The following is a 105,717-nucleotide window of genomic DNA, read 5'->3' on the forward strand; positions in this document are numbered from 1 at the left end:
GGATTTTGCGGTCCTGAAGGAGGGTGCTAGCCTCCTGGCCGGGGCCCTGCCCGCCTGCCCCCGATGTGCACTGACCTCTCTGGCCCTCCGTGTCCCCCCAGGTGCAAGTGCAACCTGCACGCCAGCCTGTGCTCCGTGCGCGAGGGCAGCCTGCAGTGTGAGTGTGAACACAACACCACGGGCCCCGACTGCGGCAAGTGCAAGAGGAACTTCCGCACGCGGTCCTGGCGCGCCGGCTCCTACCTGCCGCTGCCCCACGGCTCTCCCAACGCGTGTACGTAAGGACCGAGCGGCCACAGCCCCCCCCCCCCCCCCCCCCGCCGGCCAGAGGGAAACCCCAGCTGAGCGGCTCGTTCTTCCCCTTCTGGGCCCTGCGGGCTGGGGAGAAGGCACCACAGGGTGTCAGGAGGAGGGTGGTGGAGGCCCCTCCCTCCCTCCTGGCCGTGATTTTCAGCACCGCCCCTCATACCGGGCGTCCGTGGAGCATGTACAACCGGCCACACGGGCACCACACGCTGCGTGGTCACCACGACCCTCAGATTCGCTCCTGGAAGCGGGTCTCCTATTAACCCATTCTCCAGGGCGGTCCTTTGAGGCCCTGGCCTGAGATCCCCGCAGCCTTCCCCGCCTTCGCTCTCTGCACAGTCCTCTCCTCCGGGCTCAGCCTCCCGGGCCGGGAACGTGTTCCTTGGGGCGTGCCCATCCGTGCCTACATCGTGAGCACGGTCGGGGCACCCCACTCACCAGGGACCCCCAGCATAGTCCATGGCTGCTTCCATGACATGACGAATCCCAGGGAGCCCCCGAGCTGCGGTAGAGACGCTGCACCAGGCACAAACGCACAGCTTCTCGCTCAGCTCTCACAGCTGCCCCGAGGGTGGGATTATTATTACCCCCGTTCTCTAGATGAGCAGACTTGAGGCCCAGCAGCCTTAGTCCAGCAGCAAGCTATGTGCCAGCCACTGGGCGTCCTGCCCCGGGGCCACCCGCCCACCTGCCTGCCCGGGCGCGCCCGCAGGAGCCCCTCCATTGGTGCCCTCCCTCCGCCAACGTGAAAGATTTATGTGACTTTAGGCTGATCAAAGCTGGAGGCCTCACAGCGAGGCCATGACAGGCATGTCGTGCCTGTGCTGGGCGACAGGCCTTTGAAGGTCTGACTTGCCAGGCACTCACAGCACTCTGGGCCTTCAAAGGCGCCCAGAGCTCTGGGCGCTGACAGCCACCCCGCCCGGCTCCCTCCCCACCAGGTGCCCGACCCGTCTCTTTGTTGGAACCTGTTCTTGAGGCCTTTCTTTAGTGGCTGTCACCTCCCTCTCTGACTGGCAGTCTGCCTCCCTATATCTGTCCTGCTGGCCTCCCCATCCCTGCTCTCTGCCCCACCTCCTCTCCATCCTCCACCTGGAAGGATCTGCCGGAGTCTCCTGACGAGGCACTGACAGTCTCACAGACCTGCTCAGACCTGCAGGCCACCTGCTCTGTCCAGCCAGCAACGGGCACGCGCGCGCACACACACACACACACACACACACACACACACACACACTCCAGGCTTTGCCTCTGGACCCTCTCCCCTCCATCCTGCAGGGGCAGGTGAAGCCCCTTGATTTTGGGGAGCTCCTGGAGCTGGTCCCCGCTTCCCCAGAGTCCCACCCCGCCCCCGGGGAAGGAGGGGTTTCTTCTGGAATACCCGGGAGCAGAGATGAGGCTGGAGATTCTAGTGTCCTCAGCCTAACGCTGTCCCCGCCCCTGGGACCCCCACCTTCTCTAGGACAAAGAGAAGAAAACAGCCCCCAAGACACAGACAGAAACAAGTCACTCCCAGGCTAATTTTGCCCTCACCACCCCCCCCCCCCAACGTCTGCATCTCAGTAAATGGCACCAGCACCTAGGGAGCCAAGCTGAAAGTCTGGGGGGGTCACCCCTGACTCTGGACCTTCCCCTCCACCACCACCAGCTCTGGCTCCCCATCTCCTCCCTTGCTGCTGCAATAGTGGCCCCTCCCCTCAGGGCCCCTCCAGTCCCCTCCCCTCTGCAAGCAAAGGGCGCTCCTCACCAGGGTGCCCCCTCCCCTCATCACACCTCACCCCCAGGCCCTCAGAATAGAATCCTAGCCCAGCCCCCATGTCCCCCTACAAGGCCCTCTGAGATCAGGGGTCCCCTGATCTGTCCCTGGCTGTCCTGCAGGGCTCACTGAGGGCGGGGGGGGGGGGGTCATACCCCACTCTCCACACCACAGCCTCCCCCGTGGAGGGCCTCCCAGGGTTCCCAGGGGCATCCTTGCCCCTGTTCTTTTTTCCGGAACACCTGGTCGGGGGTGGGCGGGGGGGAAGCCTAACATCAGCTCCTTCCCTCCGGTGCTGATGATTCTTACCATGGTGTCTCCAGACTCCCCGGTCAGACCATGGCCTACACCTCCATCACCCCCCCGGGACGCGGACACGCATGGACAGAAGGGCCTCTGCCCCTCACGGCCCTGTGGCCTCGGACAGGCTGTTTCACCCGGAGCCCCGTTTCCTGATCCGTGGAATCGGGCCCATCCCAAAGCCCTGTGGGGTTGTGTGGGGACTGAAAGGCCCCCATGGGGGCCGTGCTGGGCACGTGCCTGGCACATAGCAAGCATTCAGCACATAGCAGCTGCTACGATTATTTTTCAATGAGTCATTCGGCCACGTCCACATGTCCCCAGACGGGAACCCATGCGGTGCTTTCTCCCTGGTGGCCTGTGCCTGGTGGCACCCCCGAAGAAAGGCCCCCACCTGCACGGCAGGACCTGAGAGTCCAAAATCAAAGAAGAGGGTGCGGGTGAAGCCCCCAGTGGAGCGTTTGACACTTACCAGCAGGCGCCCCGGGGTTAAGTCACGGCTCTGAGACTTCATTTCTGCATCTGCAAAATGGGCTAAGGCGGCCCCTCCCTCTCAGGGCTCAGGATGAAGTGGGATCATCGCCTCCAGGTTTCCTTCCCCCAGCCCCGCCATCCCCTCCTGTGCAGGGAGGAGGTGGCCAGAGGCCCGGTGACCCTCCTTCTCCCCCCGCAGGTGCCGCCGCAGGCTCTGCTGTTGGCAGTAAGTACGCTCCGAGCCCGCTGCCCTGGGGAAGGCCCCTGGGGCCCGAGCCTCTTTGCGACTCCTGGCAAGAACGGGAGAGAAAAGAAGGGGCTTCCCCGGCCCGTGGCCGCCGGCCTCTCCCCACTTCTAACTGCCCCCCCCCCACCCGTTCACTTCTCACCTCCGCCTGCTCTCTCCCGTCCCCTGTGCTGTGGCCTGCAGCCAGCGCATCTCCCATTTCTTCCCTCGAGCTTCCTGGTTAGTGCTGCTTTGGAAAGGTCCCCGCAGCCCCTGGGCGAACCACCCCGTCCCATGTCTTCCTCCCCTGCCGGGCAAGAGTCAGGGTGGGGGCGGGGGTCCCTTGTTCTTGGCCAGCGGCAGAAGTCCCCCGAGTCCCGTGAGGCTGGGACAGGTAAGCTGGGATCCAGCTCGGGCCCGAGGGGGAGGGGGGGGGAAGGGAGGGGTGGGCGTGAGTGTCGTCCTCACGTCCATCATCAGGCCACCAGCTCTCAAGCCCTCACAGCACCAGGCACCAGCTACGCAGGGTCCTTCCAGGACCTCATTGAATCCTGGCACCCTCCCCCCAGGTGGGTAGTGCCATCTGCTTTTAGAGTTAGCAGGAGAGGACTGGCCGGTGTCGAGTCAGCCACTGGCACACGTCCCGTTTCAGACATGCTTGAGCGGGGCCACAGCCCACCCTGGGCCGTTCCCTGCCGCAGAGAGGGTGCTGGAGGAAGCTGGATTCTGGAGGGGATGCTGGCGGCTCAGTGAGGCCGGAAGTTGCTGCGTTGCCCCCGCGCCCGCCAACCCCCCGCGCCCGCCAACCCCCCATCCCCAAAGCCCCTGTGGCCACCGTGGCCATGAGAGGGGCCCCCAGCACTCTTGCCCTCTCCACATCCGCCGCGCGGGGCCCCCGGGGCCCCCAGCACCCCACAGCCCACAGGTGGGTGCCCAGCTACGGCCCCGCCGTCCCGGCCTTTCCCCCACCTCTGTGATGTGCACCTGCTGTAGGGGCTTGGCTCTTAGACTAGAGAACACTAGACCCTAGAGCCACGAGAGTGTGGGGCTGAGGGGCCTCCAGGCCGTCCGGGCCCATCTGTTACTGGGCCCCAGCCAGGGGATCTGGGGCTCACTTTAGCCTGGACCCTTCTACCTCCTGCCCCCCAAAGCACAGCTCAGGAGGATCCCCGAGACCAGCATGGCCGAGAGAACGGGGTGACCGAGGAACCGGGGGAGGGGCCTAGTGACATCCAGGCCACACGAAGTGCTCCCAAAGCCTGTCTCCCAGGGGGGCTCCTGCCTCAGTGCTCTGCCCCAGGCGCCGCCGCCCCACACCCCGTTGTGCCCCCCGGCGCCTCGGCAGCCGACCCCTGGGAGTGCACAGCACAGACTGAGCCAAGAGGACGAGCTTCTCTGATCAGCGAGGCAGGAGGGCACCTCTGGGCCCGGGTTTTTAGAGTGGGGACTGCTGGGCTTTTCTGGGCGGCGTGGGGAGGGGCGAGGGGGGGCAGGGCTAGGCCAGGGCGAGCATCCCACACCGCGTCGACCGGAGCAGCCACTCTTAGGGGTCCGCAGCGACGGACAGGCTCGGAGACACCCGCTCTCTGGTTCGAATTCCCCTCCGAAGTTGGGATTGGTGTGTATTCGAGGCTTGGGGTGCTGGAAATGTCCTGTCCCCGCCCACTGCAAATGCCAGGAGTCCGAAACGATCCATCCTTCCCGGAGGGTGCCAGGAGGACGTGGCCGAGGGAATTCTCCCTGGTCCCATCTGGGAAGGGGAGCTCGGCAATGAGCCGCAGCAGAGAGGAGACGGCAGGGGCGCCTCGTTCCTTAGACGGTGCCGTGACCCTTCCTTCCTCTGCGCACAGACCTGCGGAGGAAAAGTCCCCCTTGTTCTTGGGCCATCTGGCGTAGCTCCTCCATGGGACCCAGAGGGTGACACCCCCCCCCCACTCTTGATTTCTGCCCTTCTCCACAGGGAGGGCGGTATTTGCAGGAAGCAGGGGCTGATCAGGAGATTCAGGAGTTACAGGGGAGCCTCCTGGCCCAGGGGTCCTCTTTGGGGTGAAGGCCGGGTCCATGCTGGGAATGCCAGGACATAAGCTGGCCGCCTGAGGCTTGTGCTTGATTTTGCAACATCTGTGATGGGGATACGGGAGCAAAATTCACTATAGCGGGTGCTGTGTCTGCCTGCACACAGTGGTCTGTCTGGGTGGGGACCGGACACACACACACATGGAGTAACCTTGAACCCATTTTCTGAGCTGCTTCGGATTTGGTGCACGCGGTTCAGGGCAAGCTGCACGGCTCGGAGGTAAAGAGAGGCTCAGATCAGGGCGGCGAGCCAGGTGAGGTGGGTGCGAATCACGAGGGTCCCCGGGACCCAGGTGGTGAGAAGGCGCACTCCTCATTCAGTGGGTCGTGGTCAGCTTGCGTGGTGACCCCAGTGAGGGCGGCAGGGCGCTTTGGGGCAGGAGGTGGCTCCAGAGTGACAGTGACCCCAGCAGCCCGTGTCTCGGAGGTCATTGCTCCTCCCAGCAGCTGAAGCCTGTGCCCTCCCTGGGCCCCATGTACGTGGATCCCCCACTAATAATGACGGTCCCTCCAGTTGGCGGAGTGTGGACTTCTGGGCCCACAGTTCGGAGGGGATAGGACCGTTAGTTCCTGGTCCCACAGGTGAGGATGTTAAGGCTTGGGAAGAAGCAGGTGGAGTTCATGGCACGTAAACTATACTTCAATAAAGCTGTTTGAGAAGAAAGAAAGAGGCAGCTGCTCAAGGTAATAAATAGGATTACAGAGACGCGCAGGGAGGATTCGAACTCGGGGCTCACCGACTCCAGAGGAGAGATAGCTGCCTCCACGGCCACCCAGCACCACCCCAACCCACCCCCCAGCTGGAGCCATTCCCTGATTCCCAAGGAACAGAAGGGACCTCCATCTGGCCTTGGCACACGAGACAGGCCGCGGTGAGACTGTTCTTCCCGCGCACCGGAGCGTGTCCCAGAGAGCCCAGCCAGGGGTCTTTCTTGCCCCCGGCTCCCAGCCCCCAGAAAGGTCCTGAGTCCCCCCACGTGCCTCCCGACAGGTGCTTCAGACTCTTTGACCGGAGTCCAGCTGGGCCTGTGACCCTCTGGACCAGATGTTTCTCCGTCTTGCCGATGTCTAGCTGTCTGGAGGGCAGAGGCTGTGGGGCAGGAAGAGCTGCTCAGGACCACTAATCCTTGCCCGCAGAGAGTGGTGGGAGAAAGGCTCTAAAGCAAAAAGGCTCCGGGGCTGCTTTTGTTTCGGCTCTAATTAAGCCCTTGCCAATTTGGGTCCTGCAGCCTTTTCTCCTCACTGAGCCCCGTTATTAATGTCAATTCGATGCCCAAAGGCTCCCAGCGCCCAGCTGGAAAGTCTCCTGCACTTTTTAGCTGGTAGATTTTCTGTCTCTCCCCACCAGCCGGCATCGTGCATAATCCCTTTAAGAAGTGGAAAGAATCCGATTTCTCCCCTGTCCCTCTGGGTTTGTCTTTTGAAATTCAGTGCAGAGCCATGCCTTGCCTTCGCCAGCCCTGCCCGCTTCCCCCGCTTTGTGGCCGCTTAGTCTTGGGGACAGGCACGGCGACCCTGGGGGTTGACTCGCATCGCGGTCCCTGGCGAAAATGGGCCCACGCTGTGGGCTGGGGAGGGCGGGTCAGATGGTGGAGGGGCTCCGGTCCCCGCGTTGGTGTTGGACAGGCAGCCTTCAAAGACCGTTCTGGACACGTTTGATGACCCCTGCTCCCCTTTACGGCCATCAGCCAGGGACTTTGGCACAGAAAGGTCTGCGCCCAAATACGGGACTGGATCCCTCTCTACCCTCAGTAGGTTCGGGGACAACACAGGGAGGGCAGAAGGGTCGTATCATCAGGTGTCCCGTGGAAGAAAGGACGGCCCAAAGTGTGCAGGTTCTTGGGCTCAGCCCCGCCCCCCTCTTCTCTGGCTTCAGGTCACAGGCTGTAGTAGGTGTAGACGCTGCCTCTCCCCTAGACCTGGACCCAGTTCCACTTGGCCAGTGTAGACCGTGCTGCTTCTGCTAAGGGTCCTATGGGTGTGTGATGACTCCGGGTGCCCCCCAGATCCCCCAGCCCCACCCTGTCGCATAACTGGGCTTCTCCTTTTCTTCCCCCCAAGAGTGGATCAGGCCATCTACAGCTGCCCCCCTCGGGGAGAGCTCCCCCGGGCCCCAGATGCCCTCCAGTGCAGAAGGTATGGGGGTGGGAAAGTTCCTTAGACCGCAGGCCCCTCCCTATGTAGCAGAGTTAGCAGGTGTAGGTGCCGGGAGGCGGGGGAGGGGGGGGTGGGGGGGGTGGGGGTGGTGGTGGCTCGGGAGCTGAGGGGAGGGGCCTCGGAGAGCCATCTGCTCACACCCCAGCGCTCACCTTCTTAGAGGGATCCAGTGTGACGACACCAGACGCAACCCATGTTAATCCTACACTCCCCCCCATGGGCTTCGGAGCTAAGTGGGGACTCTGCCCTGACCACGGGAATCCTGCCCTGCCACTGTCAGCTACAGGACCCCCCAGGGCAGAGAGGGGAGTTCGGAGAGGGTCAGGCCCTCCTGCAGGAATGGGGTGGCGGCCTCAGACCCAGGGGCCGACTACCGGTGGATGAAGGAAGAGAGCGCATCCCAGGTGGCGGCGGGACCAGCCGGGGCAAAGGCTTGGCGGTGGGATCCCACCAACGGGGCAGGGGGCGCCGTCGATGGTGTCGATACCAAGCCCAGAGCCTCAGTGTCCCACAGCAGGGGGAGGAGACGCGCACAGGCTCGTTTGTAGCCTCGATGGACGTTCACTTGAAGCACACGGGGGCCCTGCCCGACCCTCCAAGTCGGGAGGCCGTTCCCAGCCCAGCTCACCTGCTCCCTGGACGTTAGGTCCGAAAGCCTGTCTGGACAGCAACCCGGGCCCCTCCAGGAGCCGTGAGCGGGGCTCTGAGCGCCCTCTGCTGGCAGGCAGTTCTGGAGCCAGAGCCGCAACCAGTGAGGGTCTGCGGTTCCCAGCAGCTGGAGGCCCCTGACTGCCTCCCTGGTGATGGGGCCTCTGGAGCCCTCGCTACCCTGCCCCGGACGGGACCGACAAGGGCACCGCAGACTCCCAGAGGGAAGCGGAGCCGACTTTGCTGCCGGGATAGTGTCGTGCTCACTCACAAAGATGGGGCCGGGCCCCAGGGAGTTGCGATGCGGAAGGCAGGTGCTGTCTGGGTTCATGGCTTGATACACCTGCAGGCAGGGGGGGTCCGTGGATAGGAAAGGACTCGCTGTGGCTGGAGCAGGGGGTGGGGATTGCTTCAGAAAGGGAGATGCCAGAGCCTCGTATGCCAGATGCACACTCTGGGTTTGATGCCCACGGGAGTTTGGAGAGGAGAGGAGAGAGCTAAGCGATATTCGCAATCAGTCAGAAAATCATTCAGCGTCAGCAAAGCACTTAGCATGCTGTCGGGGGATGCTGGGGCTAGAGAAGTAATTTGGGAGAATTAATCCAGCCGAGTGTGTAAGTGGTCTCCGAAGGGGCACCGGAGGCAGAGGGCTGCTTCTGCGTGGCTCCCGGATGTGCTGTGCCCCCTCAGATCTGAGCAGGTGAACGTGCCCAGGGCCCCGTGGGACCCTCCGCTGCGCTTTCCCTGGGCTCGGACAGCCTGCCCTCGGCAGCTGGACCGTGGCGACGAAAGAGCGTATTTCTCGTCTCTCCAAGTTGTGGGCACCTTTGCTGCTGCCCCCGCCCCTGCCCCGGCCTCCAGACCTTTCCAGCTCAAGCCCAAATCTGCTGAAGTGGTGCCCATTGAAGAATTCCAAGGTAAGAGGATGGCCCCGGGCTGGATTCAGCCACCTCTCCCCCCACCTGCACTGGAAAACGGTGATACAAGACGGAGGACCCATGCCTGGCTCCGAAACCCCTCCCAGAGTAGCTGGGTCAAGGTGAAACCAAGCCTCTCTTCCCTCAGTCCTCCCTCCCCAAGGGAGCTGGGAGCAGGTATGAGTCAGAAGCACAGTGGGCAGGCACAGGGCAGGCACCGGAGCTTCCAGAAATAGCCTGTCCTAGCTCCCCTGGGAGGTGTAGCCCAGGGGCCCGTCTTGGTCGAAGCAAGAGCTGGAACACAGGGGTCACCGGTGCCACTCCTTGAGACACTTGGGAGATGGCTCACCTTCTCATTGCTCCCGGGGGGACAGGCGGAGGGGGCAGGTCCAGGAGGCCAAAGGTGTGGCAGGCCCACTGCCTCCTCCTGGGCACAGCTCCGAGGCTCACTTCTCCAAGGTCTCCCATGCCCTTGACCACCAAGACCTCGTCAGTTCCTTCCTCTCCCATCACGAAAGGGAGGTTCGGTCCTCCAGAGATGCACAGATGGTGTTTCAGGAGGGCGGCCAGCGTCTTGCCTGTTCAAGGGCAGTCACACTGGCTTTCCTGTTCGAGGGGGTGCTGAGCCCCTTGGGAGGGACACCGAGGGATAGCTGCCTTCTTGGGACGGGGAGCCAATTCGGGATGCCTTGCCCGGCAGTCTTGGGACTGCGAGTCTTGGGACTCGCCCAGTCCCTGGAGCAAGGGGAGGGCTGGGAGAAACGGCAGGATGGCGCAGAGGTGGCTGTCCTCGGCGTGGGTGGGACCGTGTACCTGCAGTAAGAGTCCAAAGCCAGGCCAAGACTATCAGGGGGGCGGAAAGAGACGCCCGGGGCACAAACCCTAAGACAGTACCCATCCTCAGGGGGCTGTGCGAGAGGAGGCCCTCTGGTGCCAGTCACGTTTGCAGAACAGCTCAGGCTAATAATAAAAGGTCCGGCAGGTGGGCGTTTTCCGTCCAGTGATCTTCCAAAGCAGCATGTGGAGGAAGCTCCTGGCCCATTCCATCTCGCCCCGGAACCCATGCACGCATCTTCCCTTTGCCGAGCGCCCCGGGGGGGGGGGGGGGCCCGCGCTGAGCGCCGCGCCCCCAGGCACTGTCCTTCCTGCGCGCTCACGCTGGCTGCGCGACCCACCCTCCCTGCATGAATCATTCCCAGTCGCCCCGGCATCACACGGGCATCCTTCCGAGCCGCTGGCCCTCCCTGAATCCCTGCCCCCCGGGGCCAGGTGGGAACCCGTGGGCTGGGCGAACACACCTCCTGTCTCCTCCCGCGTTGGGACAGGGAAGCGTTGGCGGCCCGCGGCACCTTCCTGCTCCCTGCATGCCCCGGGCTGGTCTGTCCTCGCCCCGTGCCTCAGTTTCCCCCAATACACGGTGCAGGGGGTGGCAGGAAGGCCCGGTCTCCCTTGGCCCACTGACCCGTGGTGTTTCTCACGCTCGGCCGGCCCAGACTGTGAGTGTTACGGCCACTCCAACCGCTGCAGCTACATCGACTTCCTGAACGTGGTGACGTGTGTCAGCTGCAAACACAACACGCGAGGCCAGCACTGCCAGCACTGCCGTCTGGGCTACTATCGCAACGGCTCCGCCGAGCTGGACGACGAGAACGTGTGCATCGGTGAGCCGCTCGGGCCGGGCCGCGGGGCGCGGCGTGGGCGCTGCTGGTGGGGCGGGCGGGCAGGGTCCCGAGACCCCTGTGTCCGAATCCCCCGGGAAGCCGGGGGGGGGGGGGGGTCCCAAGCAGGCTCTGCACCGTCAGGGCAGAGCCCGACGCAGGGCTCGAACTCACAAACCTGTGAGATCATGACCTGAGCCCGACGTCAAGAGTCAGACGCTTAACCCACTGAGCCACCCAGGAGCCTCCAGATCAAAGGTTTTCAACCCATTTTTCATGGCTGAAGCTTTTCTTCCAACAAAGTCCTTCTGGTGCTTTTTTTTTTTTTTTTTTTGTAATTTTTTTAATGTTTTCATTTATTTTTGAGACAGAGCATGAGCAGGAGAGGGAGAGACACAGAATCTGTGTCTCCAGGCTCTGAGGCTGTCAGCACAGAGTCTGACGCGGGGCTCGGACTCACAGGCCGTGAGATCATGACCTGAGCTGAAGTCGGACGCTTAACCGACTGAGCCACCCAGGCGCCCCCCAGTGCTTCATAAGCAGAGGCCCAGCTTATAAGACCCAGGGGGCACTCCATCTGCTCTCTTCACACTCTGCTCCAGGACTGGTTTGGGGGTAGAGAAGCAATCTGTGGGGGCCCTGGGCCCGGGCACAGGCAGGCCATCCCAAAAGGCCAGACCCAAGGCCCCAGCCAGCGCCCAGCAGCCTGGAAGGGCTGCCCACCACCCCTGCCTCTGTCTCCACTGGAGGCCGGTGCTCGGTCCTCGGGTGCCCAGCCCCCTTGGCATCCCGCTGCCCATCCTCCGCCCACCAGGTCAGTTCTGGCTTCACAGAGGAGGGGCTGCCCACAGGGCTGGAGCGGTCAGTCTGAATTACGGCATTGGCCTTCAGATAATTCCATCGACTCTAAAGTGACCCAAATGGAATCGTGCTGCCGATGGCACACTGGCCAGCTGTAGGGACAGGGTGGGGCTTCCCGATCCTAGTCGAGGCATTCCCTGCCTCCCGGATACATTCCTCTCTCTGTTGCCTCTCTCTGCCTCCTCTGCTTCAAGGATTCCCAGAGTGGGGACCTTTGCCCCCTCCCACAGGGCAGAGGCCCGCCAAGAAACCAACAGGGAAGGGGCTGAGGGAGGCTGGAGGCCTCCTCCCACCCTGTGTGCTCCCTGCTCCCCCAGTAGCCCCTCGACCCGGACGCCCTGCCCCGATGAGGCTCCTCCCACCTGTCATGGATCTTAAAGCCCTTTGGATCTGGGAAGGTTCAGCGCTCCCTCCGGTTACACAGACTGTGGCTGAGGCCCAGAGAGGGGTTGGGGCTGCCCCCGGGGCCAGGGGGAGGGAGTGGCTAAGGGATGCTACCGCCTTCCCTCGAGATCTGGCCCGTCGGGCAGCCGTGGGCGCACGTGGACACGGTGTGGGGTGCATCACCGGGGAAGGGCGGGGGGGGGGGGGGCGGGGGGGGGGGATGCGGGGCCGGGGCGGGGCGGGGGTCGGTGCGGAGGACGCCCACAGCTCGCCCTGACCGCACGCCGTGCCCGTGCCCGTCCAGAGTGTAACTGCAACCAGATCGGCTCCGTGCACGACCGGTGCAACGAGACCGGCTTCTGCGAGTGCCGCGAGGGCGCAGCGGGACCCAAGTGCGACGACTGCCTCCCGACGCACTATTGGCGCCAGGGCTGCTACCGTGAGTGCGCGCCCGGCGGGCGGGGCTCGCGGCCGGGGGCGGGGCCACGGGCGTCGGGGCGGGGCTTGCGGCCGAGGGGCGTGTCGGGGCGGAGGGCGAGGCCTGAGGCGACCGGGGAATGGCGCGGGTGCCAGGTGGGAACCGGGAGGCGGCGGATCTGGGGGCCGCTCGAGCGGGGAGTCGGAGGCAGAGGCGGAGTTGGCGGTTGGTGGGACTTGGCTGACGAGGACGGGTTTGCGGAGCGGGAGGGCGGGAAGCTGTCCGAGCAAGCGGTGGCCTGGCGAGACCGAAAGGACAGTGGGCGCTAGCCTGGGAAGGACGCTGGCCCAGGGAAAGGCAGGTGCCAAGCTCTGGAGGAGAGAGAGCGGGTGCGTCGCAAGGCCAGTAGGCGGGGAGAGCCGAGGGCAGTGGCGGGAAGGAGACGGGGGCCAGCTCTCGCCTGGCCACCGTCGCCATCCACGCTGGGGCGTTCCTCACCAAGGGCGCCCTGGGCCTCCACCCCCACCACCCCCACCCCCCCCGCCCCCCGCACCCCCGGCCCGTCCCAGTCGCGGAAGCTCCACCGAGGGGGGCGGGGGTGGACCGGGCCACCGCCCGCGTTAACCGCCCGTCCGCCCTGCAGCCAACGTGTGTGACGACGACCAGCTGCTCTGCCAGCACGGCGGCACCTGCCTGCGGAACCAGCGCTGCGCCTGCCCGCGCGGCTACACCGGCGTGCGCTGCGAGCAGCCCCGCTGCGACCCCGCCGCGGAGGACGGCGGCCTGGACTGCGACCGCGCTCCCGGGGCCGCCCCGCGCCCCGCCACCCTGCTCGGCTGCCTGCTGCTGCTGGGGCTGGCCGCCCGCCTGGGCTGCTGAGCCCGGCCCGGAGGGGACCCTGCGCCCGGGGGGGGGGGGGGGCCCGGGGGGCCCGGGGGCCCGGGGGGGGGGGGCGGCGCCCGAGGCCGGGCGGCGAGAAGGGTGCGGCCCGAGCTGCTCCCAGGTGCTACACAGCAGAGCCCTCCCGCCTCCTCCCGCCGCGGGTCAGTGGCACCTGCCCCCGCCCCGGCACTGCCCTCCGCCGCCGCAGGGGGCGCCGTGGGGGGCTCTGGCCCCAGCCGCCTGCGATTTGGGTCTTAGGTTTTCTTTTGTATCACCCGCCGCCCCCCACCCTTTTCTTTGTCTTTTTTTTTCTGTCTTGCCGGTGGTGAGACAGCGGGTGGGGAGAAATTCTCACCTCAACACCTCCAGGTCTGCCTCCCAACATGCACACACACACACACACACACACATATGCGACTGTTGCAGACACCCCCTGCGCCTGTCCCTGGCTTACCGTAGGCCAGCGGACCCCGAACTCCTGTTGCCTACAACTCTTCTTTCTTTGTTTTCCTTTGCAACCCACCAGACTCCGTGAGGCCTGGTGACCAAGGAACTCACCGTCTGGGGGAGGGAGTTAGGAAGGAGGGTTGGGAAGGCTGGAAACTTGGTTTTGTAGAGAACTATTTTTGTTTGTATTCACCGGCCCCTCTAAGGGAGACACGAGCCGGAACAGGTGGTTGATGGTGTATAATCCGCCAGAGTAAAGAGTCTGCTCACTGCTGCCTCCGGGAGCTGTCTTCTTTCTGTGTTCGTGTCCGCTCAGCAGGGTTCCGAGTTTAAAGAGGAGCCCAAAATAGCCGTGGAGAAACTCTTCCCCCCGCTTCCGGGCCCTTCCGTGAATGACAGCGGTCAGCCCTGCTTCCTGCCGGTGTGGATAGCGGAGCCCTCTCACCCGTTGGCCAGGAGTGACCCACCTGTTAGGGCCTCCCCCAGATCGTTGTCTTCCTCCTTCCCCTTAAAAAAAAGAAAAAGTCCAAAGTTTATTGGCACTTTTCCCCAGCTGTCCTTGAATTCAAAAGCACGTGGTGGACACTGATGTCCTGAGGAGTCAAAGTGAAGTGACGTGGTACATCCTACGAGCTTGACTCCCATGCTCCGATGTATGTATCCGGACGGGTCTGTCTCTCAGACCCGTGTCTCAGGCCCAGTGTCAGCCTCCTCCCAGTGCCCCGAGCTGGAATCCGTAGACGAAATCCACAGCGGACCCCCCTCTGCTTCCCCTTTCCCTCCCAAGGATCACACATGGGGTGGCCAAGGGGACCCAGCGGCAGCCTGGGAGTTGTGACAGGACACTCTGAAGAATGGGACCCATCAACTGAGGCCCTTTGCCATGGGGGGGTCCCCTGGGTCTGTCCTGCCCTTGGGTGGTTGTACTTCCCACTGCTTGCTCTCAAGAAGGTCCGGCTCCCTTCCAGAAGATTCCCAACCTCACGGATCGGTTCTGGTTCCCAGTTGCTTCTACGGCCTGCACCTGCAGCCACTCTTTTCCAGGCTGGGAAGTTTAGACCTGCCTCCCCCGCTCTCGCCCCCAAAGCAAGGCTAAAACCCAGTTCAAGAAAACTTGGCCTCAAGGGCAACCAGACTGTAATGCAGCACAGGAAGGGGGAGATACAACTGGTTATGAAATAGGATTCAAGGCCAAAGGCCTACTCTGCTGGCGTCTCTCAGCTCCCATCCCCAACACCAGGTGGCAGGGGCAGCTCCCAAAGGAAGTGCCTTCTGTAGGCCCCCCGTGGTTTCACCTTCTTCCTTACTGACAGAACTTCTCCCAGTGAAAATAAGACCTCTCTGGGGCTCCGTGTGTGTATAGGAATGGGCACGTGGCACAGTTCTGGCCAATGAAATGGAAGCAGGAGCAATGGGTGGGGCTTCTAGAAAGTTCCTTAAAGGCCCCTCCCCTTCCCCCCCACCCCCCCCACTCCCCACCCAGCTTTAGTTGGCCCAGTTACCCCTCCCCCTGGTGCTCAGTCAGCAGAAGTGAGGGAGGGGCCATCTGGCCCCACACACACTCTCCATTGTGTTGCCCTGGGTGTGTCCCTGGAAAGCTCCTGAGTGAGGGGTCCAGAAGGAAAGGGGCCTCTGTGGGTGGGCAGCTCTCTGTCCTCTCCGACCTCTCTCAGCTGGACCAGCGCTGTGTCAGCTTCCCTGGGACTGGTCTGAGCGAGGGCCGGAAGGTGCAGCTCATCGTAAATCAGAGCGGCAGCCCGGGTCCCTGCGGAGGCCACTCGGGCCCCGACCTCAGCAGGAGGGTGCAGGGAAAGTTGCCAGCGGCCATTTGGAAAACTCTGACATTTTCCAGGCAGCTGGGAGGAAGGAGGAAACAAGGTCAGCGGGGCCCAGAGTCGTAGCCCAGCCTCTCTGAAACAGTGCGCCCCGTCCACCAGCTCAGGTTCGACACCTGCTTCTGAGAGGTCAAGAGGCCAAGGTCCCCGTGCCCCGGCTTGGATGTGAGCCGCCATCTGCGGGCGCCGTGCACGCTTTGTGGCACTAAATGCTCATCTTCACCCAGGACAGGCTTCTCCACCTCAGTGCCTTTGACCTCAGGGCTGGATGCTTCTGGGAGGAGGGTGGCGGGAGGTGGTCCTCTGCACCCTATGATGTCTAGCGGCATCCTAGCACCCCCTTCTCTGGTGTGATAACCCACGGTGGATGTAGGCATTGCAGATCGGGGGCAAAATTGCCCCAGGGTGAGGGGACCACTGTCCTCTGCAGAAGGGACTGTCATACCCATATCTGGGAAGGGGAAGTGGAGGTCCACCAAGGGAGGCTAGGAGAGAAGTAACTGTCCTGAAAGCACACTAGCTAAGCCCCGGGGCAGGAGTTGAGCCCAGTCAGCCTGACTTCAGAGCCCAGTGTCTAACCCAGGGCCACGGCAGCCTTGGAAACCCCAGGCAGGGGGCATCCGCCCGGGGGGGGCCCAGGGTGGGGCCTGCAGTCACTCCTGTTCCTGCCTGCCTCTCCCTCCTCCCTGCGCCCCTGCAGTGAGCTCTAAGGCGGGCAGAGCAAGGAGCCCTGGGGAGCCTGGCTTCATCCGAATAGCTCTGCTGTCTGCGAAATGCCTCCCACCCGCCCCTCGCCCCCTGCCCCCACCTGCCCCCTCTAAATAAACAGGACTGCCGTGTTAGCGGTTTCTGCCTCCCCTGCCATGCGTCACAGTTATGAGACATTTATGGGCGCCTCGGGATCAGCCCTCAGCATCTCCCGGCAGACCGGGGTGGGCAGGGCTCGGAGGGGGCTCGCCCCCTGCCTGCACCCCTGGCCTGGGCCCTGCACTCCTGGCTAGGCCAGCCTCCCCCAGTCCCAGAAGGACCCCGGCACATCTCAGGCTAGAAGAGTTAAGGGCAAAGGCCCAGGGAGGGGAAGGTTGTTTATTTTTCCTTTTTAGAACACAAATCAGACTGCAGGCAAGTTAGAAAATACAGAAGAGCGAAATAATAATAATTTTAAAATTAAAACCACCCACAATCCTCCATTCGGAGCTAATAACAGTTAATCTTTTCTGATACACATTTCTAGGACTTTTCCATAAAGCAAACCCACGCAGTTTTTGCCAGCATTCGTTAAACCCAGTCATAAGCACCGTGGCCAGGCTTGACCATCATTTCAAGGATCCTGGCAATGCAGCCGAGAAGTGGGCCTTATTAACAAAGCCATTTTACAGCCGAGAACACTGAGGCTCCAAAGGTGTCCTGGTCAGAGAGCTTAGGCACAGCACAAAACCCAACTCCGGGTGACCTGAGCAGAAAAGATTATTCGAAGGCACGTGTCAGGGGAGCGAGATGTACGAAGGCAAGGCAGTATCCCGCCCTCGGCCAGAGGCCCTCGCTGCTGTCCCCGAGGGCCCAGATGCTGCCAGGGGCACTGCCCTTGTCCCAGGCCTGCCTCCTGCTGGGTCCTCACCAGGCGGGCCCTGCCTTGTGTCCAGCATTTCCCCCCCTACCAAGGGAGATGGTCTCTCTTCCCCAGCCAGAGGAAAGGCACAAAGAAACAATGGCTATCCAGCACAGAGAGGGTGGGCGAGCTGCCCAGAGTCACACAGCCAGGAAGAGGCAGAGTCCAGGGTGCAAATCCAGCCTCTCCAGTGCAGAACCAAGCTTCCACCACTGAGCTGCTTGCTGCTGCCTTTTCCCTCTGTTTTATTTCTTAAAATAATAAAGGCCTCATCTTGTATACACCCTCCTTTACAACCTGCTTTATGAAAATTGAGCGATGTGTCCTGAATACCGAAGGGGGGTCTTTTGCAGTTGAAGAAGAAACGCAAAACCCCGTTCTTTCATTCTTGCTTCCTCCTGTAGCCCTCTTCCCGGGGCGCGGAACCAGGGCTCCAGGGCAACGAGACCCCAGCTCCTCGCAGGGAGTCCCCACTGCCTGGCCCAAGTGCTCCTCGTACACGACGGGCCGACCAGGCCCCCAGAGTCCCTGTGACTGTGTTGCTGGTGGAAGTCAGCTCTCCCCCCACCCTCAGCGTGTACTTGAGTCCCCTAAATTACGGGCTAACGACAACGAAGGCAGCTGGCCAGCACCACCTTAACCAAGTGACGAAACTCAGCGTCACCAACAACGAGGCGAATGAATACTTCCTGCTTCCTGATCCCGCGCTGCGGGAGGGATACGCCAAGGCCTACCCTACGCCAAGCCTGGGTGGCTCAGTCGGGGAAGTGTCCGGCTCTCGATTTGGCTCAGGTCATGATCTCACTGTTCCTGAGATCGAGCCCCCGCGTCAGGCTCTGCGCTATGGCTCAGAGCCTGCTTAGGATTCTCTCTCTCCCTCTCTACCCTTTCCCTGCTCTCTCTCTCTCTCTCTCTCTCTCTCAAATAAATAGTGTAATATTTTACATACAGGAAGCTGAAGAGACAGGACAACCAAATGTAAGGTGTGATCCTAGATTGGTCCCAGAGTTAAAATCTGTTTAAAAACGACAGGAATTTGGGGATGATTGCAGAAATTTGACCACACATTAGATAATCATAGCAAATGTAGAGGACAGGATTGTTGTTCTGTTTTGAAAAGTCCTTATTCCTTGGAAATAAGTACTCCAGTATTTAGGAGTGGGGTATCATAGTATTGAAATTGTTCAGTGAAAACCAAAAGCTTAGACAGATAGACGCATAGAAAATGTATAACATGGTAAGATGCTGAGAACTGGTGAATCCAGGCAGAAGGCATTGAGGTATTCATCGCCCTATTTTAACGTTTCTTTACATTTAAAATTTTCAAAACAAAATGCTGGACAAAAATAAAAATTTGAAAATATTAATAGCGCTAACATAATGTGGTTGTATTTATGAGAAGTGGATAATACAATTATATCCCTTCCTCATGCCGTGCATAAAAATAAATTCAAGAGTGGGGCACCTGGGTGGCTTGGTTGGTTGAGCGTCCAACTTCGGCTCGGGTCATGATCTCACGATCACGGGGTTCAAGCCCCGCTCCGTGCTGACAGCTCGGAGCCTGGAGCCTGCTTCGGATTCTGTGTCTCCCTCTCTCTCTGCTCCTCCCCTGCTCATGCTCTGTCTCACTCTCTCAAAAATAAACATTAAAACATTTAAAAAAATTCAGGAGGTTAAAAAGGCAAAAGGAATGCGTTGAAACCTTTGGGAGACTGATACATTGAACTACATTAAACTAAAAATCTTGCATACCACCAAAGACACCAGGGAAACAGCACAAGCCATGACTGAGACAGGATACGGGAAATGCATGTAACAGATAAAAAAATAACATGGACAATATATTAAGAATTTCTTAAAGAAAAAAATTTTTTAATGTGTATTTATTTTTGAGAGAGAGAGAAAGACCATGAGCAGGGGAAGGGGCAGAGCGGGAGACACAGAATCTGAAGCAGGCTCCAGGCCGTGAGCCCCATGCGGGGTTCAAACCCACCAGCCATGAGATCATGACCTGAGCCGACTTCAGACGCGGAACCGACTGAGCCACCCAGGCGCCCGGTAAGAATTTCTTTACAAAAGAAAAACCTGCGGATATAAATCAGTATATGATTTCGTATAATGTGCTTTTCACCCCCGAGTCCTGGCAGTTCCACTCCTAGGTAAGCCTCCTGGAGAAAATCCAGCATGAGGAGCGGGAACATGTATACAAGAGTGATCGGGGAAGTATTGAATGGGGAGTGATGAAAATAAACCAAACCCCTCAAGGAGAGGCCGGATGGGGGAACTGCCGTGTGGCCCAGAGCAGTTACAACGGGTGAACTGGAGAGCGTCTCTCAGCTTCGGCGCTACTGACGTTTCGGGGGGGGGGGCCCATCGTTCCTGCGGGGGAGACTGCCCTCGGACACTGGAACGTTACGCAGCACCCTTGGCTTGTGATAGACACCCCAGTTGTAACGACGGTACCCCCTCCACCTGAGAACCACTAAATTAGAGCTATGTGCATCACCGTGGATAAATCTTAAAACATAGAGTGGCAAATTCAAATCACAGAAGGAGAGGTGCAGAAAGCATGCTATCCTTCATAAAAAGGCTAAAGCTTTCAAAATAAATGCGTCTCCGTTTTCCAGAGGAGGCTCAGAGAGGTGGGGCGACTTGCTAGGGTCAGAATGGGGCCGGAAGTGCTCTTCCTGGAACGTTTGGGCCATTCAAATAAGTTAGTCCTTAAGTTTATATATATATATTTTTTTCTTCCGCGCACGCTGGCGCATCTTCTCTGATTCGATGCATCCACTGGCGCTGGACGCCTTTTAATTTTGTCTCCCCCTCGGCCCCTCCCCGGGGACTTGTGGGGACTCGGCCCCAGGTCAAACCAGCTTTGAGAGTAACCGATGTAGACGGGCGGGCGGCTTTCCGCCCTTCCCCCCGGAGCCCGAGGTACAAATCCAGGTGCCATTGCGCCCCGTTGCGCAGGGCCTGTACCCGAAAGGAACCCTGCCCCGTGTCTGCGAGCCCCTGTCGGCTGGCTCTGCCCTGCTCTGCTCTTTGAGCGCCGTCCCCGCCGCCCACCCGGAGCCGGAGCTGGAGCCGAGCAGGGGCGCAGGTCCGGGCAGGCCCCCTCCGCGGGCTGGGGGAGCAGGGAGCGGCCCGAGAGCGCCGCCCTGCCGGTGGCGACTTGCAGCGCACCTGGGCGGCTGGCGGGCACCCGCACAGGGCGGCCCCAGCCTCAGAGCACCCCCCCCCCCCCCCCCGCCATGTGGGAGGAATTGCTAACACAGCATTTCCCCGCAGGCTCCAGGGCAGCGCCGTTTTTAAGAGAGAATGACCAGAAGAACTGGGGTTTCCTTTAAAATAACATTATTTGGGGGACGTCCGGGGGAGAGGGAGGGGGGCTCGGTTAAGCGTTGCACTTCGGCTCAGGTCATGACCTCACAGCGCGTGAGTTCGAGCCCCACGTCGGGCTCTGTCTGTGCTGACAGCTCGGAGCCTGGAGCCCGCTTCGGATTCTGGGTCTCCTCCTCTCTCTGCCCCTCCCCCCCCCACTCTCTTTCAAAAACTAAACACTCAAAATTTTTTAATAAAAAGAAAATTTTTATTACAAAAATAATTCACACTCACTATACAACCAATGGAAAAATGAAAAACAAATACAGAATAAACTTCCAAATACTCCCTAGAATAGGCAGGGCACAGAGGATTTTTAGGGTGGTGAAACCGTCCTGTACGTCCATGTCCCAGAGTGGCCTATGTGTGTTATCGCACGTCCCCCCCGAACCCATGGAATGTAGGCGAGCGAACCCCAATGTAAACCCTGGACTTCGGGTGATAATGACTTGGTGTGGATTCAGTGGCTGAGACCCACGAGCATTCTGGAGAGGAGGGCTGCTGTCGGGTTGGCTGTGGATGTGTGTGGGGAGGGGCCTCTCTGGAGAATTCTCTGCACCTTCCTCTCCTCTTGATGTGAACCTAAAAGTGCTCTCAGAAATAAAACCTTTTTTTTTCCTTAAAAAAAAATTTTTTTAATGTTTATTCACTTTTGAGAAGCGGGGAGAGGGGCAGAGAGAGAAGGGAACAGAGGATCCGAAGCAGGCTCTGCACGGACAGCGCGATGCGGGGCTCAAACTCACGAACGGTGAGATCGTGACCTGAGCCGAAGTCGGATACTCAACGACTGAGCCCCCCGGGCGCCCCAGAAATAAAATCCATTAAAAAGGAACCAACAACTGGGGCGCCCGGGGGGGGGGGGGGGGCTCAGTGGGTTGAGCACCCGACTCTTGCTTTCGGCTCAGGTCGTGATCTCACCGTTCATGAGACGGAGACCCCGGTCGGGCTCTGCGCTGACAACGTGGAGTCTGCTTGGGATTCTCTCTCTCCGCTCTCTGCGCCCCCTCTCTGCTCGCGCGCTCTCTCTCTCAAAATAAACTCTGGGAAAAAAACAACCTACCTACCTAACCCTTGTTAAACATGTTGGTCCTTTTAGGTATTTTTTTTTTCCTATTAAAAAATCAATCTACTGTGTATACGCACATAGAGAACAAAAATAGAACCACCCCTTACCGCCATATTGTGAACCTTTTCTGTGTTGTTAAAAACAATGGAAAACCATACTGGGGGGGGGTGTCTGTCATTGCCCTAGAGGGGTGCCAGCGTTCGCCACTCCCCTGCTGTTGGTTGCAACGCCATGTTGGGGACTTAGAACATATGTGCACCGGGCATCCTCTTTCTATCTCATTCTTCCTGGCAGGAAAGCACTGACTTGGGGGGACTTGGGCCACATTCAGCTCACACAGCTTTCATGCCTCACGCGGGAGCTGGAAGTCTACGGGCGGGCGGTCGGGAAAGAGGGTGGACGTGAAGTGGGGGGCCGAGGGCAGGCTGGAATCCGCAAGGTGGACGGGAGCCCGTGTCGGTCGGCCCGCGGTTCCGGAGATGGAGGCGTCCCTCAGGAGAAGCTGGGGCTCTCGGTCACGGAGCCAACAGCCAACCTGGCCCAGGCACTGGAGAAGCGCCACGAGGACCCGGGAAGGAGGACCCAGCAGGTGCAGGCTCCACGCCAGCCAGCCAGCGGTGACAAGAGGCGTGGGTTACGACAGCGCCCGAAGCTTCTACCCCGACCTTCAGAGCCCGTGTATCTTTTCTGGCCTCAAGTCACACGCAGTGTCTCGTGGCCCATCCTAAAGAGAACGTCCAGGGAGCTCTGCCTACCCAAGGTGACAACTGATAAACTACAACTGCCTGGATGCTCGTGTCCCCCTCCCCTCCCTTCGTATGTTGACATCCTCCCCCCCAACAAGGTGATGGTATGAGGAGGTGGGGCCTTTGGCAGGCGACTAGGTCATGACGATGGAAGCTCAAGAGTGGCCTTAGTGCCCTTATAAAAGAGTCCCCAGAGGGGGCACCTGGCTGGCTCAGTCTCCCTCTCTCTGCCCCTCCCCCATGTGCGAGCGCTCTCAAACAATAAACATTAAAAAAATAAAAAAATAATAATAATAAAAAAAGGAGCGCCTGGGTGGCTCCGTCGGTTGAGCGTCCTCCTTCGGCTCAGGTCACGATCTCATGGCTCGTGGGTTCGAGCCCCGCGTGGGGCTCTGTGCCGACGGCTCGGAGCCTGGAGCCCGCTTCGGATCCTGTGTCGCCCTCTCTCTCTGCTCCTCCCCCGCTCCTGCTCGCTTCCTCCCTCTCGCTCTCAAAAATAAACATCACAAAAAATAAATTTTTTTTAATTAAAAGAAAATTCTAGGGTGGAGCCCGGGAGTGGCATTTTCAAGAGCTCCCCAGGTGACTCCAAGGCGCGGGCCCCAGGTTGAAATCCACACGTTAAGGATCCTGTGTGCAGCGGGGTTGCTGAGAAACAAAGGCAAGTGCGTCGGCCAGGACGGCCGGGCTTGCGCCGCGGGGCACAGGGCACACCGGACAGCCCCCCGGGGCTCCGAACACCCCATCCGTCTACGGACGCCCGTTTATGCCATTTGATGTGGCGCACGCCTCTGTCCAGGACAGGGGGACAGCAACTCAGGTCCTTTAAAGGTTACGGAGCGATCCCTGGTGAACAGAAACTGCTGCTGTGGTCCTGCACGACACATAAATTCCACAGGAGCTGAGGCTACATTTTAGGTTCCTCCCTGAATTATTTATTCCTCGAAGAATGAATGGGGACACCCAGGGGGTGGCGGGGACTGCGTGGGTGACTCGGTCAGAAGTGACTTTAAAAACGACCGCTACAGATGTTGCAGTAATGAGCCCCACAAGCCAAAGGGCCGTCAGAGCACTCACCAGGTCACCCGGCGGATTTAGGATGCCCCCTAAGTCCCCATTCATCATTTCACCCTCTCCGGGTGCGCGCATCCGGAATGAGCGCGTGCCCCCGAACAGGCGGTGTGGCCAAGCCTGATGACACTCCCCGAAGCTACTGCTTTTATGAAGGCGCCCCACGGCTGCTGCCATCGGCAGTCAGCCCGCCTCGGACGTCTGCACCCTGTCCCCCATCGTGACTCTGGGAGCTCCGCTCACGCCTGCCCAGCCTCTCACGCTCTCCCCGGTCTCAGCCTAAAGGTGAATGTGCTTTTTGTCGAACCAAGCCTCAAAATAGGACCGGCCACCATGGATGGCCATGAACACTTTGTGCCCTCACGGCTGGGATTTCACAGAGAGCCGGGGTGGGGGTGGGGGAAGGGGGCTGGAGAACAGGCCTGCGTAAAGCAAATCCCCCCCCACCCCACCCCCCCACCCCCCGGCAGTAATTTCCACCTAAGACAAATCCAGTGACCCAAAGCACGCTGGTTAGGACACTGCACCTGACCCCGTCATATGTAGCTCCTAACTCAGGCCAGTTTTCTTATTTCCACGTTTAATTTCACCCTTTTCTCTTCAAAGGTGTGTTTTCACAAAGACCAGAGGGTTACTGTTCACCGAGTCCCAGCTATGAATTCAGAGCATTAGAAAGAATTATCAAAGCTGCAGCCAAAAATTATCGTCTACACGGCTAATTTTAGAAAATAGTTTAGTGCATTTTTGTTACAAAATTCATTTACAGGAGGTTATTCACATGTACTTATCAAATCTGCTCCTGGTAATACATGAAAATATATTCACCAAATAAACCATGCACAGTAAAGCCAAGGAAGACTGTATACAAAGAGGCAAAACAAGCGTTTGAGTAGGATATATTCGTGGTGAGAGAATGAACACGGAAAGAAAACGGGGCACTTCCTTCCAACGCCACGGCAAGGACAAAGAAAACAGCCGTATTTTTCACTCTGCGAGAACGACACCGTTCTGACCGCCACCACCAGAGAGGCGCCCGTATGAAATGATTTATGCCGACATTTTTACCAACCAGAACAACAAACAGTTTCAAATGCGGGATCAGGCGGGGCTGTGTTCCCAGGGAGGGGCTGTCAGGACACAGGCTGGGTGGGTGGCGAACCAGCAGAAGAGCACAGCGCCAGGACGGGTGTTAACGCTGGGCCCCAGGAGAGAGCACCGCCCGGGTTTGGCCTGGGAGCACTGCTCTCTTCATTTCTGTGCTGCACCAGCAGAGGGAGAAGTTCCTGGCCCCAGCTCTGCCTGTCACTGTCACGCCTTTTAGGAGCCGACGGAGTGCTTCGACCCTTTAAATCGTCACCACCAAGTATCCGCTCAACGAGGCATCTTACAAGATAGCAGCAAAGTGAACTCAAACTAACAATGAGGTTTCGTGCCAAAGGCACATGCGGGAAGCCTACAGAGCCCCTGACTCAGACGGGGTGGGGCTCGCCCTGCACCCCACACCCTGCGCTTTCCGACACCGCGTGGCCAAGGACAAGTGTCTCGCCCACCAACGGGGGACGGAGCACATGCCCAGGGCCAGGAGTGTTGGCCCAACACCAGCAGCCGTCTGGACCCCGCTGGGCGGGACGTGGGTCACAGAAGGCAGGTTTAAAACTTCTGGCAGATGTTTTAAAGCTCTTAAACAACCAGTTTCAGTAGAAGTTCTGACACAAAGCCCCCTTGGCTTAAAAAGCAGAGGACAGCATTTTAAATGGTGCATGTGGATCTCCAGGGGTCTGGTCTCCTCCCCAAAGTAGCTAACGGGCTGCTAGGCGAGTGTCACTCGCTACCGTGCACCCTCACGTCTGACCCTGCGGTCAGACAGGCCTCCCTTGTCCAGACAAACGTCCGCTCGCCACGGCACCCCCCTCCACAACAGCACCATCCCCTCCGATCAGATGATCCTGCCGCACTGATGTACTGGCAGCAGGTCACGCGGGCCCCAGAGCTCACAGGAAACCTGTCCGCTCTCTTCCTGGGTCTCAACCTCACACGTCTGCACTCTTCTCCTTCTCTTTTCAAAGAGAGGGATTTCCTGCCCACAATATTCTATCTGGCCTGCCCTCTCGGGTCCCAGGCTGCCCGGTTAGTGACCAGAATCCCCGGGGGGGGGGGGGGGGGGGAGTAACAGGCAGTAACAGGCAGTTCCTCACGCTCCCCCCAAAACAAACTGGTCGGGTTCTCCCGGCAACCGGCAAGCTTTCACACCCGAGCCTCGGTGGCTCTTCCAGGGTCCTCCCGTGCACTGATCCGGCACCTGACGACCACTGGACTTGTAACCCACCGGTTCCGGGATGCTCACAATACGCTGGGGGGCATCTGAATGGTATCTCAAGAATGATTCTTTCATTTCGTATTCTTCTATCTCAAGGGGAACTCAGAATTTTAGCTCGAAACCCATGTGCTCCCTGAAATAGGTAGACGAACTCATCAGAGAAACGTAATATTCTGTGCCAAGGAGCCTCATCTAAAAACACCCAACATCAGCAGAACTTCACCTAACGTAGCTCTGCTTCCTGAAGGTTCCCCCAGGAGACTCCACTTGTTTTTTTTAAAATAGAACTAGAGACATCTGACCCACCAGCATTAACTGAGCTTACTGCAGACTCCCCGGGCCGAAGAGGTCTGTCTTGCCATAACGATGTTTGAAAGGGCCTGTCCTCCTCCTCCTCCTCCTGCCCCTTTTGATTTTTTTTAGATATAAAGTTTGTTCTGTTGGAAATGAGCAACATTTTAAGCAGGGAAAAGAAAAACGGTCTACTAGATTACATTGTAAAAGGATTTTGTTATTTGCTATACAAATGTACACTTCAACTTTTACACCATCCACTCCAGTCTCCCTCACTATACAACAACAAGAGATCAACGTTTTAAGTCTTCAAGGACAATACAACGGACACACAAACGCCCTCGACAGCTTTTGCGGCTGACAAAAGATATCAAAGACACCGAGAGGTTCAGGTGTTAGGATACGTTTTCCGTGTTTTCCAACAGCACACAAACTCCTTTAAGGACAAAAATAATCGGATCTGGACAGTCCCATTAGTGGTCATCTTAAGTCTGCGATGATGCTGGGGCTGACCATCTCTGTCACTTGGCTTTACTATAAAAACTTTCTTCTCTTGGAACCACTGTCTTCCTCCTCCAGTCTCCTGTTGTCCCAGCCGGAGCGCCTCTTCGGGTGACGGCTCTCAGGGCTCTGCGTCTCCCGGTCCCCTTCGCTGAAAGCCCTGGTCTCTCTCCTGCGGCTGAGCCCTCCTTCCCAGTCACATGCTCTTTTACTCGCGGAGACATCCGTACCGGCAGCTGGAGGCTCCCACTGCACGGGAGGGTTCTGGTTGCTCAGCGTGGTCCCTCTGGCGGTGGACAGCTGGGCACCACCCGGGTCCTGGTGACTCAGAGGGAAGCCTGGCTCCCCCGAGGGAGGCGTGGCCCCAGGATGCTGGGGGCTCAGGGGCTGCGGATCCCTCGGGCACGTCCCTTTGGCTTCGGGGTCTATGCCCAGCCTCCTAAGCAGTCGTGGGTCCCGAAGCCGGTCCTGAATAGGAGGTCTTTCAGGGTCCTTGGTGGTAACAGCACCAGTGGATTCCTTACAGCTAGAAGGCACGTGATACAGGGAGGAAGGGAAAGACGTCTTGGCACATTCACCGTCTGGCTTGCTGCTGGGCAAGCCACCCTGGGGTCTGGCCACCTCCGGGGCCACGGTGGGCGGGTGAGTCAGACTTCTCTGCAGGACGGGCTTGAGTTTCAGAATCTTGGCTGCGTCGTGCCTGTAGTTTTTGTCGCACGTCTTGACAATGGCACCCCGCTTCTGTGCATCCTGAATCAGGTGATTCCAGTGCTGATTGTCCTAGAAACAGACAAGGGAGAGACAATTACACGCCCCCCCCAAAACTCTCATATGCTTGGGAAGCATGAGATTTCTTTCATTTCTGAACAACAATAAATTCACTTCATGACTAGGCTCTCAAGAATCCACTAAAGGAAAGAGAAGTCCAGACACAGAAAGAAGCCATGTTATCAGAAAAGAGCCCTGGTCACCGCCTATAAGAAAGAACTTCCCCCATTTTACCACGTTACTGGTGCCGTGTGGTCACTGGCTGTTACACAGACCGTACCAGTTGCCAGCAGCCACAAGGAGCTATTTAAATTTCAATTAATTACATTAAATTAAATAAGAAATGCACTTCCTCAGTTGCAGCAGCCACATTTCAAGTGCTCAGTGGCTACATGTGCCTCGTGGTTAGTGACTGGATGGTGCGGGCACCGAACAGCTCTGTCATCCCGGAAAGTTCCTCGGACACTGTTGATCTAGAGTCTTGCCTGCTTCTCGAAAGGCTCATATGCTGGAGCAGGAAAGCTTGGTGCCAGAAAGCCCTAACTTTGGGGTGCATGTGACTATTCTAGAAAGAGGCCCATAGCTGCCACTGAATTCTCAAAGGCCTCCTGGACTCCAAAGGGGCTAAACCATCTTCATCCACTGAGACAACTATTCCACAGATTTTTCCCACCTTCCTGGAGGAGCTCAAGTTATGAGACGCACACCTAAGGAGAAGAAAACCCACCAGCATGCATCCTCCTCACTTCCTGTTAGACCTGGCTTGGCAATCAATTGCTGCTTTACAGTTATTAGAATGTGGGCATCCTTAGAAAGAGGAGCGTGCATGAGAGGAAAAAACACAAAGCCTGGAGGGAAGAGGAGGGGGAGGGGCAAGAGGATGGGGAGGGGGAGGGGGAGGAATAGAAGGAAGAGGAGGAAAGAGGGGAAGGGGGAGGACAGGGAGGAGGAAGGGGGAGGGGGGGAGAGGAGGGGAAGGAGAAGCGGAGGAGGAAGAGGAGGGCGATGAGGAAGGAGGGAGAAGAGAAGGAGCGAGAGGAGGAGGGCAAAGAGCACAGCTGTCCACTGTCCACTGTCCTCGCGGGGGCTCCCATCCTATTCATAAAGGTGGGGGAGGGCAGCAATTTTAACTGGCTGCATGACCTGGGTCAAGCGGGCCTCTCTGGGCCTGTTTCCTCATCTGTAAAATAGGAACGTTGTTTTATTTCACTTGAAACGCACACCGTGTTCACATTTTACCATTCGTGAGTCGGGGGTGCCTACCAGCCAGGGCGCAGTCTCCGAGTAACTAATCCTAGAGGAATTCCTGGCTAGGCAACCACGACCCCTCGACTTTCAGTCAATAAACCACCTGAAGGAAGAAGGACTCCCAGCTCTTGCCTGAAAACCTAGCCACAGAAATGTTCTGATGAGACAAAAAAGAACCAGCATCAACTCCTGGAGAACGGAGACCAGGGGCTGGTGGAGAACCCCGGAGACCGTGGGGGGTACCCTTAGGGAACGCCTTCCGATGGCACAGGGCACAGGGGCACGGCCTGTGCGTCAGCGAGGCCACGTGACTGTGACCCGGGAAATGGTTACGTAGCGCCAGACTCGGAAGGTGAAATACTTTTAGGGATCTCTCAACCTGTTCATCTTGTCTGTATTTTTTCTCTTTTGTGCAAACAAGAGTGACCTACGTCTGTCTAAACAAGACTAGAAGGGTTCGTTTAATAAATATAAAAGTTCTAAGTGGAAATAAAGCGTCACAGCCTAACAGTAGCACATAAACTAGCGACTTATGTCATAATGGCTTCTTGGATTTGACGAACCGCAGTATCCATGCTGACCTCACAGCATCTCGTTACCCTCGAAGGGCCGCGTCAGGAACACGCAAGGCCGGGGCCGGCGCACACCACGCAGGCCCGCGAGCCAGGCTCCGCCGCTCGGATCTCTTTCTCGCTCCGGAGAGCTCCAGAGATGCTCACCCTGTGGCCGAAACACAGGTGTGACACGAAGCAGATGGTCTTGCTGTCTCTGCCACGTCTACGGAACCTAAAGGTGGTGTTTAATCGGATTCTGAGAGCACAAAAACGGTTCTGAGTAAGGGCTATCACTCTTGGTTTCTCAGAGAAAACCAAGTGCCTTCGTCATTGGTTCTGTTTCCAGAAGGAAAACTGGGGTAAGCATAAAAAACAAAAACAGAAACAAAAACATAGGAAAAAGGCTCCAAGGACTGCGGAAGTTAAGTTGGAAAAACCCAAGTGACAAACTGGGACTTTTTTTACTGTATTCTTTCTCCATCTTTTTACGGCGCTGGCTTCCCAGAGTGAAGACCTCCCCCACGCGCTCTCGGGGCCCTCCTGCCCGGACTCTGTCCTGCCCGGTCATCCGACCGCAGGCCGCACTGCCAGGGCACAAACTCCTGGGTGCCAAACAGAAGGGGGCGGTGGGAATGGGGGAGCCCACAGAGGCTCCTTTAATCAGGGCATACACAACACAAGTGCCATGCTGCCTTCCAGGTTTAAACACCGCCGAGATTCAAAAAATTTATTACTAAAAATAGTAATAGGTCAACCAACTGATAAGAAATCCCGTTTTCACACTTAGATCCTTACGGTCCCAGGAAAAATAATTCTACAAAAAACCTTTTATTTTGAGGTGACTGTAGATTCACAGGAAGTTGCGAACAAAGTACAGAGAAGTTCACGCTTCACACAGTCTCCTGAGTTATGAAAATGTTTTTCAAACTTCCAGCTTACGTATAAATGTTCGTGGCAGAGAGATATAATAGTGAGACAATTACAAAAATATATGCCCCACTGAATCTTATCCTAAACAAGTACAAGTGGAAATTCAATTTCAAAAGCAAAGAGAGTCCTACGGCTATCTGTCCTGCAGGACGCTTTTAAGAGCAACGTAAAGATTTATTTTTAATAGTTATTTCACCATGTCGGGATTTAGAACATGCTAGAAACAAAATCTTTAGTTAAACTTCTAACAAGTTTCTCATAGCGACTTAAAAACAGGTGGTACCGGCAGCTTTCAAAAATTCTTTCAACGGGGCACCCAAACAAGAAAACCTGAAAAGCACAGACGCAGGGAAGAAGTACACGGGCAAGACAGCGTCGGAATGCCCTCTGGTGGCACTAAGCCGGAAAGTAGGGGGAAAACCGGGGAAAAAAAAAAAAACCGAATGAGTTGGCTCCACTCCTACGATAACCAACGACCGTGTTAGACACTGAAATTGGACAAGTCCGAAGCTATTACCCCTAAGGAGACAGGCAGCAAGCATCTGCTTTCCTGGGCCGTGACATCACCGAATGAGGCCGCGCTCACCGTCCACCACGGACGGACGCAGACCTGCCGCCTCTCCTAGAGGGGCTCCGCCACGGCCCCCGCCCGGGGGACACGGAGCGCGCGGCACACAGGAGGGAGGACCCGCGCGCGCTCGCCAGTTCCCTCCCGCTGGCCTTAAGCTGGGCCAGTAACAACCAGGTGAGCTGAGTGTCTGCTAAGTGCCCACAGCTGTCCAAGCACTTCACGTATGGATTTACTATCTCAACAGTCCCCGGATGGGAGACTTCTTTCTTCTTTTTGAAAAAGGTCATCTTGAGAACAGACCACGGGTACCTGGGCCTTGGACCGGGGCAGGGTGAGCAGTCAGCACCCAGGCAGAAGCTGCTGGAGCGCAGAACCACCAGGGGGAAGAGGCTCATTATTCCGTAACCCTGCGATCACTTGCATTTTGATGGAAAATAAAAACGAAACCTCGAGCCAGCCTCAGTTAACCATGGGCAGGCTCTGGAGTCCTCTGGTCCCAGGAATGCACCTACCATCAAGGTCCTTAAATGTCCAAGGATGAAGAGGCTGTACTTGGCTCGTGTAATGGTGACATTCAATCTTTGCAAACTTGCCAGAAATCTAAGTGGTAAAAAAAAAAAAAAAAAAAAATTAATTTTTTTTGCAGAAAGACTTAGCATGTGAGTGCAGGTGAGTCACAGACACACACATCAGACAGCTTTTCTCGGGCTCCTTCTCCTCCTTTAACGTGATGTGGTTTTCTCCTTTTTCCCAACATAGGGTCCCCGGCAAATAAGAAACTTCCATCAAAAACAATAAACAAAATATCCGGAGCTTTCCCTCCCAAGTGGTGCATCGGTCAATCTCCTAGTCTCACTTGGAGGAGATACTGGCAGTTTTAACAGTGTCATTCTTAAGCCTTAGAAACACCCTAAAAATACAATACTAGATCAGTTATTATTTTTAAAAATTAAAAAAAAAAAAACACATTTTTTAGTAGGCTTCGTGCCCAGTGCGGAGCCCAACACGGGGCTTGAACTCATGACCCCGAGATCAAGATGTGAGCTGAGCTGAAGAGTCGGACGCTTAACAGACAGCCACCCGGGCGCTCCTTTACCAGTGACTCTTCATTTAAATGTATCTGAAATCACTCAAATGTCGTGGAGCCAGTACACAAACACACAAGTCTCAGACAAACGTACCAACAGATCTAGGGGAGCTCAGAAGGAACAGAACTGCCATGCGAACAAGGTGAACTTTCCAGTGAGCCGGGAGAGAGCGGACCGCTAACAGGATGGTCCAGAGACACCAGGCCCCCGTGTGTGCGTGCAGACTCTCTCCAAACGGGGCAGGGAGAGCGTACGTCACCGTTACTTACGTTACTGTTTTCTTTCAGACCAAGTCAACATATCTGTACAATCTGGAACTTTCACCTCCTCAAAAGAAGGAAAAAAGTAACTACACAGGAGTCTCAGGGCTCCAAGACTCGGGGGAGTTTTCTCTCAACCGTCACAGTGTCCTGGGCCTCTTTAGTGAGTAAACCCACAGGAGTTAAGGCTGACAAACTTGGCCAAAGCACGAAAACACAGCGAAGACGGAAAACCACTCCATGACCCATCCTGGAGAGGAGCAAGCCCCCTGCAAACTGCCCCCGGTCCAAGATCGAGGGCACTCTTCGGAGGGAAAGGACAGACTGCCACCGGGACACAGGTTAACACACGAGGTACGAAGAGCAGCACACCAGACAGCGGATCGACTTCACGCAACCGAAGGAGGGAAACCTTCACGACGTTACGCACGGCTTTATAAAGGCCGAGGGAGCAAACGACGGTATTCCCCGACGGTGGTCGGAAACAGATCTGGCTCGAGACTACAGACCAGTGACAAGGCAGTGACGAGAGTTACTCACCCAATGGAGCCTTGCATGGCATTTGCTCTGACACACGTGACGATAACACAATCTTTCTGGCGGCCCTGGAACGCGTCCACGGTATCTACTTCTGCCGGCCTATTTGCAAAAGAGAAACAGGCTCGTTGGAAAAAGGAAGCTCATCACGAAACGCACACGTTTACACGGCAGTGTTCTGCAAAAGCTTTTTTTCACGGTTCTCTTTTTTTTACCGAAACCGGATTCACGGAGCGTAAAATTCCCCGTTCTAAAGTACAGCACTCCGTGGTGCTCAGTACCCGCTATGTTGTACAACCACCACCTCCGTCTGCCTCCGCCACGACACTTCCACCCCTCGTGCCCGTTGGCAGTCAGTCCCTCGCGATTTCTCCCGCTCTCCAGGCCTGGCAACCACCAACCTACTTTCTGTCTGGTAATTTCACACAAACGGAATCATAAAATGCGTGGCCCTTCCCGCTTGGCTTCTTTCACCGCCATCGATCCATTTACAACTGAGGGACGTTTGGCTTGTTTGCTCTTTTTGACCGTTACGAGTAACGTTGCTGTGAACATTCACGTACCAGCTTTCGTGCTAACATCTTCTCCGTTCTTTTGGGCACATACCTAGCAGGGGAGCTGCTCGGTCGCTTGGTAATTCTATGCTTAACTTTTTGAGGACTCGCCAAACTGTTTTTCCACAGTGATCTACCATTTTACACTCTTCCCAGCAAAGCATAAGGGCTCCAATTTCTCAACGTCCTTGTTCAAACTCTGTTATTATCTATTATTATCATCATCGTCATCATTTAGGTGGGTGAAAGGGTATCTCACTGTGGTTTCGATGTGCATTTCCCTTAGTGACAAACGAGGTGCAACATCTTTCCCGTGCTGGTTGACCATTCGGTCACAATCTTCTTCTGAGAAACGCTATTCAAAGCCTTCGCTCGTTAAAAAAAAAAAAAAATCCGATGACTCAACCGTTTGTTACCGAGTTGTGGGAGTTCTTTCTATACTCCGGATAGGAGACCCATCGGATACAGGATGTGCAAGTAGACTTTCCTTGACTTAGGATGGGGTCACATCCCAATACACCCATCAGAAGTTAAAAATACCTTAGGTTGAGAATGCATTTGTTACACCTAACCTACTGAACACCGGAACTTAGCCTGGACAGCCTCAAACAGGCTCAGGACACTCACGTTTGCCTACAGTTGGGCAAAGCCCACTTCCTGATAAAGTGCTAGGTTATCTTACGTAATTTACTGACCACTGCACTGTGATAGGTACAGAACGGTTGTGTCACGGTTCACCCCCGGGACCGTGGGGCTGAGCGGGCGCTGCGGCTCGCCGCTCCCCAGCATCACGAGGCAGGATCGTACCGCACACCGGTCCCCGGGGGAGAAAAAACCAAATTCAAAACCTGAAGTACAGCTTCTACTGAATGTGTGCTGCTATCACACCATCAGAAAGCTGAAAAATTCTAAGTCAAACCATGGTAAGTCAGGAACCATCCGTATCTTCTCCCACTCTGTGGGCTGTCTTTTCCCTTTTTTGGTAGTGTACTTTGACACAGAAGTTTCTAATTTTTATCAAGTCTAATTTATCTATTCTTTCTTTGGTGACTTGTGCTTGGGTATCATACCAGAAAATTGTCTAATCTGAGGTCATACAGACTTATACCTTTGTTCCAAGTTTTATAATTTCATCTCTTAGATTTCCTGCTCTACTCCACTTTGAGTTCATTATGGAGCGGGAGACGAGGTTCGAAACTCATTCTCTTGCAGGTGGAGGTCCAGTTGGTCCGGCACCATTTTGTTTCCCCGAGGAATGGCCTGGGCCCCCTTGTTGAAAACCCACTGGCCGTAAATGCGCGGGTTTATTTCTGAACTCCCAATTCTAGTCTACCGGTTTACAGGTCTACCCTTAGGACCGCACCAGTTCTGATAACTGACTCTGTAGTAAGTCTTGAAATAGGAAGCATGAGCCCCAACAGTATTCTTGTTCAATATAATCGCGGTGTCTGGCATCTCCACGGGAATTTTAGGTTCAGCTTGGCCATTTTCACACAATAGGCAGCTGCAATTCTGGCAGAGACGGCAGAATTGAGGGGGAGTCTGTAGATCACTCTGGGGGGCGCCGTCCCCTTCACAACACGAAGTCTTCTGATCCACAGACACAGAATGCCTCTCCACTTACCTAGGTGTTAACTGCTTTCACCACTCTGTGCTTTTCGATTCCTAAATATTTTATCCTTTTTGACTCCACTATAAACAGAATTGTTTTTTAGATTTCCTTTTCAGATGGCTAGCCGCTACTGCGCACACACGCAACGGATTTTTGTATGCTGATCCTGCATCTACGACTTGGCTGAACTCACCTGTTAGAATGGAGAGCTTATGTAGATTTTTAGGGTTTTCTACATAGTAGGTCCGGCCAACTATGAAAAGGGATAGTTTTAGCTCTCGTATAATACAAATTAATTAATTAATTTCTTTTTCTTGCTCAATTATCCTGCTTAGGACCTCTAAAACCATGCTGCACAAACGTAGCAAGAGCAGGCACCCTTCCTGATCCTAGCGGCACAGCACTCAGTCTGACCATCAAGCATGTCATAGACACCTTCTATTAGGTCGAGGAAGTTCCTTTCTAGTCCTAGTTTGTTGAGTGCTTTTATCACGAAAGTCTGATGCTCCTTCTACATCTATTCTGACGATCGTGTAGGTTTTCTCCCTTTATTCTGTTAGTATGGTAGATCACACAGATTGACTTTTGTATGCTGAACCAACCTTGCATTCCTGAGATAATCCCACTATGGTCTTGGTGTATACTCCTTTTAATATGAGATAATCCCACTATGGTCTTGGTGTATACTCCTTTTAATATGCGGCTGGGGGCGCCTGGGTGGCGCAGTCGGTTAAGCATCCGACTTCAGCCAGGTCACGATCTCGCGGTCCGTGAGTTCGAGCCCCGCGTCGGGCTCTGGGCTGATGGCTCAGAGCCTGGAGCCTGTTTCTGATTCTGTGTCTCCCTCTCTCTCTGCCCCTCCCCCGTTCATGCTCTGTCTCTCTCTGTCCCAAAAATAAATAAACGTTGAAAAAAAAAAAAATTAAAAAAAAAAAAAAATATGCGGCTGAATTCAGTTCCCATTATTTTGTTGAGGATTTTTACATCCATATTCATAAGGGATACTGGCCTGTAGTTTCTCTCTTCTTGTGATGTTTTCCGTGGCTCTGGTATTATGGTAATATTGGCCTCATAAAATGAGTTAGAAAGTCTTCCCTCCTCTTCTATTTTTTGGAAGAGTCTGAGAAGGATTGGTGTTAATTCTTATCTTAATGTCTGGCAGAATTCACCAGTGAAGCCTGGTCCTGGGTTTTTCTTTGCTGGAAAGAGCCTGACCACTAATTCCATCTCTTTTTACAGGTCTGTTCAAATTTTCTATTTTTTCTAGAGCCAATTTTGGTAAGCTTGTGTGTTTCTAGATTAAGAAATGTTTGAGTTAATGGATTTCCAATGAGACAAAAACACGATCTTCACCCTGTACATAAAGGCATGTAAAGGGTTAAATACTTTATCCCAAGTGCAAGTGTTACTTCATGAATCCTACTAGAATTACAATTCAGGTCAACAAGTCCCGGGAACTAAAGGAAAAGGCCTGGAGGGTTTCTCAGTCGGTTCCACTGCCAGTTGTGGTGGGGAGGACATTGCCAGCAGCAGGAGGTACTGACTGGTCTGCGGGGCTGGGAGGGTGAGCGTTCCCTACCCAGCGTGACCCAAGCCAGCCCGTGAGTCTCCTCCTGCTATCCTACCACAGCCTGAGACCATTCCCTAGAGTTAGGTTTCCTTTTATCCCCTCTTTCTTCTTTCTAATTCAACCGAAAACCTGGAAATATCTGTAAAAATATAGATGCCTCACCCTTTTCTATCAAACTCTTTGTCCAAATCCTTCTGAATCATCGTCTTCTGAGCCTTGTAATGGGTTATTATGCCAATGTTCCGGAAAGTAACATCCCTTCTTTTGTCTTTAATAAGTTTAATTATTTCCATTACCAGTTTTATTTCTTGAACATTTATATATGAGCTAAATAAGATGAAAAACAAAACAAAACAAAACAAAACACATCAAAACTAATAGCAGTCCAACTGCTAGCTTCAGTCCCACTTTGTTTTCTGCTAGAGTGAAGGGCAGGAAGGTAGCTTTGACCTTTGCTCAGTCATCAGTGGCTCAAAGAGGCTGTTACAATGACCATCAATATGGTACCCTTGAAGATATACAACCACCCAGTGAAACAGGAAGTTATGAGGACGAAGAGTGTGATGTCACCTGAAGCTTACTCACCGATCTCTTCATCTGTCAAAACAGGGACAGCAACAGTAAGAAGTATTGACAGTAACCAAGACAGGAACAGTAAAGAGCTAGCACTAAGCATCTACTGTCTGGGGGCGCCTGGGTCGCTAGGTCGGTTGGGCATCTGACTCTTGGTTTTGGCTCCGGTCATGATCCCAGGGTCGTGGGTTCTGTCCCGAGCTGAGCTCCGCCCTGACAGCACGGAGCCTGCTTGCGATTCTCCCCCGCTCTCTGCCCCGCGCCCCCCCCCTCCCTCAAGATAAATAAACTTAAAAGAAAGAAAAAAAAAGAATTTGCACACACTGAGACCAGCGCTCTAGACGGGATCGTCTTCCTTCACTCCCCAGCACTGGCTGTGCGGAGCTCGCACCCACGGCCAGGGGCCGCCGTCCACGCGGACTGAACAGGACGCAGCCCGGGGGTGCGTCCGCAGTGGCCTCCCCCTGCACTCCCAGCTCACTTCCCAAACGACATGCACCCCTTCACTCCCATTCCAGAACAACTGCACTGCACCTGAAGCTGCCTGAAGGTCTCAGTTTAAGGGCCTTTAATCCTCATGTTCTTAACTTCTAGGCTCACTTGACCGAAAACCCAGTCAGCCAGCCTTCTCTTCCATCTCTGAAGTCCTTATTTTCGTCATTCACCTCTCAGGCCAACGTTCCTCTATGACCTTCACCTCCACGTTACTTGTGGCCAACTGCTTCTCTGTCTCTCTTAACTTCTTCGCTGAATGTCCCCTCCCCCCTCCTCGGTGGCTTACTGCCTCGTTCTTACTGAGGATGTCACCTTCTCTACGGCGCTCTCGGTGACACAGAGGTGGCATTTCTATTTCTCCTTACTTCTAGATAGGCCCTGTGCTGACAAACGCAGCCTTTAGACTATTACTCTCTTATTTCCTCGTAAGCCCTGACTCCTTTGAAGTTTTTACTGCTTACCAGCCACCAATCCTTTCTGTCACTCACAGACTGCCTGGAACGTGCTCCCTTACTGACAATCCCACACGTGAGGGGTCGTTCACCCTCTGTCTCCCACCTTCATCCAAGGGATCTATACTGCCTCTTGTCTTCGATCACAACAGCCATCCATGCACTGGGGCCATGTCTGTCCTACTCACAGCTGTGACCTTAGCATGTATTTGCTCAAGAGCTTATCACGGTAGGGATTACGATCCCCATTACAGACTTAAGAAGAACTACAAGGCCGAAACGTATAGACAGAGATATTAATAATCTATGATAAAAAGGAGAAGCTAGTAGCCTAGCTCCCTAAGAATGACTGTGCCCTGATCCTAGGCAGAGAGAGGCACAGAAAATGTTTTCAATATAAATATGAACAAAAATAATAGAACAACTCTGGGACCATCACTGGGGATTCAAGGGAGGAAAACATACTCATTATCCCGTCTTTCTGAACCGTCTCCGACATCAAACACGAGGTAAGGTTGAAATGGCCAGTCTGATGAACACCGATTGGTTTCAGTCAGTCTACAAAAAAGCAGCCACCATTCAGAATACAAGCTATAAGAAAAAAATTCTCATTATAATTAGTATTTTTTTGTCAGGGAGGAAGCTGGGGATAAGATATCTTCTCAGAATGTGTTTTAGCAAAAGGTAAAACACAGATTTTATTTCTGTTCTCGGCGAGGGCGCGTGGTCTATGCACTTACAGATAACCACGACTAAACAGCACTCATGAGGCAACGAGCGAAAACAGTAAGCCGCAGAACACAGACGGTCTCCGACTTACGATGGTCCCACTTACAATTTTTCGACTTTGCGGTGGTGCAAAAGCAATACGTTTCAGTGGAAATCGCACTGGGAATTGTAAATTGGAATCCTGTCCCGGGCTAGCCACGTGCTGTATGCTCCTCTCACGAGAGCAGCGAGCCGCAGCTCCCAGGCAGCTCCGCGATCACGAGGGTGACCTCCCCTACACTGACAACTACTCCAGTTGTCACTTTCGGTACCGTATTCAGTGCATCACACGGGACATCCAGCACTTTATCACAGAACAGGCTTCGCGTTAAACGACTTTGCCCAGCTGTAGACTAACGTAGGGGTTCTGAGCACATGTCAGCAGGCTGGGCTAAGCTAGGATGCTTGGGAGGGTAGGTTAGGTATATTACATGCCTTTTTGACTTATGTGTATAGGAACATACCTCCGTCATAAGTCAAGGAAAATCTGTACTATGTACAGTATGGTATGATTTTTTCCCCCCCAAGATTAAAAAAGGCGGCGGTGGGGGGGGGGGGGGCCTGGGTGGCTCAATCGGTTAAGCGTCCAACTCCTGATTTCAGCTCAGGTCATGGTCTCAGTTTACGAGATCAAGCCCACGTGGGGCTCTGTGCTGAACATGGAGCCTGCTTGGGATGCTCTCTCTCCCTCTGCCCCTGCCCGCCGATGCTCTCGTGAAATAAACTTAAAAAAAAAAAAAAAAAAGTTTTTAAAAAAGAATTTAAAAAGTCGGGTGCCCGGGTGGCTCTGTCAGTTGCACGTCTGGCTCTTGATTTTGTCTCAGTCGTGATCTCACGGTTCGTGGGATTGAGCCCCACGCTGCGCTCGATGCTCACGGCGCTGAGCCTGCTTGGGATTCCCTCTCTCCCTCTCTCTGTGCCCCTCACCTGCGCTCGCTCTCAAAATAAATACTATAAAATAATTTTAAAGTGAAAAAGTTTTTTAAAAAGATGGGCATAATACAAAGATTGGAAATAGATACAGCAAGATGCTGTGAGTGATTATTTCTGGGTAGCCTAAATAAGGGCAATCTTTCCCCCCTTCTTTTTTGTTTACATACATTTGCTAAAATCAACATGGCTCTTGTAATTAGAAAAAAATTACTAAACCTTTGTTTTACACTTTTTATGACAGGACTGAAGAACATACCAAAATACCTATTCTTCTTAAGCAGCTAACCCTACAGATAAAATAAGCCAATAAGGAATAAACGGAGGGCACCTGGGTGGCTCAGTCAGTTAAGTGTCTGACTCTTGATGTCAGCTCAAGTCATGATCTCACGGTTTGTGAGTTCAAGCCCCCTGTAGGGCTCTGTGCTGAGTGTGGAGCCTGATGTGGATATTCTCTCTCTCTCTCTCTTTCTCTCTCTCTCTCCCTCCCTCCCTTCCTCCCCCCCTCTCTCCTCCCCCCCCCCCCCCCCCAATAAACTTAAAAAAAAAAAAAAAAAGGAATGAACTCACCTATTTGTTTTCAAGCTTCTGTTATAAACGTAATTAGAGGGGAAGAGGCATATGTCTGGGTGCATCCTGTACTGAACAGTAAGCTGTAAAACAGGCAGCCTGCCGATCACATTGTGCTCTACGCTGTCTTCCAGCAGCTTGCAGAAGCGAGCCATCATTGACTGGTCATAGCCATACTCCTGTGCTTTCTGAAAGGGAGGAACCAATTTCCAAGAATTCATTTATACTTTTCCCACTATCATCAACACACTGAGTGGTAATATGGAAATGGCAAGGTTTAGGTGGCGTTGAGATGACCAACAAGCAAAAAATTCAGAGGAAGAGGTTTCTGACTCCGGCCCTTGAAAAGCCATGTAGCTTGACTATAAAAAAGTTCATTTAGAAAATCTACATACGGCTTATGAAAAAGATGTGGTCTTGTAAGTGGCCACAAACTGAAACTATTTTGATGTAAACAGAGGTCGCCGGAAAGAATCAGTAAGAAAAGAAACAAAGAACTGTAACACAGATTTTAACAATAATTTCTAGGGGACTCTCCCACAAATGGAAACATTGACTGTCATCGTACAAGCCTTTTAAAGACCAATTTCTCCATCCATCTGTCCGTCCGTCCATCCAACATACATGGAGCCACTATAGTTTGGGGTGCTGAGACTGCTAAGGTGACTTAGCTCAAGCATCACAGAACAGATGTTCCCATGGAGAAGACCGACAACTGACAGTAATTACTAAGATGATTTCATAAACCCGTTAGTGGGTTACAACCTGGAAAATCAGTGGGATTTTTCAACGGGATCCAGTGGGATCCACTTTTTAATGTCAACATCACACAGATAAGTACCGTGTCTTAAGCAACCTAGATGCAAATGTACTCTGCGGGATGCACGAGGACAACGGAGATGGGAGCTTCACACGCGATGCCTAAGACACGGCACTGAAGACGTGCATGCAAAGTTCACGAATCAAGAGAGTGGTGGAAAAAAGGCGTTACTTCCTAAATCATAGGTTACTTCTGTATGTGATTTTAAAGAGGTTAATGTAACTTAGTATTAGTAGACATTCAACAATTTTATCCACATCCCCAGAAGTTTCTCTCTTCACAAGCTGGCCAAAACCTCATTTTGAATCTTCTTTCTGGGGAAAAAGAAAAAGGTACCACTTCCATACCTGCGAAAAAAACCCCAGTCTATCCTACAGAATGACGTGGATTTCTACGCTCTGACGTGGAAGGATAATCCTGATCTCTTTTTGGACTGGAAAAAAGACAATCTGGCACAGAATGCTTCTGGCCCTTTAAAGCAAACCCTACATATATACAACCACACACAAACCATCTTTTAGGGACTTAGTTACTGACCCCCCCAGATGCCAGCTCCATAATGCAAGCAGGGATTTCTGTCTCTTTTCTTCACTGTCTTAACGCCAGCACCTAGAACAGTGCCCGAATCAGGCTGGCACTCAGTAAACACTGATGGAAAGACACGAATGAGAATAGGCCACAAAATCTGTCAAAGCACTCACAACGATTCTCCTTAAATATAGGTGGACAGAAAGGCAAGTTGAGAAAGTTAACTTTGTAATTATTTTCTAAATCGTTCTCAAGAAGCTGCATTGTTTCGGCAACAATAACAAAAAGGCCGGATTTTTCTCATTTCTGTCGCTTTTATCAATCACCAAAGGAGGTAATAAAGTTGGGGCCCATCAAGAATTTAATCAGTAACTTTGTGAAATAACGTGTTATTCAAAACAAATGCAGTACAACCGGGGCACCTGGGTGGCTCACCCGGAACCGACTCTTGATTTCAGCTCAGGTCACGATCTCACAGTTCTTGAGTTGGAGCTGCGCATCGGGCTCTGTGCTGACGGTGCAGAGCCTGCTTGGGATTCTCCCACTCTCTCCCTCTTCCCCTCCCCGTCCCGTGCTCTCTCGCGCTTTCAACATAAATAAACTTTAAATGAAAAGAAACACGGTACAGAGTTGGCTCTTCCTTACTCCCCCTGAACAAGATCACCAGCAGCTTTTCCCTATGGACACAGGTCTTCACTCAGAGCAGGTGTGATCGCGCAGTGTGCTCAGGTGTGAAACAGCCGCACTATCGTTCTGAATGATTCCAAAGTCAAAACACCATGAGGACAACAAAAACCACACGCTTTCATTCCACGAGTGCACACACACGCTTGGGAAGGATCTGTTCCCTGGGGTTGTTTATGCAGCCAGTACTCTAGATTTGTACAAATCAGCTACGTATTAGTGAAATACACAAACATTATTAAATTCAACGCCATGGTCTACACCTATTCAGATTACCCAAAGCATTTATTAAATCCCAACTCTGGTGGGCATTTATTTCTAGGAGCCCTCTCTGGTGAGGGAACAGGAGAGACAGGCCACTGCCAAGGTGCTGGTCCTTCCCGCAGGCGGGGTTCAGAGCCCCCTTCCTCTCTTCCTGACGCTGCACTTTCAGAGGACGTGAGAAGCACATTTTTTATCCCCCCGACAGGACACAGAATTCTAAAACTGGAAGTGTACTCTAAAAGTACATTTAAAGTGCTCTGTGTAATGTTTTCCTCAAATCTGCATACATTTAAATATAAATCAGGAGGTTGGGAAACTTCTCCTTTTAAAATTTTCCTTGTATTATAGTTTTGGTGTTTATGTACTAAAATGGATCAGATACAGCCCTTAAGATAGCTGCGCGCTGTTTCCCAAAGAAAAAGCCCAATGCACACGGAACACGGGTCTTTCTCGTCTTCTGGTCTTTGACGCTCCCACTGCATGGGTCACGTATGTACATAAGCACAATTAGGAACAGAGGGACATTTTCACAGACTTTTACCTATTAAAATCCAAACGGTGCTTCTCTCTTCTTAGCCATTCCCTACTTTTCCCTCCAAACAGGAGATGATGATCCAAGAAAGCCCCCCCTCCCCCCCCTTTTACAGTATTACGAACGTGAAACAAACGCACCATGGAAATGACCGTGGGAGGGAGCTGTTTTGGGTCTCCGACGAGGATCAGCTTGTTACAACGATGGATGAGCGGGGTAAGAGTCTCCACTTCACAAGACTGCCCAGCCTGGGTAAGAAAGTACAGAATGAAAAGGTATTCTTCATCATCTCTGCTGTTTCTTTATCCCCGTGCGGTTTCTCAAATTCACAAAAGTTCTAACATTCAGAAAAGTATCACACTTTCTCCTTCTGCACTGAATACCAGCCAGGATTTTTGAGTGGACGCTTGTGATGAGTACCGACTTTTTTTTTTTTTTTTTATTAAAATAAAAGAATACTATAAACGGAGAAAAACAGAGAAGGATTTTTCTATGGTTACAAAGGATTTTTCTATGGTTACAACGGACACAAACGCTCTAAACCAGCGAGTGAAAGAACCGCCGCACACGCGTCGTGAGGTCGGCACGGCTCAGGTGCCACGACCACCGGGGAGCCAGCGCGAGCCAGAGCCGTGGGACACCCCAGTTCTGCGCTCTTTGTTCTCGCCGGGCACGTGCCTGAGGGAAGTGCGTGGCGGTGCGTCCCCCTCTCCCTGCCACCCCCCTTCTCCCTTGCTCCTAGCTGGCCTTGTCATCTGCAAGACTCAAGCTTCTCTTCGAGGACACCTTCTTCAAGCGTGTCATCACTTCCCCCGTTTCCATCCTCTCATTTTGGTGAAGCCGGATCTTGGACCAACCCTCCTGCAGCTCGTTTTCCACGTCTTCGGTCTTCTGGCTCTACATTCTGGCAAACGGTAGGTGCCCAACAAATGTCTGCTCCGTGAATGAACTACAAGTCACAGGTGTGAGCTGAAAACACTGTGGCTCAGAGCTGTCCAAAGTTACGTGCGAACTGCCTCGAAAGGGAGCCAGAGCTATTCCGAGCAGAGAGGAGACACTCCTCGGGCAGGGACCAGTCAGGCACCCTTAAGACTATCATCCTAATTCCGGAAAAGCCAGTTAGGCTGTGGGGGGCCGTCAGCAGCACATTTCAACCCAAGAGACCGCGCACACACGCGACGGCAGGTAAACACCAGACGCTCCGAGACCGTTTCCTCCGGGTCCTCGAAGCAGCGCGGCTCCCCGCCCGCCCCGGCTCGGCCCGCACAGCGCCAGCATAAGCCATACGGCCGTTCGGCCGACTGCCCACTGACCTCATCGACGATGACACAACTGAAGGGGACACCCCCTTGCCCACGAAAAGCAGACTCGAGCAGTAAACCGCCACTCGTGCTCAGTGTGCAGCAGATGACGTGGGACTCTAAGATGATGATGCTCTGTGTTTTTTGTGGGCGTCCTTGAACCTAAGACAACAGACACAGGTGAATCAGTATTCAGCCGTCTATAAACCCTTGATGACAGTAGGCCTACTTTTACTGTAAAACAGCCACCATTTATCACGTGACAACAACATTCAGCGAGTCCTGAGGGGGAACCACAGATCTAGAAAACAGCAAGAACGTTCCAGATCATTGGAAACCACCAGAGAGAGAACGCTGTGCTGTGCAGTGAATCTAAGCTCAGAACATGATATAAGCACATTAGGAAAAATTTATTCAGGCTTGATTTGGTCAAAGCAAACTACAATTCTTACAGCAGATGTATGTGGGCAGGTATCAGAATGCGCAGAGATAGTTGTGAAGCAATTATCTGAGTTAAACTGGGGTCACAACTCAGCTAGAAGATACATTTTTCCGTTAGTCGTTAAGCACGTATAGTGTCGTTCTGCCTTTCACAAAGGCTTGTACCCACAGTGACGCCCATGAAAATGAGGAGCACTCTGCTTCCACGGTCGCACAGAGACCGGGGCGGAGCCGGACTGTGAATGACACCTCACACGTACCATTTAGCGTTCAAGCTAATAAGCCAGGGTTCTTATCATTGATTCGCTGAGCCTGGTGCTGCTCCTATAAAGTGGCTCATCCCTGGACACGTGACTTGCTCAGCCACGGACTTGGACTCCCAAGGCGTGTGTGTGTGTGTGTGTGTGTGTGTGTGTGTGTGTGTGTGTGTGTGAGCTTCAGAGGGTGGCAGCTGTGGCCCTCGGGGCACATGTGAAGGCACTGTCACCTTCACACACCTCTCCTCTCGGCCTCCCACGGAGGAACACAGCCAAGTGAAATTAATTCCATGGCCCACAGAACCAAGTGGGGAGCAGCAAACCCCACAATACGTGCAAATACAGACTTCATCCGTAGATTCGGGAGGACTAACTTGGGGCTCGGTTTACAATTTTAATAAAAAGCTTTCCACGGCATTTTGTGCCGAAGTGAACAAACAGCTAATGGAAATATGCACTAAGTGCAACTGTATTTGTTTAGCAATGGAGGGAAGGCTAACAATACATTCAAGGGGAAAATCTCGGCTTAAAAACATGAGTAACGTTACCAGTTGCCGTGACGTGCTCTCCCCGACCCCCACCGGTTTATTAGGGCTGAAATCTGAGGACGAGGATACAGATCTGGCTCATCCCTTGCTCTGAGAAATCTAAATGTTGTTGATTTTAAAAAGATTTTATTTTTAAGTCATCTCCACACCCAGCGTGGGGCTCAAACTCATGACCTCGAGATCAAGAGTCACACGCTCCACTGGCGGAGACAGCCAGGCACCCCCCGATATCTTTATATCCAAAAGAATACTGGGGAAAAAGTTACACGCTACAGAGGATTCTTATGATCAAAAACAAATATGGCGAGTGTAGCTTTCGGCCAAGAACTGCCAAACACGTGCGTGTACTTTCTTAGCTAAACCCCCAGCCGCCATCACTCTACTTGAAGCCGGACAGAAGATGTCTCTTCCTCTTCTTTGTTTAGCATCCCTGGGTGGGCACAAATTTTCTTTAGCAAGGAAAACACCTTCGCGTCTACTTTGACTATTCATCTGATGATTATTATCATAACCGACTTTGCAGTGGGGGGAAGGAGAAGAGCACCTAATGAGTTTTTTTTAATACCTACCCAGACCTAGAAAAGGAGAAGACAATTTATCATCACCTTTCTTAGATCTCAGGTGACAATAAGAAATTCAGGCAAAAAAAAAAAAAAAAAAAAAAGCCAAAGTACGTAATTGCACCATTTTCTCTACTCTCATATTCAAAAAAAGTTTTCATAATAAGCAAAGTTTTAAATGTAACTGAGAGAAGTCCATCGGTTGTGTGAAATAATTCATCATAAAAACAGAGGAAGAAAGAAGGAAAAACCTGGAAAATCCTATAGGTGAACCACTTACCTCTTTAATTTTAGAAGCTAGTTCCTGCCTCTCTTTTGAAACTTTTGCAATTTTTTCATCTAATTCTTGCCTCTGGAAAAAATGACAACGCAATCTTTAAGATTAACCTGAGCACTTTAAAATACTTTCCGGCTGGCTGCCTTACCTTGCAGACGACACTGCCCACTCACCCCACCTGCTCTCCCTTTACCAGCAGAGTCCTGACCCCCGTGCTGCGCTGAGCCGGCCCTCGGGACCGGGGCCTCACGGCCGCTCCGTCCCACCCAACGGCCCGCAGAGACCTTCCCCTGATACGAGTCCTCACACGCAGGCCCCGGGGAGGAGAGGAGCAGCCAGGGCGACGGCAGGCGGCGGCTCTGACAGGACGTCCGGCCGCCCTCGTGACCAGCGCCCGCGCGGCTTCTCCCCGCTCTTCTGGTCTGAGCGGAACGATCCGGCCCTAGCCCAGGACCCCCGAAGCACCCCACCCACGGACCCTAACAGAGGCAGGTGCCCAGGTCCTGCCTGTCTGCACTCCGCCTTGACCTCTTGTGTGGCCCCTCAAGGCCACGACGCGTACTTCCTCCGGGACCTGTGCGTAGTCAATGTGTCTGCTTCGATTTCTCTGTGGTATGGCCCCCGGAGCTCCACGCAGTGTTAATCTGACAAATGCTTAACGATGCACAAGATTGTTCTGTCTGGTGTGTCCCCTGTGTGCTGTCTCTGTCTGCTGGGCAGTGCAACTCCTGGGGCCCTTTCCTCCCCTCATCTCTGGGTGGTTCGCATCCCAGTGATCCCTCTGGCTACAGTGATGGGCACAGAACACAGGCCTGGTGAACCACGGCCCCCATTCCCTTGAAAACAGGGAGGAGATCTGCTTGCACATCCAGGGACCAACCGGACGCCTTCCGTGGCACTGATGCATGGATAGCGGGAGAACGGCCCCCTCTCTTCCTATGGGTTTTCTAAGCCGGGGCGGTGGTGCCCAGAGATGCTGGCATTTACCTTCCCAAGAGAAGAAAGGTCTGACACACAGAAAACCAAATCAAGGGGAAGGTGGAGAAATGCCATCACCTGAGCCCCTGGACCCAGCCTCGCTGAACTGACTCCCAGAGTTCCTAGGCGTGTTGAGTCAGTGAAGTCCCCTTTTTGTCTAATTTGGATTTCTTTAACTTGGGGCGCCTGGGTGGCGCAGTCGGTTAAGCGTCCGACTTCAACCAGGTCACGATCTCACGGTCCGTGAGTTCGAGCCCCGCGTCGGGCTCTGGGCTGATGGCTCAGAGCCTGGAGCCTGTTTCCGATTCTGTGTCTCCCTCTCTCTCTGCCCCTCGCCCGTTCATGCTCTGTCTCTCTCTGTCCCAAAAATAAATAAACGTTGAAAAAAAAAAAAATTTGGATTTCTTTAACTTGCAACTGAAAGATACCTAATCCATTCACTACAGCTTTAATATACGGCAGGCGACGGCAAACTACAGCCTGTGGGCCAAATTCAACTCACCATCTGTTTTTGTAAATAAAGTTTTATTGGAATATAGTCACATCCATTTGTTTGTGAATTCTCTATCACTGCTTTTGGGCTACAACAGCAGAGTTGAGTAGCTGACACAGAGACCATATGGCCTGCAAAGTCTAAATTATGTACGACCTTTACTTTCCAGATGAAGGTCATTAATCCCTGATATAAGGCATACCGCCTTTGTATACATCTTCATACACAGATTCAGCTATCCCGCGATAAACAAATGATATCACATACTCCATGCTAACTTACGTACCTATCAGCTATTAGAAAACATCAATCAAGAAATGTTGAGATACCTGTGTTTCCTTTCCACCTCGGCATAAAGCACGCTGGCGGGAAAGTTCATCTAGCTGATGATCCAGAAATTCCTTTCTTCTATGCATCTCCTGAACATGAGAAGGTAAGTCTTTTTCTAAAAAAAAAAAAAAAAAAAAAAAAAAGAAAAGAATAAGCTAATTCTGACAACTATATACACATATGCATACACAATGAGGAAAAAAACTAGTTCTCGAAGCTACTCTATTTCAAATGTCTCCAAATTACCTTTAATGCCCAAGATATTACCTATCATATAAAAGGAAATAGAAGTAACATTAGTACGTGCCTCAATTAGTACTTACTCATTCTGTGGTTAACTTGGCTGTCCAAACTAAATCTTAGGACCTCATTATTAATAGACTTTTCTGGACCCAGACGTACTAAATTTATATCTCCACAGTTTCCTGTTGATAAAAAAATCGTACTTAGAGAATAATAACAACACTGCCAGTCTCTGTTCATCCTATCTCATAATATCTATTTCTAAGCAAGCATACTAACAATCAGAGAAGGGAGCTAAGATTAATCATCAATCAACTAGACGCCTGAAAGTACACTACAGGATTCATACACATTAGATACGCTTCACAACCACTCTCAAAGCGAGTACTTACCATTTCTACATTTCTACCCAACAAAAGCTTCGGAGGCTGCATACGCAGTACGTTACAAACTTGAGATTCAATTATACCAGCATTTCTCAACCTGTGTTCCGTCCATTCCACAGTAAAATACATTTGGGGAAAGGGGAGTTAAAATAAGATTTCTTAACCTCAGGATGTTTCAGATGGACAAAGACTTTCAGATGTTAACACATATTTGAACTTCCAAGGCAGAATCATATTTTACTATCAGATCCTCCTCGGTCGGCAGAATACTCAGAACGATGTTTCTGAAACTCTCCTCCACATCACAACATCACACTGCTAACTCCAGAATCTAAGGGATACAAAGATGCTGGAAATTCTGTGGAGTAGGTAATTCCAAGAGCTGTAAGCATCACTTAAACAGCTTGTTATTAACCACACTTTCATTTTAGGTTACCGCGGTTTATATATTATTTCATCTAAACATCACCCGCTCCATCATCGGGCTAAATTACAGTGATCACGCGGAGTTTATTAGCACTTATCTGAATGTGACACATCACGTACTTATTTGTTTATTGTTAATCTCCTGCCTGGGAACAAGGTTTTGTTTTGGTCACTGGCTCCAACAGTGGCCAGCAGGTTAAGTACAGGAAGTATAGGTTGAATGAATGAAGGACTTATGAAACAGTTATCTACGACATATTTTTGTTCCCAGTTCAGCTCATTCTTCTAAACGTGAAGCCCTCTTCTCTGGCTAACATTTGCTTGAAGGTTTCAAAACTGCCAATTTTCCTGTTTCCATGAGAAAGGTGGATGGAATTACCTGGAAACTCACCCATGATAAACATCTAGAAATGCTCCACAAACTAAAACTATAACAGACGTCCTTTCAACTGCAGGGTGAGCTCATAGAGATGGGAGACAAATTCCCAGAGGCCAGAAACAAAGAGAAAGCTCAAAACCAGAGCTACAAGACCCCAGGCTGCTGTGGCTTCCCTGAGGGACAGGATACGTTGGGGCTGGCACCGTCTGGGTGCTCAGAATTTTTTACTTTACGTTCAATAAAATACAGAGATGTATGGGGCGCCTGGGTGGCTCAGTCAGTTTAGGCATCCAACTTCAGCTCAGGTCATTGTCTCACAGTCCGTGGGTTCAAGCCCCACGTTGGGCTCTGTGCTGACGGCTCAGAGCCTGAAGCCTGCTTCGGATTTAGTGTCTTCCCCTCCCTGCCCCTCCCTCCCTTCCCTGCCCCTCCCCCGCTCATGCTCTGTCTCTCTGTCTCAAAAATAAGCATTAAAAAAAAATAGAGATTTCAAAATCTTTAAATTTAAAAAAAAAATTTTTTTTTTTAATTTATTTTTGAGACAGAGAGAGAGCATGAGCAGAGGAGGGGCAGAGAAGAGAGGGAGACACAGAATCTGAAGCGGGCTCCAGGCTCTGGGCTGTCAGCACAGAGTCCGACGTGGGGCTCGAACTCACGGACCGTGAGATCATGACCTGAGCTGAAGTCGGACGCCCAACCACCAACTGAGCCACCCAGGCGCCCCTAAAAATCTTTAGTTCTACTGAGAGTTTGCCAAATGTCTACGTTGGCAAAACTACCATTCCAGTGAAGGTACAGAAATTTTATCACGGAGGCTTGAATTTTAAAGCCTGCTAGAAAGGAAAAGGGCCTGGAAGAGATGGGAAGAAGAAGTGAATGGACTTAGCTGGGAAAAACTAAATTCTTTCCCAGGACTTTCCAACCATAGGCCCGCCCATGTCACGTGTGGACTCAGAGACTACATACATAAAACAGGGAATGACAAAGGTGACCCAATCAAAATACAGTGGCGATTTTTTAAATTTGACTACAATGAGCAACTTTTTGCCAGTATATTTTAAAACACCTAAGAGGAAGTGTAAATTTTTCATGGATATTAGCCACTTTCTGAGGAAGTGGCTAACATGAATTAGCCAAATTCAGTAAAATTACAGAAACCCTGGGGTGCCTGGGTGGCTCAGTCGGTTAAGCGTCCGACTTTGGCTCAGGTCATGCATAATCTCAGGGATCGTGAGTTCCAGCCCCACATCGGGCTCCGCGCTGACAGCTCAGAGCCTGGAGCCTGCTTTGGATTCTGTGTCTCCCTCTCTCTCTGCCCCTCCTCGCTCACACTCTGGTTTCTCTCTCAAAAATAAACAAACATTAAAAATATACATATAGGGGCGGCTGGGTGGCGCAGTCGGTTAAGCGTCCGACTTCAGCCAGGTCACGATCTCGCGGTCCGTGAGTTCGAGCCCCGCGTCGGGCTCTGGGCTGATGGCTCAGAGCCTGGAGCCTGTTTCCGATTCTGTGTCTCCCTCTCTCTCTGCCCCTCCCCCGTTCATGCTCTGTCTCTCTCTGTCCCAAAAATAAATAAAAAACGTTGAAAAAAAAATTAAAAAAAATAAATAAATAAAATAAAATAAAAATATACATATATATATAGAAACCCTAAATAGACATGTAACAGTTAAGGACGTTTAGACACCATATTGAAACTTACCCTTCTGTCAAAAAAAAAAAAAAAAAAAGACAATAAACAAACACTATAAACAAATCAATCTTCAAGGAATAATCTCTTTCGTATATAAAACATTCCAAAGAATAAACACAAAAATTCTCCCCAATTCCATTTTTAAGGTCAGTGTAACTAAAACCAAAGATATGACAAAGAAAAATCGCAGGCCGGCCTCATTTAGGAGTACTAATTTTAAAATCCTAAATAAAACACCAGCAATCTAGCAACATGTTAAAAAATCATAATACGTGACCAAGCTGGCCTTACTCTAGGAACCCAAGACATTTTAACGTTAGATAAACACTGCAATCTGCCACAACAACAGACTAAAGAAAAGTTTCATTATCATTTTCAACAGATGCAACTAGAAAAATGCATGCAATGAACCCCAAAAGCCCTTCACAAGAAAAAGGAACGAAAAAGGAAACTGCTTTAACCCGATAAAGGGTGAAGACTAAAACCCAGAAACCGACACCATACTGAACGGCAAAGGTGTCCCAGGCCTTTCTTTAAGGAGGCTCGGGGCGGCTGGAAGGAGTAACAGGAGCGGAACATGAAGGCAATGGGAAAGAACACGGTTCTCTCCTGTGGCCACAAGACGTTTTCTAAGAAAGCTCAAACTGCACCCTGGCTGCTGGCTGGCCTCGCCTGGCCCCGGCCCTGCTGCCCTGTCCACACAGGCCCGAGTGCCGCCCTCACGTGGCTGGTCAGGGAAGGGACAGGCGTGTTAAAACCACACCACTGCATGTGCGTGGGAGCTGCTCCTGGGCGTGTCAACTGCTACAACCACTTTTGGGAAGAATCTGGTACTATCTACAAAACTGAAGATGCACAAGTCCTTCAACCCAACATATTCACTGCACGGTGTTCCTTCGCTTAGAGCAGCGCTTTTATAAACCCTTGACCTTGACCGATCCTATGAAGTATGCTTGATCTCGAGACCCAGTACAACCGACGCACCTGCCCGACGAAACAGGTTTCACGAACCAGTACTTCCCCTCGCTGCTAGATCACACTGGAAATAGGACAGTAAACAAATCCCCAAACCGCACCTTGGCGGAGCTAACTTCGGTCTAGCTCTACTGCATGGCAATGTTCTCTCGCCTCTGGTCATTTTTATGGAGAGTAACTTCAGGAGCTCCCCACAGGCCCCCAACCCTTTCCCACGGCTAACTCCTGATTGCTCTGCAGGTTTCATCTCAGACGGCACGTCCCCCAGAAGTCTTCCCTAACCGCCCCCCCCCGCCCCGAGACTAAACCAAGGGCCGCTCTAAGATGTTTGCCAAGTATCCACATTTTACCGCTTACAGAACATACGGCTTTGTTTCTAACTGTCCACTGATCCACTTCCTCGTTACTGTCTCTTGGAAGGCCTCCCTGTTGAAACCTCAGCACTGAGCACAGTGCCTTGCAACAGAGTAAGTAAGTGCTCAACAAAATGTGCTCAATGAATCAATGAGCACGTATGGGCCACAGCCCCAAGCAGAAGTTATTACCAGAAGTGGCTCGCATTCAAAACGGCCCACACTAGGGGCGCCTGGGTGGCGCAGTCGGTTAAGCGTCCGACTTCAGCCAGGTCACGATCTCGCGGTCCGTGAGTTCGAGCCCCGCGTCAGGCTCTGGGCTGATGGCTCAGAGCCTGGAGCCTGTTTCCGATTCTGTGTCTCCCTCTCTCTCTGCCCTTCCCCCGTTCATGCTCTGTCTCTCTCTGTCCCAAAAATAAATAAACGTTGAAAAAAAAATTAAAAAAAAAAAAAAAACAAAAACAAAACGGCCCACACTAAACAATGAAAACAAAACCAAAAACAAATGAAACGCCCATAGAAGGATCATACCCAAAGGATTCTTCTTGTCTTTACACTTCTCTTTAAATTCGAGGATGATTTTTTTCATAAGTTCATCAACAGCCGCGTTGGAAGGCGCACACACAAGAACACGGTTTTGTTTGATTTTGGCATTGGAGTTTTCATCCGAACGCCCCTTCCTCTGGTTCTACAATTGGACACACACACGCCGAAAAGACAGACAACAAGAAATACTAATGAGCTTGGGCACAGAATTTTCCAGTTTTTCTCTACTTCCACACATATCCCAAAGTTCTCTTCGTAAACAGTTAAAAATACAAAACAGCACCTACATCTTACACGGACGTTTAGATTGCCTCTAAACGTAACATTTTATCATAGCTTCTCTGAGCCTCTCCTCACTCTCCGCTTATGTTACTGTGTATTCAATCCAACCCAAGTGTAGCCCAGGAATGCATTCCACACAGTTTCTCTGCATTAGACGTGACCCACAATAAAGCCAGGAGGCCACCATCCCAGCCCTTCAGATTAGTGTCACACAGGACAGGTCGCTGAAAAGATCCACAAAAGTGCAGGGAAAAGACCCCTGGCAGTTATTTGCACGTGTCAGTTAATTCAAGGGCAATGACGCGCTCGGCTAACAGCACTGGCGGCCCTCACACACTCTACCTCTGTCAGCAGGCGGTACAGGAGGCCAACGATAGTTTTTGATTTTCCTGTTCCAGGTGGTCCATGAATCAAACAGATCTTGGCAACTGATGGGGAGTGTTTGACCATGGCGTATGCAGTTTCTATCGCTTTCTTTTGGTCTTCGTTGAAATCTTTCAAGTAGGCGATCTATGCAAAAGACAGGAGTGGGAATGAGTTGCTCTTCCTGGAGTGGCATGGGAGAGGAAGACAAACCTCCACTGCAATGTCTTCCAACCTTTACCAGACAGAAGCTTCGGTTATGATCGACCAAGACCCCAAAGTCACCTTTAATCTAAAGAACCACTATCGCTACCATAAAGGAAGTTACTCAGCAGTGTCTACAGGCTTCAGCCCATCTACAAATACTGCAACAGTATTTTTATTCGTGATTCTTACAGAGATGATCGCAATAAACTGTTCTACAGTTTCCTTCTATTTATTCTTTGGTCCTTCCCATTTTAGTTCATTCTTTCCTTAGTAAAAAAAACATTCCCAGACTTTCCTAACCCAAGCGGTACAGTGAAAGAACATGGATTTGGGGTCAGATCTAAGTCTCAAAGCCAGTTTCGCTCACAGGTGAGGTCTCCAAAGCTCTAAGCTCCCTGAGCCTCCACCTGGGCCATCCGTGACATCCGGGGTCCCCTGGAGGGCGATCAGGGAATGCACACTGCACAGGAAGGCCCCAGCACACAGCAGCGGCCCTAACACCGCCACCTTTCCCTGGCCTTTGTCCGCGTTGATTTCCTGGAACCAACATACAGCTCTCACGGGGAGAAAATCCGCGTTGATGCCAAGTGGCAACTCCATCTGTGTACCTGCAACAACACCCGCCAACGCTCCATCATTCACGTGCCAAATCAGCTCTATTAATCTGCTCCTACTTCTCAACTGCAATCAGCTGACGAGCATTTAAATAGGATGCTCATGTAACGATTGAATGCTGGTCTTTGGGCACAACTTCGATTCTTTATTGTACTACGCATTTTTTCCTCGAGGTGAGCTGAGTAACAACACAGCACATACTGTGCCGTATTAAAGACAATTAAGCACGAAACAATGTCACTGTGCATGCACAGCGGGACGTCTTTGTCACAACAACAGGAATATACAGCAGATAAAAACGCGAAGCTCTGACACTGACATGCAATTCTCTGACTTTCTGTTCTTATTAAACCATCACTCACGATTCTCTCAGACGTCGTAGTCAGTAAATCTTTCGTACAGAAGTCCATGGGGTTTGGGTTCAGAACAGCTCTGGCTAGTTGGTTCCGTCCACTCAACAAAGACATGGCTTTCAACTTCCTTTGTGTGGTTACCAGAGAACTGATTACAGTGCATTTCACGAGTTCATTTAAACTGAGTGGCAAATTATCTTGAGTCTGGATGGAAAGGGAACACTCAGATTTCCCATTACGCACTATTATCAAGAAGGAGAAAAAGCAGTTTCAGTTGTCAGTGAATAATGCCGGGCAGCTACAAAGAATGGTGTATTCAGAATGATGTATTTTATAACCTATGTTTTTTGTACGATAGAGCATTCAAGTTATTCACTCACAAGTTTACCGACAGCCTCCTGAGACTCAGGCAGTGTTCCTGTCCTCAAGAGGCTTATTTTCTAGAAGAGGGACACAGATAACCAAACAAACATGTCAGGCAGTGACAAGCACTACGAAGGAAGCAGAGAAAGGGGATGAACAAGTGACTGACGGGGGATGTCAGGGAGGGGACACTGTAGACAGGAGAGTCGGGAGGGTCTTCCTGATAAGACGGTATCTGAGCAGCAACTTGAAAGAAAGGAGCACGCCGTGCAGCTGGGCGCACTCAGACGGTTCCGCCAGTTGCCCCTGTCTGGGGAGAGGGAGCCAGTGGCAGAGAATCAGCAGCTGTGAGGCCCAAGAAGCAGAGCTACGCCTGGAGTATCTCAGGCACGGGAAGAAGCCTCGCGCCGCTGGAAGGAGAAGCAGGGAGACGCGTGCCGCCAGAGTCACAGAGTGAAACGGGGCTCCGTTTTACACGGCTCCGCACGTCACAACACTGGCTCTGAACCCCGTTCCGAGTCAGGCACAAAGCCACAGGGCGGTTCTGTGCCGGCAAGCGAGGTGCTCAGACTTGCACCTTAGAAGCATCGCTCTTACTGCAGGATGACGAATACAGTGCCACGGGAAAAGCACAGAAGCAAAAAGGCCGCTCCGGTGGCCGCTGCGGTCATCTAGGTTAAAGCTAGCGGTCGTGTGGACCGGGATGCAGCAGCAGAGGTGGGGCGTGGATTTTAAATACTCGCAAAGGGAGAGTCAGCAGGATTTGCTGACGGAGTGTGCATGGAGGGTGTGAGAGGAAGAAGGGATCCAGGATGACTGAGGTTTCGGGCCTGAGCAACTAAAAAACAAAAGGCATCCCACTTACTGAGATGGAAAAACAGAGGAGTAGAGGTCAGGCAGAAAATGGAGTGTTTCTTTGGATCTTTTTGTCTAACAGCTCTGCACACAGAGAGGTCACATAGTTGGGACGCTCGAGGAGTCTGGAGGGAGACGATCTTAGAAATCTAAATTTGGCTAATGTCACTACTTGTGAGAGTCAAAAGCACAGATCAAGCCACGTCCCCCTGCCGCCGCTCCCCTAAATGCATCTACAGGGAGGACTGAGCCGGACCACAGTGAGGACATAAATGCGGCATGCCCAGCACAGGTGCAGCAGGACGCTGAACTCTGAGGAGTTTTTAAGATTTGATGGAAGAAGGTGAATGAAGGAATAATGAAATCGTGTTCTCTTCACATAATTGAGACTAACAAAGCGGCAATGTTAAAAAGGCCGCTTGCCAGGCGATCTAGAACGTGGACGACCCTGCAGTCAAACAAACGCAGGTTTCTGTTCTGGGCCTACCATTTAATACTGAGAATGACCTTCGAGAAGTTACATGACATCCCTGAGCCCTGATGTCCTGACAGGTGGGAAGACAGAGTTCTGCTCTGCAAGGCCTTGGGGAAGATGCTGAACGTGTGCAGGAAGGACAAGGCACGGGGTCCAGCACGCAGCAGGTCCTTGCTAGATCAACCTGACATTCCTCCTGTTCTGCTCCTCCCACGAGAGAAGTCCCTATGACACAAGGGATGCGAGCAACGGAAACAGCAAACTCTTCAAGTCGCCTTGCAACGACTTACATGTTTGGTCTTCTCATTGACAATGAGCCACAAAACCAAGGCTGGAACGTGATTTAAGATATAGAAGACAGAGGGTCTGCACATTGTTTCATAATAATCACAATGACAGATGAAGGAATGTACCAGAAAGAGAGGACGTTACAAAAGAAAGCTTTTAAATCATAAGTCTAGAGCAGTTAGGTGCTGGGCCTTTCCCAGATGAATCTAGAAAAACTAAAAAAAAAAAAAAAACTCCGAATGACAAATAATCAAGCTAGCAAATGCATGTCTGGTACACGCGTAACAAACGTGGCCAGTAGAGTACGTCTCAGAGGGAAATTAAAACATGAAGTTCTGACAGATTTCTCCTTACTGTCTCATTATTTACTTACTGACTGAAGTGCGGCGAAATTTATGAACATAACCGCAGTGATATTCGTGGAGATCCGGCATGCGATTTCTCTCTGTGTTCTTCTTCTCTCCATTTTGTTTTTCAAGAACCAAAAACACCAAATCATTTTCCTTTGGATGCAGCTGTTTAGTTAGTTCACATTCCTCAAGATGAACTATCAAAGAAGAAGAAGTCGGCATTTACTCTAACAGAATTATTTTACGTAAGATTAACTTAAAGGGTGTTAAACCCTTGTACTAAGTTCTAGCAAGTTACAGCACCCAGTAAACTGTAACGTACTTTAAAATAATAGGTCTAAGCCAGTCAACATGTTCAAATAGTGATCATACAGGGTTATGTTTCTTAACAATGGCTAAAAAGCCAAAATAAATAACACTGTAATATTCCAAAGCAGTTAATAGCTTTCCTTTCCTTGTAGTTTTCGTTTTTAACCAAGAAATTTTCTCTTTTGTTCCTCGTTTTCAAAATCCTAGGAGAAACTCTAAAAAACGGATCCAAGGATATGTAAGAGTTTTGAGCCTACTGCTGGCATTTCAGGGGGGAAGGGGGAAAGGACAGTTGTAAACTATCTGGGGCTGGGAAAACAGAGCAAGCACTAGAACAAAGAAGTTCAGTGCCAACCGCCAGACCCAGCAATAATACACTGAACTGAAATACAAGGCACTGGGATCCGGTAGGCTGAACCACTGAAGCAAAACAAGATTTTAATATGTGTGAGATAAGAAACACCTGTTTGAAGGCATCAGAGACCAAATACGACAGTGAAGAGTTACTGTGCGGAGAGATCCAGAAGAATCTGGAAACCCACTGGAGTCAGCCCTGTACTTCCCCTAGAAACATTTGAACTATTCTTGGAGTGGCAGCCAACGGGCCAGGCTGTACCTGGGACGGCCTTGGTGGACTAAAAAGACAAGAACTGGCGTCCAGGGCCTGCACAGAATAGGGACCCTGAGAGACTAAGGACCACACCCAAGGATGAAGCAGAACCAAACCCGTCTTGACCTGGGCTGCGCGGCCCGGCTTCCAAACACCTGGATGCTTCAAAAGCACAATCCCTTAAAACTGGATTAAGATGATCCCGTAACGTAGGTGCCCCCAGAAGCCTGGTAGAGGCAAAAGGAAATCCTCTCTGGAAGAAGGCAGTATCATCCCAGGCCTCCAATTATTTTTATAAATAACTTTCCCGAGATAATGACACACACCAGCGATAAGCAAAGCCCAAGGAAAGAAGAAATATACAAACTGGTAGAATCAATAAGCAAAAAAGGACTGTCCTGGGGGCTACAGATTAAATTTCACGCAGTTTAGAACACAAGCAAGGGGTGCCTGGGTGTCGCAGTTGGTTAAGCATCCACTCTAGATTTCGGCTCAGGTCATGCTCTCACGGTCCCTTGAGTCTGAGCACCGCACAGGGCTCTGTGCTGACGGCACAGAGCCTGCTTGGGTTTGTCTCCCTCTCTCTCTGCACCTTCCCCGCCTGCACTCTCTCTCAAAGTAAATAAATAAAGTTAAAAAAAACACAATTAAAAATACATGACAACAAGAGCATACAAAGTGGCATGGGGATGGATACATTAGAGTCTTGTAAAGGTTTTGCCTTATCAATGGAGACACTTAAAATATCTATTAAAACTGTAGACTCTGATAAATCAAAGGTACATGTTGTAAGTTTCACCTAACTATTCTAAAACAGCAAAAGAAGTATAAATTGAGGTATACTTTCCAAAGTAACAGGAAGAAAAAATGAAAAGAAATGTTAAAATGGGAAAAAAGTAAAAGTATTTAACCAAAACAAAAGGTAATAAACTTAATATATAATTAAGTCCATTTACTTCTATTTCATTTCATGGTGTGTGTTTTTTAATTCACCTCTGATTTAATGGTTCAAAGTCTCCAATGTGTGTCAAAAGTATAATCTCCTTCTATCAGTTTTTTCTTTAAATATATTTTCAGAGGGGCGCCTGGGTGGCGCAGTCGGTTAAGCGTCCGACTTCAGCCAGGTCACGATCTCGCGGTCTGTGAGTTCGAGCCCCGCATCGGGCTCTGGGCTGATGGCTCAGAGCCTGGAGCCTGTTTCCGATTCTGTGTCTCCCTCTCTCTCTGCCCCTCCCCCGTTCATGCTCTGTCTCTCGCTGTCCCAAAAATAAATAAACGTTGAAAAAAATAAATAAATAAATAAATATATTTTCAGATATATATGTGTTATGAACTGTCGTATCTTCGGTTGAACAAAACTCATCATGAAAGATTCCCTTTTCGTATAATGCTTTTTTGTCTTACAGTCTATTTAGTCTGATATTAACAGAGCTAAACAAGTCTTCTTTTAGTTGAATTTGCATGAGTATCCTTCTCCAATCTTTTTGTCAACCTTTTCTTCTGTTTACCTGTGTTACTTGTTCACACATACAGTGCGTTATCATGTCGTATTATATTATTCTTTTCTCTGAGAGAGAGAGCACGTGTGTGCGCACACACCAGCAGGGGAGGAGCAGAGGGAGAGGGAGCGAGGGAATCTTCAGCAGGCTCTCCACACCCAGCGCAGAGCCCGATGATGCGGAGCTCGATCTCAACGACCATGGGATCATGACCTGAGCTGAAATCAAGAGTCAGACAGACGCTCAACCGACTGAGCCAGCCAAATGCTCCTCATGTTATATTAGCGCCGAAATACCATTTTCTTCTACAGGATGCTAAGGCTAACTTAGGCAACTGCAAGTTCAGAGACGGGATAAAAGAACAGAGAGGATACTGGTCCTATCAGATAGCAGGCCAACTCTCAAAGACTTGCAGAGTCCTATCTAAAGGGCTTGAATTACAATGGTTAGAAACACAAGTATACTTAAATTCATGTATTTATGAAATTTTTTTAAAAAGCACAATGGTCAACACCAGTGCTTGTAGTGAATTAACTCATTATTTTGAAAAGTGATCAAGAGTCAAGAACTTTTCTACCTTTCTTTATGAAGTATACCACAGAGTAACCGAATAATAGAGAGAAATTTGTCTTTACATAACTATTCCGGGGGAGCCTGGGTGGCTCAGCTGTGCTGACGGCTCGGAGCCCGGAGCCTGCTTCGGATTCTGTGTCTCCCTCTCTCTCTGCCCCTCTCCTGCTTGCGCTCTGTCTCTCTCCTTCTCTCAAAAAATAAACATTTAAAAAAAAAATTTTTTTTTAAAAGAACTATTCCAGCTAATAAATGAAGAAATGATCAAATAAAAACATCAGCATTCTGTACCTTTAATAAATTCACCTAGGCAGTAAGCATCAACAGCTGTAAATATTACGGAAAGAAATCAGAGATTCATGCACCTCCTGGAAAAGGAACATGCCACCACCTATGAAACAGTTTTGCCAAAAACAGTAAATCAAACTCGAATCTGATTGTGCCTGCAGATACAACTATTGACTTACAGGAAACACAAATGGCAAACATGCTTAACCAACACCAGGGAGACATAATCAACAAGACAGTAACAGTAATTCTAAAGGATCAACAACTCAACTTCTTCAACAAATAAATTACAAAGTGGAAAAAAAAAACGAGAAAATTATAGTTAATACATTTCAACTGGTGTCAAAGTATGGCCCCAGTTTGGATCTTATTTCAAGCTGGCTGAAAAAAACTGTTATGTGAGGAAACTGGAAATTTGAACACTGACTAGCTACCCGATATTAAAGAATGACTGTTACTATTTTAAGCAATAAAATGTTACTTTCTTATAAATTTTTAGGTCTGTATCTTTTAGAGGTATTCCCTGAATTTAATTACAAATGACCCCTCCCTGCAAAAAAATCAAAGCAAAGACAAATCTACAAAATCTCTCCATAAACTATAAAAACATTACTGCAAATAAGCCAAATGATTTATACGGGAACACAAAAGGACAAGAACAGCTAGAGCACTCCTAAGGCAAAACAAGGTAGAAGGACCTGTTCACCGGGTATTATAGGATCATTATAGGGGCACCTGGGGGGCTCAGTCAGTTAAGCCTCTGACTCTTGATTTCCGCTCAGGTCATGATTTCACAGTTCCCCGATATCGAGCCCCGTGTCACGCTCTGCGCTCACAGCACAGAGCCTGCCTGGGATCTCTGTCTCCCCATCTCTCTGCCCCTCCCCTGCTTGCACAGGTTCTCTCAAAATAAATAAAGTTAAAAAAAAATTTATTATAAAGCTGGACTGAGTAATCAGACAACGTGATATGGGCAACAGGGTAGGAAGATGATCCGACGAAGAAGATATGAATCCAGAAAAAAACCCATGAGTTAAACGGACACTAGATTTATGGCTAATACGGCGCTGCAGGGCATGAAGAGGGTGGTCCTTTCAAATAAGGAACACTGGGATAACCACATCTCCATTCGGAAAAACAAACAAACAATATATGGCCCTTATGTTCTCATTCATGCATGAAAATAAATTCCAGGTTGATAAAACAATGAGCCATCTAGAAAAGGGGTTGCAAACTTTTTCTTTCCAAGCCACACCTAAGTGTCTGTTGCATATTCACCATCTTCGATTCAAAGACTTTTAAAATGCAAAAGTTACTCCAGAGCAGTACAAAAACAGGATATGGGGTAGATCTGCAAGCTGCAATTTGGTGACACCTGTTCTAGATGTTAAGATAACATGTTTATGCCCTATAGCAGGGAAAGGTTTCTTAAATGAGGCACAGAACACGAACTTAAAAAAAAAAAAAAAAAGATGCATTTACTACGTTAAAAATAAATTCTAGGGGCGCCTGGGTGGCTTGTTTAGAAGAGCATGTGGCTCTTGATCTTGGAGTCGTGAGTTCAAGCCCCACGGTGGGTGTAAAGATTAATTACATACATCCAGATGTACATAAAAGAAACTCTCGAGAAGAATAAACTACGACTTTCAAAGACATCTGTGGAGTCAAAACACAAGCCAAATTGAGAGAATGGCATGGATCCAAATTACATAATGAACTCCTACAAATCAAGAAGAAAAAGGTAACAGAAAATTAACAGGAAACTTGAATAGGCACTTCCCAAAACAGATGATTGAAGCAGCTGCTAAATATATAAAAAGGTGCTCAACCTCTCACTGGTAACAAGGAGAGAGCAAAATAAAACCACACAAGGCTGTCAATCGAAACACGGCACGATGGCTAAAAGTAAACGACAATCAGTACAAACGTACTGGCAAAGACCTACTCTCCCACACTCTTGGGGGGGAGGCGGGGCCCAGTGCCGTACAACAGGCTGGGTACTACCTAGGCAACCTGAACACACACATACCGAGACGCCGCAACCCACTTCTGGATATGGGACTCCACAAAAATGCCCTCACAGAAACACAGAGGAAACATCAGAGTGACACAGCTCATAAGATGCGGTCTAAGAGTTAACGTGGCATGCCCGAGGCTGCTATCCTTAGGTCTGCTTACCAGGGTGGCCCTTGGCACCTGTGACCCCAGGTTCTGGGACTGTCATTTGCTGACGAAAGGTCAGCCTAAACTGTCAGCCTAAACTGCACCTAAACTGTTTGCAAAAAGAATACGGTTTATGCCAAACACCTGCTTTCCTTCTGGAAGTCACGAATTTAGGCTAGGCAGAGGGTGTTTGGGGTGCTGAGTCTCTAACAAGCTTCCCTAGTAGGGGGGGCGCCTGGGTGGCTCAGTCGGTTCAGCGACTAACTTTGGCTCGGGTCACGATCTCACGGTTTAAGAGTTTGAGGGGTGCCTGGGTGGCTTCGTCCGTTAAGTGCCTGACTTTGGCTCAGGTCATGATCTCGCGGTCGGTGAGTTCAAGCCCCGCGTCAGGCTCTGTGCCGGCAGTTCAGAGCCCGGAGCCTGCTTCAGATTCTGTGTCTCCCTCTCTCTGTGCCCCTCCCCCACTGTGCACTCTCCCTCTCCCTCAAAAATAAACATTAAAAATTTCTTTTCCCTAAAAACCAAAACAAAACAGCTTCCCTAGTAGGTAACATTTCACATGCCACGTGTTGTTACGATTCATTGCTGGGAGAGTTAAATTTTTTTTTTTTTTCCCCAACGTTTTTTTATTTATTTTTGGGACAGAGAGAGACAGAGCATGAACGGGGGAGGGGCAGAGAGAGAGGGAGACACAGAATCGGAAACAGGCTCCAGGCTCTGAGCCATCAGCCCAGAGCCCGACGCGGGGCTCGAACTCACGGACCGCGAGATCGTGACCTGGCTGAAGTCGGACGCTCAACCGACTGCGCCACCCAGGCGCCCCGAGAGTTAAATAGACCCTGTGTGACTCTACCGGGAGAGGACTCTCAGAGGCTTGATCCTGGCGTCGTCCACACTTCACCCCACGTGCTCCCCTTTGCTGAGCCTGCTCTGTACGCTCTCACCATCAGAGTCACAGCCACGAACGTGGGTGTATGTTAATTCCTGTGGGTCATGCTAGCGAAACACTGAGCCTGGGGACGGTCTTGGGGACCCGACACACAGGCTAAAACTACTGAAAAAAATGTCTAACAGTAAAATCATAATTAAAAAAAAAGCAAAAAACCCAAACACCCCAAACTTATAAGAAGAAAACAACATCCCTAACAGACAGAAGGACAAGGGGCATGAAAAGACACTTATCCCCACACCCCCTTGAAGAATACAAATGATCAGAAAGATTTGGGACGAACCCTATAAACTCAAATGAGATACGTTTTTCATACATAAAACTGGGGAAAAGAAGTTTAAACTCGCAACATGAGGGAGATGTCTATCTTTACACTTCATGGCAGGAGTCAAAATGATGCTCCTTTCACTAGGCAAAGGCAAATACGGACCAAAAGTCTTAACACGTGCGACTGTTTTGACTGGCATAGAGACGTGCTCTGAGTGCCTGTAATGCTGAGCAACTATAAACAATACACCTGTTGTTTACAACACCCCCCCCCCCACCTCCCCGCCCCAACGCTGTCAAGCCCCCTTCACTCACCCTCTCTTCCATGTCCGGCTTCCACCTTGGCCTGTGCTTAGTTACAGTATGGTTAAAACCGCGAACTTTATATTCATAACTGTCCCAGTAACTAACCTCGTTAACGAAGCCTTTAAACATGCTTGGAAGAAGTTACGAATTCAGCTTAGGAAACCTAGGTCTCAAATTTTTCAAACGACAATGAGGTTTCCCCAAATAGAAAGCTCCAATTATTATATATTCCAAGTTACAGAAGAAAGAACTTACCCACAAACTCCCAGTACTTTTTATAATCAGCAGGAAATTTCCGTACATGCAACTGATAGAACTTCTCTTTGTTTGGAGAGCTGATCCACTCCTGTGCCACCTATACACAACAAAAAAGCGCATGAAGAAAGCAAAAACATTCCGGAAAGCCAATGCTAAACAGCAAAATCTCCCCCAAACCAGCAACAGTGAAATGTGGAACCTAAAATCCCGAGCGACAGAAACATGAAAAATCAACGTGTGGCTTCCGGTTTCCAGTTCAGCATGCGAGGAACTCGGAAGTCACCACTTCATCCTATCAACAAAAAGCAAGCTGAGAAATCGACAACCCTTCACATCATCACAAATGACGGGAGCACAAACCTTAACGCCAGGGGAGGAAACCCTGAACTGGAACCGACAAGCCGCTCAGGGGCTCAGCGTGGACAACTCAGTGACGAGGACTCTAGGGGCACCCGGCCATAAGGGGCACCCCGCGCTTCGCGGAGTTTTACCTCTAGGAGGCCTTCCGGGCCCTCGCAGTGAGCACTGGAGAACATCCCTCATGCTCCCAGCATAGGGAGGAAGAAAGACACCACTTTGAAATATACTAGAACGTTCTGATCTTGCAAAGGCTCGATCTTGCAGAAACTCTTTTATTACCAGAGCTGAACGACTGAAGGGAAGAGAAATAACCAACTGCAGCCCCTTCTGGCCCTCCTGTCCCACCTGAGGACGTGCAGGGAACGGAGAAGCATGCGTGCGCTTCACGGTCCACAGGCGGAAGCAGGCTTACGGGACGATCCCCCCTCCTCAACTTACCGCCACATTACTCAAGGGCCCACTTACTGCTGGCTGTTCCCTTCACCTAGCACATCATGTCCACCCTACAACAAGAATTATAAGGTATACTCACAGGCCACAGTCTGAAGAGACTGAATAAGCACCAGAACCAGAGGCAGATGTGGCCGGGAAGCGGGAATGACCAGACAAGGAATTAAAACAAAACCAAACCAAACGAAAACCCCATAATTAGTACGCTAAGAGTTTAATGCGGAAAGCAGAGCATGCAAATTCCAAGAATCAAAAAGAAATGCCGGAGATCAGAAACACCGTCGGGATGAAGGATGCCTCCGGTGGGCTCAGTGGTAGACTGGACACGGCTGGAGAAAGAATCGCTGAGTTTCAGGATCTGGTGCTAGAACCTGCCAAAGCTGAAGGGCGGATTCTCTAACGGGAATCTTGTATTTTGTCGGGCGATCCCGGTCAGGGGGGAGCAAGGAAGGCAGGAGAACCCGAATGGGCTGCGTTGAGGGAGGTAAGGGAGGCAGCTAAAGGGACAGAGCGACTGCCAGGACGAGCGAGAAACCGGAAGACAGACACACAAAGACAAAAACAGAATTTACTGCTTCGTGCTGCTCAATGTAATGTACCCTGTGCCGACTCCAGAAAACTTCATTAATGGTCTATGTTAATTTAAAAACAAACGCAGAAGGGAGACTATCTCCTCTGAGAAGGATTCCCTTATCTCTGTTATCAAAAAACACTTACTCCTGTGCTACCTCTGGAGTTGGTTCATTAGCACTCCGAAGGGTGTCTGTAAGCTCCAGAAGGGCAGTGATTAAGAAAGTGCTTCCTCTGTCTCATCAGCATCTAGAACAGCGTCCGGCACAAACAGCCGTTCAACATTACAATCTAAGAGCTACATCTAAATCAAAACGAGATCAGTTATTTTAACTGTACTCTAATTACTACCGACATTAAAAAAAAAAAAAAAAGCGGCAACTTCAAAGTCTGGGCAGGTATACAATTAAAACATACTTACCGTTTCAAAAGTATTCAGTATCGTCAAAGGGAAAAAAACATTGAAATAATCTCCACAATCTTGAAATCTGACAGGCACCGGTCTTGAGATGGACTGACAAAGGCTGGTGGGGGGCCCACACTGATCAAAGTTCACAAACATTTCGTACTTCCACTTTAAGACCTCTTTAACAAAGGTGTCTGAGATAGACTGTGAGGACAAGAGAACGTTTACCGCAGAGGAAGCTGAAAAAGATCTGCTTTCGCCAAAGGTAAGCTTGTAACCTTGCCTGTTGGAATTATTCAGAGTCCGAGGACGGAGAACATCAGAAAAACTCTTCACCTCACCCACTGGCTTTGGAGACAACACAGAGGCTGGCTGTGGGACTTTCAAAACAGATGGTACCCCGTTTGACTTCTGTTTGAGAGCCGGTGGCGGTGCGGAGGTACTTTCCAAAGACTTCGAAAGATTAGCAATTCGTGAAGTACTACTTGAGCTAAAGACCTTGGCAGTGGAGGGTCTCTTGGACGCAGAGCGGGGCAAGCCCGGTTTACGAAACACATCTTCATCCACTGCTTTAGCTTCGCAGTGTTTGGAGCAGTATTCACCCTGGTTTTGCGCGGCTTCGACACAATCCTTGTACTTACATTTTGTGCTGCTCCAAGATTCTTCCTCCATCGGAGCTGTATCTTTTCCATGAACTATTTCAATGAGTTTCTCGTTACCATTTTCCATCTGTGAACATAAATCCATATCTGCGGGATCGTGCTGGGTTAGAAATATATTCTCATCTTCCGAGTCACTGTTGGATCTGGGCTCTCCCTCTTTCAGAGCGGTCAACTCTAAACGATGTTCTGTTAGGTCGCCTCCACCTAAAGGGTCAGCTGACGTAGAGACAATGGCTTCATGTGTTGCTTTTCTTCCATTTAACACAACAGAAGCGCACTGGTTCGAAAGGCAAGGATCATCAGCCACCTGAGAAACACGTTTCGTTTTCACGGGTTCTGGTTCAGAAGACGCGCATTTTATTGATGGCTTCCCAGTATTGTTAGCACCCACCTCGACGCCTCCTTTAGCACGACAATCTGAGTTATCGGATTCTGGGGCGAGAGTGTCAGGATTCTGTGCTGAACGCAGCCCTGCTCTTGTAGGAGCTCTGCTTTCAGAACCCAGAGAGCCTTGCCTCTTCTGCTTTGATTTGTGTTTCGCCTGCCTTCGCGACTGAAGATCTTGACTTGTCAACAGTTTCTTATTATTTCTGACAGAGAGAGTCTGAGGAGAAATTAATTTAGTCTTTTTTCTGGTATCAACCACTCCCACGGTTTTGCCATGGTCCCGTAACTGAACTAAATACCCTAGAGATCTCTGAGATAAATCGAATGCCCTACGAGGAGCCTTTTTCAGACCAAGTTTTTCAACAGTTGAAGTTGGTTCAGGGCACTGGCGAAGTATCTTTGGTGGGACTATAGCAGGAGTCGTCCTACAACTTATGTAATTCGAACTTTTATTCTGCCCTTTTTTGGTATCTGAATGTGTTTTCTTAGTTTTAGAATGCGGGACTCTCCTAACGGGTTTGGAGTAAGTACGAAGCTTTGGAGAAGACTTCTTTAGTGAATCTGTAGTGCCTCTTTGAAGATTCGACCTGGAACTTGACCTCAGCTCTATACTTTTAAGATCATTTTCAGTCAGACCTCTCTCATTATCAGACTGGTCCTCATTTCTCTCAGAAGGTGAAGGCCTCAGAGGATCTTCAGCTACAGGTTTTTCATGTCGTTTTCTCTTACGTCTTTTCACTTCAGTTTCACAAAATTCCCCGACAGAACTACCACTCTGTGGTTCTGTGTGTTTTTCAATGCCCTCTGCTACTTTCTTAATAACCTCTTCAGATACATAATCTGTATCGTAACCCCAATCGTTCGTGACATCGTTTATGTGAGTCAGACGTGAATTGTTTTCATCCTCTTGAACTGAATTCTTGTTGTCTGGTTCCTGATCTTGCCAAACTGAAAACACCTCATGTGGACTTTCAAACTCAAAAAACTGAGAATCCGATTCCTCAAACTCCAATAGGGACTTTGCCTCTTCTTCCTTTATTAGCTTCTGTTCCACATTTGTACTAGCTACTGAAGTATGCTCCTCTGGATATTCTTTCTTGATGCCTATTTTATCTCGTTTAATGTGTTTCTCAAAACCCAGAATCCCTTCATCACCATCATCATCATCAGAATCTGAAATAATAATCACCTGGCCCCGGCACGCTTCTCCAGCATTATTCGGGTTAGCTGTGAAACATCTTTTATCTTTTACTTTTCTTTGTAGCTGGGATGAGCTTTTTTGAGTTGACTCTGATGGAAACTTAATAACACTGGCTTGGGCTATCAAAGATAAGTTGTGGAGGTCTCGGTCTATCTGGGAATCTGTCAAGGTGCTGGACTGTGGACTGAGGCTAGGAAACTGTTCCCTCAAGTGAGAAGACACCTGACTGGTGGTACTCTTGCCAACTTCCTTATCTCTCGATTCAAGAAGAGTCACGGGGTCTTTGAAGGGAGACGCTTTCTTCACACAAGTATCGGTCATTTCCATAAACGAGACCAAATCTTTACCATCTGCTTGACATTCCTGTATTTGACAGCTATTTTCATGGGAAGAGAAAATATCTAACTCTTTGCTCTTGAATTGTTTCTTCTTCAGCAATAAACTGTTTGGAGATTTTCGCTCCCCGTTTTTATCATCGGGAACGTCATCAGGGTCTAAAGAGAGATGGTTTATGAAGCCATCCCCTTTCTGACCTCCTGAATCTTTCCTTGAAAAGAAACTGTCAATGGTAGACACAGTCAGTTTTTCCTCTAAACTGCCGTCATCGATCAAAGTACTTTTCCTGTGTTGCTTCTTTATTACATGTGATAACTTAGCACAGATTTCAGCTTTCTGTCCCTTAGTTCTTCCTTTTGAGGTTTTGCCAAGAACATCATCCTTGAAAGAGAAATCCTCAGTTGATGTGGACGCCTTCTCCAGAGAGTCGGTGCCAGAATCAGTCAACGAACGTGCGGCTATTATCACCCCTCTGTCACATCCCCTTTCCGGACCATTTCTGGAATCCGTAGGATTCTCCTTCACAGACTTCTGCTTCCCTTTACTTGTTTTGACTGCATCTTGAGCTCTTTCCGGGACAAGCCTGTTGCTACCCTGCTTTATGCATGACTCCGCTGAGAGACGGCCTTCTAGTTTCAAATCTTTTATGTAATTGTGCTCACTATCCTCTTCGCTAGCGTTACTTGCTTTGACCAATCTATTCTCTGGCATCAGAAATGCCTCAGCTTTCATTGGTCCTTTAGAAAATGTTGGGCTGGAGTTTTCCAGACAGTGCAGGCCTTTTTTAGATTTCTTCCCTGTCTGTTCACTTTCTTCTTTATTGTAAGACGCAGGAGGGGTTTTACATACGGGAGTCAGATCCACAAAAGTGCTACACCGAGGTACTTTGAATTTTATGTTTCTAATAATTTGCTTTAAACAAGTTTGTAACTCATGGGTTTCCTGAGTAGTCAACTGCCAACCTAGAGATAAATTCCCACGCAGAAATAAGTTGAGCTTGTCCCAGAATCGCTTGCACAGAGTCTGCTGCCCAAGCTGATACCCTTCTTTAAGGAGACTTCTGATCAGCTGCACACAAGCCAGCTGGACAGAATTAGATGGCATCGAATGCAGTGACAGAGACGATATCACTGCTGCTCCTTTGGAGCAATTTCCAGATGACTTCTCAGAACTCCGTGCAAACGCGGTGGTGGGAAGCTTGGCGCATTTTACAACAGCCTCCACCCACTGCTGGGAACTAACCCACAGCAAGTGCAAACATTTTTTATTTCTGTGCAGTTCAATCACGGACACCAAAATCAGAAGGAAAAACTCAGTAACTTTGTCACACACAGCATCTGTTTGGTTGAGGACATCTTTGACTTCAGAGTGCAGATGGTGAATCACCTCTACTATGTAAGCCACACCCAAATCCTTAAGATCCATGAGGGACTGAACAAAGGGGATGAACCACAGAAACGTGCTATTGTGAACACGCATGTCTTGACCAATATCTGACTGAAGCACACTGGCTAACGTTTCCATCTCTTCGTACATGTTAGGACAGTAATCTGGGCAAATGGCTGATCTCCACCCGGAATCCTAAAATGGAAGAAATACAGACATTTGGGTAAGCAAGCACCATTCGTGGGTGGCGGGCTTAACATACAGTTTTAAACAAGAAAATACGCTGCTTGGTTTTCCTACTTTGGTTCCCATGTATCTGCACATACCCCAAAGAGATGGAAAACAGTTCAACGTCAACATCAGGGGTTCGTGAGGACAGGACACCTGCACGTGCTGTGTTCTTCTTTCCGTCACTCATCCCCCCCACCCCCCACCGCCCATCCCACAACCTTTCCAATCTTCCCAGCTGCCCTTAATCTTCCAAAGGGTGCACCCTGTAGTAAGAGTCCAGTTTCACAGGGCATGATACATCCATTCAACCAGAAACCCCTTATGCAGCAGCTGGTTTGGAGCAACTGTGTATAATAAAATCAGCAAGTCAACCAATTAGGTGCAATGTTGTCTCTACAAAGGCAGGGCAAGTACCATCTGAATTCTCGAAACGCCTCATACCTTTTTGGTCTTTTCAGAGTTGTAATTGTACACGATCTGGCTACAAGTCACCATATCATCCAAATACGACTCCGGTTCCGACTTGGTCCTAAAGTAGTAAGAATAAATAGAAACCACTGAAATGAAGAAAATTAAAAAAAAAAAAAAAAAAAAAAAAAAAGCAAAAAGGAGAAAACCCTGTTGCTTAGTCAGTTACAATAGACTTCCTCACAGAGCCTATGTGAAAATCCTGACACAACCAGACGCCTGGGTGGCTCAGTCGGTTGAGCGTCCGACTTCGGCTCAGGTCATGATCTCATGGTTTGCGAGTTCAAGCCCCACATCGGGCTCTGTGCTGACAGCTCAGAGCCTGGAGCCTGCTTCGGATTCTGTGTCTCCCTCTCTCTCTGCCCCTCCCCCACTCACAGTCTCTCTCTCTCTCTCTCTCTCTCTCTCTCTCAAAAATAAACAAACATTAAAATCCTGACACGTTAACCCAACTAACCTTACAGAGCTGTTCCGTATATTTTGGATCTCTCTATTGTAGCTCATGTTATTGATAATGGTCTGAAACGCCTCAATAGGATCGATGCGTTGACCCCAGACCTTTGATCCGAGGCGATCCAGAATCACCATGAAACAGTGTAATGCTGGCCAGAAAGGATCCACACTATCATCTGAAATACAACGAAGTAACTGCTGAATCACGCAACGATTAGACAAAGACATGAAAGCAGGCTGAGGGTTAGGCTTGCTTTATCTGGGGAGCCACAAAACTGAAAGCAAAGCACCAAGTCATGTAACGCAAAGTGGCGCCAACCACACCGGCTTTAAAAACCTGGTAAATTTTAAAGTTCCTTCTGCATTTTTTCCCAAGCAATGCTATATGCCTCCAAGAAATTTTTAACGGGGAACAAACTGAGAGAGTCTAGGCAAACTCACCTTTCTCACCCTGTCTGCCACACCTGAAACATCCTTCCTACTGAACAAAGCCCGTGATACGGGAAATTCTGGGTTAGCTCGAACTGCATTTTGTATGCCATTTGGCTGCGATAAAGGACCGAATCCCTTAGCTAATGGCTAAGCGGATACACACCCTTCATCCAACCATATCTCAACGTGGCTTTGTTCTCTACTTTTCATCCAATTGGCAGGAATTCCCATCACTCAGAAGCTCTCACCTCCAGTTCTTTCCCTCCTATCAGACGTGCAGTGGCACAATACTGCCTACTCAAAGGCCTTCGACTGCTCCTTAATGTCTCCCAAGGAGATTCAAAGTCCTCAGTCATGCACTTGGAAGATCCTACTCTACTGTCTCTTTCCAGCTTTATTTTTCACGCCCCCATACTCATACCCCATCTACAGCACAGACGGACAGCTGGCTTCTCCCCAAGTAAGACCCGGAATGCCCTCACTATTGGCACCCCCTAGCAAAATCCTATCCGTCCTTCCAGCCCAGCTCAAACGTGCCCTCTCCATCAAACGTTCCCTGGTCATTTGATCTACCGCCCTGTTCTGACACAGTGCTCACTCAGTTACTGATGATGTTATCTGGTCACTCTAGAACTTTCTGCTTTATTTTCCTCAAGGCTCTTAAGCTCTACTTTTTTTTTTTTTTTTTTTATCATAGGCATTTGTGTAGACCTTCTCATACACTTTTTCATCCCTTCCTGCAGCTGACACAGTGTCTTATGCCCAGTAAGCTCTCAAGTAAGGAACAAAGTTATCAATTAGGTGAAGACCATTATGAAAGGTTTCTTAGAGAGGTCACATGACTCACATTTTGAAAGTCAGGGGAACTGGATTAACAGAGAAGACAGAATTGTATGGGCAAGGCACAAAGAAATGACCTATTAATATAGTAAGTGCTGGAAAACAAGTTAGTAATAACTCTGAGAATAACCCAGCAAGAGAAGCTATGCGAACAAAAAAAGAATAACATTTATATAGTTCTTCTGCAATCTTGCACAACTGAGTTTATATCCACATTGGAGTTGCCTAAAGAGAAGTGAATGTGGGAGAAAAATTATCATTATGTTTTTGTAATATCTGGCATGCTGGATCTCTATTCATGCCTTCATCAAGATTAGAAACATTCATTACAGATCCTCCCTGATCAGCCTGACACAACCACAAGCAAAAGAAAGTTAGGGTCTAATAATAAACATTACTACGAGTTTTACACCCTAGCTTGTAAACTATCTGAACAGCACTGTCCCAAGAATACTTTCTGTGATGAGGGAAATGATCTTTATCCACACTGTTCAGTATCAACCACCAGGTACATGTGGTTACTGAGCACTCAAAGTACAGCTCGTGGGACTGGAAGACCGCATTCTTCGGTTAATTTTAATTAATTTAAACGTACATAGCCACATTTGGCTAGCAGTCACCATGTTGGACAGTGGAACCCTAGAGAACAGAGGTGAAATGAAGAAGAACCAGGAAAAAGGAAGACAGAGGGACAGGAGAGGCTTTCCCCACAATTTTAACTACCACGTCGTTGGAAAGGTATTTGCTAGTCTTGATTCTACCACTAACTGGGCATTTCAACGTGAAGAAGTAAGTTAACTTCCCTGGCCTTCAGTCTCATCTTTTATGAAGGTAAAGTGTTGAAATTGAACTCTCAAGGTCATTTCCAGTTTAAAACCGTGAATCTGTGACTGAACCATAAACACGTCCATTCCTTTTTCCATGCCACACACCCAAATTCTTGCAATGACACTAATGTTTTAAAAGGGCCCATCGCAGCATCCCAAAGCATTTACCAAATAAAGATTATTACCATCTGCTTGCCTCTCCATGGTGTGAAGTATTGATTGCATGAAATCATTCTGTTTGTCTGAGCCCAGCAACAGGGAGTCCATAGCCTGCTCCTCAAGAATGGTCAGCAACATGCAAATACCTGTAAGATCATTTACAGTTTTCCTGACTTGAGTAAATGACACCGTTCGGAGGCTTTCTCCGGCTTAGTTGGCAAAAGAGTAACAAGGCAGTAAAATGAAGCAAACCAGTACCCGCTTCCTCCAACACTCAGGTCTGAGACACTCAGACACCACCGCTCCCAGTAACAGGACTTTAGACCGACTTGGACAGAGAAAGGGAAATGGTACAAACTTGGTTAGAAATCAGTTTCAAAGAGGATTACCACACAATTCGTTTCTCCTCAACTCTAAGATGCCTCCAATTTTAAGATCACCGTTATTCTGAGAACTCATCACTGCCAAACAGGACACGTGGCTGTAGGACTCAGAATCAGTGAAGCAGGGGAGACCTACTTTGAGTCAGTGTAGAAGTTGCTGAAAACCAAAGCGAGTATCTCTTTCACCAAGAAATATTTTACAGATGGGGAAATCTCTTACATCAAACCCTACTAAAGTCCATCGCTACGCCAAGGTTTTGTTATATCGAGTACTGCTTTAAATACAAGATTTGCCACCCTCGAACACGCACCTCTTACAAAGATGGTTTCTAGAATAAAGTCTCAAAACAAGAGATGTAATGGCTAAGTCAATTTAATGACAGCACGAGAATTGGGAACCATGAGATCCTTCATTTGATCACCAAGAAACCACTTCCTTTGCAAGATACTCACTGAAAATGATAGAAAACTACTAGTCATACTCGTGTAGGAACGACACTCACCTAGCCAATAGTTCTTGAAGTTGGTGGTATCGTACATGTGCGAAGGCAGAAGAATCAGTTTACCCTTCTCGAGGACAGAAGAAGTGTAGATGTCTGGATCTTCCAGAAGCCCCAACTCAATGACTTTAAAAAGACAAGTCAAAACCTCCTGCAGATCATAATAATCATCTCTGTCCACTTTTCCCAAGTTCCTTGCGGTCAGGATAGCCCAACGCCGAACCTAAAGGCACAACACGTTCGTTACTTCATTCAATAAGTAACTCTCCATGCACGGCAAGAACCTAATTAAGAAAACAGGATTCTCTATTTTAAAAGACGCTAGATATTGGGGCGCCTGGGTGGCTCAGTCGGTTAAGCGTCCAACCTGGGCTCAGCTCATGATCTCGCGGTTGGTGAGTTCGGGCCCCGCATCAGGCTCTGTGCTGACAGCTCGGAGCCTGGAGCCTGCTTCGGATTCTGTATCTCCTTCTCTCTCTGCCCGTCCCCTGCTCTCTCTCTCTCTCTCGCTCAAAAATAAAGATTAAAAAAAAAAAATTAAAAGACACGAGATACTAATGATGCAATACTTAGACCCTACTTGATCCTGATTCGAACAAACCCTAAAAAAGCGTTTATGAGATAGATAATTACTTCCATCCATTTAAACACTGATTAGAAATAGGACATTAAGGAATTAGTACTTTAGGTGCAGTGGTGATATTGTTTCATTTAAAAAAAAAAAAAAAAACCCTTATCTTTTAGAGACATATTTAAGTATCTTATGGATAAGATGCTCTGATGTCTAAGATTTGCTCTAAGTAATCCAAAAGGCAACACAATATCGATCACATATTGGTACCTGAGAAAGCTCAGTGATGGGCAGAAGGGGGTTCATTACACCATTCTACTTTTGTATGTTTATAATTCTCCATAATAGAAAGTTGAGAGGGAAAAAAAAAGTGGAGCCTCAAAAGAAATCAAAAGTCACCTCTAAATGGCAATACAGCAAGGGAAGTGATTTTAAAAATTCTTGTGGGCTATGAGTTAAACCTAGTAATCACAACCAACCTTAAAAAGCTAAATAAAATAAAACAGAAAAGACCAGCGTGCATCCCGCAGGAGTAGGATTTGAGGAAATGTTCAGCTGACATGTGCGTATGTGTGTATGTAACCAATGAAAACCATTTTTTTTTTTTTTTTTACTGTGGATGGCCAGAAGTTTGAAAAACGGAGCTAGAGGACACAGGAATGGGCTGGCTCCGTGCCAACATAAGTAATCAATTTTAAGCTTTTGGAAAGCATACAAAGGAATGCATGAGTCCATACTGATAATAAATAGGCAAGTAAGTGGGAGAAAGCAAAAGAGTTCTTGATTATGATAGTGGAACTGATGTCCAGGACTAACCGGCAAACGTGGAGAGTGCCGGGGTTGGGAAATGATTTTGCAAATCTTAAAAAAAAAAAAAAAAAAAAAAGTGATTCAGGCAAAAGCCATTCAGTTAACGCTCAATTTGGGAGAAAATTCTGCTGAGGAGCGGGGCTCTTCTGTGGTCTCCCAATAGCTAAGAAACAGAAATTAAACAGTGAGGAAATGGCACACCACCCTGACCGGCTAATCAAAATGAACATAACCACAAAGAGCAAGTGACACGGGAGCGCCTCTGAGGGTGACACTGAGGAGGACAGAACATCACTTCTATGCAGCCCTCCAGCTGGAACGCGTAACCTGAACCTACCAACAAGGAAACATCAGACAAACCCCAAATGAGGAGCATTCTGATTGGGGGGGGGGGGGGGGGCCGGGCAGGGATGACCGCACTCTTCAGAAATGTCATAAAGGACAAAGGCTGAGACAGTGCAGATTAAGGGAGAGCAAAGCAAACAGCAAAACCACCAGGCCCGGGGACCTGGAGCCAGGCTGCCTGTATGACACCCGGTCACCCCACACTAGCCTGGCTGGCTGTGGCCAAGTCTGACTCGGTTTCCTCCTCTATACATTACCTGCCTCACTGGGCTGTTGTAAGGCATTAAGTGAGTTCACATCCGGAAATTACCTCCTTCATTCTACTTTCTTTTTTATTCCATTGTTCCCTAGCTTCTTAAGAGGAATAATCAGCTCATTAATTTTGAGGCTTTCTTTTCCACAATTACTTAAAGATATAAATTTCCCTGAAAGCACTCTTTTGCCACATCCTACAATTTTTTAATGCGGCATCTTCATTATAATTCAGTTCTGGGTATGCTTAAGTCTTAATGACTTCTTTTTTAGCATGTGCTACTTTCAAAATATGGAAACTCATTTATCTTTTCATTAACCTCTATCTAAATTGTGTTATGATCAGAGATCACGAGAGGGACGATGCCAACGCTAAGTCCTTGCAATGTGTTGAAACATGTAATATTTATCACAAATTAGAACGTGATCACTTTTATCGTTTAATGTATATTTGAAAAAATGGCTAGATGCCCAGCTCACATATATACCCATTAGGTTCTGTTTGTATACTGCCTTGTATACATATTCCATTCCTTGTTGGGCTTTTGTTTTTCTTGTCTACTGATTCATCAATGTGGAAGAGGAGTACAGTGAAATCTCCTACAGTAATGAATCCACCATATCTTCTTACAGTTCTACCAATAACTGCATCATTTATTTTGAGACTATTTTAGCCACATATTACTTGTTTAAAAACACTACAGTCTCGATAAATTGTGTTTTTTGTTATTATACAGTAACCTTATCCCCCTGTCCAAATGTCTATTTTATTTGGTATAACACAATAGCTCCACCAGCTTTCAGCAAAATTAAAAAGGCAACCGACGGAATGGGAGAAGATATTTACAAATGACATATCAGATAAAGGGTTAGCATCCAAAATCTATAAGGAACTTACCAAACCTAACACCCAAAAAACAAATAATCCAGTGAAGAAACGGGCAAAAGACATGAATAGCCACTTCTCCAAAGAAGACATCCGGATGGCCAACCGACACATGAAAAAATGCTCCACATCACTCATCATCAGGGAAATACAAATCAAAGCCACAAGGAGATACCACCTCACCCCTGTCAGAATGGCTCACATTAACAACTCTGGCAACAAGAGGATGTTGGCGAGGATGCGGAGAAAGAGGCTCTCTTTTGCCCTGCTGGTGGGAATGCACACTGGGGCAGCCACTCTGGAAAACAGTATGGAGGGTCCTCAAAAAATTAAGAAGAGAACTACCCTACAACAACCCAGCAACTGTACCACTAGATATTTATCCAAGGGATACAGGGATGCTGTCTCGAGGGGGCACGTGCACCCCCATGTTCATAGCAGCGCTATCGACAATAGCCAAAGTATGGGAAGAGCCCAAATGTCCGTCAACGGATGAATGGATAAACAAGATACATACAATGGAGTATTACCCGGCAATCAAAAAGAATGAAATGTGGCCATCTGCAAGAACACAGATGGAACGAGAGGGTATTATGCTAAGCAAAATTAGTCAGAGAAAGACAAATATCATATGTCTTCACTCATAGGAGTGAAGATACAAAACAGATGAACATAAGGGAAACAAAAAGAATACAAAAACAAGGAGGGGGCCAAAACATAAGAGACTCTTAAATACAGAGAACAGAGGGTTGCTGGAGGGATTGTGGGTGGGGGGAATAGGCCAGATGGGCAAGGGGCATTAAGGAGGGCACCTGTTGGAACGATCACTGGGTGTTATACATAAGGGATGAATCACTGGAATCTACTCCTGAAATCCTTATTGCGCTAGATGCTAACTAACTTGGATGTACAATTTTATAAATAAATTAATTAATTAATTTAAAAAAAAACAATAGCTCCACCAGCTTTGATTAGGTCAGTATTTGCCTATTGATTGTTTTTCCTTCAACCTTTTTGCACCCTAAGTTTTACGTGTTTCTCTTGGAAACAAAACCACGGATTTTCTTTTGTAATTCAATCTAATCTGTGTCTTCACTGACAAATTCAGCCCACTTATGTTAAACACTGATATTCTTAAACCTGTTCATCTGTATGAACCATGTTTCTCTATTTCTTCTAACGCATTTTTTTTTTTTACCTTCTAAAGTAATTCATTACCTAGCTCCGCCCTTAACAAGATGAAAAGCTAGCCCACACGCTCTCACATCTTGCCTGCCAACCCCATCACGTTGTTACTACCCCGTCCAAGTTATTAGCGATAGATTCACTTTCTTCGAACTTAGCTGCTTTTATTAACAAGCTTTACCACAGCATCCAACCAACTTCTTACGCTACCTTCTCAACTCTTCTTTCTCTCGTGTCCCTCATCCGGCACCGGTCTAGCATCAGCAGCTCGGGCTGCCAACCACCAGTCGCATCAGGGAGGGGCCCTGCAGACTCAGTCGTGAAGCATCTGAGTGCCTGGCCCGGGTCCTGGTGCCCGGCTGGACCTCCTTCCTCTGTTGCTATGTGGCTCTAGAAGGCCAGTGCCGGAGAGCATCTGGCCGTACTGTCAGCTTTCTTTCACAGGCAGGGGAGAGTCTACTTTGTGCACAGGCCCGGACTCTGGTTCTCGGCCTTTCCTGGACTACACCCGGAGCTACTGTCATCCGGCGGAAACTGCGTGCTCAGCTACCAAGAGCCACCCGGACCTAGAGGTTTCCACCGTTTATCACGTGGTGTTTCTGCTGCACTGCTGGTCCCGAGAAACGCTTACCTTTTGAGGGGTGTGATTATACATTTTTAACGGTTCAATATTTTAGACAAAATACACACCGAAACCCTCTATTACGGCTCTCTCTACGTGCAAAAATAAAATATATCCTTTCATCGCCTACCACTCATACTCACCATTTCATTGGGATGGACCAGAAACAAATAAATGCCTGGATGTTTGTCAAAAACCTGAAAGGAGCAATTAGCTTGTTCCATCCGACAAAGTGCTTCAACACATAATTCGTCTAAATAGAAAAAACAAGACAGTAAATATGAGACATAAACCTTATCAACTTATCAAGAGTCCCTGAATCTGGCTCCTTCGGTTGTTCTGTAAGTAAATAAAAAGTTGTTCTTTTCCTTTTTTTTCTCAAATGAGGCATAAAAATGCTGATAACGTAAATTCAACGACAGTATTTACTCGCCTGGAAGACTAATCTTGTGTGATTGATCATAGTGTGCTCCTATGAACTACTGTGACTTTACCGGTATACATATATTTTTTTCTTACCCTTGGCCTAATTGTATCCATAGGTTATCTTCTCAAAAGTATGATTTTAAGTCCAATTCCATCAGCATTTTACATTTCGATCCACATGGACCTTACTTGGTACTGGCGTGACAAAGTGAGCCTTTCCCCCAAATGGCTATTGTGTCCTACTCTCGTTTACTGAATAATTCACTTTCTCCACTGCTTTGACATGCTCCCATCATCTAACACTAAGTTCCCCAAATATTCGTGGTTTATTTCTGGAGTCTATATTGTTCCACAAGTCCACCACCCCTGCTTGACTGTTCTAATTCCTGTTGCTTTATGGAAATGTCTACACGGCTCTTTCAGAAGCGTCGTGAATAGGGGCGCCTGGGTGGCTCAGGCGGCTGAGCGTCTGCCTCTTGATTTCGGCTCAAGTCATGATCCCAGAGTCCTGGGATCAAGCCGCGTGAACTTGCTTGAGAGTCTCTCTCTCTCTCCCTCCCTCCCCCTCTCCCTCTGCCCCTTCTCCACTGTTTGTGCGCTCGCTTGCTCACTCTCTCTCTCTAAAAAATAAAAAACACAAAAAGAAGTGTCTTGAACAGACTCATACCTTTACCCTACCCCTAATGAATCAACTTTACTTTGTCAAAGTTCAAAGAATATTGTCAGCGACGGTGGATGGCTTTTGTGGAAGAGTGTCGATAACTGGAAAAGCAGGAAGGAAGCTCTTGGGTATTGACGTTTTGTTTCTTGATCTGGGTGCTGGCTACATAGGTGTGTCCAGTTTGTAAAAACTCACCATTTATGTACTTTTCTTGGATGTAGTATTCATTAATAAATGTTTGAAAACGGACCTGTTAACATGTTAAACACAATTTACTTACAGTTTATTTAGAAAGAATTGATTTATCTAACCAAATCTTTAGATGTGCTTTTCAGTTTACTGAAAATTCAGAGAATAAAGACGTGAAATAACATCACCAGGAAGCCATCTGAAAAATCCAGGAAGTGCATTATTTCACAGGGCAACTATATGGTCTCAGTAAGTCAAGGCTATAGCAAAAAAAAAAAAAAAGTTTCTTTGTGTATGTATAAAAAGACTACTTTGTATTCAAAAATATGTACAAAATATGAGCCAATGCAATAGTGGTCCCTGAATGGATTCTTAAACAAAGCAGCCAAAACCACATTTTGCAAGTACTGGGAAAGTTTGAATACGGACTAGATACTAAATGATTTAAAGGTATTGTTATTTGGAAAAGAAAAAAAAAAAAAAAGGTACTGCCATTTTGTTAGATTGGACAGATCATGTAACGTCTTCACTTTTATGAGATTCACATTAAGAAATACAAATATAAATGACCTAAGTTCAGGCAGCCATGATATGCCATGCCGTAATAATCAATAAAAATTACTACAGACCAGTAGTTCTCAACCAGAGGCGATTCTGCCTCTCCCCTGCCCTGCCCTCTCCACGCTGCAGGGACACGTGGCACTAGGTGGACACAGTCTGGCTGTCCTAAGAGGGGCAGCGGGGGGAGCAGAGGGCTGCTGGCATCTAGGTGGTAGGGGCCGGGGAGGCTGCTGAACATCCCACAATGGACAGCACAGCGCCCACAACAAAGAAGCATCCAGTCCAAAACATCCATGGTGTCAACGTTGAGGAACTCTGCTATGGACAAATTACAAGAATGAAAACTAACTGAATGGGTAGAGGAGTAAATGTGTGATAAAGCAAATACAGCAAGATGTGAGCAACTGCAGAATCTATGTGGTGGGTCTGCGGTGTTCACCTGATCACTGGCTTTTCTCCGTGTATGGAAACTTCTATCAACAAAATGTTGGGAAAAAAAGATGAAGTATCTTAATGATCTGTTTAACGGATGTTCAATACAGATAAAACGGAGTTCCTGAAATTCTTAAAATAAGACTGATTAAACTTGTAGAACACCCAAGATACTCACTAACACGCTCGTGTAAAAGCAGATACGGATACTTCAGGATTTCAAGAAGAGGAACTCGAAGCTTATTTTCAAAGTCTTGGCCAGTGAAGTCAAACAGCTGTGCCTCTCCATTGTTGTCTACTATGTACAATTCATCATCGTCTCCAATTTCTGCCTTCATGGATTTTTCAAAATGATTTATGAGACGTAAGGTTTCTAATTCCCACAAAACCTATAGAGAAAGAAAAGTGGGAGGTAAGCTTTATATCTTATTATCCAAAAATACTGGATGTCACGATCTTTTTAGAAAGCCTTCCCCTAAGTATAAAACTTCAGAAGTTTCAAGAAGTAGACTACCACATTAGATTCATTTGAAGAAAAGTCACTAAACGTGGCCACTTTTATGATGTATGAGGCACATATGACATGAGGTGTGCAAAAACCGCTTTCATAAAGTTTTACTATAAACATAGCACTATGCTTTATCAGCTATTTAAAAGGGAACGAGGAGCGCCTGGGTGTCGGTTAAGCGTCCGACTTCGGTTCAGGTCATGATCTCACGGTTCGAGGGCTCAAGCCCCGCGTCCGGCTCTGTGCCGACAGCTCAGAGCCTGGAACCTGCTTCAGATTCTGTGTCTCCCTCTCTCTCTCTGCCCCTCCCCGCTCCCACTGTCTCCCAAAAATAAATAAAACATTTAAAAAAATTAAAAAAAAAAAAAGAAGTTTGCACCACGTACTCGTGAAAAAATGAAAAGAGAAAAAAAGAATCACCAATAAAAAAATAACCCAAGCCATTCAGACACTGTCAAATACACGGGCGTGAAAAACAAGAAAAAAAAAAAAAAGATGTAACACTGTCAGATATATGGACGTAAAGAACAAACTGGAAGCAAAAAACAAAAAAACCCCATACATCATCTCATCCAATTGTTTTAGATCCCAATGACTGAAAGCGAGGGATCACGAAAGTCGGCTGAGGTTTTAATTCCGTCTCATCAGTCAATCCTGTTTCCCGAACGCACCCAGCCGAGTTCGGGTTTCTCGTCCCCCTAGTTATCGAGCTCTGAAGCGTACCGTCCACCCGGCGCACGTTACCTCATGCAGGAAGGGCAGGTCGTCGCGTGCTTTGTGGTACTCGGCCACACACTCCAGGCAGTAGCAGAGGTCTTCGTCGGCTGTCTGAAATTCCCCGGCGTGGGTCCTGGACGCATAGCGCTTGAGGAAGTCAGCGGTGGAAATACCACCGGGCGTACACCAACAACATGTGCTCATTCTGCCCCTGTACGCAGAAAAGACGACACCTGAAGACTCCCGAAAAATGACACTTCGGGCCTTTCCGTGTGACCCTCCCCTTCGACTCAGAATGTGCCCCCGCCACCTCAAGAATGGTCCGCCGGCAGGCTTATCAACTGGGTCAACTCAAATCTGAGCCTCCTCTTAAAAACTTCATCTTTGGCACGTAAGAAATACGAGGAAATGAAAGCACTCTGCTAGTACAAAAACCAAACCAAAGCAATCCAAACCCACCAGCATGCAACACACGGATGTGCTACACAGGAAGCTCAAGACCACGTGGTACTGACGTTGAACCACGGAGACAAAGACGTACCAGTGCTTTCAAAGTATAGCTTTTGGAGTGTTCTCGTGATGTACTGGAGCCAAGTCAAAAGTTAAGGGAACCTTTCACATTCCTCGAAGACATGTTTTCGAGAAATCCGTGGAGACCTAAAAATCCGGAAGCATTGATCCACACCAGTCACAAAAACTCAGAGGCCTCTGTCTGGGTTAGAAAGTACAGACGCATGAATCTGCACATACGTGTGCATGAACCGCTGCACTGCTCGTCAATGCGCTGTCAACCGTAACAGCTAAAATGTTAACAACCTGTTGCTACTAAGTACAATCTTTGAGCTCTCCCACCTTCTGTCTGTGTGGTAATACCAGAGACTCCAGCATCCAAACTCACGAGAAAGGGTCCAGACAGAATAATTGTCCAAATCCTAGTCTCAAAAAGAGCAAACAGGAAGGTCCCAGGAAACCAGCGAAAAGCCCAAGAAGCACAGGTGTCGGAGGTTTAAATGAAGACGTACTAACGAGGCAGAGGTTCATCAGCACTACAAACAGCACGAAACCCTGTGGATGAGCAAACAGGACAGAAGCCCAAATCCCAAGAGCTCTCCAGCTCCAACGAGGTGTAATAAAGAGAAGACGCTGTATTTGCATCGCACACGAAATGGAGGTGAAAGTAAATACAAAGCTCACAATCAGTAAGCAGTATGTTATGGCTCAACAAGGACACGCGGTGAGCCTGGACGTACCTCAAAGTACTCAAAACACAAAAGGGCTCGGGCATGTCACAGGAACACAGGGGCCAACCCGAAAGAGCTCTGGATGGCCAAAGCTGAGACAATTTGATCAAAAACAAAAACCAAACAAACACCCACTGCAGTCTGTGGATTCTAACCCTCAGTCTAGACACACATGAATCCGTACAGACAGAAACGACTGGATGAATGAACAAAAGATGGGGGACCAACCGGACACGCAGAAGAACTCGCAATGATACATATAGACGCTCTGGGTTCCCAGAGGCGGAGCTTAACCCCACCCCATCTTGAGTGTGGGCCGGACTTGGTGACACAAGGCCCATGGAGAGGGTGTGGAAAGGGAGATACTGTAACACTACAGCGGACACACCTGGCAAACACACCCTCAACCAAGTGATCAGGGTTAACATCACAGGAGTTGACAGCCCCCCCACGTGAGGTACTAAGGAAGGAACTTCCGCTCTGGACAGTATGCTAGCTACCCCAAAACCCGCAACCCAGGAGAAAAACCCACCGGCCCAAAGTCAAAAAGATCTAAACAGCTGTCAGCCAGTCTGTAACAAAAGGAAGAAAACCACACCCAGGAGGAAGGAAGCAAGTCTTCTTTCCTATGAAAATGATCAGTCATTGGGAACTGGGCCAGGAAAACATCTAATGAGCCTGACCTTCAGAAACGGATGGAAACGAACTATCCAACGGATGTAAGATACAAGCTTCAAGGGGAAAAAGTTACAACCCCCACTGCAGACTGTATACTAAAAACTAAGCCTGTCTCCTAAGTGGATGGACCTAACTCATGCATTGTCATCAGGGGTGAAATCATCCTCAAGGAGATGAAAACTGGTTAGTGGGACACACACAAAAAAAATCTTGCTTTTTTTTTTTTTTAAATATGTAAAGCACAAAGATGCCTCAAGTACATAAAGGGATATACAATGTATTGGTGGTTTAAAATTAAGGGGAAATGCATGCGGTAGAAAGGTCTAAAGTTTCCTCTCAGGGAGGGAGAAGAAACAATAAAAGATTAAGAAAAATGACCCAAGTCATTGAATACCTGGGTACAGAAACCCAGCAGCGTGACGTTTTCAAATGCATCATCATCATAAAATTGAAGAGCGCAAAACGTCTGCTAACGGGAAATCAATGACACCTTGACGGAAATTTTATTTCACTGCTGAGGCTTTTCTGGCGTAATGCCAGATCCTAAAATAAGCTGGTTTTCAAAAAAAAATCCCTTATTTTCTTCTTACTTCCATGATTAAGTAATTATACATAAACGCATAAGTAGAATCGAATACGTGCATCTGTCTTGTGAATTTTTAAGATTAACTATTAATTGTACGCTTTCTTCACCCTTCTAAAAAGAACTCAGGGTGGCTTTCAACATTAAAGCTAAGGACGACATACAGAAATGGACATTTAGAAAACACACAGAAAACAACACTCAAAAGGAGGTATGGAAACCCATTTAGAAGAAAAGCTCACTACATCCTAGATTAGGAGTTTCCTGAAGAGCAAAAAAAATGAGTTACACAATCCTCATTTGAAAAATAAAAAAAAAGCATGCTGGCTCAGCTGGAGAATCCTGCCCTTTCCTAAACACTAATTCTAATTCCATTAGATTTTACTAATACCCACCCTGTGCAAGGGAGCTGCAAACTAGGGTAATACCAAGTAACACATTAGCTTTGCAGAATACAAAATTATGTTTTTCAAAGCAGAGTGTGTTAACTCTAAAAGGCCAATATCATAATATTATAAGTTAAAAGTCTTCACAAACTGTTTTTTCCAGTGATCTATTTCAGTGTGGGGAGTGAACTGAGAAGCAGATCTAAGAACAGAAAGTGAAACTCTGGAGAATTCTCAAACCTCACTTGCCTCAAGCAGGATTCCTGCAGTCAATTGAAAACTTTGAAAAAAAAAAAATTAGGGTCTGAAGTACAAATAAAATGCTGTGACTTAAAAATAATTAGCAGTTCAAAAAAAAGGAAGAAACTTTCTACTAAGAACATTAAGGAGACTTCGGTATTTCACTCACTCACAGAGCTAGCCTATTTCCTTCCACACCCCAGAAAGCAGAACTAAGTTTTCTTGCTTGCCATATAACAGATGGGTGCCACGGAGTCTAGAATACAGAAAACAGTGCTATAGAGCATGTCAACAACAGAAAGTGTTTCCAGATTCCTCTGCAAAGGCCATAAATGGGTGGTTACACCCCCAAATCTAAAATTATCATCGGCCTGAGCATCTAAATGGGGTATATATATAAACTAGTTTTTCTTTTGGGAGAAAACCTGTTGGTAGATGACCATAAATCCTTGAAGTTTTTGCCCAACTCAGTCCTTCTGGAAGGCCTGAGTTTTGTTCATTTCATCCGATTTTAACTGCTTGGAACTACGACTGAGCCACAGATGGTGGTGCCCGAGGAACCCTCAAGCTGCAGAACAGACGTTAAGAGCCACCCTCGGAGCCTCAGAAAGAGAACTGATTCGTCACTAACACAGGATGCTTCTCCAGGGCTACAGACCGACTTTCCAAAGACCTGCCTTGGGGACATCATTTCTCAGTATTAGCTGGCCAGACACCTCAAACGACAATCACTTTCCTCTACCTTACCGAGCTAAACGTCTTGCAAAAGTAATCTGGATTTGTCTGCTTAATAGCTCCCTGGCAATCTGGCTTCTACCCTTACATTTCACTGCATGCTTTCCCAGAGTCCCTAGTCATCTCTGTATCACCAAATGCAACAGAGTTTTTCTCTGCCTCCTCTAAAGCATATAAAAATTCTGACCATGCATTCTTTAGCTAAGACAGCACACCATTCGCCTTTCACTTCCTCTACCCAATCTCCTTCACGGTCACTTCTTCCTTTGTTCCCCTTCCAATATCAGTTTCCAAAGGCTTGCCTCAGGACTCTCCATCCCATTTCTCTTTCTGGGTGACCTAATTCAAACCACTTTTTCCATTACTACCTGTAACGGAAGAAAGTATGTAAAACTCTCTCTCAGTGCGACACTTAGCTGTAATTTAGGCACTCAATAAACAATGCCGGCCTAGCCTACAGTCTCGCAGATACATTCAGTATCCAACTGCACAGAGTTGGCATCTCAAAGACAAAGACAGAAGGAAATCCTTCCCTTAAACCCGTGATTCACCCTATATGCTCTCTACTTGTGACATTACCGTCCCTTGTTTTCAAAGACAATGACCCTAGATGTCCTCCCTTAGCATCCATCTTCAAGTCCATAGTCTCCCTCCTTAAATGTATCTACGCTTTATTCCCAGCGATGCTGCCATCCCCTTAATAGGATATATTTTCACCATTTGTCTGGATTGCAGAAGCCTAAATAAATAATGCTTCTGGCTCTTATTTCATCCACCACCAATTCTTCCCCCAGCATACTGCGGAAGGGGAAAGCAAAAACTGACCTTTCAACTCCCCCAGTTTCGGGATAAAATTCACATTTTTTGACCTCACTGCAGAAGGCCCTCCGTTATCGGGCTTCGGCATCTCTCGCGGGGTCCCCCCCCCCCCCCGCTCTTCCTAAAATGGGGCAGGGTGTTTGGCCTTTCCTGCTTTCAGAGAAGCTTGCACTGAACACCCAACCTTCGCAGCTCTGCCTGGCGCTCAACCCTCAATGCACATCAGACTCAGCAAAGGAACTTCAAAAAAAGAGGAGATAAATACAACTCAGATTCGGGTTTTTAAAAACACCTCAGCAGTGATTCTGAGAAAATCTGAGAGCCTCCCGTGTGCAATCAATCCCTGTACGTCATCACATCTGAGGGCTTATCTGACCCATCCTCCCTTCCACTCTGACGCTCCTACCCTCTCAGGACTTGGCACATCTCAGGGCACTTGCCTGCGCTGAGTCGAGCTGTTCACTTTTTGTCTCCCACCTCTACCACACATTTGCTGCCTCCCCACCAACTGTGGGTCTGGAGCACGGATCTGCTTTGCAGATTTTTACTCCGGTGCCTGACACCTATTCAGGGATTGAAAACCATCTTAGATGTTGGCTTAAAAAATAATTACCTGGGCTAACGGTCTACAGAGAAGTGATCCTCTCGGTGGAGATTCCTAGGCTTATTTGTGAATGGGTGAGGATTTGCACTCATGTATACCCAGACTCTGGACCCAAAAGAACATTTCTGAAACAGGACGGGCGAGGGGGAAGAAAAGGAACAAAACTGATGAAGTGGTTTTTATACTCCATCCGGGTTTCATTCACGTCCACCCTATGAAGTCGGGCCAGACGGTACCAATCGGACAAGCGGCTCAGGCTCAGACAGCCTGCCCGTGAGCACCCAAATCTGCAGAAGTGGTGCAACTGCGCTCCTGAGCCCACAGGACGCTCGCTGTCCCCGCGCACGGAACGGCTGGGCACTTCGACAAACAGCCCCCAAATCAGCACCAGCGGGTAGATTCAGCCCTCGGCCCGGAACTCGTGTCCGCCACTCCAACCGGAGCACTCCTGCTCCTAACGGGGGAGGTTCTTCCCCTACGAGCCCCGCACCCGGTGTCCTGCGCGCCGAGCCCGTCTCGGGCCCATCGCAGCTAACCCCGAGAGGCGGGGCGGCGGACAAAGCCCCCCCCCACCCCCGGGCAGTGCGCTCCAGCGCCTTCAGGTGGGGAGGGGAGGACTCGGGGGAGCCATTCGGGAGCAGCACTCTCTCCCGAGGGGGAGGAGGACCCCGGGGCAGCAGGACGGGGCTTTCTCCGGCGAGCCCCCGACTCATCCCCCAAAGGAACTACGCAGTGTCCGGGCCAAAAACAGCTCGCACGACACCGCGGAGGAGACAACGGCGGGGGACGGGGCAGGGATCCAGACGCCCGGGACCCCGGGGTGCAGGAGGCACCAGGGGGCGGGCTGTCCCCGCCCCCCTCGGGTCGCTGCCCCCCCCCCCGGGGAAAGGCCCCCCCCCCGCGCCGCCCCTCCCCCACCCGCCGCCCGGGCCTGACGCGCCGCGACGGTTACTCCACGAGGCCCCGCGCGCACCTCACGCCCGCCGGGCCCACAGCCTCGAGCCCGCCGCGCTCTCCTCACCCCGCTCGGCCTCGCTTCGGCCGCTAGCCCACCTCCATGCCTCGGCTCAACAGTCGGCCGAGGGCGGATGTGCGGGCCCGCACCCGAGCGCCTCCGTTCCCACCCGGCCACCCAACCCGGCAGCGCCGCACGCCGAGGCCCCGCCCCTCCCCCGCGCGCGGCGTCGGCCGAACGCAGGCTCCGCCCCGCCGCCTTCTTGTTTTGGTGCGCGGAGGGGCGGAGCACGGGAAGAGACGCACCGCGGCTCCGCCGGGAGGCAGAAACGCCTGGCGCTGATGTCACTTCCGGGATGCCGGTTCCGGCCAATCGGGAGCGCCCTGCGGGGGGGGAGGGGCGTCGACTGCGGTGCGCTGAAGCTGGTCCCGTCCAGGACTCCCTTCCGGTCAGGGTCGGACCCCGACGCGCCTAGCCCCGGGGCGATTTAGGCCTCTAGCCTGTACCCTTTAACGGTCGTTCCCTTTTCTGATCTTTGCAACGCCCCGGGCGTTTCAGCACGGTGTGTTACAGATTGAGGGGGATTTTTTTTTTTTCCTTTTAGATTTCCTTAAATTCTTAAAATATAATACGTTAATCAACACCTAATGGGGAGAGGGAGTTCATACTACGGGAAAGGAGTTCACGAAGTACCGTAACAGCAATCACCACCGGAGAGCCTGCCTGGTTTCTACCGCCTGCCACTGACCTGGAGGAAGAGAAGCCGCCCCTGCCTCGATTGAGGGCAGAGGCGGAAAAGCGGGAGAGGGACAGGGGCCGACCAGCACCACCGAGGCCGGAGCTGCGGCTGCGGTCCTGCCTCCGGGACCTGTAACCGAAGACTGAGTGGGCGGCGGAGGGGGCGGGGCGAGGAAACTTATAGCGAGGGGGGCGGGGCTTGTGGGACCTCGCGCAAGCTCGCGCGAGGCCAACGACCGTTGCTCGCCTGGTTTCTCGAAGCTTCTGTAGCGTGCGGACAGTCGGCTGTAGCCACACGAAGCGCTTAGGTCACACAACTGTTTCAGACCGTACTCGTTATGTGTACGTCCTCACTGAAGGAGTGTGTTTACGCAATACTTGTTTGAAATGAGAATCTGGAGGGCTATTGGGGGAAGAAATTATTTTGAGAGATGAACAAAATGGTAAAAGTCACCGGGATTTTGTACTTCCCTGACATCACCACTGTTAGGTAGATCCTTGCAGAATGCATTACTTAGGTTTTTACCAAAGTTGACATATGAAAGAGTTTTATCTTTAATTTTCTAAACGTTTATTTTTGACAGAGAGAGACAGAGCACAAGCTGGGGAGGGGCAGAGAGAAAGAGAGAGAGACAGAACCCGAAGCAGGCTCGGGGCACTGAGCTATCAGCACAGAGTCTGATGCGGGGTTCGAACTCAGGAACCATGAGATCATGACCCGAGCCAAAGTCGGATGCTTAACCGACTGAGCCACCCAGGCACCCCTGAAAGAGTTTAAAAGTGCCAAACTCCTCTCCACCCTGCTAAGGGACAGAAGACAGAAGACTACCTGGGATCCTGAACAGGGTGTGGGTGGGGGGTTGTAGGGGGGGAGAAAGGGGTTGGGGGAGTGGAGGTGGGGGAAAGAGGGTGGGGAGGTGGGGGAAATCTCCCATGGACCTGACAGTTGGGCTAGGAACACACGACAACGTTCTAACTTCTTATAAAAGCTGAAAAAAAAAAAGCTGAAAAATTTTTTAATAGTTAACAAAATATCTGCCTTTATACCAAAGTGGTCATAAAATATGATATTTGATATTTTTAAGGAGGAAAGTGCTCGCGAAGGCAAAAAGTGCCTAAAGCTCAGCCAAAGTCACCATTTCATCCTGTCTCCGAGCCATCTCTGGGCCTTTTAATTCCACGTTTGTTTTCAATCTGTAAATGATAAATGCTCGTTATTTCTATTTGATCTGTTAATTGTTGAAATTTTTGTTATTTCTACTGATTGAAATCATCTTCACTTTTGCCTCATATTCCCTTAATTTTTTTCAACTCTACATAATTTATATTAAATTATACACAATAAAATACACGGATTTTAAGTGCATGCTTTGAGGACGTGTTAACACCTCCATCATTTCATGTAAGCATCTCCAGTCATGATAAAAAAAAAATTTTTTTATCCTGCAAAGTGCGATGGGGACACTGTCCACACTCACCCACCGGACTGGTGACCTGATTTCTATCACCTTATCTGTCACCACCATAGATTCATTCAGACTGTTCTAGAACTCATTTTAATGGAATTATACGCTATGTACTCTTTTGTCAGTCGTCTGCTGTTCAATAAGAAGCGTGTGAGGGTCAGAAATGTCACTGCATGTATCATCAGTGAAAATGTATCATTTTCATTTTGGAGTATGACATCATTAAATGAATATGCCACAATTTTTCTCATCTACCGATGGATATGGGGTGATTTTAAGTTTTCTGCAATTGCGAATGAAACTGTTATGAATACTAATGGGCCCGTCTTTCAATGTACATGTTTTCATTTAACTTGGGTAAATAACAAGGAGTGTGTCTTTACATTACATTACAGGATAAGTGTGTCTTTAATGTTATGAGAACCTACAATCCATTTTCCAAAGTGATTTTTACATTCCTATAAGCAAATGCAAGACTTCCGTTTGTTCCACAGCCTTGTCGACACTTCCTACTTTGAATCATTTAGATTTCAGTCACCCCACTGGTAAAAGTATACCTCATTTGGGATGCCTGGGTGGCTCAGTCGGTTAAGCGTCCGACTTCGGCTTAGGTCATGATCTCGTGGTTCGTGGGTGCGAGCCCCGCGTCAGGCTCTGCGCTGACAGCTCGGAGCCTGGAGCCTGCTTCGGATTCTGTGTCTCCGTCTCTCTCTGCTCCTCCCCCACTTGTGCTCTGTCTCTGTCTATCAAAAATAAATTAAAAATGTAAAAAGAAAAAAAAGATTTTCTCTCTCCCTTTGCCCCCTCCCCTATTGTGTATGCATGTGCACTATCAAAAAAAAAAAGTTGTGTGATTATTGGGAATTAGTAGATCTCGTCTGAATTGCTTGAAGGAGTCCTTTGACCATTTTGCTTGTTTGTTTGTTTTTTAAGGACTTAATCTTTTTAGAGCAGTTTTAAGTTCACGGAAAAATTGAAAGTACAAAGATTTCCAGTGTATTCACTGCCCCCCACGGATGCATAGCCTCCTCCGTTATCAGCATCCCTCACCAGAGTAGCACATTTGTTACAACTGATGAACCTACACTGACACATCATCATCACCCAGAGTCCATAGTTTACATTAGGGTTCACTCTTGGTGTTATACATTCTATCTGTTTTGGACCAATGTATAGATAGGTATCCATCATTATAATATAGTGGAAGGCTTTCACTGCCGTAAAATCTTTGTGCTCTGCCTTTTCATCCCTCCCCAGTCTCACCCCTGGCAACCGCTGATCCTTCTACTGTCTCCACAGTCTTGCCTTTTCCAGAATGTCATATAATTGAAACCACACAGTATGTAGCCTTTTCAGTTCGGCTTCTTTCACTTAGTAATGTGTATTTAAGGTTTCTCCATGTCTTTTCATGTCTTGATAGCTCTTTTATTTTTTCAGCACTGAATACTATTCCATTCTCTGGATGGGCCACAGTTTATCCATTCATCTACTGAAGGGCATCTTGGTTGCTTCCCAGTTTCAACAATTATGAATAAAGCAGCCGTAGACACCTGTGTGTAGATTTTTGCATGGACATAAGTTTTCAGTTCCTTTGGATGAATATGAAGCACACAATCACTGGATCCTGTGCTAAGAGGAGGTTTAGTTTTGTAAGAAAATACCAACTGGCTTCCAAAACGGTGGCACCATGTTGCATTCCCACCGGCCATAAGTGAGAGTTCCTATTGTTCCACATCCTCCCCAGTATTTGGTGGTGTCAGTGTTCCAGATTTTGGCTAGTCTAAGAGCGTGTAATAGTACCTCATTGTTGTTTTAATCTGCATTCCTTTGATGACATAAGGAGCATATACAAATACAAATCCATATACAAATTTGCAACCTGTATTATCTTCTTTGGTCGGGTGTCTATTCAAGCCTTGTGCCCATTTTTTCATCAGGCCGTTTGTTTTCTCATTGTTGAGTTTTAAGAGTTTGGGGTATATTTTCCTTAACAGTTCTTTAGCAGCTGTGTCTTTTTGCGAATATGTTTTCCAAGTCTGTGGCTTCTCACTCTCTTGACATTGTCTTTCACAGAGCAGAGGCTCTAGTTTTAATGAAGTCCAGCGTATCAGTTTTTTCTTTCGTGGGTCATGCCCTTGGCGTTGTATCTGAAAGAGTCATCACCATACCCAAGATCATTTAGGTTTTCTCTAACGTGTTATCTTCTAGGAATTTTATAGTTTTGGGTTTTACATTTAGATCTATGAGCAATTCTGAGTTAATTTTTGTGAAGGATGTAAGGTCTGGGTCTCTCTATATAATTTTTTTCTTTTCTGGATGTGGATGTCCAATTGTTCAGCACCACTTGCTGAAGAGACCATCTTTTGTTTCACTGTACTTTCACTCTTTGGAAAAGATCAGTTGATGGTCAGATCATTTGTGGGAATCTATTCCTAGGCCCTCTCTGTGTTCCAGATATCTACTTGTCTATTCTTTTGCCATGAGGACACTGTCTTAATTACTGTAGCTTAATGACCGTAGCTTTAAGTCTTGAAGTTGGGTAGCCTCAGTCTTCTTTGTTCTCCTTCAATATTGAGTTGGCTATGCTGTGTCTTTTGCCCCTCACTTAAACTTTAGAATCAGTTTGTCAATAGGCACAAATAACATGCTGGGAGTTTGAAGGGAACAGCATTGAGTCTACACGTCAAGTTGGCAAGAACCAACATCTTGACAATATCGAGTGTTTCTATCCACGAACATGAAATGCCTCTCCATCTATTTACTTCTTTGATATCTTTCATCAGAGTGTTGTGGTTTTTCCTCATATAGATCTTGTACATGTTTTGTTAGATTTATACCAAAGCATTTCACTTCTGGGGGTGCCAATGTAAATGCTACTGTGTTTTTTTTTTTTAACATTTATTTATTTTTGAGACAGAGAGAGACAGAGCATGAACAGGGGAGGGGCAGAGAGAGAGGGAGACACAGAATCTGAAACAGGCTCCAGGCTCTGAGCTGTCAGCACAGAGCCCGACATGGGGCTCGAACTCACGGACTGTGAGATCATGACCTGAGCCGAAGTCGGATGCTTAACCGACCGAGCCACCCAGGCGCCCCAATGCTACGGTGTTTTTAATTTCAAACTCCACTTGTTCATTGCTAGTATATAGGAAAGCAGTTGATTTCTGTATATTAACCTAAATCCTACAACCCTGCTATAATCTTTTATTGGTTCCAGTTTTTTCATCAATTCTTTTGGATCTTCTGCATAGATGATAAAGTCACATGTGAATAAAGATGGTTTTAGTTCTTCCTTCCCAGTCTGTATACCTTTTATTTCCTTTTCTTGCCATAATGCATCAACAAGGACTTCCAATATGACGTTGGAAAGGATGATGGGAAGGGACATCCTTGGGACTCCTGGGTGGCTCAGTCGGTTGGGCATCCGACTTCAGCTCAGCTCATGATCTTGCGGTTTGTGAATTCGAGCCGCACATGGGCTCACTGCTGTCAGTGCGGAGGCTACTTTTGCCGGAAGCCAAGCTGTCCAACCAGCCTGATGGCAGGGCCCGGGCGGTGGACGGATGGGGACTACACGGCGGCTCACTGAAAGCGAAGCTCCTTGCATTCCCGCTTCTTTGTAATTTGGCCTTAGCGTTGGTCGGGGCAGCCCCCCCACGAATGCAAGAACCTGGGGATTTGTCGGTGGGGGGATTGCCCGCGACGGGCCCCCCGGGAAAAGAACCATTGGGGAAAGAAAGAAGAGTCCGCAGGGAAATTACGCAGCCCTACACCCAGCCCTCGCCACCCCCTATAAAGACTCCTCTGCCTAAAGGAAGGACAGCCCCATATATTTCCCAGCCAGGGAGGGGGACAAATGGGTTCGAAATCCCCGCTCTGACAACAAAGGAATGTATCTATGGATACAAGTGACTCCGACCCCTAGGCCCACTTGGCCCCCAGGAGGCATTCCAGATGATGATTGGACCCGGTGGGTTAAGGTACAGAATCGTTCATTAGTTCCTAGGTATACATTGTCTCTCTGGGAGCGCACAAGGCGTGGGTTCCCAGGGCCCTCTGGGCTCCCTCCTGGCACCCCAGACCAAAGCGAATACTTTTGTTCCTCATACAGCAAATGGTTCAAAGGAACAATTAAGAAGTCATGTCGCTGTAAATGTTCCACTTGAGGTGTTGAGAGCTAGATGACCTTTCATGAAAATAGCAAAGCAAATGCTTTATCAACAAATGTAGATACATAATGAAAGCAGTATGAAGAAATTAATCAAGAAGCAAAAAGGCAGGAGGGAACGTTACAAGAAAATAACTATGTTGTTCCTTGATGGGCGATGACACAAAGGAACGTTTTTAGAATCAGGTAATGCCGAGAAACATAGATGACGCACGCTACAAGGAAATTGCTCACAAACGTAATGCCACGTTTGCCACGGTAAAACGGCCAGTCTAACCCACTGCTGGACCTGCTGGGGCTGGACCCCGGCACACTTTGGACCCTCTGTCCCCACCCCCCAGCCCCCCATCCCTCCCCTGTTTATGCTCTCTCTCAAAAACAAATAAAACATTTAAAAAGGGTGGGTGGGGGGAGGGAGGGGACGCATCCTTGCCTTGTAACTGACCTGAGTTGGGAAAGCTTTGAGTTTCTCACCACTGAGTGGGACAAAGCTACGTAAGTCTTTCCTCTGGCTTCTTTCAAGAATTCTTATTTATCTTTGATTTTCTGTAATTTGAAAATGATATGCCTAATTGTGTTTTTTTGGCACTTATATTCTTGGTGTTCTCTGAACTTTCTGGATCTGTGATTTGGTATCTGACACTGATTTGGGGAAATTCTCCATCATTTTCAAATATTTCTTCTTCCTTCTTCTGGGAGTCCCATTATGAGTACCTTATACCTTTGGTGGTGGTACCAGAGTCCCCGGATACTGTTTTTCAGTCTTTGTTCTCTTTGCTTTTCAGTTTGGGCCGTGTTTAATGTTATATCCTCAAGCTCAGATTCAGTTCTCAGCCAATGTCCAGCCTACGACTAAGCCCATCAAAGGCATTCTTCGTTTCTGGTGGTGTTTTTAAGTTTCTCGGCCTTCTTCTTTTGTTCTTTCTGAGAATTTCCATCTCTGTACTTACATTGCCCGTCTGCTCTCGCATGCTGTCTACTTTATCCCTTAGAGCCCTTAGCACTTTAATCATGGTTGTTCTAAATCCCCAGTCTGTTAGGTCCAAAGTCCTGGCCACATCCAGTTCTGATGCTTGCTCTGTCTCTTCAAATAGTGTTTTACCTTCTGGTATGCCTTGAATTTTTTCTTGACAGGGAGGCATGATGTACCTACCGTGTTCAAAAGCAGGGGGTTGTAAATGGGACTTTATTGAGTAGGTCACAGCAAGGTGTGGGGGGAGGGGAGGGGAAGTGTTCCTACGGTCTGAGGCTTAGATCTCAGTGTTTTCGTGAGTTTCTGCCACTGGACTGTTTTTTTTTTTTTTTTTTGTCCCTTTAGTAGAGGATGGCTAGAGAGGGCTGGAGTAGGGCACTTCCCTTCCCCCAGGTAACTGGAGCTCACTGGATTTGGGAATTCTCCTTCCCCCAGGTCATTTAGGTTCTGGTAATACCGGCAAGATTCGGCTCTGGTGAGCTAGTTTTTCCTGAGGGCAGGTCTCTGTTGAGAACAGAATGCTCTAGTGTATTTCAAAATGGCTCCCTTTCCCCTTTCCCCGCTGGAAGAACAAGGGGTTTTTCCCTCTGATATTTACAGTGGACACCTGGTCAAGCTCCTGGAGGTAAATCTCATAAAATGGTGGGCCCTCTCCTAAGAATCAGCGCCTGTGGAGTTTGGAACTCTCAGAGATGTCCACGCTAAGCCTCCAGCGATTCCTCAGTTACAGTGTGGGTTGTCTCACTCAGCACTGGGTCCCATGGACGTTTCCATTCGTGGGCTCTGCTCACGTGAGCTGTTATTCCCTTTGCCGGGCAGTCTTTCTAATCTTTGAGGCAGCATGCTGCTCACGTCCTCTTCTACAGGTCCCGGAAGAGTTGAGTTTTCAGCTGGTTCGGCTTTCCACTCGTTAGGATGGAGGGGTGGCTTCTAAGCTCCTTATATGTGGAACTGGAAGCCAGTAGTCTCCTTTAATTGGATTATCTGTCTTTATTAAGTTGTAAGACTCCTTCACATACCCCGGATGCCAGGGCTTTATTTGCCTATAATTACTTTCTCGCAATTTGTGGCTTTATTTTCAAAAGTATCGTCAGCAGAGTCTAAGTTTTAAATTTGGATGAAGTCCAATTTGCCAGTTGCCTCCTTAATGGTTGGTGCTTTTTGCGTCCTGAGAATTTATAAAGATTTTGTCTTACATTTTCTTCTAGAGGTCTTATAATGTTAACCGACTTGTTTTCCATGTGTGCGACCAAGAGTCTAGATCCCATTATTTCGGGTTTTCCAGCATCCTATTTTGAAAAGACTGTTATCTTTGGTATCTGTGCCAGCTATTGATTTATTGGCTTTCAGTGCTCAGAGGGAAGATGATAACCATAGACACCATCGTTAAAAAAAAAAAAAATCTCCAATCACTGTACATTTTAAAAATCCAGAGAAAGAAAAGCAAACGGAACCCAAGGTTAGCAAAGGAAGGAAATAAGAAAGATAAGAGTGGGGGGAAATGAAAAACGAGACACAATTAACATGGCAAAACTTGGTTCTTTGGACAGGTTAACAATTGGCAAACATTTAGCTAGACTGACAGCAAAAAGGGGGTAAGACCCAAACCCCCTAAAATCAGAAATCAAACTGTGGACATTAATGCTGACCTTAGAGAAATCGGAAAGGTGTAGGAGAGTTCTAAGACCTTGGAGAAATCAGGAAACTGTACTAAGAAATTGTAGGCCAACATGTTAGATAACCCAGCTGCAGTGAACAAATTCCTAAAACCCCACAAACGATTGAAACTGACTCAAGAAGAAATAGAAAGTCTGAAAGACCTATTGAGTAGAGAAAGGGTTAACAAAGGCAGGGATAGATAAGGGACCCTTAGGGAGGCTGAATGCAGATAAGGGTGGGAGGGTTTTTTTTGGGGGGGGGGTGGGGGAGGATGAATGCATTCCAGCCCTGCCTGTGTTAGGCACCATGGATGGAATCTCACAAACTAATTATCCAGTTCCAGGTAAGGTCCCAATATAAAGTCAGAGACAAAAATCCTTGGTGGCAACCCAGTCGGGACCCCTCTCACCCTTGAGAGCTTTGTACTTGGCTCAATACACTCTGTCGTTTTGCTCACTCTCCAGTGTCTGCGAGATTCATTCCTCAACTCGGTGAGACAAGGACCAGTGTCTCTCCCACCCACCTGTAACACCTCGGTGCTGAAACCCAGGATTAGCTCGTTGGAGGGTAACAGCGGAAGCTTCCCTTCCCTTTTCTGAACCGAGGATCACCTGACCATGACTCTCAAAACCAGGCACCTGTCGGCCAGTTAAAAGTGGATAGTGTGGCCACAGGTCTTAAGTCTCAAGTGACAGGCTTCTGGATAAAGGTTTGGTCAGTCCCCCCTTGGAACGTTGACCTAACCACACTCTCCTCTTCCTTTATTCTTCCTTTGCCTATCCTTCTTAAGTGGCTTCTAAAACCCCTGATGATCAATATGCTCCAGCAATTAAGGACTCATTCCAGGATCTGCAATCACTCCTTCATTCCCCATAACTTTCTCCAAATACCTGGGCATCTCATGGGTGCAGCAGTTTCGGAGGTGGTCCTACTGATATTGACACTTAGGGAGGGAATGCTGTCTGGGCATCTCCCAGAACTTCCCCTTTAAAAGCGTCTGTCACAATAGTCTAGATCAAAGAGAGAGAGTTTTCACGCTTTTCTGTTGTTTGGTGAGATCTATGTTTTGTTGTCAGATGCAGCTCAGGCTTAAATGTGGCCAGGACTCTAGGCTTTGAGCATCAGCAGGCAATGGTAGAGCCATCCCTTTGTATCCCTTGGGTTTAGAACATTGAGAATGGGAGCACAGGGGCGCCTGGGTGGCTCAGTCGGCTGGGCGTCCGACTTCAGCTCAGCTCATGATCTCGCAGTTTGTGAGTTCGAGCCCCGCATCAGGCTCTGTGCTGACAGCTCAGAGCCTGGAGCCTGCTTTGGATTCTGTGTCTCCTTCTCTCTCTGCTCCTTCCCTGCTCGTGCTCTGTCTCTGTCTCTGTCTCTCTCTCTCTCTCTCAAAAATGAATAAATATTTAAAAAAATTAAAAACAGGGGCGCCTGGGTGGCGTAGTCGGTTGAGCGTCCGACTTCAGCCAGGTCACGATCTCGCGGTCCGTGAGTTCGAGCCCCGCGTCAGGCTCTGGGCTGATGGCTCGGAGCCTGGAGCCTGTTTCCGATTGTGTGTCTCCCTCTCTCTCTGCCCCTCCCCCGTTCATGCTCTGTCTCTCTCTGTCCCCAAAATAAATAAACGTTGAAAAAAAAATTAAAAACAAAAAAGAGTGGGAGCACAGATCTTCTTTGTGCACAATAGCAGCGGGAACCTTAATAGGTTGTGTTACTGAAGCTTTCTTGTTTCAGCAACAAAAAGTCAGGAAGTGTAGTGCTACCAGGTCTCAAGGATTACACCCTTCAATCGGGACCCATCCGCTGATAGGACATCAGGCATACAGGAAGAAAGGATGCCTGGGGTGAGGCGAGGAAATAATTCATCTTATGGACTAGATTCCATGGGTTGGGGGTGCAAGCAGATTGGTACAATCAAGTAATGAGGGCCCAACCAAGGAGGCTCCGGAGAATGAGGTCGCGAGGGACTTTCTCTGTCCGGGGGGGGTGCACGTAAGGACTGGCAATCCAGTGCTCTGAACCTGCCCTATGGTTCCCATGGGCACCTGAGACCCATAAAAGGATGGAGACTGGCCCTGGGGGTCACGGCCTGGGGAAACCTCCTCTATCAGCAGCACCCGCCCCCCCATAATCGCCCCAGTTGTTTGCCTGCACCCATCACCTTTATAAATAACAAACCTTGAATGGCCAACCTCACTGGACTCCTAAGATTTAAGGGATCTAGAAGAACCCAGAGGGGGAAGGGAAGGGTTGTGTGGGGGCTGAAGCAGTGGGTGAGAGTGGCTACTCCCGAGGGCCCAATCCTTCTTCAGCCAAAGGTGTCAGGCCATTCTCTAGCTTTGGGAAAGGCGAATCAAGGGATACCTTGCTCCAAAATGGGGAGAGCTGGTGACGGCCCCTCACCACAACGTGATGATTGGAGAAAAAGCATTATGCAGAGCTAGGCCGGAAATAATAGAGCCTTGAGAAAACGTATATTGAAAGGTCTCTCTGGAGAGGCGGCTGATGTACGTCACGAAGCCGAGCAGCCGGGAACGCCTGGCCCACTCAGGGCGGACAGCCGCCTGCTTTCGTCTGTACTTCTCCACTTCCTCCGAGACCACGATCACCTGCCACGGATCTGAGCAGATGCTTCGATTGTGCTCGCTGAGCCCTAGATGACCCCCGCTACACGCTTTAAGCAAGTTCCGCTCTTCTCTTGAGAATGCTCTTTGAACAACGCAATACATCTTGATGTCTTTTGATGAGTGTTTTCCCTTTCCCAATAAATATGGGAACGAGGAGTTGTTCGGGGCGACAATTCTTCCAGTTGTCGACCCCTGCTTCCTTTCTCTTGCAGCTGATTTCTTCTCCCATGCGCCGCTGGGAGGCGGCAAGAGCTGGTACGTAGGGACGCCTTCTGGTCACCCCTCTGATACACCAGGTATGGAGGCTCTTGACCTTCTGTCGGGATCTCGAGCTGGGAAACTCCTCTGGAAGGTGTTCGGAAAAATTGGGAAAGATTGGATCTACAAATGCTCAAAGAGAAGTGCATGAAGTTTGTTGTGGTGGTGGTTGTTCCCAGGCTTGGCCTCAGTATCGCCTGGGGGGTGGAGAGTCCTGGCCTCCTGAGGGAAGTACTCAGCACAGTACTATCTCATGGTCAGATCGATGCTGTGGAAGAAAGGGGAAATGGTCAGAAGTTCCTTACGTGTAAGTCTTGTTTGCTTTATGGGACCAGACAGACTTACGTAAGACCTGTAAGTTGGGTACCAACCTCCAGGCCCTTTCAAGGTTGCAGACTCGCCCCCAGGCCTCTTCTCAGGAAGGACCACGTGTTAAACCTTTGTGTCCTCCTTATCTCGGATTGGCAGTGATGAGAAGTCCTTCCCCTGAAAGGGAGGCACATTGACTGAAATGCCCCACGAAGGTCCACGTTCCACTTTCCTTGCAAGATTTTCAACAAAGGAAAAAGGACTTGGGAAAATTTGCAGACAACCCTGATCAATATACAGAAGTGGTCCGGGGTGCCTGGGTGGCTCAGTCAGTTGAGCGTCTGGTTTCGGCTCGGGTCATGATCTCACAGCTCGTGGGTTCGAGCCCCGCGTCGGGCTCTGTGCTGACCGCTCAGAGCCTGGAGCCTGCTTCTGCTTCTGTGTCTCCCTCTCTCTCTGCTCCTAACCCACTCGCATTCTGTCTCTGTCTCTCTCAAAAATAAACATTAAAAAAATTTTTAATGTATAGAAGCGTTCCCAAACCTACCCCACATGTTTGAACTTTGTTGGAGAAATGTTAATACTCAATCAGACCCCACAGCCACAGAGAAATAAGCCACCCTACAGGCTGCTGAATCCTTGGGGATGAACAGATGACAGATTTTGGAGAAGGACAAATGGGGGAAGCGGATTACCCAAAGGGAAGGCAGGCTGCTCACCTGGACCCCAAATGGGACTATGACTGACCCCTGGGAGTTTGGAGACAGAAACACTTCTAGGCATATATTCTGAAAGGCCTGAGGAGGACTAGGGCTAAGCCCTGAAATTATTGGAAGTTAGCTCATGGGGCCCCTTTGGAACCTCCTTCCACCTTTTTGGAGAGATTAAGAGAGGTTTAATACAACATACTTCACTTTCCCCTGACACCCTAGAGGGGGAATGGATATTAAAAGATAAGTTTATGACTCAGTCAGCTCTGGGTATTAGGAGAAAGTTACAAAAATTGGCTATGAGCCTGGACAACTCTTTGGACACCTTTTTGAAGACAGCTAATTGGGTCTTCTTCTTCCTCTTCTTCACATTTATTTATTTTTGAGAGAGAGAGACAGAGAGCAAGAGAAGGGGAGAGGCAGAGAGAGAGGGACACACAGAATCAAACAGGCTCCAGGCTCTGAGCCGTGCGCACAGAGTCCGACGTGGGGCTCGAACTCACGACCCGCGAGGTCATGACCTGAGCCCAGCTGAAGTCAGACACTTAACCGACTGAGCCCCCCAGGTGCCCCCTGGGTCTTCTTTAATAGAGATCAGGGGGAGACCCGTGCAAAGGAAAGGAGAGGTCACAGAAAGGCTGTGTTGTCGGTGGCAGCCACAGAAGGACAAGCAGGCCAGCCAACCCGAGGGGCTCCTGGTGCTTGTTTTAAGTGTGGCCAAACAGGGCATTTTAAGGGAGACTGTAAAGCCACTGTAAAGGGGACCATTGGAAGAGGGACTGCCCTCGTGGATGAACATCCAGAGGTCTGTCTCCTCCTCAAGGGACCCGTCAAGACTGATGGCACCCAGGGTTCCATCTCTCTGCCCCCGTCACACAGAAGATCGTTACGGCACAGAAGTCTCAGGTTAGAGTGGAGCTAGAGGGGACTGAAATTAGCTTCCTCCTGGGCACAGGGGCCACCTATTCTGTCCTCCTTTCCCATCCTGGTCACCTCACCACTCATAAGGTGACAGTAAAGGGTGTCTCAGAGAAGGTCCTAGCCAAATACTTTTCAGAACCCCTCTGTTGTGTTCGGGAGAATATAATGTTCACTCATTCTCGATCATGCCTGAAAGTCCCAGTCCCTTGTTGGGAAGAGATACATTAGCCCAGATGAAGACTAAATTGATACTGTGTCAGGCCTTTCATTTGGGGAGAGAGGAAGCTTAAGGAACGGCCCGAAAGATATTTACCAGGAAAAATCTGTCAAGGACAGTTCAACAAGTAGTTTCGGCCTGTGACGTCTGTCTTAGAAACAATCCTTTGAACCACGACCTTGCCCTCCCAGGCAGTCAGAGAACTGGAAGCCATCCAGGAGAAGACGGGCAATCAGAGTGCATGCAGGTGCCAAGGTCAAAAGGGCTCCAGCATCTGTTGGTACGGGCTGATGCTTTTCTAATTGGGTAGAGGCCTTCCCCTGCAAAACGGAAAAAGCACAGAAGTAATAAAAGCTCTGCTTTATAAAATAATGCCCAGGTTCAGCTTACCTAAAAATCTGCAAAGTGATCGCGGGCCCTCTTTCAAAGCTGGCATTAGCCAAGAGATGTCGAAGGCCCTGAGGAAAGATTATCGCTCGGACTGCTCTTGGAGACCTCGATCCCCTGGTAAAGTAGAACGAGTAAATGATATCTTTAAAAAAAACACTTAAGGAAACTGTCCCAGAAGACTCACCTCCCATGGCCTTCGACGCTTCCCATAGTACTCATCAGGGTAAGAAATACCCACAGGTCCAGGGTTTCAGTCCATACAAACTGTTCTATGGAGGTGCCTTTCCGATAAATGGCTTTTTATTTTATTTTAGAGAGAGAGAGAGAGAGAGAGAGAGCGAGGATGGGAAGGGAGAGAGAGAGAGAGAGAGAGAATCCAAAGCAGGCTCCGTGCTGTCAGCACAGAGACTGATGCAGGGCTCAAATTCCCGAACCGTGAGCTCATGACCTGAGCTGAAACCAAGAGTCAGACGCTCAACTGACTGAGCCACCCAGGCGCCCCTGACAGATGACTTTTTATTGGATCCTGAGATAAATGCCCAAGTTAAACATTTACTTCTTTAGTTCAGTTTCAACAACAATCACGGCAAATGTCCAACAGTTGAACATGAGAAAAAAGGAAGAGTGGTTTGGAAATTGGGGGCAGGATCTTACGGGCGCCATCTTGTTGGTCAGCACAGTCATTGGTGGTTTTCTCTTTGTGGCTGCCGATGTCTGTGCCGCCTCATGCCTACCAGCCTTCCTGTGGACCCATAACCGGGGACCACTCGACCGACCCTTGGTAGACTCTGAGTGCCATACCCTTACGCCGTCCCTCTTCAGCTTGAAGAAGCCAGAACTGTCACTGTCCTTGGTCCCCAATGGCAGCGAGGGGATCCTATTCCAGGGGGAGGAATGAGTAGGGAAAGGGTTAACAGTAGGCAGGGAGAGATAAGGGACCTTTGGGGAGGCTGACTTCAGCTGACGGTGGGAGGCAGCAGCAGAGGGTTTGGGGCGGGGAAGGGATAAACACACTCCAGCCCTGCCTGTGTTCGGCGCCATGGATGGAATCTCACAAACTAAGTATCCAGTTCCTGATAAGGTCCCATTAAAAAGTCAGGGACAAAAATCCTTGGCGGCAACCCAGTCGGGACCCCTTTCACCCTTGAGAGCTTTGTACTTGGCTCAGTATACTCTGTCTCTTTGCTCACTCTCGTGTCTGTGAGATTCATTGCTCAACTCGGTGAGACAAGGACCAGCGTCTCTCCCACTCACCTGTGACACTAGAACGTTAAAGGGGTTGAATCAGTAATTAAAAACCTCCCAAGAAAGAAAAATTCAGGAACAGATGGCTTTCCCAGTGAATTCTACCAAATGTTTAAAGAAGAATTAACACCAGTATTCCTCAAAGTCTTCAAAAAAAAAAAAAAAAAGAGAGAAAAGAACATGAGGTCATTCCACAAGGTCAGCATTACCCTGATATCAAAGCCGAAGACATCACAAGAAAAAAAGACTATAGACCAACATCCTTTATGACGATACTGTAAAATCCTCAACAAGATACTAGCAAACCAGACTCAGCAGCATATGAAAAAGGTTACACACCATGACTAAATGGGATTTATCCTGGGAATGCAAGGCTGTTCAACATGGGAAAAAAATCAATCAACATAATACCCCACATTAATAGAATGGAGGGGGGAAACATGATCATCTTAATCGGTGCAGAAAAGAAACCTCTTCTTTCGCAAAACCCAACCTCCTTTCACGATAAAAAACACACCCAGGAAACCAGAAATAGAAGGGAACTTCCTCAACATGATAAAGAGCAGATTGGCTGCCTTCAGCGCTGCTGGAAATTCTAGCCAGAGCAGCTAGGCAAGAAAAAGGAGTCACGGGCAACCGACATGGTCAGGAAGAAGTAAAACTCTCTCTAAACACAGGGGACGGGATTCTGTATGTAGACACATCAAAGAAAGCACAAAAAAGAGCACCCTTTGGACATCTCCAATGCAGGAACTTAAAATTCTCAGTCATGGGGCGCCTGGGTGGCTCAGTCGGCTGAGCATCTGACTTTAGCTCAGGTCATGATCTCACAGTTCGTGGGTTCAAGCCCCGTGTCAGGCTCTCTGCTGACAGCTCAGAGCCTGGAGCCTGCTTCGGATTCTGTGTCTCCCTCTCTCTCTACCCCTCCCTCACTCATGCTCTGTCTCTAAAAAATGAATAAACCCTAAAAATTTTTTTAAAAAATAAAATAAAATTCTCGGTCATGTTATCGAACCCTTCTGAAGCATCTTTTCAAATTCACGTTAATAGTATTTCTACATGAAATTCCCCCCAAAACACATCTCCCAAATGTCCGCCACCCTCCAATGCCACCTGCCCTAGAAATGGTAGAAATTTAAATTGATTGGAGTCAAAACATCAAGGCTTTGAAATGCTTATAAGAATTACAAGAAGGCTTGAAGTTGCTAAGTAGCAACTTCAAGAAACTTGACCTTGTGAATGAGCTAAGGGAGCTTCCCGTCTTAGCACGCGAGGAAGTGCCCTTGCAAACAATGGCCCCTGGAGCTGAGGCTTAGCAAGTTCACGGGAGCTCACCTCTGCATCCATCAATCCATTCATTCACCAAATATTTATCAACCAGCTAAACT

The 105,717-nt window shown here is 49.4% G+C and overlaps 2 protein-coding genes and 1 long non-coding RNA gene across 18 annotated transcripts in view; 1 reads left to right on the plus strand and 2 right to left on the minus strand.

The window, feature by feature from the left end:
* The window catches only part of NTNG2 (netrin G2), a 67,063-nt gene extending 53,276 nt beyond the window's left edge, over window positions 1-13,787 (plus strand). For 5 of the 10 annotated variants that reach the window (XM_040482704.1, XM_040482703.1, XM_040482706.1 and 2 more), the window contains 8 exons: window positions 102-274; window positions 3,036-3,062; window positions 7,200-7,274; window positions 8,759-8,860; window positions 9,765-9,833; window positions 10,354-10,521; window positions 12,068-12,202; window positions 12,825-13,787. In XM_040482704.1, the coding sequence (XP_040338638.1) occupies window positions 102-274; window positions 3,036-3,062; window positions 7,200-7,274; window positions 8,759-8,860; window positions 9,765-9,833; window positions 10,354-10,521; window positions 12,068-12,202; window positions 12,825-13,060 (985 nt within the window). In that variant the 3' untranslated portion in view covers window positions 13,061-13,787. Of the gene's footprint in view, window positions 1-101; window positions 275-2,385; window positions 3,011-3,035; window positions 3,063-7,199; window positions 7,275-8,758; window positions 8,861-9,764; window positions 9,834-10,353; window positions 10,522-12,067; window positions 12,203-12,824 lie in introns of those variants that run through there. The other 5 variants (XM_040482707.1, XM_040482708.1, XM_040482709.1 and 2 more) reach the window with 5 other exon arrangements.
* Window positions 13,788-23,934: 10,147 nt separating this feature from the next.
* Window positions 23,935-89,517, minus strand: SETX (senataxin). 7 transcript variants are annotated; one of them, XM_040482715.1, is made up of 26 exons: window positions 88,670-88,839; window positions 87,706-87,821; window positions 82,438-82,621; window positions 81,364-81,574; window positions 79,060-79,169; window positions 74,249-74,468; window positions 73,389-73,508; window positions 71,109-71,280; window positions 70,625-70,712; window positions 65,996-70,147; window positions 64,192-64,291; window positions 56,999-57,172; window positions 54,654-54,886; window positions 53,449-53,616; window positions 52,810-52,966; window positions 48,147-48,248; window positions 47,823-47,938; window positions 46,026-46,097; window positions 43,952-44,101; window positions 42,779-42,886; window positions 39,811-39,998; window positions 38,008-38,100; window positions 36,185-36,349; window positions 32,290-32,388; window positions 30,914-31,001; window positions 23,935-27,110 (listed from the first exon to the last, which is right to left on the minus strand). In XM_040482715.1, exons 3-26 carry the CDS (start codon window positions 82,612-82,614, stop codon window positions 26,364-26,366), a joined length of 8,010 nt encoding a protein of 2,669 aa, XP_040338649.1. In that variant the 5' UTR covers window positions 82,615-82,621; window positions 87,706-87,821; window positions 88,670-88,839; the 3' UTR covers window positions 23,935-26,363. The 7 variants fall into 7 exon arrangements, with proteins under 7 accessions (XP_040338649.1, XP_040338652.1, XP_040338650.1 ...); XM_040482718.1 differs by lacking the exons at window positions 87,706-87,821; window positions 88,670-88,839 and adding an exon at window positions 89,400-89,517; XM_040482716.1 differs by lacking the exon at window positions 87,706-87,821 and having other exon boundaries at window positions 88,718-88,843.
* A 9,693-nt stretch (window positions 89,518-99,210) lies between these two features.
* LOC121035142 (uncharacterized) lies at window positions 99,211-104,432 on the minus strand. Its single transcript, XR_005792768.1, has 3 exons — window positions 103,739-104,432; window positions 102,791-103,014; window positions 99,211-100,805 (listed from the first exon to the last, which is right to left on the minus strand). It is a non-coding gene; the product is annotated as an uncharacterized LOC121035142 (long non-coding RNA).
* Window positions 104,433-105,717: the final 1,285 nt, after the last annotated feature.

This window comes from Herpailurus yagouaroundi, unplaced genomic scaffold (assembly GCF_014898765.1).
Source record: "Herpailurus yagouaroundi ecotype Mexico unplaced genomic scaffold, PumYag 160, whole genome shotgun sequence".
Classification (NCBI taxonomy): domain Eukaryota; kingdom Metazoa; phylum Chordata; class Mammalia; order Carnivora; family Felidae; genus Herpailurus; species Herpailurus yagouaroundi.

Coding starts and splice junctions, on each gene's coding strand:
- SETX (XM_040482718.1), bottom strand. CDS start 82,614: ATGAGCACATGTTGTTGGTGTACGCCCGGTGGTATTTCCACCGCTGAC. Junction 79,170..81,363: donor GCTTTTACACGAGCGTGTTA/GTGAGTATCTTG, acceptor TTTTCTATTTAG/ACGAATTATGTGTTGAAGCA. Junction 39,999..42,778: donor CTCCCACGGTCATTTCCATG/GTGCGTTTGTTT, acceptor CCTCCCTTTCAG/AAAGCACAGGAGTATGGCTA.